The sequence below is a fragment of the Coregonus clupeaformis genome, chromosome 35, assembly GCF_020615455.1.
Source record: "Coregonus clupeaformis isolate EN_2021a chromosome 35, ASM2061545v1, whole genome shotgun sequence".
NCBI classification, from domain to species: Eukaryota; Metazoa; Chordata; class Actinopteri; order Salmoniformes; family Salmonidae; genus Coregonus; species Coregonus clupeaformis.
The window spans coordinates 31062077-31204003 of record NC_059226.1 but is presented as its reverse complement, the minus strand read 5'-3'; the positions used below and the strand labels follow the sequence as shown (position 1 = coordinate 31204003).

Genomic DNA, 141927 nt, shown 5'->3' with positions numbered 1-141927 from the left:
GCCATTAGATTCACAATCCACATCAGTGTCTGCTTCCGCCATCCTTCCTCCTGTCAACAATCTAAGCCAACCCCGTCTGTTTTGCCCCAGGTTTGGAACTCTCTTTCTTATTGGTCTATTAATTAATTTACCGCCTGGTGATGTCAACAGGCAGGCTAAAACTCCATCCCACCTAAACATGCTGACATTTCAGGTGGTCTTTTCAAACAGCTAAAAGTGCATTATCATTTTTTTTATTTCACGTTTTGTCTGCACTGGGCCATTAATTAGGAGTAGTATACAAAAAGGAAAGATTGGAAGAGATTGAGTCAGACAGACTATGAGGTTGTTATTTTAATTATTAATAACCAGATATATTTGTCTCTTCCTAGATCACCATGGACCAACGCCACCAGTCCCACCACAGACCACAACATCCAAACTCCAATCACCACGACAACCACCAGTCAACATTCAAGAGAGACATGGATGACAGTGGGAGAGGTAATTTCCAACACAAGCGCTTCAGACCCGGTCAGCAGAACCATCACCAGGCTGGCCCTTCAACACCCCCATCCAGCCCCCCGACCCAGAGCCTGAGCGTACAACGACAGCTGTACGAGAGAGACTTCCCCTTATACAAACAGCCTGTGGAGGTGGGAAATTTCTCCCTGGACTCTGAGCGCAGGTTTTTCAACGACGCCCGGCAGCTGCGTTACTACATGGAGCCAGAGAAGAGTTGTCCTAACTTCGACCTGAGGGACGGTACAGGGGCCGCTTCGTCAAGAGGGACGACAGGGTGAAGGAGAAACTGGACCACATCCTCAGATGGATCCTGGCAAACAGGTCCAAGCTGCAGTCGAAGGACACAGCTGCTTCTTCTTCCCCATGGTAAGCACCACTAGTGGCAGTTTAAGAGATGTTATTTTGATTGATACATTATTCATCAATAGCAACACTTTTCTGTCTAGTTATACAGATATAGGCCCACTAATCGTCAGTCATCAAGGCCATAAACATTTCAGAATGGGATCAGTTGTGATGGACACAATATTCAATATACACACACTCAATATCCTCAGTCAATCCTGTGATTCCCAGTCACCAGGAATGACTGGGACTATATTGACCTGTGTGTTCTGTCGGACATGTATTCTTTGATCGACCTCTCCTACCAGTGCATTAGGTGTAGACATTGTGACATGGCGCGGCCACCTGACCAAGCTGTTGACCACGCCCTATGAGACCCGGGAGGGCTGGCTGCTGGCTGTGACCAGGATGGGGGGGACACTGTACATCAGTGAGGTGGAGACCGAGGCTGCACGCCGGGACCGGGAGAACCGCACTGAGAGGCATGAGGAGATGATGTACTGGGGGTACAAATTTGAACAGTACACCTGTGCAGGTAGAGGATGGCTTCTTGTATTCCTCTTTTGCTGTATGCACTGAGTTGTTGTTATGTTGTGGTGGACTACTTTCAGATGGTTGATTGCTGATAGTTTTTATTGATGGTTTTATATCAATATGACTTGAGATTGGTGTACAGTACCTGAATAACCTACACCCAGACATGCATGATATTTCTCATACTTGGGGTGCTAGTTGGAGGCCTTGGATGGTTTTGAAATGTCTCTAATCTTCTTTCAGATGACGCCCGGAGTCTTCCAGATCCAGGTGGGGTTGTGAACACCAACGAGGCCTTCTGCACTGTGGTCCAGACCCGGCTAGCTGAGCACAGATTGCTGTTCTCTGGCGAGGTGGACTGTCGGGACAAAGACCCCAAGGCCCCATCTCCTCCAGCCTGCTACATCGAGATGAAGACCTCACTGGAAATCTCCACCCCCAAACAACGCAGCAACTTCCACAGGTAATCTATCCCAGATACACTCTACACTAGCCCTACTGCCCTATTATGGAGATGATTGCACATCTATATCTTATATCTCTGGATATCTGCAGTAGAGCAATTCCATGTTAATGGAATTAGGCTGAGACTCAGATTTTTCACTTTAAAATGTATACCAAACAAAAGCTATTGATTTCAAAGTTTAACAAACCCTACAACTCTATGCACACTGACTATGTTGAACAATTTACACAGTAAAAAAAAACATTTAATTGAAAAACTGTGCAGGTGCAAAGTTTGGTAACATAATTACGGTAAAATCTTCCTCAGTTTTATTCTGTTACCAAACTTTGTATCTGCACAGTTCTTCCTGTAAATGTGTTTTTGTAACATTTTCTGTGGAAATTCTTAAAGTAGTCTTTGTGCATAGAGTTGAATGGTTCGTTAAACTTTTCAATTGTTTTTTTTATACATACATTTTAAAGTGAAAAATCGGAGTCTCAGTGTAATTCTGCTACCATGGAATTGCCCAGTAACCAGCTCTGTTGTCACCGTCAGGTAAAGACTTGCTGATGAATATACACAGAATGAGACTGGAACCAAGGCTAGCTCCTCACATCTTCAGTTGGAACATTTTCCCAAGAGAGTGAAAATGTGTGTTTTCTCTTGTGTATGTTCTCCATCCAGGTTTAAACTACTAAAGTGGTGGGCCCAGTCCTTTCTTCCTGGGGTGCCGCGAATCGTAGCCGGTTTCCGTGATCATGACGGAGTGGTTGTGTCTGTGGAGACTTACCACATCTCCAAGATATCTCAGCTTATCAAGGTACAGTTCGTGTTTTTATTTTCTTCTGAAAAAGAACATACACATTTGTAACAAGTCTCATACCAGAAACCCAGTATGTCTGAGAAATATAGGATGCCTATTTTGTGAGTTTAAAAACAATGTGCATGCGTGTTTGTCCTAAGTGGTCGTCTCTATTCTCTCATATAGAATGAAACCAACTGCTGGAAGCCAACTGTCTGCATGAACTTCTGCTGTGAATTCCTGTCCTTCGTGAAGAGTGTGGTCACAGAAGACAATCCCAGGTGATGCTTGATATGGTCAAGATTCTTTTTACAGTACTTTTTTTTTTTAAGCTTAAGAGAACTTGCTATTGCATGCAGTCGAGTTTCCCTAGAAACGTTCTGACTCTAGTTAACTATGTTATTTCTTTCTCTCAGGGTGGTGCACCTGTTCTCATGGGATCCACACCGAGACGTCACCTACTCCATCCACAGAGACTCTCAGTACTCCTTCCTACCAGACTGGTACGTCAGGGAGATGACCAGTTCAACCAGTCGTGAGACACACCACCACCACCCACCTCAGACCTGATTCAGAACAAACCTGACAATGGCCCGTATTCACAGTGTCTCAGAGTAGGAGTGCTGATCTAGAATCAGTTCCCTCATCCCATTCATTATGATTTTGTTGGCAAAACTGAGCCTAGATCAGCACTCCTACTCTGAAACGCTTTATGCATACAGGCCCAGGTTTTCACCTTAGACCAGTATGGACTTCAAGCAATACTTGAACACTGAAACCTGTTATGATAATGAGGTAGAAACACACCAAGCACCCTGAAGGAGTAGGTGGGTTCTGACCGGTCGGTTGACGACGATAAAGAAACCCCTTTTATTGAACTTCCATTTTCCTCCCAGAGTGGTTGAGTTATATAGTGTGGATCAGCATTCACAAAGCAGCTTTTGGGACATTCTCATATATGGTGTCCAGGTTTACAGAAAACATGTATTTCCTGATGGGTTGTGCCGTCTTTTTTAAAGGGATGTATTTACGTTTTTCACCTCATCTCTGATGTGTATCTTTTTTTAAATTACAAAATTCAGTGATTTGAATGTAACAGTTGCGGTTTGAAGTGTCTGCTCAAACTGTTGAACAATATTTCCATAACAAGATTTTTCATTTCCCAATCAAACATTTTATTATTATTAACCCCATGGGTATATCAATAAGTTATCATGTCCAGAAAATAAGTACATTAATTCATTACATTTTGTTAAAAATCAGCAGTCAGTATGCGATGTGTGTCATCCATCTTTACAGTGCTATCAACAGATCTGGTCCATCACAGTTGCTAGTTCCTAGATTTGGAGGCACTTGGCATAAAGAAAGTACAATCTCAAGAATTCCAGTGAACAGTGACAATGCATGAGAACATCACATAGGTTTCAAAATGTTGCAGTGCAATTATAATTATCCCTCCCAAATGTACATGTATTGATTCTTCTAGTTGGCCCATTTTCATTTAACTAGATTAGATTTTAATATAAACCCCTTCACATGTTCTGTGCAAGTAAAGTAGACAAGATATATTCCAAGATGGCATGGAAAAATTCATAGTATGTGTTTCGATTTGAAAAAATCTTAAGCCCAATCTAGAGATTAAGAATCTTTTATTATTTGTCCAAACTTAAATAGGTTTAAGGTTTAAAAAAAGTATTCTGTTATATTAAAAAGTGTTTATAAAATGTCTCTATAGATAGACCCAACCAACTCTCCTTTTCATCTGGGTTATGTCCATTAGGGCACGCAACAGAAAACGTTAATGCAACGTAAAATGAAAATGAGTGTTTCATGTCCCTCCCTGTTTCAGTCCGGTTGGTGCCTAATGAACACGAACCTGTTGAACAGCAATGAGGTAAAACTGACTGAACATTTCTGGCTGCAGTTTTGTGAAACATGACGTAACACTCATCTAATACTGACACCCTAAATAAATATAGCCTTTTGTCTTGCAGATATTCTTCTAGGTTAAAATCCTATGGTAAATCAGTATTTTAATAATAACTAGGGCCCAGAGGTTTTCCTTGTTAGGTGGTTGGGGAAAACTCCTTTAAATAAGAGAAGCACTTAGAATAATGGTTATTGTATTCTGAATTAAATCATAAGACTGATGTGAGGAATGGTTGACTGGCTTCATTAAAGGCAATACAAGGCAATTATGACACAGGAGTAAAAAAATTAATATGGGATCCCCTTCTAGTAAGTCATTGAAGCCAAGATATGTGTGTTGTATTGGACACGAATGGACATAATGTATGACACCTCAGAAAACTCAAGTCATACAAAACACTCATAGCATCCCATGTTTTTTCTGTCCTGTGCCAATAGTACCACAGATAGCCTTTGTTTGATCTGCTTGGCCATTCAGCACATAGGCACCAAACGGTCACAGCCAGCTGAGAAATCAACACCTACCTTTCAAGAGCAGTAACATCTCTCCGGAAAGGGTTCACAGTGGTCCTAATGCAGGGCTGAAGGAGCACTGTGACATATACAGAGTTTTAAATATAATACAGTCATGTGTGCAAATGCCTTGATGCTTCACTCAAGCCCTCAAGGTTCTTGAGAATATTGCTCTTAACTAGCTTTTGTGTTACTAGTCGGTTGACTACAGCAGAAACACTTTTTGGCATCTTCTTGCCAAACAACTATTTGGCAAGTCAATGTCTAAACCAAAAGGAGTTGGCTAGTAAAGCTGATAGTTCTTATCAGCACTCCAGAGTAATAGGGGTGGAGAAAGCATAACTGACAGTAGAAAAATATTCAAATGTAATGCCATTCATTCAGGTATAATAAAAAAGTGTAATCCTAGTAATTGCCACAGAATGCATATGCCAGACAGTTATGCCACCTCCTACAAGACCACGCACAACCGTTTCCAGAGAGATTCACCCATAGTGGCAGCGTAGGGAAGACAGGTGTGAATACTGTATGTGGAATAAACCCCTGAGTGTAAGGGGAAGAGAGAGGAGAGACAGACCATCTCTGGTTGAGGTGTATGTTGGGAATGAGGAGAGGGAGGTTGGGATGGGGAGTCTGTAGCCCAGTGGTCACCAACCCTCATCTTGGAGACAGGTGTGTAGGCTTTTGTTCAAACCCAGCACTAACACACTTGAATCAAGTTCCAGATACTCTAATATCTATAGGTCAATCTGAACGTTGAACCAGGTGTTTCATTGCTGGGCAGGAACAAAACCTGCCACACCCTGTAAGCTCCTCTCCAGGACCAGGGTGGGTGGTGACCACTGTTGTATAGCCAGTGCAGGTTGAGGTCTAGGGGCTAGGTTCCTAGCTCACACCTCAGTGCTTCAGTTTCTTGTTGATGCCCATGACCTTGAAGGTGGCTGCGGTGATCTTCTCGTACACCACGAACATGAGGGCTGCCGTTAGTACCGTCTGGAGCAGTTTGGCCTCCAGGCCTTTGTATAAGCCCAGCACACCATGCCTCCTGCAGGGGAGAGGACAGGGAGGGAACATATCGATGGATCAACACAAGATGCACTCATTGGCACAAGACGGTCTGAAAATGTCCAACCAAATTGCTGTAGTCAGACTGTTGAGATGCAAGAGTTCCATTGTGTGTGTGATCTACTCACTTGATTCTGTCCATAAGTAGGTAGACTATGTTTCGGAGGCTGCCCAGTAGACCTCCCTTGCCCTCAGCTTTGTGCTGCCCAAACTGGGGGGAGAGAAAGACAGTAGTTTAATCAACAAAATGAGCTGTGAGTACAGGAAATATGGACTTATTTTACTGAGCAGTACACGTGATCATGATATCGGATACTGTTTGATGGGTAACGTAGGGGAAACACTGCTATGAGTGTTCAGTTAGCAGGTGTGTGCGTTTATATATACATACAAGTGTGCATGTGTATTTGTTTACCCTTAAAATGGCCTGGACGGTCTGCAGGGGGTACGTTGCCGTGGTAGCGATGGCCTTGGCCACAGCTCCAATGAGAAAGATCTCTGCTGATGTGATCTAGGAGCAGACAAAAACCAAACAAACAAAGGCTTAAACTTTCAGCATGACTGACACTCAGATACACCACAGAGGTGTCAAAGCTGGCTCCCTCCTCTCCTTCCCTCTCTCACCTTCCTCCCTCCTCTGCCTGCTCTCCTCTTCATGGCTTCATAGAACATGAACACGACTGCAGGGTTGAAGACCAGCACCAGAGAAGGCAGTGTACCGTTCCAAAGAGTCCCCACTCCCTCGCTGGCTATGATCTGCGAGAAAGCATCTGCAATGGAAAACACACATTGTATGATGATAGTAAGTCAAAATTGTATTGGTACTGAAAAGAGAAAAGTGAATAGCAAAAACAGACAAACACACACCAAAGATGCCTCTGTAGTGGGTCTGCTGGAGGTCTTCGTTCCGGAACTTTGCCCCCTGCAGCTTGAGCCGGGTGTTGACCACCCACATGGGCGTGGTCAGGAGCACGTTCACTGCCCCTGGGGGAGAAACAAAACACAGGCAACAGAGAGACATTTCAATACATTTCAATATGGAGGTCAAATCTGCTTTCTTCAATTCATCTCTCGGTTTATCGCCTCTTAGACTCCCCTTCCTTAATATAACTGCAACAATGACTTAGAGTCCATCTAAATAGGTGTCAGTAGGTTTGAAATGGTTGACAGTGACAATTTGGCCATTACCACTAAAAGGTCTCTGTTTGGTCCTCCTACCTGAGATGAAGCCCATGAGGAGGTCTTTGCCTGGTCTGGACCGGCCCTGGTTACCCACCATGACTTGCTTCAGCGTGTTGAAGGTGTAAAAGTAGACAAAGTTGGAGCAGCACAGACTGGAAATGACTGGGAACCAGCCTCTGTACAGAGACAACCTGGGAGGGGAGAGGAGAGAGACCAGGAAAATCAGCATAGTTAGTCGTTGGGCCATGGGAACCCAGGACAAGGAGTTTTTCCTGTGCATGTGATCTGACTGGGAAAAACTCCTGGCCCGACACATAAAAGTAGTCATAGATATACAATGGGTGGAATGGACATATCATGGAACATTGCTTTGAACTGAAAGGAATATCCATTCTACTACTCCATTCTGGATCTATGGGTACAAAGGCACAGTGGTACGAGGCCAGCTTGCCTTTCCAGTCGACTACTCAAATCAAACTACGGTGGATTATAAATTGTAGTAAAGTATGTGTACAGTTCCATACAATACTCACAGGCCTTCCTCCTTTGCTATTTCAGCCAGGAGAATGACAGTGGATTTGGACTTCCGATTCTCATCCACTGCAACAGAAAACGAAGGCAGAAAAGGCATTGTTATCCTTCTTGCATTATTGTAACATTGTAAGTAGTCTGCAGCTCTGGTATGCTCATGCAGTGGTAAGGTCTCTCTTGTCAATGTTTCCACTTCTATATATCCATCACGCATCTCCTTGTGAACTCACTGACCCTTGGGTGCAGTCCAACGTTATAGCAGACAAGTATGGCCACGCTGACAACAAAGATGGTGGTATATACTGACTGCTAATAATCAATTACTCTAAAACTCACCCTGAAGTCTGATCCTTGCTGTATCCAAAGGAAAGAAGACAGACATCGCCGTTATGCTACCCTAGAAACAAATGCATTATGAGATCGTTAAACCTAAGTTACACGACAAATTCACAAAGTTGATACAATCTGACACAGTATGCTAACTAACAAACTAGCTAGTGGCACTGGTTGTGACATTTCAGTGTAGCTATTCGAACGTTTTGGCAGTCTTATTATAAAATGACTGTTCATGTATAGGCAAACTACGTTGAGATGTCCTTACCACTGCACCTGCCACGGCGTGTACCAGTGTTTCATACGACAGAAGGCTGATCGCCGAGGCGCCATTGTCGGACATCTCTGATTCTTTAGGGCCGCAGACCTTCGAGCTAGTACTAAAGCCAAATCAATCATCGGTCAGCGACCGCAGTCCACCCCGTTCAAACAAACGGTGGTCAAGTTTCTTGCCGTGAGACTGGTTGTAGTGGAGTAAGTTTCCCAGCTGTCATTCCATGTTGAGTGGCTGAGTGACTTTTGTGTGCTCTGACAGTGCCATAACCAAGGCACATTTCGTTGTGTCTTCTTATTCTTCTTCTTCTTCAGTGGGGGTTTATCGGCGGTTGGCATCCAACGTTATGGTGCATTACCGCCACCTACTGTACTGGAGTGTGAGCCAGAGACAGGGAGAATCTAAATCCTACCTACCAGCCCCGTTCCTCTTAAAAAATATAACAAAATATTTGAGACTATATATAATGACGTTCTACTCAATATACTATTTAAACTAATTTCCTGTATCCCCTTCTCCCTCATACTAGATCTCATCCTCTTTCTTTCCCTCTGATACTGCCCACACTGTAGCAATACATGCTCCACGGTCTCTGTTTCCTGACAATAATCACACTTTCCTGTTGGATGCTTTCCTATCACATTTAATGTCTTATTCAACTGGCTGTGTCCCACCGCTGCAACTTGCCCATGCCCCCTCCGCTTCTCCTTCACCCAAATTCAGATAGCTAATGTTCTGAAAGAGCTGCAAAATCTGGACCCCTACAAATCAGCTGGGCTAGACAATCTAGACCCTTTCTTTCTAAAATTAGCTGCCGAAATTGTCGCAACCCCTATTACTAGCCTGTTCAACCTCTCTTTCATATGGTCTGAGATCCCCAGAGATTGGAAAGCTGCCCCGGTCATCCCCCTCTTCAAAGGGGGTGACACTCTAGATCCAAACTGTTACAGACCTATATCCATCCTGCCCTACCTTTCGAAGTATTTGAAAGCCAAGTTAACAAACAGATCAACGACCATTTCGAATCTCACCATACCTTTTCTGCTATGCAATCTGGTTTCCGAGCTGGTCATGGGTGCACCTCAGCCACGCTCAAGGTCCTAAACGATATTATAACCGTGATCAATAAAAGACAGTACTGTGCAGCCATCTTCATCGACCTGGCCAAGGCTTTCGACTCTGTCAATCACCGCATTCTTAATGGAAGACTAAATAGCCTTGGTTTCTCAAATGACTGCCTCGCCTGGTTCACCAACTACTTCTCAGATAGAGTTCAATGTGTCAAATCGGGGGGCCTGTTGTCTGGACCTCTGGCAGTCTCTATGGAGGTGCCACAGGGTTCAATTCTCGGGCCGACTCTATTCTCTGTGTATATCAATGATGTCGCTCTTGCTGCTGGTGACTCTCAGATCCACCTCTAAGCAGATTACACCATTTTGTATACATCTGGCCCTTCATTGGACACTGTGTTAACAAACCTCCAAACGAGCTTCAATGCCATACAGCACTCCTTCCATAGCCTCCAATTGCTCTTAAACACTAGTAAAACTAAATGCATGCTCTTCAACCGAATGCTGCTTGCACCCGCCCACCCGACTAGAATCACTACTCTCGGCGTGTCTGACCTAGAGTATGTCAATGGCGATACTGCCATTTACTGGAATGGAGTACTATAGGCCACCTGAGATTAATGCGGCTTTCTTTTTTGCGCATGACTTCAAAAGCGCGCCCAGCCAGGTATGGCCACTGTCCTGTTTTATGACCTCATTACATTTTATTAATAAAAGCCTACTGGAGATATAGATGCACAATTCATTGAGCCTATTTTGACTATATATGGTCTCTGTCATTGCCATTCCATCATTTAGCAACTTGTAACCTAGGACTATACAGAAGCCTAATAACTTCTCTCAGCATATCCATTGTAGATTATTGAACTTCCTCAATGGGACAGCATGACAAATCCCAAATGGACTTTGCTTTTGTTTTATGGCAGTGAGTTCCACCGATATGATGACGCCCAGCGCTCTGACCAAACCACTCACATGCGCAATTGTTGCGCTCCAACGCGCTGGAAGGAAGAACAAAATGCCAGACTTCTTCTGCTAAAAGACGTGCCTTTTTATTTTATTACACAGTGTAGTGTTCTAAACCCAGAGTAAACATGTCTAGGTACCACAAAGCAGCGATCGATGGCTACCTGGACCTCTTGAAAGAGGCCACCAGGAAAGACCTGAATACTCCGGACGAGGATGGGATGACGCCTACGCTATGGGCTGCTTTTCATGGACACGCCGAGGCCCTTCAACTTATATGTAGCCGAGGGTGAGTGCAATTGATATTCAGAAGTCATAGCCTACCTTCCCATTCCTAACACCCCAAAACATGTTTAGTGGCATATTAGCAATGAATGCCTATTGTGAAGTTTTTACAATCACTAATTACAATCAATTGAAACCTAATTCAGAAATGATTTTTCTCATAACTGATTTAACTCATTCTAAACTATTAGAATGTGAATTTATTTGGACCTCTTTTGATTTAATTTACCCTATGTATGTTTAGATCAATTTACTTCTAATCCAATGAAAAAATAGCAGAAACTGCCTGACACAAGGAGGAAGGACAGAAGCTATAGGTTATGGTTGGCCTTTTGACATATTCCTAGATGTAGTCCTTGTCCATTACTGTCAGTACCTTTCTGAATTCTTCCTCCTATGAGGACTGATATTTCCAATCGCAAATCTACATTGATGAGTTGCTTAAACACAATAATAAAGGTTTCCTCCAGTAACCTACAAAAATAGTCACTAAACCTATAGTACCAATCCAATGAATACTGTAATATTTGATCTCCTTTAATATTGATGACACGTTTTGTTAGGAGGGATACAGTTCTGCAGTTGAAGGATAAAAGTTTGGAAGTGGCCTAATGCTGATCCTATTCCCAGGACTGCTGCTCGTTTCCAAAACAAACACTTGATCGAAGAGCAAAGGTGGGCTTTATTGTTATTTCATGTGATAGAAGGAATGCCCAACACTTCATTCCTGATGCCCATAAACCTACTAGAGACTATCCTCATTCAGGATTCAAAGGTGAGAGAGTTAGCTGTGTCTCATGGGTCTCAACCTCATAGGTTTCTCTATCAACTAAAACCATTGTCCTCAAATAGTGACTGATTTTAACTATATTCTACAATGTACTGTATGTCACATTTCACCCATGTTCTTTTTGTGCATTACATTTACATTTTAGTCATTTAGCAGACGCTCTTATCCAGAGCGACTTACAGGAGCAATTAGGGTTAAGTGCCTTGCTCAAGGGCACATCGACAGATTTTTCACCTAGTCGGCTCGGGGATTAGAACCAGCGACCTTTCGGTTACTGGCACAACGCTTTTAACCACTAAGCTACCTGCCGCATTAGACATGCATGCTACTCTGAAACCGTCCCCCCACAGCCTTTTAGACCACATTTTCCCATGAGCAGAGCCAAATATTTAATCAGCCAAGGGGAATCATGTAATTAATGACAAACAACAGAGCCCTTCATTTCCCTAACAGCTTTCCCCTGCTTTCATACTGCAGGAAAAAAACAGACCTGATTTTCATCTCTCTTATTTCTTTCTGTCAAGATGACAACCAAGACCAATTGCTTGATTATTTAATTGAAGCACACTAACAATGGATTATGAAGTTTACACAACATTGAACAGTGTATATTTTTACAAAATTGTTGGAATGATGTCTATCATACTCTGGCAGTGGTCAATTCTGTGACCCAAATTTCATCTTTGTGATCATAGCAGCGTATTTCCATGTTGGGCATCAGCAGTGGGATGTACTGCAACAAACTCGGTTTTATGATCACCTGTTGCTAAGATACTGCAATCGGGAGTTTTATAGTGGTAGTGATGGAACATAGGGAGGACTTTCATTCTTAATGGCTTACCAATTAACACATAAGGTAGGGTTGGTTTGTACTTCATGAGTATAGCGTTGGTGACAGGGCTTTTTCATTCATTTATTTAAAGGAATGCTATTATACAACATCAATTAATGACTCATTATTTAGTTTAAGTGTTGTTCATTATATTTCATTGTTAGATACAGGTTGATATGGACATCTGTGTTAATATGTATACATCGCTATATACACTGAGAGGACAAAACATTAGGAACACCTGCTATTTCCATGACATAGACTGACCAGGTGAATCCAGGTGAAAGCTATGACCCCATGTTGATGTCACCTGTTAAGTCCACTTCAATCAGTGTAGATGAAGGTGAGGAGACAGGATAAATAATGATTTTTAAGCCTTGAGACAATTGAGACATGGATTGTGTATGTGTGCCATTCAGAGGGTGAATGGGCAAGACACACGATTGAAGTGCCTTTGAACGGGGTATGGTAGTAGGTACCAGGCACACCGGTTTGAGTGTGTCAAGAACTGCAACGCTGCTGGGTTTTAAGAATGGTCCACCACCCAAAAGACATCCAGCCAACTTGACACAACTGTGGGAAGCATTGGAGTCAACATGGGCCAGCATCCCTGTGGAACGCTTCCAACACCTTGTAGAGTCCATGCCCAACAAATTGAGGCTGTTTTGAGGGCAAAGGGGGTGCAACTCAAGATTAGGAAGGTGTTCCTAACGTTTTGTAGACTGTGTAGATATAGGTTTTTCACAATATTATAGTCAGTGTCAGTATCGTCTACAGGAGAGATGATCAGTATCCTTAAAAATACCTTAAAAATACAGAAAACACATTTCACGTTATTCACTGTCACAAATAATACGGTTTGAATTTACATTTCTCCCGAAGTTGTAAACCTCCATGCAAAATATATAATAATAAACAAATTACAGGTCATTCAAACTGAGAAGTAAAAGTAATCACTCTTAAAACAGTTAATTTGCCTTACATTCAAAATGGTCCGGCAGTGACAACCATGGTCAGTCAGTGTCAGTATCGTCTACAGGAGAGATGATCAGTGGGGTTAAGTTTTTAACGTCATCTTTACCACAGGGGATGAAGATGGGATATCATTTCTCAGTGAAGGTGGAGCCGGTGAAAGAGTAGATATGAGACCTGGCCTCCATGTTGTAGATGAAGACCTGACCTTTATCATAATCCACAAATACCCCCACCTTTTGGGGCTTCTCTCTCAGGGAGAGCGAGACAGGGAGGTTAGTGAGAATCATGTAGTTATTCCCATTCCTCAGCCACAAAATCCAGGATCCATCCTCAGGACTCACTGTTCTCATCCCCTTCCTGTTGATGGGCTCTCTGGCCACTCCTAAATCCCATTCAGTCTTCCCCTTAACCTGCACCGCATTGTAAAATCTCCCTGAGGAAAAGCCCCCCTTTCCCGGAACACTGAGAAAAGTATCAAACCTCTCTGGGTTGGCAGGCAATGTCTGATGTATGTTTCCATGTTCCACTTGTTCCCATCCTCAGATAGAATGAGACGATGATGTGCCATATCAGGGTCTAGAGTCACATCCACTGCATGATTTTGGATGGTTTCAAGATCTTGACTCCCTTTCCTGTACACAAAGTCTAACTGATTAATGAGTACAATCAGCTGACGATTGAGGTCATCTTTGATCTGATCCTGCTCCTCAGTTAGGTTTTTCAGCTGACAGTTGAGGTCTTTTTCGATGCGATCCCTCTCCTGAATGAGACCCCTTCGCTCACCATGAGCTAAAATGCATTCATCTTTGACTAGAAGTAGTTCCTTGGTGAGGTTTTCATTTTCCTGAATGATGTCATCTGACTGCTGTTTAACTCTATCCTTTATATTTAGACGGCAGATGGTCACAGATAGTCCAATCACAGTAGAAGCAACCAATAAGATAAACATTAGAGAGCATCCTCAAAATATCCCTTCATGATTTTCATCTTCATATATATACTTAACACACCGGAACAGCTGACTAGGGACGTGAAATTCAGTCTTCATCACTTCATTGAGCGGGCTCTGTTGAACAATACATATACAATCGGTTGCTGTTAGTCTGGCAGAGTAGAATCCCTCAGTGTTCCTTTATATCTCTGGATACCAACCATATAATTTGGCTCCCTTGGTTCTCTCACTGTCCCGGATACCAGCCTTTAGATTCACACCTCAGAATAATTGCTACCCTTCTCAGTGCCTCAATTGAGATCACTGGCTGGGATCCAACAGCTACAGACACAAGGGTAGACAGGATTTAAAATACTGGAGTGAGGTTTTGAGAAAATAAATACATGTTATAGAGGTAGACAGTATAGGTTATTGCATTTGATAGAAAATGAAACCTTACCTTTAATACGGACTTGAACGGTGAAATCATCATACCCGGACTTTGCCTTAGTAAAGCATTTGCAAAAACCCACCATCATTGCCTTGTACCCTGGTCAGTTTCAAGGAGGTGTTGCCTCTTTTCAGTTAATCTTTAAACAGTGCTGTCCTTTCCCTGTAGGAGACCATCTGATCCTTATAGTTGTCTCTTCCGTATTGGTAAAGATGGACAGCAGTGCCTGGGTGGGGGAGTCTAAACCACTCCATTCTCATATCCTCAACATTGATACCGGGTTTGAGGTAGAGGTCTTCACGGGTACAAAAAGTTCCGAAATGGATCCGTGGCTTTCCCACCCGACCCGAAATGCATCAAAAATAAATAAAAAAAACAGCGACCCGTTCCGAAAAGGCCAGTGGAAAAACAGACACAAACAGACCAGTGCCGGTTCAGATCCTAGAGACCCGTTCAGATCCAAGAGTAGAAAGAGAAAGAAACCTCAGACTGGGCGCTGCCAGCACCATCAATAAACAAGCGATATTGGCCAAATTATCCACAGTTACGTGTACTTAAAAACTGCCTACGATTACACAAATTATCAAGACAATGAGTTCCATAACTTCAAATCAGGAAGTCAACACTGTCATTTCAGCGTTTAGAGAAACAATACACACAGAAAAACTGTGGAATAATCCAAAAGCAAATGTACCAAAGTCAGTGTTCCTAGTTGAACAAAGGCAGCAGTGCAACTTTGTCCATGTACTCATGTACTCACTTTTTGACTTACAACATAAAACCTGTCCAACTCCATACCTTACACACCTACAACGATAAGCAAAAGCTGAACAGAAGTCACAGGGATAAAACATATTTGATCCAATCTTGTGTCTTAGAAATGTATGATTGGTTGGTTGGTTAATTGGTCGGTTGATCGATTGACAGATGTTTCTGTGTTCTTCCAGAGGGGACCCCAACAGGAGCGACATCTGGGGCAACACGCCACTGCACCACGCCGCCACCAACGGTCACATGCATATCCTCAGCTTCCTGGTCAACTTCGGCGCCAACCTCTTCTCCCAGGATAACGACTTCCACACAGCTATGGACGTGGCAGCATCACGCGACCGCATGGACTGCGTGCGGTTCCTGGACAGCGCCGCATCGCAGCAGACCATCCAGAACGCCAAGAAAGTGGCCAGGCTGAAGAAGGAGGCCACCAAAGAGGCGGAAACGCGAGTGAAGCTGTGTGAGAGGGTCAAGAAGAGGCACCAGAGCAAGATGGATAAGATGTACCGAGGGTCAGTGTCAGAGTCCAGCATGGCATCTCCGTCGTTCTCCAAGACGGGCACCATCAACAGTGTGAACGAGCAGTTCTCCAAGCTGATTGCCTCCGATACCTCGGGCTCGCTCACGGCCCGGTCGAAGGGGACGCTCCAGAGGGTATTCGGGAAAAAGGATAAAGGAACGACAGAGAAGGTGGGAGGGGATGGGAACGTCATCTTCGTCAAGCAGGAGAACGGCACCCTCTCTGGGAAGCCCGAGTTCATGGGTGTCTTCTCCGAGCAGGACGAGATCGAGGAGGAAGAGGACCAAGGGATGAGAAGATTTGGGGATGATGAAGTTAATGACGATGACGAGGGAGGAGATGGCCCAGGAGCCAAGGAGTCCATCTTCAAACGGCCCGGCCTGGGGAACATGGTCTTCAGGAAGAACTTCTCCATGGAGATGGGGATAGAGCCTGACGACTTCCCCAGCGGGAACAATGAAAACCTGGGCTTCCTCATCCGCAGGGAGGGGTTCGACACAGAAGGGGAGGACACAGGCTTTGTTGAGGACGAGGAGGACAGCGACCTGCCTTGGAACCAGGAGGAGATAGGCCTGGATGACGACCAGGATGAGGAGACCTCCCCGCTGGACGCCTTCCTCTCATCCATCTCCCTGCCAGACTTCTCCCCAGCCTTCACCCGCGAACAGCTGGACCTGGAGGCGCTGATGCTCTGCTCCGACAACGACCTCAAGGGCATCCGCATCCAACTGGGGCCCCGCAAGAAGATCCTGGAAGCCGCCGCTCGCCGGAAAAGTGCACTGGAGAAACCTGGCGCCATCAAGGACAGCTTTCTGTGATGAAATTATGATATTGGAGGTGGTTGAATATGGCTGAATGGAGCAAGTAGGATGGATGCAAGTAGGAGGATGTAGATTGACAATACTTTTGAATGAAAAGAAGTTGAGAGTTTGAGGTGGAAATAAATATCCTGGTTTTCTATCCTTTAAAGACAAATTCTTGAATCTTTCTCTTATCTTGGAATTAGTCAATGGGCCAGGAGTGACTGCAGCCCGTCAGTACTTTGCTATAGCTGCCGCAGGCTAACGTTAGCATTGATTACCCCAAAACAATGGGGTTCAATAGGCTGGATAAGACTGGCACTGTGACGAGAAAATGGGAGATGGTTGAACTGAGCAGGAATGCCATTTAGGTTAATGGAGTGGCAATAATACCACCACAACCACCACCACCATCTTGCAATACCAATTCATGAAGGAAGAAGGAAGAAACACTGACAGATTTCAAACATAATTTGAGCTGCATGCTCTCATTGGCATGTCTCTGAGAAACACACAACTAATTTTGAATAATGATGTAATGTAAGAGCCTATTAAATGGAAACTGTTCTGATCTTGATTTTCTTGTTCCCTCTTTTGATGATTGATAGAAAGGAGATGACATTGTGATTAATTCAGTTGTGCCATCTTGTATGTACATTTTAATTGCTGTGATTTGTACATTGCTAGATTTTTTTATGACAACCAAAATGAATAACGTTTTTTAATCAGTTGATCAAAGGGTATCTTACACAGGAACATTGAAAAGAATGATTGTTTATTCCTTTGTATCACCATTAAAAATTCATTTTGTGAAATTATTCCATATGAGTTGCATGCATTAATTTTCTCTGACTATGGATTTTTTGGCACTTGCTGAATCACTGATGAAGTAGATAAATACCATGCAGAACTGTAATGTGCCATGAGTTTCTCCTTACCACGTGACCTGACCAGGAAAAACTCTGAGACCTAGTAATGTGAATCTAGCCTTTGTTGCCACCCAATTAAAAAAATATCTTAAATGTTTATTAGACACATAGCTCATATGATAGAGAGGCAGACAAAAGGAATCCTAGCAGGCCACGGTCAGGAGGTCCTTCTGACCCAGTCAACCAGGCAATGAAGGGAAGAGGAGTCACCTGCACCAGCAGGCAGCGCAGACGGAAAGCTTTTGATTCTGGCTACAATGGAGAGGACACAGAGAGAGGGAGAAGACAAGTTCATGCCAGTTATCTACATGTCTGGTGGACAACTTGTCATGGTCAGGATGATCAAGTATCACTTAAGTCTAAAACGTTTTACTTATGAAACTTTCTAGTAAGGCCCCGTGTAGCTCAGTTGGTAGAGCATGGCGCTTTCAACACCAGGGTTGTGGGTTAGATTCCCACGGGGGGCCAGTATGAAAATGTATGCACTCACTAACTGTAAGTCGCTCTGGATAAGAGCGTCTGCTAAATGACTAAAATGTAAAAATCTGAATAGTTGTTTTCACCTGAACTGTAAGTGGACTACAACCAGTATTGTATGTACCAGTGTGCAGATTTTGGTCATTATTTGAAATCAGACTATATCATACATTGCATAGGATCACCACTGACATTTTCAAAGTTTATCTCTGATGTAACCATGAGTCACTGGAGTGGTATTATGGCTATTCGTGATAATATGTGGAGTTACATCTTTTGTGGAGTTACACCTAGGTGGAGCTTCAAATTAGATAAAAAATACAGTATGACTAACTGGCATACCCAAAATGTGTTTTATTACATTATACTTTGAACAGGTACATGATGGATCAACCTTTTAGGGTGTAACCTTACATGCTCAGTTGGTAGAGCATGGCGCTTGCAACGCCAGGGTTGTGGATTCGATTCCCACGGGGGGCCAGTATGAAAATGTATGCACTCACTAACTGTAAGTCGCTCTGGATAAGAGCGTCTGCTAAATGACTAAAATGTAAAAATGTAAACGTGTAACCAAGCAAGGACCTTCGAGAACCTAAACAGCAGGGGGCGATAAGGAGCTCTGTTTTACTTTGCTGTACTTCAAAAGAGAGAAAAGAAGACATGGCGTCTGGTGGTCACGACTCTTGATAAACAATTTTATCGGTCGAGACCTGACAAATTTGGATTGTTCTATTGATGCGGCAATGTTTATCAGGTAATGTTACATATTATCACGATCTCAGGGTAGAAGTGCATGGTCTGCTGTCTTAGAATTTGAGCAGTAAAGACAATTTTTAGGAGGCAAGTGTCGATCATCATTTAACTTAGCAGTTGTCAGCAGTGTCAGTCAGCGGTTTCCAGAAATCTTCGGCAAATACAAACTAGCTAGTTAGTTTTTTAATCACATTCATTGTGATTAGTCACATGAATTGCATCTGTAGTGTTCTAATTTGAGTTTCAATGAACTATTTCAATCGAGAGATTCAGCTTGCTTCCTCAAATATAATTATTGCTTTGGTTGAAAATTGTGTTATTGCCATGACAAGGGGGAAATGTCATTACCACAATATGTTGTGTGAACTGGAATGCATTATCTGGTCTTGAAATTGTACTAGACACTTGTGATGCTGCTATGAATTCCCTCACCGCCACCTCCTTTTTTATATATATATATATATATATATAGTATTTGTTATGGAGAGGGCAGTATATGACAGGAGACTGTTGCCCCAGTGGACTGAAAGGATTCTTGACAGGCCAGCTGGGGAAAAATAGAGTGTAGCCAGCAGATCCAACCGTTTTGCTTACAGCTGCACTAGGGTCGGACAGCATTCCTGTGTCGTTTTAAAGGCTCTGCATGCTCAGTCAGACACAGCATTTACTGCGATGTGGCTCTGAAGAAGTCAGGGCATTCATACTTCTTGCAATTCGCAGAGCTGTTGTCAGGGAAGGGAGTTTGTGTTTATACAGGACATACCGCCAACCAATCATGTCAATGCAGAGCTATACGGAGCTATTATTCACATAATTACAACATTTTGGAGGCGCACGGCATCGCCGTACGGAGCTTGATTTGGCCTCCGGAGGCTCCGTTATTGCGTCACACCCTTCATATGGAGCCTCCCGACTGCATTGTCGGATCAAGTATAAATCTGCTTTAAGACACCGCGGCGCCGGCACGAGAAATGGCTCGGAAAACATACCTCAATCCAGGGATGAGAAAATGCGTTGGACTCTGAATTTTCCCATTATCCAAACTGTTCCACCGAGAAGATTGAACGACTACTAGTTTTTCTGGAAAAAGTGTCATTTTCGTCCTCATGCTAGGTAGCAGAAGCCACAGCAGCAATTTTGTTGTTCAACGCACCATGCCATTCCATAATGGCTGCTGTGGCTACCGCTAACTAGCATGAGGTCGGTGTAACAGTTGGGATATTGGGAAAATTACATATACAACACATTTCTCATCCCTGGATTGAGGTATGTTTTCCGAGCCATTTCTCGCGCCGGCTCCGCAGTGTCTTAATCTACACAGGAATGCTGTCCGACCCTAGTGCAGCTGTAAGCAAGTGGGTCAGATCTGCTGGCTAAAGACACTGTAGCCTACTGTCTATCTGCCTCTTCCTCCCCTACAGACTTGACTAAAGTGAAAGGATGGCCGAAATCATTGCTGTGAACATCTCGGCCACATCCCCCTCTGCCACCTTCTTCCTGCCCCCATCTCCTGTCATCGAAGACTCTGGCTTTCCCCTGGCCTCACTGGACAGTGAGGACTATGTGTTCGTGGAGGCCAGGCACCCCAACAAGGTCCTGGAGGGTCTGAACAGCCTACGTCTCAACAATGCCTTCTGTGATGTGACACTGTGCTGTGGGGGGCAGGAGTTCCCCTGTCACCGCATCGTACTGGCTTCCTTTAGCTCTTACTTCCAGGTATGGACAGTGGTGTACAGTACAGTACAACTATATTAATCACCTCAGGGAGTGTTGAAGTTATCATTGGGAAAAGAGTACAAAACCATACATTGTCCAAGAACAGACATAGAAAGTTGCATACACTACAAGGGCAGCAGGTAGCCTAGTGGTTAAGAGCGTTGGGCCAGTAACCAAAAGGTCGCTGGTTTGAATCCCTGAACCAACTAGGTGAAAAATCTGTTGATGTGCCCTTGAGCAAGGCACTTAACCCTGATTGCTCCTGGATAAGAGCGTCTGCTAAATAACTAAAATGTATATGTAAATTAAATTGTGGTGTAGATATTCAGGGGGAAAAACAGTAGACGTGAATGTTTTAGGACATTTTAAAAGGCATTTCCTGCAATTCTGCACAGTTTGACATGACTTACTATGCCTCTCTTGAGTACAAGTGGAAGGATAAGTCAGCACCATCATGAATGAAGGTATTTCGAGGCAAATATTAAGAAGACACAAAAGAAGAAGACTGAGTTTTATTATAATTATGAATATTTACATATAAAAAAGTTCCTGCAATTCTACAGTCTGATATGATTTTATGCCCTGACCTCTTGAGGGCTACTTTGAAAACAGTATAACTGAAAGGATAAGTCACCATCATCAATGAAAGTATTTCAAATATTAATAATACACAAAAGATTACTGAGTACTATTATAATGATGCACATTACTATTTACATAGGATATCATCTACTAAGTTGATCATACATTGACTATCAAGTTTTGTAGTTTTCATAGTTTACAGGTGGAGGTTGAGCTAAAACATACCTTGAACTAAGGACTGTCTGAATGCCTGTTGGAGAGAGAAAGAGAGTCAGGGAGAGTCTCCATTGAAACTGTAAATTACACTGCTCAAAAAAATAAAGGGAACACTAAAATAACACATCCTAGATCTGAATGAATGAAATAATCTTATTAAATACTTTTTTCTTTACATAATTGAATGTGGAAATCAAATTTATCAACCCATGGAGGTCTGGATTTGGAGTCACCCTCAAAATTAAAGTGGAAAACCACACTACAGGCTGATCCAACTTTGATGTAATGTCCTTAAAACAAGTCAAAAAGAGGCTCAGTAGTGTGTGTGGCCTCCACGTGCCTGTATGACGTGCCTGGGCATGCTCCTGATGAGGTGGCGGATGGTCTCCTGAGGGATCTCCTCCCAGACCTGGACTAAAGCATCCGCCAACTCCTGGACAGTCTGTGGTGCAACGTGGCGTTGGTGGATGGCGCGAGACATGATGTCCCAGATGTGCTCAATTGGATTCAGGTCTGGGGAACGGGCGGGCCAGTCCATAGCATCAATGCCTTCCTCTTGCAGGAACTGCTAACACACTCCAGCCACATGAGGTCTAGCATTGTCTTGCATTAGGAGGAACCCAGGGCCAACCGCACCAGCATTTGGTCTCACAAGGGGTCTGAGGATCTCATCTCGGTACCTAATGGCAGTCAGGCTACCTCTGGCGAGCACATTGAGGGCTGTGCGGCCCACCAAATAAATGCCACCCCACACCATGACTGACCCACCGCCAAACCGGTCATGCTGGAGGATGTTGCAGGCAGCAGAACGTTCTCCACGGCGTCTCCAGACTCTGTCACGTGCTCAGTGTGAACCTGCTTACATCTGTGAAGAGCACAGGGCGCCAGTGGCGAATTTGCCAATCTTGGTGTTCTCTGGCAAATGCCAAACGTCCTGCATGGTGTTGGGCTGTAAGCACAACCTCCACCTGTGGACGTCGGGCCCTCATACCACCCTCATGGAGTCTGTTTCTGACCGTTTGAGCAGACACATGCACATTTGTGGCCTGCTGGAGGTCATTTTGCAGGGCTCTGGCAGTGCTCCTCCTGCTCCTCCTTGCACAAAGGCGGAAGTAGCAGTCCTGCTGCTGGGTTGTTGCCCTCCTACAGCCTCCTCCACGTCTCCTGATGTACTGGCCTGTCTCCTGGTAGCGCCTCCATGCTCTGGACTCTATGCTGAAAGACACAGCAAACCTTCCTGCCACAGCTCGCATTGATGTGCCATCCTGGATGAGCTGCACTACCTGAGCCACTTGTGTGGGTTGTAGACTACGTCTCATGCTACCACTAGAGTGAAAGCACCGCCAGCATTCAAAAGTGACCAAAACATCAGCCAGGAAGCATAGGAACTGAGAAGTGGTCTGTGGTCACCACCTGCAAAACCAGCCCTTTATTGGGGGTGTCTTGCTAATTGCCTATACTTTCCACCTGTTGTCTATTCCATTTGCACAACAGCATGTGAAATGTATTGTCAATCAGTGTTGCTTCCTAAGTGGACAGTTTGATTTCACAGAAGTGTGATTGACTTGGAGTTACATTGTGTTGTTTAAGTGTTCCCTTTATTTTTTTTAGCAGTGTAGTAATACTTCACTTACTGGTAGCGGGATGGGCGCAAATATATAGTGTGGCTGTATAGACAGCGGAGGAGGAGCAGTGCGTCCGAACAGGCCCGGACTAACGCAGTGCTGTTTTATAATGCTTTTCTACAAATTTTGTCATGAGGGTGAGAGAAAATGTTGCAGTTTAAAAGCTCATTTCCTGCGATTCTACACATTTGCCATGGGGCAGAGAGAAATGTGCTGTTTTATAGCTCACCTCAGGCTATTCTTCACATTTTGCCATGAGGTTGAGAGAACATTTAGCAGTTTTAAATCAAATGTCCTGGTATTCTACAATTTCCTGTTATTCTATAATCGACCTGTTCAGAATACTGGGGGGGGGGGATATGTCCCCCAATCCCCAGTGGCAATTTTGCGTATGATCCACTAACACTTACCAACTCATACCGGACAGTCAGACTGTGCGTTAATATAAGTAGGTGGCCTCGAGGTTATTATTATAACTACTATACTACAGAGACCCAGAGTGCAATACAGTGGTGCAACGGGGATGAGCTAGCTGACGATGCCCCTGCTCCTGAACTATTCTATTTACTGAATGGATACAGTTCATTGATGACAGTGCATCTTATATTGTCACTCACTGCAGACCTGAAGTACTTAAATGTGATCATTTGCTGTTGGCGCTTTTCCACTGGCAGGAGTTTCTCTCTTTTCCTAATGCTATGCCCTCCCCTCTGTCCTCCTCAGGCCATGTTCTCCACAGACCTGATGGAGTCCAGACAGGAGCGGGTGGCCATCAACGGAGTGGAGTCCCAGATGATTGGCATGCTGGTCAGCTACGCCTACACGGCTGAGGTGGTCATCTCCAAGGCCAACGTGCAGGTGAGGTAGAACCATTGTCTTCTAGTCTCACTTTGTAGTCAGCTTCTGGTTTAGTGTTGCAGTTGTTAAATGGAAGTTGTAGTACACCAGAGTTGAAGTCAGTTTCATTCCTAGTCAGAAATACAGTAAATGGCACTTTTCATTTCCTAAATAAATGTAAAAAACTCAATCAATCTCTTGAGTTGACTGTCTTGAAATCAAATGTCATTGTCCTGAATTGACATGTGACCCCCAGGCCCTGCTGGCTGCGGCCAACCTCCTGGACGTGATGGCGGTGCGCGAGGCCTGCTGCCGCTTCATGGAGCGCCAGATGGATGAGATGAACTGTGTGGGCATCCACTGCTTCGCTGAGGCCCACTCCTGCAGGGAGCTGGAGAAACGCAGCATGGACTACATCCTCCGGCACTTCGGCAGTGTCTGCCAACAGGTGAGATAGGAAGGGAGGTCTGGGTTGTGTAGTCCAAACCTGGGGTGTGTCTCAATAGGTTAAAATGTATTTTTCACCTCTGTTCTCCTTCATCTGTGCTGCATTGAACACTGATCCCAGAGAGGTATTTTGTTTCACCCGTCTTGTTAATTCAGAACAGTGCAGACCAATGTTCCCTCTAAGATGGGCGCGCAGCTCTCCTCGGACTGCAGCACAGAATATATATCAGACCGTGCAGAGAAGCAACTTTCTAGAGTTTTCCCCTTTAGTTAACAGTATCAACGTTTCGCTGTACTGTGGTAATTGTGATCGAAACAACGCAATATTAGCCACTTTCAATGTAACATACCGAAACAAAACATCCTCAGTGTTCACAGTAAACGCAAACCTGAAATTTGCTCAGTGCCCAATTTTTTTTGAGGGAACATTGGTGCAGACGAAGGAGAGGACATCTACATTTTACATTTTACATTTTAGTCATTTAGCAGACGCTCTTATCCAGAGCGACTTACAGGAGCAATTAGGGTTAAGTGCCTTGCTTAAGGGCACATCGACAGATTTTTCACCTAGTCGGCTCGGGGATTAGAACCAGCGACCTTTCGGTTACTGGCACAACGCTCTTACCCACTAAGCTACCTGCCGACCCCACTAAGCTACCTACATCTCTCATGTCATTGGTGCAGACGAAGGAGAGGACATCTCTCATGTGTCATTGTTTAGACATTCCCATTCTTTGCCTGTGAGAAAGAAAGGAGAAGTGACATCATAGTCAACTGTCTTTTGTTCCCCTGACTGGCCCCTTGCCTGTTCATTAGGCACCAAAAGGAAGAAACCAGACTAAAACAGGGAGGGACTACCTGGACTTGTTCCAATAAGAAACGCTAATTTATGCTTTAAATGTCAAAACGTTTTGAAACATTCTCAGTTGTGTAACCTAATGAACACAGCCCTGTGGTCCATTGTCCCCCCCCAGGAAGAGTTCCTGTCTCTGTGTGCAGACAAGCTGACAGAGATCATTGCCAGCGACCACCTGAATGTGGCCAAGGAGGAGACAGTGTTCGAGGCCACCATGCTGTGGCTGGACAAGAGCGCCACCCGCAGGCAGAACTTTGAAAAGGTCTGCTTGGAAACAACAGTCAATGCAGTGGTCCCCATTTGTCCGTGTGTTGAGCGGTATCTAGGCGACAGATTGTGGCCAGCTCTGTGCTAAGCCCCCTCCCTACAGTTCTCTGTTGACTGTGGTGTGTGTGTGGTTTTTAAGCTCTGGGATCCCCAGTAGATCTGACTGTCCGAGACCCCAGATGTCAGTCACTCAGCGTTACATAAACGTTAGGGATTAGAACCCCATTGTTTGGTCCTGTAGTAACCATGGGCCCTGAGAGGTGTCACCCTGGCCTGGCACCAATAGGATTTAGAGCCTCTCAGATTTGAGTCGGTGTCATTATGGATAGGTCAGAGGTCAGCAGCCTACACGATCCAATCATGTTAAGTGGAAGGTGGAGGTATCAAGGTCGCTCTGGTACAATGGAATCAATTGAAGGTTAGGTCCTATGTCCTTGTGTTTAATGTGTATATAAAACTGTAGAGGTGGGATGGAGATGCCTGCCTGTGTCTGTCTGCTCGCTCATGTCTATGTGTATGTGTCCAGTGAGTGCGGGTGTGTTTGTTTTCAGTTTATGTGTCTCCAGTTATTCTAACCCATGTCTCCCTGCAGGTCTTGGAGCACATCCGTCTGCCACTGATCAGCCCATACTACATCCACGATGTGATTGAGTCTCTGGAGGTGGTCCGGGAGTCCCAGCGCTGTCAGAGGCTCATCTCTGAGGCCAAGGACTACCTGCTGCTACAGGACCGACGAGGAGAGCTCTACTGCCCCCGGGCACGCCCACGTAGGTCCACAGGTAGGTACCACACGCATGGATACATACACGCATACACATAAACACACTCAAAATACACCCTGTCACGCACAAACACAAGGACTCACACACACACACACACACACACATTTAACCTCCCACTTGTCAAACTCCTCCACACGCCTTGCGCTTTAATAAACTTTCCGAAGCAAACACAACAGCATTTAAAACAAACACCATCAAACCCTGGCATGCCTGGATGATTGTTCTACCAACTGCCTTTAATACAATTATCAGCTCTCTGAAGCTCCTAGTCCCCTGTGGCTTCCCAGTGACATCTGTCTCTCCTGGCCTCTCTCTGTGACAGGGACAGCTGAGGTGATTGTGACGGTGGGGGGAGAGGACGACAAGGTGGTGCTGCGTAGCGTGGAGAGTTTTGACCCCCTCACCAGCCAGTGGAAGAGTCTGGCCTGCCTGCCCTTCGCTGTCAGTAAACACGGCCTGGTGGTTTCAGGTGAGGACCATTTGGTTTAGTTTGTATATTAACACCTAGTGATAAGATGGATTCTACTACTGTATGCTATAGATTGTTATAGGACCTTTGTTACATTTGACCTAATGCTTGAGAATGGCTTGTTTCTTTTTATTGTAATTGTGTACAGTATAAGATTAAGAAAATACACATTTCAGTTTCTCACAGAATAGACAAATTATGATATTCTTATTCAATACTATTATTTTCTAATCTATTCCACTCTCAATGTTCTCTCCCCCAGGCTCCACTCTGTACCTGGCTGGAGGGGAGTTCCCTGACGGCTCGGCCAGCAGAGAGATGTGGCGCTATGACCCCTGCTTCGACTCCTGGCTGGAGATGGCCCCCATGAACGTAGCCCGCTCAGAGCTAGGTAAAAATTCAGTCAATTCTACCCATTTATTTCTCCATTTTAATATACTGTCTGACATGTCAGCACTAAAAACAAACATCTTACATAACACTGGTTAGAAGGACAGCCGGGGACTTGTGACCTTTCTTAACAGGTTAGGTCCCCGTCCATGACTTCTGTAATGGAATAAAACAACAGCCAATATAGTACATCATTTGTGAGTGCTGACAGACTTCTGTTTGATGATAGACTTCTATTGGATGATCCTCTCTGTTTAAAGTTGAGCAGGCTGGATCTTCCATTAATATGTCCCCATCCCTCCCCTCCAGGTCTGGTGATGCTGGATGGCTATGTGTTTGCGGTGGGGGGCTGGGAGGGCCGTTCCCGCCTGGACTCGGTAGAGTGTTACAACCCCCACACCAACACCTGGCAGTTCATGGAGTCGGTCAAGATGGCCGTCACCAGCCCTGCCGTGGTGTCACTGGATGGTCTGCTCTATGTCACAGGTAGGGGAGATCATTGCTCACCCACTTCCAGAGAACTCTATGGCTGCGTTTACACAGGCAGCCCAATTCTGATGTTTCTTTCACTAATTGGTCTTTTGACCAATCAGATCAGCTCTGAAAAAGATCTGATGTGATTGGTCAAAAGACCAATTAGTGGGGAAAATATCAGAATTGGGATGATTGTATAAATGCAGGCAAAGTATTTACTGTAGACAGTCACAGCAACTATAGGTTCAGCTTGGTTGATATTATTTTTCTGTAATTGCTTTATGCTGTAGTTTGAATTGTCTACAGGTCATCTTTAATATTAGATCATTGTAACTTATCAGTGTCCTCCTGGCTCCTAGGTGGTGCTGTTCTAGAGGATGGTGACGGCACAGACCTGGCCCAGGTGTACAACCCTAAAACGTCCGTGTGGACAGAGGTGGCCCCCATGCAGATCGCTCGCTCCGGCTCTGCTGCCTGCACCCTAAAGGGGAAAATCTACGTCATAGGTAACAGGGATCAGTTTGGACTTTTAGATCACAATGAATAAAATTACATGGACAGAGGGGACCTGATCCTAGATCAGCACTCCTACTCTGAGATGCTTGATACATACGGACTTTCCCTGAACACGTGACATGACCAGGAGAAAAGTAGTAAGGCCCTAGTTTGAAGCCAAGAGGATATTTCCACATTGTCTGTGGAAAAATACATTAGGATTTTCTCCTGTATTCCATTCCTAGGTGGCTGGCACGCGTCCACAGAGAACACAGACAAGGTGGAGTGTTACGACCCCAAGAGTAACCAGTGGACAATGTGTGCCCATATGAGGGAGAGGCGCTACCGGCCCGGTGTGGCCGTGGTGGACGGCAAGATCTACGTGCTGGGTGGAGAGGAGGGCTGGGACAGGTAAAAGACCGCTCCATGTCAAGCCTTATCTAAGCATATTCAGCTATATTTATTAGGCCACACCATAGCAAAATGGTTTTCAACAGAAAATGAAAGCAAGCATTTTTATTGAACAAGTTTATGTAGTTTCTCCCCATTTGTCAGTTTACTAGCGTTTGGTGCCTACTGAATACGACCCTGATTTGGCAGGTGCAAGGCCTATAAAATATTATATTTTCTTTAGGAGAATACGAAAAGTATCTGGGCTGCCTATGGTACCATATATATATATATATATATATATATATATATATATATATATATATATATATATATATATATATACTGCTCAAAAAAATAAAGGGAACTCTAAAATAACACATCCTAGATCTGAATGAATGAAATAATCTAATTAAATACTTTTTTCTTTACATAGTTGAATGTGCTGACAACAAAATCACACAACAATTATCAATGGAAATCAAATTTATCAACCCATGGAGGTCTGGATTTGGAGTCACCCTCAAAATTAAAGTGGAAAACCACACTACAGGCTGATCCAACTTTGATGTAATGTCCTTAAAACAAGTGAAAATGAGGCTCAGTAGTGTGTGTGGCCTCCACGTGCCTGTATGACCTCCCTACAACGCCTGGGCATGCTCCTGATGAGGTGGCGTATGGTCTCCTGAGGGATCTCCTCCCAGACCTGGACTAAAGCATCCGCCAACTCCTGGACAGTCTGTGGTGTAACGTGGCGTTGGTGGATGGAGCGAGACATGATGTCCCAGATGTGCTCAATTGGATTCAGGTCTGGGGAACGGGCGGGCCAGTCCATAGCATCAATGCCTTCCTCTTGCAGGAACTGCTGACACACTCCAGCCACATGAGGTCTAGCATTGTCTTGCATTAGGAGGAACCCAGGGCCAACCGCACCAGCATATGGTCTCACAAGGGGTCTGAGGATCTCATTTCGGTACCTAATGGCAGTCAGGCTACCTCTGGCGAGCACATGGAGGGCTGTGCGGCCCCCCAAAGAAATGCCACCCCACACCATGACTGACCCACCGCCAAACCGGTCATGCTGGAGGATGTTGCAGGCAGCAGAACGTTCTCCACTGCGTCTCCAGACTCTGTCACGTCTGTCACGTACTCAGTGTGAACCTGCTTTCATCTGTGAAGAGCACAGGGCGCCAGTGGCGAATTTGCCAATCTTGGTGTTCTCTGGCAAATTCCAAACGTCCTGCACGTTGTTGGGCTGTAAGCACAACCCCCACCTGTGGACGTCGGGCCCTCATACCACCCTCATGGAGTCTGTTTCTGACCGTTTGAGCAGACACATGCACATTTGTGGCCTGCTGGAGGTCATTTTGCAGGGCTCTGGCATTGCTCCTCCTGCTCCTCCTTGCACAAAAGCGGAAGTAGCAGTCCTGCTGCTGGGTTGTTGCCCTCCTACGGCCTCCTCCACGTCTCCTGATGTACTGGCCTGTCTCCTGGTAGCGCCTCCATGCTCTGGACACTACGCTGACAGACACAGCAAACCTTCTTGCCACAGCTCGCATTGATGTGCCGTCCTGGATGAGCTGCACTACCTGAGCCACTTGTGTGGGTTGTAGACTCCGTCTCATGCTACCACTAGAGTGAAAGCACCGCCAGCATTCAAAAGTGACCAAAACATCAGCCAGGAAGCATAGGAACTGAGAAGTGGTCTGTGGTCACCATCTGCAAAACCAGTCCTTTATTGGGGGTGTCTTGCTAATTGCCTATAATTTCCACCTGTTGTCTATTCCATTTGCACAACAGCATGTGAAATTTGTCAATCAGTGTTGCTTCCTAAGTGGACAGTTTGATTTCACAGAAGTGTGATTGACTTGGAGTTACATTGTGTTGTTTAAGTGTTCCCTTTATTTTTTTTAGCAGTGTGTGTATATATATATATATATATATATATATATATAGCACTAATTTTGATGAAATGGCACCTTATTCCGAATGTAGTGCACTACTTTTGACCAGAGCCTATGCAACCTGTCCCCTCTGTCCGCCAGGTACCACGACACCATCGAGCGGTATTGTGAGGAGACCGACAGCTGGGAGATCGTGGGGGAGATGCCCACCAGCCGGAGCTGGCTGAGCTGTGTTTCTCTGCAGCTGAGGAAGGACGCCCATGGGGGCAGCCGCCCCGGCACCGCCTCGGAGACCGAGTTCTCTGTGGACTGAGACGGATGGAGTACTCCAGACATAGAGGTCCTAGTACCATTCATTTCTATGGCGTCAGACTGCCACCTTTTGGAGAGCTCTGACTGTATCTCTGCCAAACAGTCAACCTGTCCCTGGCTGTTCAGGTGCTGAACAGAAGTCACTGTGCCACAGAGAATACCAGAGGGCAGCTAACTAACTTAGTAGGGCTGCTATTCTGTCTCATCATGAGTCTTGACCTTGCCAAGTCACTGCGCCTCTAGGCTTAAGCCATGGAGAAGGACAGAAGTGTGACTGCCTCAATGGCAAGCCTGACAAAAGTGGTCTTTATTTCACCATGAAAGCCTGTTCACTCACTCAACGGCATGGGTCCATTCTGTTGCCATGGCAATGTCACTGTGTGTCCATGGTAACGGTATCATTTAGGATGGATGACCCGTCACCCACTTATGGAACCCTCTCTCTTTTAATGTTACGTGAATGTTTGGGGTCAGGGTGTTTTAGTAGAACTCAATCACCTTACAACGGTGACTTAGCAAGATGTTCTCTCCACAACCATCGTAGTGTATTTTTATGTGACGTTTTGTATTTATTTGATGTTTCTTTGGTTGAGGATGACCCATTTTATTACAATTGGAAGATAATTATTTCCCCTTTATAAAAGATGCTCTTTATTGGCCAAAGAATCCATTGTGAAACAATATTTCAGAGACAAATTAGTGAAAAGAAAGCCAACCATGTTTGAAGTGTTTTGTTGTCATGCAAATTTGTAAGGTCTGTTCTCAATTGCCTTTTGACTGCCTGTTATATGGTTTAGTTTATATTTGTCTAATCGGTATGCTTAGTAAATGTTGACTGGGTAACTTTGAGTGAGCTGTATGACGCTTTCCAATAGTAATTTTAATTCTGTAAAAGTGGATCAAACATGTACCATGAATTGAATAAAAGCATATGGATGCCAATATGGTTATTATTGAATCTGACTATTCTGGGTACATCTCAATCTAGAATGGCATGCTAATCTTGTGCCCTCCTTAAATGCCAGGATCTAAACAGATTTTGCCACATTGCTTTTACCCAAGCATCCATCTGCCCATATAGGTTCCTTTGATTCCTGCAAGTACAATGCTGAAACTTGAACAGGAAGCTCCAATGAAAAGGATCATATTAACCAAGACCGAGTCTTCCATATTTATACATGCACAATGTATTTAATCAAATAATCTTCATTTCAAAACTTATTTTATTATGTAGGAAAGTTTCCCAAATGAAACACGAATACTGGAATGAACATGTTCACCTTTAGACGCACCAATTTAAGACAAACGGTCAAAATAAGGAAAGCTAACAGTGTGATTGCTATGGTTTTACTATGCTTAGTGTGACGTCCTATATAAACTGACCCGTATACACTCTTTATATAATTTACACATTTACAACATAATAATGATAACAAGTTAAACAATTTATTTTGTTCCCATGCTTCAGATATATACCTATGCCAAAGATTTTTATAACTAAACCAAGAGACCACAGCTTGTCGTTTACAATGGGAACAAATGTCATAATGGGCAGAGCCAAGCACACGCTAGCGATATCCTATTGGCGCGTTCTAACATCTGCATATTTCCATTAGGGAACGCCTACTCTGAAGTGCGTGCGTTCAATAACTCAATTCGCCTTTACACTCCTAACAATGCGATTTTTTTACTTTTGCAAAGGGTAAAGTCTACAAAACTTAGTCCACTCTGTTCATAACAGATTCTAGTTTTGGGAACAGAAAACGGTATTGAGATTAAATGTGTAATCGATGAGAAAATATGCAGAATGTCACCCAAAATCCATCTTCTCCCACTGCCCGCCATATTTGGTAGTGAGTGGAAATGCCAACCAGATGCTTCACATTTATACATCCAGTGAAATACCTGTCTCATTGCTCTCTGTGCCTATGCTGTCCCAACATTTCTAAATGGACACAGCCCTACAAAATAGAATATTCTGTACATGAGTCTGACAGGACATCAAACATAAAGCAGCACAACAAATTAAATCATAGCCTGTCCCATTTACAAAAATATGAATATGACAAAAGCAGCTGGCGTCCCATCGTTAACCCTACAACCCCCAACCTGAGCTCTGCTCACACCAGCAGTCTCTCAATGGCCATCTGGGTAGACTGGATCTGGGGCTTGAGCTGCGAGCCCTCCTTGATGGTGACCGAGGTGGCAATGACGGGGCGTGAGACCCCACAGGCGCGTCCCAGGGCCTGCTTGGAACGCACAAACACATAGGGTACGTTCTTGTCCTCGCAGAGCAGTGGCAGGTGGAGGATGATCTCCAGGGGCTCTGCGTCTGCGGCCATCACGATGAACTCGGCGATACCACGGTTCAGCGTTTTAGTGGCTGGTGGAAGAGAGGGCGAGCAGAGGTTAGAGTGACAAATCTGAAGCTGTGAGGTGATACTTTAAGAGGCATGTCTATTGTATCGCTGTTCTTCCAAACATGCTAGGAGAAACACAGTAACAACTCCCTTGTTGGAGTAAGCAACTTGTACGTTTCCAACCCTGCAACCAAAACAACGTAGTTCCACTACAGATAGGTCTGTCTCACCTTCATTGGCCCCTTTGCGGAGCTGCTTGTAATTGGCAGCTTGCTGCACAAGGTCCAGGATGGTTTTGCTCAGTGTGGCATCAGCAAGAGGGTAGGCCTTGGGGTTGACTTCTGGATCAGTCTGATAGGTTTAAATATATTGTGGTTAAAATGAATATGGGGACCAGGCCACACATATCAACACAGCGTGGACAGCCGCTAGTGGTCTCTATGTATTGTATCTGTCTTTTGACGGATCCACTCAAAATAAGGTCAACTACCTCAACTAGCCGGTGCCCCCGCACATTGACTCTGCAACGGTACCCCCCTGTATATATAGCCTCCCTACTGTCACTTTATTTTACTGTATATATAGCCTCCCTACTGTCACTTTATTTGACTTCTGCTCTTTTTTTCTCAACACTTTTTTTGTTGTTGTTTTATTCTTACTTTTTTTGTTTAAAATAAATGCACTGTTGGTTAAGGGCTGTAAGTAAGCATTTCACTGTAATGTCTGCACCTGTTGTATTCGGCGCATGTGACCAATAAAATTTGATTTGATTTGATTTGATTTAAGGTCAATAGCGACCACTAGCGGTTGTCCAGAGTGATCAACAGTGCATAGCTAGCTAGTTACTACAGTGAATGTTGTAAACACATAGCTAGGTCACAGTCGCCACACACATTTTTGCCCCTCTTTTAGCGATAATATCTAATCTGGGCAAATCAGACTATATTACTTTCATGGACTCAATTATGCAAGTTAGTTAGAAGTCCACAATACATCCATGTATCTTAAACATCTAGGAAACAACACGTGGTTAACGATACCAAATCAAATCAAATTGTATGTCACATTCACGTGTTTAGCAGATGTTATAGCGGGTGTAGCGAAATGCTTGTGCTTCTAGCTCCGACAGTGCAGTACCCAATACACACAAAAAAGTAAGTAATGGGATTTAAGAATATATACATATATGGACAAACAATGACAGAGCGGCATGGACTAAGATACTGAAGAATATTATAGAATAGAATGCAGTATATACATATGACATGAGTAGTGCAAGATGTGTAAACATTATTCAAGTGACTAGTGTTCCATTTCTTAAAGTGGCCAGTGATTTCAATAGGCAGCAGCAGCCTCTAATGTGCTAGTGATGGCTATTTAACAGTCTGATGGCCTTGAGATAGAAACTGTTTTTCATTCTCTCGCTTTGATGCACCTGTACTCTCGCCTTCTGGATGATACCACGCTGATGAGGCGTGGTGCTGCCAGATATTTCATAAACTAACAATAAGGCAGCTGTTAGCTAGCTAATTGGTTGGTCCCAACACAACAACAGATAGCTTGCTAGCCAGGCTAGCTAGCTAATTTCGCTAGCACAGTCATACATCCATTAGTTGAGCTCACCATTTCTTCAAATTTCCAGTGATTAAGACGTGAAATCCCTCTGTCCTCTCGGCGTGTGCTTCACATAGGACAGAAAAAACCTGTTGAAAGAAGTGTTCAAAAATGTGCAGTGAGTCCACAGATAAAACAATGAGACAGATATTTCACCGGATGTATAAATGTGAGGCATCCGCTTGGAGTTTCCACTCACTACCAAGTGAGCGAGAGGAAGCCCAGTGGCAGGCAGTGGGAGAAATGGAACGAGATGGATTTTGGCAGACATTCTGCTAATTTTCTCATCGGTGAAACATTTGATCTCAATACAGTTTTCTGTTCCCAAAACTAGAGTCTGTTACAAACAGAGTGGACTAAGTTTTGTAGACTTTACCCTTTGCCAAAGTTTTTTTAAATTGCGTTGTTTAGAAGGAGTGCAAAGACGAATTGAGTAATTGCACACGCGCACTTCAGAGTAGGCGTTTCCTAACGGAAATATGATCTGCCCATTTCTGTACTACCATGAAAATAAAATTCAAAACCAAATAAATCACTACTAACTTCTACCTCCCCCTCCCCCAAAAACCCTCCCCAACCCATTAAACGTTACCTATATCATGTTGAAACACTCCACCCTTAGGATTGTTCAGCATGTCAACAACCATTTCAACAGTAACATCGGTTACCCCCAATATCTATTTTGCCGTCTCCACAATAACCTTCAACCTGGCATTTCTGCTTTCCACAACCCGAGTCGTATTGATAATCTTACCAATAAAAGCTATGAAGTCAACTTTATTCATTATCAAAGTGTCCTTTGACACCGCACATTCATGAGCTAATGTTTCTGAACAGGCCTCAAAATGATGCCAGGACCATCAGAAGCACCAGCCCTGATAGTAGGTCCACTTACTACAGGAACATCCATGTAAGCTCCATCAGTCCGCACTGTAGTTCTACCAATCCGTCTTACATCCTCTGCATATGATACATCATGACTGATACTATATCGCTGAGCCTCTCTAGCCTCTCTCTGCACCTGGCATCCACCAAATGCTGTGTTCTCCCCCACAATTATAACACTTAACCTTCACATTGCTTCCACATTCAACTGTCGTACCCAATGATGTCATTGGTCGTACCCCATCAGAACCCAAAATATTAGCTTGTATTATTCCAATGGTTGTAAACAATGTTAATGTAAACAAACACGGTATCAGTGGAGGCTAGTGGAAGGAGCTATAGGAGGATGGGTATCAAACATATGGAAACAACGTTTGACTCCGTTCCATTTAGTCCATTCCATCCATTACAATGAGCCCGCTCCTCCCACCAGCCTCCTCTGCATAGTATAGGCTCAAAACATGGTTAAAACTTTAATTTAGATATCATGGATGGTCAGTCCTTGCATCCATAGCTCTGTCTATGAATTTAAGTGGTAACAGTTCTCCAGGCTCATCCCTCAGATTTTTACCGAACAGTATTGTTTCAACTGTCGATTGGCCCTTTAAAGTTAAATATCTCTGACGAATCTTTTTACCATTTTTGGATTGGCTGTGAAGAGCGGTGCATTGTGGGTAGGACGTCAGGGCGGCCATATCTGTATTCTGCTGCGGCTGAAGGAGAGGAACGGGAGTCATGAAAGGGATCCGAACTCTAAATCATTTCTCCGTGAGTCTCGTTACGCTATCCTATTAAACGTGTATTTTACAACGATATAACATGAGGTTTCGTGCATTCTTTCCGTTGGGGAGTCAATCGGAACCCACCCCGTGGACTCGCCGGCTAATTAGCCAAGGCTGGCTAGTGGAAGCAGATAGGTTAATTAGCCTGTCGGTGACCCTAGCTAACGTTAACTAGGGAATAGATCTAGCTAGGGGCGCTTACTTCTTTATTCTATCGACTTGACCGATATACTGTATCCAATCGGTTTCATGAACCAATAATATATAGCCATTCTTACTTACAAACGAAGATGTGTACTACATTTTACGATGGCATGTTAACTACTGGCGAATCGCTGTCAGGCTGTATTGCTAACTAGCTGTCACGTAGCCCATGGTTCCACTCCAGTTCAACCCATTGAAGGTCATTGCGGTTCTGCTGGTTTTTCATATCAATCCCGCACTGACAATCCTAGCCAGGTGACATGCCATGGAACTGTCTCAATTCACTTATCAAGTAATCTCATTGCAATGTTGATTGGTAGAGATGGAATCAGTAACTGCCAGCTTTAGCTTCGACAGTCTGACAATAAACCACCGGCTTTCTCCTGTCGTATCTAGTGTACTGCTGATTTCTAGGAAGCTTGACGAGTTAATGTTTTGATATTGCCCTGTTTTTGAACAATATATTATAGTATATTTGGAGTGCGCTGCTGCATTCCAGTGCTATCTGCTAAAATCCACATTTGCAACATTTTACATGAACAGACTCATCAATAACATATTCCTTCCGTCTGCAAACACATGGCCAAACGTTTTACAATTGTTGCATTGCATCGGGTTTTGCACGAACGCTCTTACGGCATATCTTATATATCCCAACTTTACATAGGGTGGTAAATACTAATCAAACATCAATAATACAGATAAACTTAGCTCATTTTCCCCATTCTCCATACGGGTCACGCGACACACATTAACTACTCCTGGATTTTTTTGCCTAAGATATTGATTATCAATGTCCAACGGGACGCTAGAAATAACACCTTTTATCCGTGCCCTGCTCCGAAAATCAAAGCTGTTCACTTCGTGCGTCGATATTTTCGCGAGCCACAATGCACACTCCTTTTGCTCTTTAGATACACACGATATCAACACCATACTACTCCTGGTTACTTTGACTGCATCCACTTTTCCCAACGCCTTCTTTACCATTCTCGTGACTTCAAAATGGTTTCCCAAATAAACATCTTTATCCAAAAAACGTACTCTAACAAGGAACGATTCATCAGAATCATTTTCCACAACAATTTTTGCCCCTTTTGTTCCATTCTTGGACTTCACTGATGTCCACTCATCTTTCTCGCTAATTGTACTCAACGCGCTTTCAGCTTCAAATGACACTTCTGCTTCCGCCATCTCACCGCCCTAGCACATTCCACACTCACTAGATGTGCAATTAAAGGGCCAAATGCGCAACTAAAAGGGAATTACACAAAAAATGTATGTGTTCGTTTTCTTCCATACCTAAAAAAAAAGGTCTTCTGATGTGATTCAACCATTGACATGGACTCAGAGCATCCGATTTCGTTGTTTTTCTATGAACAGTTCTAATTTTGAGAGTGCAAAACAAATCTAAAACCTGGAAAAATAAAACTGAGAACATAATTTGGAAAAATATAAAACAGAAAACAGTGTACAGGAGAAGGTAGTGCACTAAGAAACCGGGGAAGAGTTGCAGGGGAGAGAAGAGAAGAACAATGTGCCTATTTGAAAGCTAGAAAAAAATGAGTAGCTTGCAACACATTTAATTTTTTTAAGTAGCTCTCATGCTAGAAAAGGTTGGAGACCCCTGATTTGGGTAATCTCTGTGGTAATAACATGAAAATGCTCAAATGTGGAAAATTATCGGTAAGACTGCATGCAGCAAAAACACGAGTAGCTTCTTTTTCTCTCTTTTTATATTGTTGTCTGGTCAAGCAGACACCATAATCTCTTCCGACATTAGATGTTTGACTGGGGGTTGGATCATATCAGGTCTTTAGGATTTAACCTTCCGATTGAGTTTCCCTACACCTCACCCTCATCTTAACCAAGGTGCCACAGCCAATGTAGGATGTGTTCTCTCAGAAGGACAAAGAAGAAAAAGGCTTAACATACTACATATTTCAGGTTGGCTTGGCACCTAGTGAGTCTACCCTCAGAGTGGACTATATATAATCAAGAACACCCACTGCTCTAGTCTAGACCTCAGAATTCATCTCCCCTCTTTAGGTCTAGAGAAGGCTGCTCGTATCACAAAACATCCTCCTAAACAAAAACCTGTTATGATGGTTTGGTTTAATCCACCTGTAGTATTATTTTCAGCCATAAGATGTAATGTGACTGGGGTCATTTGAGGACAGAAGGAAATCTAGATCCCTCCACATGAATTGAATAGTGTATCATATCATATTGTAATTCCCTAGCTGAGGAAGTGCTGATGAGTGTTTGTTGGCATGATTTTTGTCATTTCCCTCCCCAGAGACGATGCTATGCAGCCAGGAGGAGTGATGCCCTCACTGAGCCCTTGGCTGGCCTGAAGGCTGGGGCTCCCCTGGCCCCACACAGTGTCCAGGTATGTCATAGGGGCCAAGAAGTTTTCACATGGGATCACAAGAAAAACTCTGGGCCCAAACTGGGGTTTGGAGTTTTTCTTGGTGGAGTCATATGGTTAGGGGGAAAAAAACCTAGGCTTGTGTTCTCCTGGTTTGGCCACGCGTGATGTCACTTAACTGAGGGATGAAGACCTGCTCTACTCTCTGGCTAAGCATTGTGATTATGTTCATGTGTAGACTTGTTTTAGGTACTACCATGCACGCACTTGTACTTATTGTATAGCCATATTTTCCCCTCCCAAATTGGAAAATGAACTTTTGGTTGTGTAGTTCATCACAAGAACTTCGCCTCAGTTGAACAGAATGGAATGGTTACTCTCTTATTCACTCCGCAGTTTCCAAAACAACGATGCAGCCAGTCTCACGTGTGTTCCAGCTGTGACATCATGACTCTCCCTCCCTGTGTTCTCTACTAGGTGTCCAAGCTGCCCAACGGTCTAGTGATTGCGTCGTTGGAGAACTACTCTCCCGTGTCAAGTGTGGGTGTGTTTGTGAAAGCAGGCAGTCGTTATGAGACTGTGGAGAACCAGGGAGTCAGTCATGTCCTGCGGTTGGCAGCCAACCTGGTAAGTCCCAGTGGTTTTATGAATGGATTGATCTCTTTGACTTGTGAATGAATACAACAATAAATGCAATTTCCATCACAGCTACACTTAAAAAAAAAGTCCTTAAGTTATTGAATGAACACTGTCACTGTTGTTGTTTTCAGACTACTAAGGGAGCATCTGCGTTCAGGATCTGTCGTGGTGTGGAGGCAGTGGGGGGCAGTCTGAGGTCAGTGAGTATGGAGAGTACAGTATACACTATATCTCCTCCCTCCCTGTTCCCTAATCCCCCTTTCTGTCCTCATGCAGAGTATACATTATACTGTTCCCTATCCCCCCCTCTCTCCACATACAGAGTGTATTCTATAATATAACCTCTGTTACCCTGTATGGCTCAGTTGGTAGAGCATGGCGCTTGCACCACCAGGGTTGTGGGTTCAATTCCCGGGGCCACCCATACGTAAAATGTCTGCACGCATGACTGTAAGTCACTTTGGATAAAAGCGTCTGCTAAATGACATGTATGTTGTTATTATTATTATTATACACTTGAGTACACTGTTGTGTTGTGTACCCCTTCCCTCCTGGTCCCTTATTCCTTCTCTGTGTCCCCCCCTGACCTGCTGTAAATAAACGTAAATGTAGGAGGCACAGACTCCCCCCTGATGCAGTGAAACATTAACAGCAACTTCAACACCCATACCTCACACAAGCTATACATTCACTCAATTATAGATGCACACGCATACAGTTGCCCTCTAGTCAACAGGGTGCTCACCTTTTAGGATAGAGCAGAATGCACAAGATGAAAGAAGCACAGATCGACACATGCATGTTGACATGTATTGGTATGAATCCTGTCCTGGGGGCAGAGAAAAGTGGTTTCCGCTAGATGGGCCAGCCGCAAAGTCAAAATTGGCTATATCATAAAACAATTATGAAAACAAAAATTGTGTTTTTCGTCTCAATTTAAGGTTAGGAATAAGGTTTGTTAGTGTGGTTAAGGTTAGTTTTTAAATCTGATTTGATGACTTTTTGGCTGTGCCAGCTAGTGCCCACCCTGTAGAGCTGCCTCCAGTACATGAATCATCCCAATAAATGCTAACATGCACACACAGCACAATAATGTTCCTATTTTCACCTCATTGCAAAGCAATGTGCATCATAGCTAGTCTAGTCTGGAGGATGTAGCTAACGTCTGTTTTCTGTGTGTCCACAGCGTAACGTCATCGAGGGAGACCATGGTTTACTCTGTGGAGTGTTTGAGAGACCACTTGTAAGTACCCTTACTACCGCAGCCAGACTCCCTCATAGTGTGTGGGTTTACTCTGGTGTTGATGGATGAGGAAACTTGAATTACGGGCACTTTGTATGCGAGTACAGGGTTGATTCATGGTGTAATTAGCCCCTGTGTTTCTTACCTATTTATTATAGAGGCTTCCCACAGGGCCACTTTAGGTGATCTTAATTAATCATTTATGTTGTGACTGTTGCATTGTCCCTGTGGGTGTCCAAGTGTTTGTGTCTGCCCGTCCAACGTCCATCCTTCTCCTCAGAGACACAGTGATGGAGTACCTGATCAACGTGACCACGACCCCAGAGTTCCGGCCGTGGGAGGTGGACGACCTGACCTCCAGGGTCAAGGTAGACCGGGCCTTGGCCCACCAGTGTCCACAGATAGGTCAGCAACACTTCCCTCTATTCACTTTACTTGTCCAGCACGATCGCTCCTTGTTGAATTAATCAGTTTTATTGAATTACCAGTAGCATTTTGATTTAGCATATATTTGTATGCTGCAGATCTATTTACAAAGTTATCAGTGGTGGTTAGTTATGAATATTGAGTAGAATGGTTAGCATTAAGCCAGTGACTTAATCCTCTATGTTTGACCCACACATTGTATTACATTATATATTGGTCTAATATTAATTGATCAGTACGTGTTTTTTTGTTGTTGTCTTTAGTCATTTGTCTAGCATCCTGTTATTAGTTCCCCTTGCCAACACACTGACTGACTTGTCTTTTGTTATGGTGTTATTTTCTCTGAAGGTGTCATTGAGAAGTTGCATGAAGCTGCTTACAAAAACGCTCTATCCAACTCCCTGTACTGTCCTGACTACATGGTTGGCAAAGTCAGTGGTGAACAGGTAAGACTGTGTTAATAGCCGCGTTAATAGTTGTGTTAATCACTATGTTCATCGCTGTGTTAATAGCTGTGTTAATACCTGTGTTAGTATGGCAGTATTGTTCTATATCGTGGAGCTCCGCCCCATAGGGGAGCTCTGCTCCTAGTGGTTTACCCTCTGCCCTAAGGCAGCAGCAGCCTGAGACAAAATTATGCACACACCTACAGCCAATAGGAGTACAGGTGTCCCTATAAGAGGGGATGCCTCCCCTCAATCAGCCTCCCTTTTTCTTCAGCGACTGGACTAGACTGAAGAAGCCAAGAAGAGACGAAGAGAAGACTCAGGACGAAGAAAACGCTGTCGATTTTCCAGATCATCGACGTCGTCCTACAATGAGCACACCAAGCTTATCCATAGGGTAAGTATTTAACAAAAGCTCTTTTCAGAGCTCAATGTCGCTGTTCCCCTTGGCGGCTGTCGACCCCCCGACATATGTTTCGTGGGTTGAGGGACACAGCACGCCAGGGACAGCTTCATTAATCCCCCACTATGCGCCAGCTGCGCCTCCTTTTTGAAGGAGTGGAAGCAGCGTTGGCCATTTTTAGGGAGGATATTCCTCTTGAGGATGTGCTATCAGTGTTAGTCTCAGCTTCTGAGGCATCATCTGAAGGCGCTGACTCAGGAGATGACAGGGCTATTGGGGAAGAAATGAATATTCTATTGGAACAATTCATTACACTGACCCAGATGTTTAACACCCCTTTTCCTTCGGGAAATTGTGAGGTCATTACATCCCTGGATGATGACGCCACAGCCTCTCTGTGCCTGAATTCTCAGGTCTCATTGAATGGGCTGCTAAACAGCGGGAGATTAAGCTGCCCCCATTCCCTCCAACCCGGAAGTGGATATGAGGAAGGGCGGCCGTTACTCTCGCTACAGCTTGGCGTCAGACGGCGGCCTCCAGCAGCAAGGGAGCGGGCCTCGCCCCCCCCTGCAGCGCCAGAGGTGCCGGCGAGAGAGGTCATTAAAGCGTCATCCTGGCATCACCCGAAGGGCGGCCAGAAGAGACGCCGTTTATGACAGGCGAGGGGGAGAGAACGGAAGACGACACAGCGCCTGCTGTGACCGAGCCCACTGTCCCCCCCCCACTCTACCGTTGAGTGTATGGAGGAGAATGTTTTTTGTTGATGTGTGTAATAAAGAGTTGGCTCTACTTGACACTGTCAAAAAAGAGCCCCTTTTCCATAATACATCCGAGAGCGTTCGACCTTCCTCACTCTCGCTCTCTCTCTTACCACTATGAGTGCAGCTCAGCCCACCATGGTGCGTTGCTGAATGCACACATAAGGCAGGTATATAAAAGGTATTAAGTGTACCTTATAAAGACCTCACTTTACAGACTCCTAGGAGTGCTGTAGTGAGTGTCTCACATAGCAGGCTGCAGTCTCAGCCAGATAATGGCATGATGACGCGACCGCTATTCGGGACGGCGCTCTGTCTCAGGCTAACGCCTCAGTCAGTGCAGTTCAGACCCGTGCTGCGTTCACGGAGGGCCTGATTACTACGGTTACGGGCGTAACCAACGTATCGGCGCCCCCGTTTCTCTCAGAACGCGCTGATAATAACCACATTGGGGATGGCGCACTATCACAGACTAAGGTCTCTGTTAGTACGACCCAGACCCATGCTGCGTTCAAGAAGGGCCCGATTACCACGGTCACGAAGGTGCCCAGTGTATCGGCGCCCCCACCTTTCTGAACGCGCCCAGGCTCACCACACTGAGTGTAGTTCAGCCCACCAGAGGTGCAGAGCTGAACGCACACAGGAGGTGAAAGGAGGAATAATACCTAGACGCCGTCTTGGTTTATCTCAAAGAGACCTCACATTACAGACTCCAAGGAGTACTGTAGTGAGTGCCTCTCATAGCAGGCTGCAGTCTCAGTCAGGAGACATGATGACGCAGCCGCTAGTTGGGGATGGCGCACTATCGCAGACTAAGGTCTCGGTTAGTGCGATTCAGACCCATGCTGCGTTCACGGAGGGCCCGATTACCACGGTGACGAAGGTTCCCAGTGTATCGGCGCCCCCACTTCTTTCTGAATGCGCTAATACTCACCACACTGAGCGTAGTTCAGCCCAACAGAGGTGCAGAGCTGAACGCACACAGGAGGTGAAGGGAGGAAAGATACCAAGACACCGTCTTGGCTTATCTCAAAGAGACCTCACATTACAGACCCCAAGGAGTACTGTAGTGAGTGTCTCTCATAGCAGGCTGCAGTCTCAGTCAGGAGACATGATGACGCAGCCGCTATTTGAGGATGGCGCACTACTCGCAGACTAAGGTCTCGGTTAGTGCGATTCAGACCCATGCTGCGTTCACGGAGGGCCCGATCACCACGGTCACGAAGGTGCCCAGTGTATCGGCGCCCCCACTTCCCTTTGAACGCGCTAATACTCACCACACTGAGCGTGACTCAACCCACCAGGGGTGCAGAGTTGAACACACACAGAAGGTGAAAGTTAAGAAGGTATCAAGGCGCCGCCTTGTTTTACCTCATAGAGACCTCATACTACAGACTTCTAGGAGTACTGTAGTGAAGGGCTCTGATAGCGAATTGCAGTCACCTAAGATGACGCAATCGCTTGCTGGGGATGGTGCCCTGCCGCAGGCTGTGGCCTCGGTCAGCGCAATTCAGACCCGCGATGCGTTCAAGGAGGGCAGGAATACGACGGTTACGGGTTTAACCGATGTCCCTACTCCTCTTTCTTTCTCAGAACGCATTTCCTCTCCCTTTCACGGGAGGCCCACCTTGGGCTGTTCCACCACTTCAATGTTGGGGAACAGTGGCGGTAAGGGCCATAGAGGAATACAGGTCCTTCCTACTGGATGCACCACAGCTTCGCGCCCAGCCACTTTCTTTGCATTGCTGGCAGTGGCGAAGAAGCTGCACCCTCTCACGCTGGCTAGAACAGACGTTGCAGAAGGGTTATGCTCTCCAATTCCACCGGACCCCACCCCCGTTCAGGGGAGTGGTGGAGACGGTGATGAAAACGCCAGACAAAGTGGCCGCTCTGATGACAGAGATTACGGAACTTTGGCGAAGGAGGCGGTGACAGTAGTTCCCCGGGAGCAAAGGAACAAAGGGCTATATTCACCTCCTAGTGCCCAAAAAGACGGGGGGAGTGAGGCCGATTTTGGATTTACGCATTCTCAACGAGAGCATAACCAAACGGCCCTTCCGAATGCTAACGACAAAACGTCTGCTGGAATGTGTCCAGAGAGGGGACTTTTGTACGAGCATAGACCTAAAGGACGCGTACTTTCATGTGCCGGTTCAGCCGCGTCACAGGAAGTTTCTGCGGTTCGCCTTTCAAGGGGTGGCATACGAATACACGAGGATGCCATTTGGGTACGCCCTGGCACCTCGCACATTTTCCAAGTGTGTGGAGGCGGCATTGGAACCGCGTTGCGTCGTCAGGGAATACGGCTACTAGCCTACCTGGACGACCTACTGGTTCTCGCCCCGTCAGCAGAGCTGGCGATCACTCACACAACACAGACAGTGATGCATCTCACAAGTCTGGGGTTTGCTGTGAATTGGAAAAAGAGCGCCCTGGCCCACTCATCAGATTGTCTACCTGGGGATACAGCTAGACACTGTGAGGATGAGGGCTCGACTTTCGGACCCCCGAAGGGTAGCCTTGTTGCTAGCCCTAAGGAAGTGTCGTCCGAATCACACGGTGACGGCGCTGTCGATCATGTCACTTTTGGGTCTCATGTCGTCAGCCCACTCTGTGGTTCCGCTGGGACTCCTGCACATGCGCAGGACGCAGCGATGGTTCGCCCAACTAAGACTAGATCCATTGCGTCAACGTCATCGGTTGGTGGTGGTTCCCCTCTCGCTCAGTGCAGACCTAAACTATTGGAGAAACTCGCGCGTTCTCACGCACGGAGTCCCGATAGGAAAGGTGTCCTCTCACATCCCAGTATTCACGGATGCGTCCCTGACGGGATGGGGAGGGACATGTCAGACACAAGCGATAGGAGGTGTGTGGCCTCAATCAGGTCGTCACATCAACCTCCTGGAGTTGGAAACGGTTCGACTGGTTCTGACCCACTTCGCGTCTACCCTTCGGGGTCGCGATGTGCTGGTCTGGTCAGACAACCGGACCACAGTAGCCCACATAAATCGCCAGGGAGGAGTCAGGTCTCCTGCTCTCCATCGGGCGGCAGAGGAATTGTGGCTGTGGGCTCACGAGCACCTTCGCTCATTGAGAGCAGCACACATTCCGGGCTACTTGAACGTAGGAGCAGACCTCATGTCAAGAGGGGGTCCTCGAGACGACGAGTGGTGTCTGCATCCAGACATTGTTCTCCAGATTTGGGAACAATTCGGGAGAGCCGAGGTGGACCTATTCGCGTCACGCGTGAACGCGCAATGTCCTCTGTGGTTCTCTCTGAGGGAACAGGACGAACCGCCACTGGGAAGGGACGCCTTTGCGCACCAACCATGGCCGAGAGTTCTCCTGTATGCATTCCCTCCGCTGTCCTGCATTCTCCCACTGCTAGCCAGGGTGAGGTCAGGGGGGCTGTCCGTGATACTGATAGCGCCCGATCGCCCAGGGGCTCCGTGGTTTGCGGAGATGAGTCAGATGTTGATTGCGCCACCTTGGCCAATTCCACATCGACGGGACGCGTTGTCTCAGGCGGCTGGCACGATAGGGAAATTGCCCATAATCGGCCAACCACTGAAGGCCTGGCTGCTGAGAGGGACAGGCTAGAGCGCCGTGGGTTATCTGATGCAGTGATCAGGACCATACAGGGTTCACGTGCCAGTTCCACTTCTAAGATGTATGCCAGTAGATGGAACGTGTTTTCACGATGGTGTGTCACACAAGGTGTAGACCCCATGAGCTGTCAGGTGGAGAGTATTCTCTCTTTTCTACAGCTCATGCTTGATAAGCAAAAATCGCCTGCCACGATTAGAGTGTTTGCAGCAGCGATTTCAGCTTGTCATGAGGGTTTTGGCAGAGACAATGTCTTTAGCCACCCTCTAGTGAAACGCTTCCTATTAGGATAGGTCACAGACCGTGGAGCTGTGGGCTTTTTCTCCTCCTCCTCATAGAGAGAGGAGTGAGGAAAAGCTCCATCGCCTGTGCCCGGTACGCGCTTTGGCGTGTTACGTCGAGCGCACAGCAGCGATTAGGTCATCGCCTCAGTTGTTTGTGTGTCACGGTGCGGCTGCACTAGGTAGACCACTTTCAAAACAGAGGTTGTCTCATTGGCTTTGTGAAGGCATTGAGACAGCTTATGAGGCAGCGGGGCGGCAATTGCCTCAGGGTATCAGAGCTCACTCCACTCGTGGAGTAGCGGCTTCTACTGCCCTTTTCAGAGGAACAGGAGTAGAGGATATCTGTAGAGCAGCATCCTGGTCGACGCCGTCTCCATTTATCCGTTTCTATCTCTTAGATATGTCTTCTAATTCCCTGGCTCGATCTGTACTCAGCGTGGCTGAAGGGAGATCTTGAGCAAGAAAGAGAGGAGAAGCAGGACTGTGGACACAGGTTTCCATCAGGTCCGCTTTGGTTAGGAAGACGTGTTTTTGACAGATGTGTTTTCTAACTCTTTGGCTCGGTCTGTACTCAGCATAGCTGAAGGGAGATCTTGAGCTAGGAAGAGAGGGAAAAGCAGGACTATGGACAGGGTTTCCATCAGGTCCGCTTTGGATAGGAAAACATATTTTGTGGCACGAATCCTGACTGACAGGGTCAGTACAGTAGAGGCATGCGTTGATTAACAGAATGTGAGGTCATCTATCTGCTTGTTCAGTTAGTATGACTCATGTTTTTGTTCCTGCCCACTAATCTCTGGGATTCCATTGAGTGAGTGAGGGCGGTCTACCGCGTTTACAATGTAGAGTGACACTTGGTGTCATTCCATTAGTGGTCGGTAGTGTTTTCACAGGATATTGAGGCACATCTATCTGCTAGTACAGATTAGTATGGCTTCTATTCTGGTGATCTGCCCACTAGTCATTGGCATTGCCATTGGACTAGGTGGGGCGGGTCTTTAACCGATGACGCGGTATATTGTGACGCCCGTAGGGGTTTTTAGTTGCAGTACTGCGGGACTCGGTTGCAGCCATTGCTAGGCCTGACTTTCTCGTTTCGATGGGAAGTGTTAGGCTCGGCAGGGAGTACATTTTGGGAGCGCTACGCTCCGCCTTAAACCACTAGGAGCAGAGCTCCCCTATGGGGCGGAGCTCCACGATATAGAACGATTAGTTACCGGAGTGTAACTCCAGTTCTATGAGTGGAGCGGAGCCCCATAGGACTTAAGGCCCTGCCGACCCTCTCTAGTCTCGCTGAAGAAAAATATCTCGGGAGGCTGATTGAGGGGAGGCATCCCCTCTTATAGGGACACCTGTACTCCTATTGGCTGTAGGTGTGTGCATAATTTTGCTTCAGGCTGTTCTGCCCTAGGGCAGAGGGTAAACCACTAGGAGCAGAGCTCCCCTATGGGGCTCCGCTCCACTCATAGAACTGGAGTTACACTCCGGTAACTAATCGTTCACCATAGTGCTACTTTGTGTTTGTCACAGCATAGCTCTCTCTTAAACTCTCTCCTACTTCCTTATCCCTCTTAGCTGCAGTCCTTTGTCCAGAACAATTTCACCAGTGCCAGAATGGCTCTAGTAGGACTAGGTGAGTGTGTCTGTCTGGTCGTCTTTTCGATCCAGTGGCACCCTGGGTCTCCTTTCTTCTTTCTATGTCTTGCAGCTCCTTCAGCATGGCTTCAGGGCTGTTCTGATTCCTTGCCCTACCTTTTCCCGGAAGTATGCAGCCCCTCATGGATTGAAAAGAAATGGAGTAATGCCAGGAATATGGTGGAAACTAACTCTAGCCAATGTATTACTTTTAAATCCTTGAGGGGATATTGAGCAAGTGCACACTTCAGGAAGAAGGGTAGTGAATCGGAACAACCCTATTAATTGGGTCCCTATAAGGGTCATATCCTTTGAATTAGACCGATGTAAACTCTCTCTCCCTCTGGGTGAGTGCGTGCGTACTGTGTACACATCACATTTCCTTTGGCCTCTGTCCAAACCCTAGAGGCTGTCTAAAGATATGTGGAGTTAGAGGTCAGCTGTTCTGCTCTAGTATGACGCTGTGTGTGTGTGTGTGTGTGTGTGTGTGTGTGTGTGTGTGTGTGTGTGTGTGTGTGTGTGTGTGTGTGTGTGTGTGTGTGTGTGTGTGTGTGTGTGTGTGTGTGTGTGTGTGTGTGTGTGACATGACTGCTCTCTGGTATGTACTAGTGATAGGAAATAAATAGATAGTTACATATCGAGATATTATTTTTGACGATGTATCGTTTTGACAATATCGCAATATTATTTTTGCGCTAGTTGGCTGTACCTGCCCCAAAACTCCAGTATTTTTCCTTCAGAGCTTGTTCTCCATCTTCTTTTTAAAAAGGGAGCCAATTTGTTTTCAGCACTTACACTACATGGCCAAAAGTATGTGGACACCTACCCATCGAACATCTCATTCCAAAATCATGGGCATTAATATGGAGTTGGTCCCCCTTTGCTGCTATAACAGCCTCCACTCTTCTGGGAAGGCTTTCCACTAGATGTTGGAACATTGCTGCGGAGACTTGCTTCCATTCAGCCACGAGCATTAGTGAGGTCGGGCACTGATGTAGGGCGATTAGGCCTGACTCGCAGTCGGCGTTCCAAGTCATCCCAAAGGTGTTCGATGGGGTTGAGGTCAGGGCTCTGTGCAGGTCAGTCAAGTTCTTCCACACCGATATCGACAAACCATTTCTGTATGGACCTCGCTTTGTGCACGGGGGCATTGTCATGCTTAAAAAGGAAAGGGCCTTCCCCAAACAGTTGCCACAAAGTTGGAAGTACAGAGTCGTCTAGAATGTCATTGTATGCTGTAGCGTTAAGATTTTCCTTCACTGGAATTAAGGGGCCTAGCCCGAACCATGAAAAACAGCCCCAGACCATTATTCCTCCTCCACCAAACTTTACAGTTGGCACTATGCATTGGGGCAGGTAGCGTTCTCCTGGCATCCGCTAAACCCAGATTCGTCCTTTGGGCTGCCAGATGGTGAAGCGTGATTCATCACTCCAGAGAACACGTTTCCATTTCTCCAGAGTCCAATGGCGGCGAGCTTTACACCACTCCAGCCGACGCTTCGCATTGCGCATGGTGAACTTAAGCTTGTGTGCGGCTGGTCGGCGATGGAAACCCATTTCATCAAGCTCCTGGCGAACAGTTATTGTGCTGATGTTGCTTCCAGAGGCAGTTTGGAACTCGGTAGTGAGTGTTGCAACCGAGAACAGATTATTTTTACGCGCTATGCGCTTCAGCACACGGCGGTCCCGTTCTGTGAGCTTGTGTGGCCTATCACTTCGTGGCTGAGCTGATGTTGCTCCTAGACGTTTCCACTTCACAATAACAGCACTTACAGTTCATCGGGGCAGCTCTAGCAGGGCAGAAATTTGACAAACTGGCTTGTTGGAAAGGTGGCCTCCTATAACGGTGCCACGTTGAAAGTCACTGAGCTCTTCAGTAAGGCCATTCTACTGCCAATGTTTGTCTATGGAGATTGCATGGCGGTGTGCTCGATTTTATACACCTGTCAGCAATGGGTGTGGTTGAAATAGCCAAATCCACTAATTTGAAGGGGTGTCCACATACCTTTGGAGTGTATTTCCCTTACTGATCAAAACTGATTTTCTCATGGTTCTCTCTTGTCCTTCTGCAGCAGACATATGGTGAGCAATATATATATCGAATCGCAATAAAATCACAGTATCGAATCGCAATACATATAGAATGGCACTAGATATCGCATCGGCACCTAAGTATGGTGATAATATCGTGAGGTCCCTGGCAATTCCCGGCCCTAGTATGTACCCCTGTGTGAAACACTGAACTGAGGGCATGTGATGACAGTCTACCTGTGTGTGTCTCTTGCTGGCTCTCTGGTGTGTGTGTTGCAGTGACATGGCCCCTGTTTGTGCTGTCTCTCCCCAGGTGTGAATCACTCTGTGCTGAGGCAGGTAGGAGAGCAGTTCCTCAGTGTCCGCAGTGGGGCTGGAGTCACTGGGGCCAAGGCTGTATACCGCGGAGGTAAGACCCATAGAGAGCCTTAGATGCAATGCACGCCTAACTGCTGAGCTCTAGTCTGGGCCACGGATTCAGTCAACCCCAGTGTGTGAGCTAGGATGGGTGTGTGCGTGCCCTGATGGTGGTTAACCGTGTGTGACTGTGTCCCTTCAGGTGAGCTGCGGGTGCAGAACGGGGCCGGTCTGGTCCACTCGTTGATCGCCAGCGAGGGCGGTGTGACTGGATCAGCGGAGGCCAATGCCTTTAGTGTGCTGCAAAGGGTTCTGGGAGCCGGGCCACACGTAAAGAGAGGCTCCAATGTCACCAGCAAACTGAGCCAGGGCATCGCCAAGGCAACCACACAGCCCTTCGATGTGAGTAACTTCCCTGTTTGTTGCTACAGTTATGCCTGTGTTGTTGGTTGTGGTCACTACAATAGAAATCGATATTCTACATAGCTGAAATTCTACATAACTGAGTTTTCATTGTATGATTGTCTAAATTACACACAAATATCTGGTAAGACAGAGAAAAATAAAAGGTTTAGAGGTTAGAAAGGACAATGATCTTGGACTATCTTGTGTACAGAAGTTACTCTAATGCTTCTTTCTCTGTCTCCTATGCAGGCCACAGCCTTCAATGCCACATACGCTGACTCCGGACTCTTTGGAGTCTACTCCATCGCCCAAGCCGACTCTGCAGGAGAGGTGAATACACTATAATGCAGTAGTAACATAAGGACGTGTTAGTACCTGATATATGTTGATAAGTGACTGTCCCTAACAGTGACTGTCCCTCTCTGTACAGGTGATCAAAGCTGCCATCGGCCAGGTGACAGGGGTTGCGAAGGGAGGCGTGTCCGAGGATGATGTCACCAGAGCAAAGTGAGTTCACCAGACAATATGGCTCATTAGGTGGACCATGAAGCTTGGCGCTATCTCTCTGGTTTTATTTATTTTTATTTAACCTTAAACCAAGCAAGTCAATTAATAACAAATTATTATTTACATTGATGGCCTATAATAACTTCTTGCCCTGATTTGACCTTTGACCCTGTCCCCATCATACCTGGTAGGAACCAGTTGAAAGCCGAGTACCTGATGTCCATGGAGAGTTCTGAGGTCCTGCTGGAGGAGATGGGGGCCCAGGCCCTGTCCAGCGGAGCCTACCACTCACCAGAGACCGTTACCCAGAGCATCGACTCTGTCAGCCACGCTGATGTCGTCAATGTGAGTACACTTCAACATTGACCATCATGGCTAAGACATAAGAAACATAAATATATCTATTCACATTCAATATACACCGAGTGTATAAAACATTAGGAACACCTTCCCTTTTGCCCCCAGAACAGCCTAAATTCATCAGGGTATGGACTCTACAAGGTGTTAAAAGATGTCCTTTGGGTGGTGGACCATTCCTGACACACGGGAAACTGTAGAGCATGAAAAGAACAGCAGCGTTGCAGTTCTTGACACACTCAAACCGGTGCGCCTGGCACCTACTGTATTAACATACCCCGTTCAAAGGCACTTAAATATTTTGTCTTGCCCATTCACCCTCTGAATGGCACACATGCACAATCCATGAGACCCATGGGGCGGCGCACAATTGGCCCAGCGTCGTCCAGGGTAGGGGAGGGAATGGCCAGTAGGGATGTAGCTCAGTTGGTAAAGCATGGTGTTTGCAACGCCAGGGTTGTGGGTTCGATTCCCACGGGGGGGGTATGAAAAATAAAAAAATAAACTAACTGTAAGTCGCTCTGGATAAGAGCGTCTGCTAAATGACTAAAATGTAATGTAAAATGTAATTGTCTCAAGGCTTAAAAAAAGAAAGGGGAAAAAATCTATATAGAATAACATTTTTGAAGACTGATTTCTGTGTGCCTCCTACATTTAGGTTTATTTATAGCAGGTGAGCTGGGGACAGAGAGGAGGAATATGGGACAAGGTGATAAGTGTATTATTTTGTTTTTCCAGGCTGCGAAAAAGTTTGTGGACGGCAAGAAATCGATGGCAGCTAGCGGACACCTCGCCAACACACCCTTCGTGGATGAATTGTGAAAAGAAACAAACCATAAACAATGAAACAGTTATTTAACATTTTAACCTGGGCAGGTTGTGCCTGGCTGCTTACTCCAGAAAAAGGAACCTGGTTCTGATATGAAGCCCATGACTTCTTCTCACAGCAAACGATAATCCTTTGTTGTTACAAATCATGTTAAAGTTAGTTCTGCAATAAGTGTACACAGTCTGCAGGAATAATTATGAATTTTTTTTGTCCATTTCACTGTATATCTGTTGTAAATTCATTAAATGGTCTATCTACAGTAATGGCAGTCTCTGATTTGATCACCAAGGTGAATGAGAATTGAATATATCGTTGATGTTATTCTGCCCAGCTCCTGCAGGGGGGGACGAAGAGCTGTGAAAATCAGTTAAGAGCTGCTACATCGGCAAAAATGTTGCATCTAGTGTAGCAGCCAGGTATGTTAGAATGAGGGGAAATTGTGGGGTATTGTTTTTTATACTGAACAAAAATATAAACGCAACATGTAAAGTGTTGGTCCCATGTTTCATGAGCTGAAATAAAAGATCCCAGAAATGTTCCATATGCACAAAAAGCTTATTTCTCTCAAATGTTATGCACAAATGTGTTTACATCCCTGTTAGTGAACATTTCACATTTGCCAAGATAATTCATCCACCTGAAAGGTATGGCATATCAAGAAGCTGATTAAACAGCATGATCATTACACAGGTGCACCTTGTGCTGGAGACAATAAAAGGCCGCTCTGAAATGTGCAGTTTTGTCACACAACACAATGCCACAAATTGGGGGAGGGGGCTGAGGAGTATTTATGTCTGGAATAAAGCCCTTTTCTGGGGAAATACTCATTCTGATTGGCTGGGCCTGGCTCCAAAGTCGGTGGGCCTATGCCCTCCCAGGCCCACCCATGGCTGAGCTCATTGCCCAGTCATGTGAAATCCATAAACTAAGGCCTAATGTATTTATTTCAATTGACTGATTTCCTTCTATGAACTGTAACTAAATCAAATCTTTAAAATTGTTGCATGTTGCGTTTATATTTTTGTTCAGTATATTATGCAGAAGTGATCGATCTGGAGTTTGGTCAAACATGTTATCAAAAATATGGCACAGCAAAAGCAGCCAGGAAGAATAACAGCAATGGCTAGAGAGAGAGAGGGGCAAAAAAGGCCTTGATGACTAAACATGACAAATCAACACAGATAACAACTGGATGTCAGTGACTCATGTTTTCAAGGAACGTAGTGAGAGAACAATAATAGCTACATATCCATGTGGTTCTATTTAGGTTCAAAATGTATTGCCCATTGGACATGGTGGAGTGGTGCTGGAGTCAGTGATTGACTGACTGTGTGGTAACAGGGAAATTAACTAATATACCTCCTGTGCCATAAATGCCATGAAGGCTATAGTGTACTTATATCAGTGGTGCCCAAATGTGGGGACCCCTGAGAAAATCTAATCTTATCAATCAAATTAATAACTGTTTTCTCTTCAAATGGGTATAGATTGTATTTTATTTTGTTAGGATCTCTTTTAGTCCTCATTTGGACTAATCTTCCAAGAGTCCTTAAACATTAATACATTAATAGATTTCACATTGAATTCACGTTAGTTGACAACTCAACCAAATGTACATCAAAACTAGACGTTAAACTGATGTCTGTGCCCAGTGTGAAGACTCACATTGCTGAGACTGCTGTGTTGAGTGGGGTGGGTGGTTACTTTCTGCTGATTGCTTTGCTGCTCTAATGGAAATAGTGGAAAGCGCTGACCAGCAAAGTACTGCTACCTGGCACACTCCCTTGTTAGATCAGAGGATTTGCTTTGACCATGAAACTACAGCATGTGTCTGTGAGAATGAACTAAGGCATCTACAAATGCCTTTGTTGGCAAAAATATGTCACCAAAAGGTCATCATACAAACATTTCAGATTGTAGTTTTTTTCACCCCCATCACTCCTATCTTGGGGACCACTTTTATCTGGTAGAATGGACACTTATTCTAACATGGGATAAGGAGCCTTTGAGTGTTCAAAGGAAAGGCGTTACTTCTTCCTCTGATGAGAATAATAAACGGTTTCATAAACGTCATGTCCTTCTAGATGATTGGTCTCATCTACCTCCTCTGCATGGTCCCATCTGGCTGAAACGTCCCTCACCCCAACGATCTCGCGAGACGAGAGCGGATGCCCCCTGAAAGTGTGTGTGAGTGGGCTGTTGTGTCTGTGGAACGCACTGCGTGAGGGACAGTGTTCGCTTGATATGGGGCAGAGCTAACGTTAGTGGGCTAACCGGGGAAAGTATAACCACAACCTTTCCTTCACTGTTCGGAGCGGCTTTATTAATATCGTATTTCCATATAAACATTCGGCGAAAGCCGCCGAACGTGCTCGAGCTGCCTTGGTTCCTACTTAACTATGTCGGCGCCAGAGCTTGCGAGCTAGCGGACTCTTTACAGATGCTACTCCACCAGCGGAGAAGAAGGCGGCATGAATAAGCAAGAGGGAGGATGGGTTCTCGTTTTCCTGACGGCTAGCTAACCTTAGAGCTTCGCTGAAAACAAGGACATATTGAAGGCACAGCATTCTTAGATTATTTAGCACCTCTGTCTGGGGGAGTTTTGTTCGTAAAATGGTTTAAAGTACTTCTTCAAATGGGGGTTCGGCCGTCAAGCACCCTCTCTGGGTTGTTGTTCGGCACACGGAGTCAGAATGTGGGAAATAGCTAGCTAGGTGGCTAGCTATCCTGCTAGTCGCAATAACCAAATGCTGCTGCTGCTACGGTGCGGATCCGAGCGAGAACACAAGCGGCTGGAGACTTGGGCCCTGACGTTGCCCGAGCTCCTCTTGCTTTATCGGAGGAAGATTCGGGGCGAAAAGATTGTCGTTTGAGATGTGATTTTTTTTTCTTCCGTTTTTAGCCATATGTAAGCCGAATGAAGGTTTGTTGATTTGCTGTTACTGCGATGTCCAAAGGAATAATGACCGGCTGAACCTCCAAACCAGTTGAGTCTCATTTGAAGGGGGTGAGGTGGACTGATAACTAACGTAAACTGATATCTAAAAACTGTATCTCTGAGGATTAAACTCCTTGGTCTTACCTGGAACTCTAAGCCACGTCTTTCATATCTACTAATTTAAAGCACCCAGACTTTAGCTGCAAATATGGATAAATTAACAATAATATCAGGATGTCTGTTTCTGGCAGCGGATATCTTTGCCATCGCAAGTATTGCAAACCCCGACTGGATCAACACAGGCGAATCTGCAGGTAATTGGGGAATTATTTAACTCTTATATTTGACATTGACCACTGTATTTTCATTTGAATGTTACAGCATTACTGATGTAATGATTCCCCTTTGCAGATTGTAGGGCTATACGTTATATATTAATTGAAGCCTTTACCTGCTGCTGCATTCATAATCCACAGAACAGAGATCCACCCTCTAGCAATGTTTACATATCCGCAGAGGGATCTTTTGCCCTATGCAACTCTGTCGTTTGTTCTATGTTCCTCTGTGATTTGAAACACTGGGCTACTAATCCAAAATAGTGATGCATAATAAACATCATTTATATATCACATGTAGATATGATTTTAGGCCTATATAATATTTTATTGCTGATATATTGGGGGGACACAGAGAAATTATTTGATATAGGTTCTATTCTCTACTACACTCGTTTACGTAAGGGTAGTGTTGTAATTATTCATATTTGCACTACTCAAGAAGCACTACTCAGTAATTTCTTGGCCGCAGTTGTTTATTTAGAAGATTGATCTGTCATCGGAGCAATTCACATTTTTGTAGTAGCTACATCAGTGACCACTTAATCAATCCTGTGGGTCAATCGACAGACTTGATCAACTGTAACAAGTGTTGAATACAGGCTTCCTGCTTGCCTACCAAATGCCAGTTGGTCTTTTTCTGTTGACAATCCTCAAAACAGATCCACATGCCATTGATAGGCTGATGCTCTTCTTTGCCCCCCCCCCCCCACGACAATGATGGCTTATAGTAAGAACTGGGTCAGGGAGGGTTCATCCACCAATGTGAAACCAGTGTAGCTTGTCAGCTGCTGCAGCAGAAGCAATTTGTTTGACTAAATGTTGCATTGCCCTATTTTCTAAGAAGAAAAGGGATGGATGTTTTCAAAACACTGTTTATCATGTGTGTTCACTGTCTTTATCTTTCAATCAGACAGTAAGCCTCAACTCAAATAAGCCTTCTATGACAATAACATTCATGTTTTGGCTTCAAAAACTACTTGGTGATATTGACACCCTTACTGGAAATGAATAGTAGCTAACTCATGTTAGACAGTAAATAACATTGTATGCCTACTCAGCAATGGCCTCAGTAACCTATTCCTGGTAGTAGGCAGTGCCATCTGCCTCACTCCTGCTTTGTTGATAACGTTCACACCTGCAATTAGCCTACCACAGCAAAAGTGCTGGTAAGTGTAGGGTTGCATGCATTGCATACCACACATCATACAGTGTTTCCCATAGGATTTCTGTTCAGCACTGGTGGCAAGGGTAGTGTTAGGGCAATGACATGCAAGCTGTTCCCATAGACTTCCAGTCATTTAGCCAACGACTATCCATTTAAAAGCGAGTCTCAGCAGTGGGGAGACCAAGTATTTGATACACTGCCGATTTTGCAGGTTTTCCTACTTACAAAGCATGTAGAGGTCTGTACTTTTTATCATAGGTACAGTTCAACTGTGAGAGACGGAATCTAAAACAAAAATCCAGAAAATCACATTGTATGATTTTTAAGTAATTAATTTGCATTTTATTGCATGACATAAGTATTTGATACATCAGAAAAGCAGAACTTAATATTTGGTACAGAAACCTTTGTTTGCAATTACAGAGATCATACGTTTCCTGTAGGTCTTGACCAGGTTTGCACACACTGCAGCAGGGATTTTGGCCCACTCCTCCATACAGACCTTCCCCAGATCCTTCAGGTTTCGGGGGCTGTCGCTGGGCAATACGGACTTTCAGCTCCCTCCAAAGATTTTCTATTGGGTTCAGGTCTGGAGACTGGCTAGGCCACTCCAGGACCTTGAGATGCTTCTTACGGAGCCACTCCTTAGTTGCCCTGGCTGTGTGTTTCAGGTCGTTGTCATGCTGGAAGACCCAGCCACGACTCCATCTTCAATGCTCTTACTGAGGGAAGGAGGTTGTTGGCCAAGATCTCGCGATACATGGCCCCATCCATCCTCCCCTCAATACGGTGCAGTCGTCCTGTCCCCTTTGCAGAAAAGCATCCCCAAAGAATGATGTTTCCACCTCCATGCTTCACGGTTGGGATGGTGTTCTTGGGGTTGTACTCATCCTTCTTCTTCCTCCAAACACGGCGAGTGGAGTTTAGACCAAAAGCTCTATTTTTGTCTCATCAGACCACATGACCTTCTCCCATTCCTCCCCTGGATCATCCAGATGGTCATTGGCAAACTTCAGACGGGCCTGGACATGCGCTGGCTTGAGCAGGGGGACCTTGCGTGCGCTGCAGGATTTTAATCCATGATGGCGTAGTGTGTTACTAATGGTTTTCTTTGAGACTGTGGTCCCAGCTCTCTTCAGGTCATTGACCAGGTCCTGCCGTGTAGTTCTGGGCTGATCCCTCACCTTCCTCATGATCATTGATGCCCCACGAGGTGAGATCTTGCATGGAGCCCCAGACCGAGGGTGATTGACCGTCATCTTGAACTTCTTCCATTTTCTAATAATTGCGCCAACAGTTGTTGCCTTCTCACCAAGCTGCTTGCCTATTGTCCTGTAGCCCATCCCAGCCTTGTGCAGGTCTACAATTCTATCCCTGATGTCCTTACACAGCTCTCTGGTCTTGGCCATTGTGGAGAGGTTGGAGTCTGTTTGATTGAGTGTGTGGACAGGTGTCTTTTATACAGGTAACGGGTTCAAACAGGTGCAGTTAATACAGGTAATGAGTGGAAAACAGGAGGGCTTCTTAAAGAAAAACTAACAGAGCTGGAATTCTTACTGGTTGGTAGGTGATCAAATACTTATGTCATGCAATAAAATGCAAAGTAATTACTTAAAAATCATACAATGTGATTTTCTGGATTTTTGTTTTAGATTCCGTCTCTCACAGTTGAAGTGTACCTATGATAAAAATTACAGACCTCTACATGCTTTGTAAGTAGGAAAACCTGCAAAATCGGCAGTGTATCAAATACTTGTTCTCCCCACTGTGTGTGTGTGTATATATATATATATAAACAACAACATTTTTTGCAGTCGTGGCAACAATAAACAGTGGTGGGCCACCACTGCTAAATGAATATAGGGGAAACAATGTCATAACCAATTCCAATTATATAATGTTTTTAATCCTGGACAATTTATTAGAGTTTCCAAGGCGCAACTCTGGCTGCAATTGAATGAAAACCTCTCATTTGTGCGTCCGGCTGCATGGCCAAAAGGGTTTGTTTTGGTTCGGCTGCTGGTTTTAGTAGAGTGGTGCAAACGACCAGCCTCTCATATCTCCCACTGCTCTCACTTCCTCTCCCCAGTCTCCCCTGCTGTTTCTTTGATGATGATGATGGTGGGTCTTTTGTTGGGCTGTGTTTATGAGATGGAAAGACCGTTCTTAACATCCCGCCTCTCTCCCCTCTCTGAAGGCTAGCACAAGGCTTTTCTCACCCAGGGATTTACAGTTACAAAGCCTGCCTTTGGTTTCCTGTGCCTTTCATCATGACCTCCTGGTTTTGTGACAGGTTGCGGGCATTATGCATTATCAGTCCAATTCCTTATAGAAGTAACTCAATATAGAGAAGAAGATCGCCAGCACATTGGCAGTCTTTTAATGGACTGCAGAACAAGTATTTTGGTCAGGGTTCGCCTTTGTGACACATCACAAGAGTTTACCACTGTCATCATGGTTTGATTGTGATGTGTTTATAGGGGTAGTGGTTAGCCTAATTGCTCACCACAGTCTGGATGATCATTTTAGATCTTACACTCCCAACAAGCACATTCATGAAAGTGATAATGTTATTTGATGATGAAAAATATATATTAAAAAATGTATGTACTCACTAACTGTAAGTCGCTCTGGATAAGAGCGTCTGCTAAATTAAAAAAACTTTCAGAAGATCATCAGGCAATAATGTTGCATGATCTTCTGTGTAGAAAAGAACATCGTCATTGATGATGTTCTTTTCCCACAGTGGGATTTAGTGCCTGGTCTTGTCCACTCGGTTCTAACGGCTTGTGGGCATAGTACAGGGAAACCGTACGTAAGTGTTCCTGAGAGTCTTATCTTTTAGTGACGGGGTCATAATATTTTGTAGCTTAAACCATTCAAAAGAAAGAGCCACATTACTAGGAAGAAAACATAAACCGCTCTGTTTATTAAAACCGCATCTAGGTTAATGACGTAACCCTGGTTCTATGAACCAAGCGCACATTTTCTCTCGCGACCCCTAGTTTGGGAAACCCTAACCTAGCCAGTGCTCTCAGTAAAGATGAGGTAGAGGAGACCAGCAGAATTGGTCACTTTAGACTATTGAAATGCATCCTTTGTGTGTTTCCCACACACATTCCTCACCGCGGGGGATTATGGATCGGGGTGAAATGTCACCCAGACACAATCCTAGCGGAACTTGCCCCTAAGCTCAGATCTAGGATCAGATGACCCTACCCCACCCTTAAACCCGAATCATTACTATATAAAAACAGATCAGTGGCTGAGGAACTCATCATGGCGTCTCTCTAAGGTCAAAGCGTAGAGAAACAGACATGCCACCTAGGCCAATTAGTAGGGATGAATGAAGAGGTTGCCCACAGAAACTGATCTTAGGTCAGATTTTTTAACCTTCTAATTAAGTTAGCTGTACCTACATCAGTTATCTGTGTTAGCGTTAATGGAACCAGGGTTTAGATTTTGAGCTACTCATTGACTCTTGGGGTGGTGCCCTTATTACGGTGCCTTGAATTTGCTACGGGAGAGCTTGGCAGCTCTAGGCAACCCTGTAATTGGAACCTTGAGTCCGATACATTGAGCGTATAATATACAGAAGAAGGGTTGAGTCTCCTCACTCAACACAATGCCACAGCAGTGTTTCCTAAATGGGTTACTGTACACCTGTCTTTGGTCACGGCTAAAGATTATTCTAACGAAGGAGATAACATTATGGATTTGTTGTTGAACAAGACCAATTGAAAAGCCTGTAGGTGAATAAGTCATAAGTAGAGCCTGGAGTTTCTCCAATCCTGACTACGTGGCCCAGGACAACACAGAGACGCTTGGGGACCACGACAACCACTGGCACAAAAGGAGGAGAAATGTTGGCTCTCCAGCTGAAAAGACCATGTCCTCACCTCTGTGTGACGCCCCCAGTTCCCAGGCAATCACAGCTAAGTTCATTTCCTGCCTGGGCTTCTACACAAAGCCCATTATTACTGGCAGTGTCAGTGTCACAGAGACAACTGTGAATCTGCCCGCAGCCCTCTGCCCTCCTGCAGATCCTGTTGTCTTCAGAGTGTCTCTGTCACCATCTGAATGAAAATAGACGCACACACAGAGAGAGACAATGAGATTAAAAAGGGTCACGGTTCAGTGTTTAGTGTTATTTTGTTTCCTTGACTGATTAGCAAATGCGATATGCCATCTCTCACCATGCTATCCTACAACTAGACTTAATGATGAGATCCTCGCTTCGCTTTCCAGCTGTCAGAAATACATAGGACTATCATTTCATGCAGTAAGCATATTGTGTCTTCTTCTATACATTTCTATCCAAGACAAAAAGCGTGGTCAACTAGATAATAATTTCAGCACCATTTTGATTGGGACAGCGCCATCGCGCTGCTTTGAAACAAGCGTGGGGACATTATTTATCTGAATCTCTGTTTGCGTATGCTTTTGAAAATATAGATTTCTATTCTTTTTCTATCGGTATCATGATGAAGATACTCGAAATTTAACAGCCTACGCCTGCTCCCTAACAAATCGGAGTCAGGGTAGGAAAAAAATATCAAGCGTGCATAAAAATATATAGTTTATTTTCAAATCATCCTACAGAGGTTCATCCAGGTCAGATTTTGTATTTCTTTACATGTTCGGAAAGAGCAGATTCTAAGGTTTTCTAAAGCACATACAGGGCCTAGAGAAAGTATTCACACCCTTTGACTTTTTCCACATTTTGTGTTACAGCCTGAATTTAAAATATATTAAATTGAGATTTTGTGTCACTGGCCTACATACAATACTCCATAATGTCAAAATGGAAATATGTTTTTAGAAATTGACAAATTAATAAAAAATGAACAACTGAAATGTCTTGAGTCTTTAAGTATTCAACCCATTTGTTATGGCAAGCCTAAATAAGTTCAGGAGTAAAAATGTGCATGAGTCACATAAATTGCATGGACTCTGTGTGCAATAATAGTGTTAAACATGATTTTTGAATGACTACCTAATCTCTGTACCCCACACATACAATTATCTGTAAGATCCCTCAATCAAGCAGTGAATTTTAAACACAGATTCAACCACAAAGTCCAGTGAGGTTTTCCAGTGCCTTGCAAAGTAGGGCACCGATTAGTAGATGGGTAAAAATAAAAGCAGACATTGAATATCTCTTTGAGCATGGTGAAGTTATGAATTACACTTTGGATGGTATATCAATACACCCAGTCACTACAAAGATAAAGGTGTCCTTCCTAACTCAGTTGCCAGAAAGGAAGGAAACCTTTCAGGGAATTTACCATGAGGCCAATGGTGACTAAAACTGTTACAGAGTTTAATGGCTGGGATAAGAGAAACCTGAGGATGGATTAACAACATTGTAGTAACTCCACAATACTAACCTAAATGACAGAGTGAAAAGGTGGTAGCCTGTACAGAATACAAATATTCCAAAACATGCATCCTGTTTGCAACTGCCAAAAATGTGGCAAAGAAATGAACTTAATGTCCTGAATACAAAGTGTTATGTTTGGGGCAAATCCAACACAACACGTCACTTCATATTTTCAAGCATGGTGGTGACTGCATCATGTTATGGGTATGCTTGTCATCGTCAAAAACTAGGGATTTTTGGGGGATGAAAAGAAACGGAATAGAGCTAAGCATAGGCAAAATCCTAAAGTAAAACCTGGTTGTCTGCTTTCCAACAGGCACTGGGAGACAAATTCACCTTTCAGCAGGACAATAACTTAAAACACAAGGCCAAATATACACTGGAGTTGCTTACCAAGATGACATTTAATGTTCCTGAGTGGCTGAGTTACAGTTTTGAATTAAATCGGCTTAAATCTATGGCAAGACTTGAAAATTATCAACAACCAACTTGACAGAGCTTGAAGAATTTTAAAAAGAATGTGGAAATATTATGCAATCCAGGTGTGCAAAGCTCTTATAGACTTACCCAGAAAGACTCTCAGCTGTAATCGCTGCCAAAGTTGATTCTAACATGTATTGACTCAGGGGTGTGAATACTTACACTACCAGTTAAAAGTTTTAGAACACCTACTCATTCAAGGGTTTTTCTTTCTTTGTACTATTTTCTACATTGTAGAATAATAGTGAAGACATCAAAACTATAACATAACACGTATGGAATCATGTAGTATGTGGAGGCCAGGTCATCTGATGCAGCACTCCATCACTCGCCTTCTTGGTAAAATAGCCCTTACACAGCCTAGAGGTGTGTTGGGTCATTGTCCTGTTGAAAAACAAATGATAGTCCCACTAAGCCCAAACCAGATGGGATGGCGTATCGTTGCAGAATGCTGTGGTAGCCATGCTGGTTAAGTTTGATTTCTAAATAAATCAGACCGTGTCACCAGCAAAGCACCCTCACACCATAACACCTCATCCTCCATGCTTTAAGGTGGGAAATACACATGCGGAGATCATCTGTTCACCCACACTGCATCTCACAAAGACACGGCGGTTTGAACCAAAAATCTCATTTACATACACTACCGGTCAAAAGTTTTAGAACACCTACTCATTCAAGGGTTTTTCTTTATTTTTGTTAGAATAATAGTGAAGACATCAAAACTATGAAATAACACATATGGAATCATGTATTAACCAAAAAAGTGTTAAACATATCAAAATATATTTTAAATTTGAGATTCTTCAAATAGCCACCCTTTGCCTTGATGACAGCTTTGCACACTCTTGGCTTTCTCTCAACCAGCTCCACCTGGAATGCTTTTCCAACAGTCTTGAAGGAGTTCCCACATATGCTGAGCACTTGTTGGCTGCTTTTCCTTCACTCTGCTGTCCGACTCATCCCAAACCATCTCAATTGGGTTGAGGTCGGGGGATTGTGGAGGCCAGGTCATCTGATGCAGCACTCCATTACTCTCCTTCTTGGTAAAATAGCCCTTACACAGCCTGGAGGTGTGTTGGGTCATTGTCTTGTTGAAAAACAAATGATAGTCCTACTAAGCCCAAACCAGATGGGATGGCGTATTTCTGCAGAATGCTGTTGTAGCCATGCTGGTTATGTGTGCCTTGAAAACTAAATAAATCACAGACAGTGTCACCAGCAAAGCACCCCCACACCATAACACCTCCTCCTTTTTGCTTTACGGTGGGAAATACACATGCGGAGATCGTCAGTTCACCCACACCGCTTCTCACAAAGACACGGCGGTTGGAACCAAAAATCTCCAATTTGGACTCCAGACCAAAGGACACATTTCCACCGGTCTAATGTCCATTGCTCGTGTTTCTTGGCCCAAGCAAGTCTCTTCTTCTTATTGGTGGCCTTTAGTAGTGGTTTCTTTGCAGCAATTCTACCATGAAGGCCTGATTCACACAGTCTCCTCTGAACAATTGATGTTGAGATGTGTCTGTTGAACTCTGTGAAGCATTTATTTGGGCTGCAATTTCTGAGGCTGGTAACTCTAATGAACTTATCATCTGCAGCAGAGGTAACTCTGGGTCTTCCATTCCTGTGGCGGTCCTCATGAGAGCCAGTTTCATCATAGCCCTTGATGGTTTTTGCGACTGCACTTGAAGAAACGTTCAGTTCTTGAAGTAATGACGGACTGTCGTTTGATTTTTTTGAGCTGTTCTTGCCATAATATTGACTTGGTCTTTTACCAAATAGGGCTATCTTCTGTACCCCCCCTTGTCACAACACAACTGATTGGCTCAAACGCATTAACCACCTAAAGAAATTCCACAAATTAACTTTTAAGAAGGCACACCTTTTAATTGAAATGCATTCCAGGTGACTACCTCATGAAGCTGGTTGAGAGAATGCCAAGAGTGTGCAAAGCTGTCATCAAGGCAAAGGGTGGCTATTTGAAGAATTTCAAATATAACATATATTTTGATTTATTTAACACTTATTTGGTTACTACATGATTCCATATGTTATTTCATAGTTTTCATGTCTTCACTATTATTCTACAATGTAGAAAATGGTAAAAATAAAGAAAAACCCTTGAATGAGTAGGTGTTCTAAAACCTTTGACCGGTAGTGTATGTAAATGAGATATATCTGTATTTCATTTTCACTAAACTGGCAAAAATGTCTAAAAATGTTTTCATTTAGTCATTATGGGGTATTGTGTGTAGATGGTTGATAAAAAAAATATTTCATCAATTTTGAATTCAGGCTGTAACACAACAAAATGTTGAATAAGTCAAGGGGTATGAATACTTTCTGAGGGCACTGTACAGGCACCTACAAACTCTCATGCGCGTGGGCTTGAGCTCTGTTTCAAAATATAAATGTTTTGGTAGATGACAGCAATTTTATTAAAATAGACACCCACAAACATCTGCACACCCCTACTCCCACTCGTCACCTGTGCTGGCATGCGCTAGGGACATATACATGTAAAAGGCTTATGCCGGCAAGAATGTGGTAAAAATGGGCCTGTTTGAAAGGGGGTCATATAAACATTGCAAAAAAATTACATGCAAAATACTGTAAATCCTATGTGAAAGGGATATTAGTGACACTTACGTGAAACAGTTTACTGTATACTCCTGCCCAAGTCCTTTTTTCATAGCAAGAGTCGAGCGCTACTATTGGTGATACGAACATACACAACACATATTGATAAGACAACAGATTTGAACATTTTTCAGATTCTCTGTATTTTCACGCTGCTCAGAGATTCTAAGAGGCATAAAGACATTGGATTAACACTGCCATTCCACAGATCCATGCCTATAACCGAGTGGCACAACATCACCCTGAAAACACAGTGGAGGAGAAGCTTTGACATGAGCTATGAGAGAGAACAAAGTCCACCATAGAAGAAGACCACGAGGTGATAGTCGTGACATTTTCAGAAAATAGAAAACAGCCAGCAAGGCCGTCATGGCGTCTATAAATTCTGTGTTTTGAGTGTGTGTACAGTATGTGTGTTACAGCTGTGAAGGGAGAAAATGATTTATCTGTCTCTCTTTCTCTCTCCCTCTTCTGTTCTATTCATCGGTGTGTTTACATGGAGGGCTGATTGTCTCTCTCAGCAATAGGTCGTGTCGGTGGCTGTTTTTAGAGTGATTTCTGCTCTACTTCTAAATGGCAAAGCCAGCAAGCGGTGCCAAGCCCTCCCACTGCTGTGAAAATGTTCTGTTCTGATAGTTGGACGAAATAACCTTTGCGCCGAGGAACAATTGAGGAAATTGTTTTTGTTGTTGTTTAAAATTAGATATTTAAAAGCGTACATCTGGAAATAGCTCTTAAATTTGCCTCGTTGTTGTATAGCCAAAGCATCCCTGTGGCTTCCTTGCATGCTATTGGGACCTAAGGTTTGGATAACTGTCTTGGTTAGCCTTGTTTTAGTAGAGCAAGCACAGTTACAGTGGGCAGACTGTATGTGTGAATGTAGCAAGTTAATATTTTATCATTAACCCTTACTTTACCAGATACGTTAACTGAGAACACATTTTCAACACCCTGGCCAGGGAAGAGTTGCAGGGGAGTGCAGAGAGATTGAACGAGCCAGTTGGAGGTGGCCATGCTAGTATCAACAGCCAAGTTGGGACACAGCCACAATAACATCACCTGTTTCTCTGTACCGGCTGTACCAGAGAGCAGAATCCTCCTCCACCATCTTTGTCTGCACTGACTGGGCGGCATCCTGTTTTAGTACATGGTCAGGGCATGAGGGACTAGAGGGAGAGAGAAGTGCTTGGCTGTTGAAAAGTATACTACTAGCTTCCTGCCCTCTCCTTTAACAAGCACTTTTATGTTGTTGTGTTCAGTAAAACTGTGTGTGTAAGCGTCTGTCCTTTTGTCATGGAACGAATATGAAGAAACTTGTCTTCTGGAAACATTGTTTTTTCTAAACTTATGCAGTGGTAACTAACTTCAGACCTTGGCTATGTGTTTTCCTACCTTTTGAAGACTGTATGTAGTGTTTGTTTGTGTACGGATATTGAATATGCAGGCCAGTTAGTGTGTGTGTTGTTTGTATACTGTACATCTCTGGAATGGATGTTTGTATGCGTGTCTTTACCTGTGTGTGTAGCTATGTAGTCTGTACAGTGCCTTGCAAAATTATTCATCCCCCTTGGCGTTTTTCCTATTTTTGTTGCGTTACAACCTGTAATTTAAATTGATTTTTATTTGGATTTCATGTAATGGACATACACAAAATAGTCCAAATTGGTGAATAACTTGTTTAAAAAAAAATCTAAAACATAAATAATGGTAAAGTGGTGTGTGCATATGTATTCACCCCCTTTGCTATGAAGCCCCTAAATAAGATCCGGTGCAACCAATTACTTTCAGAAGTCACATAATCAGTTAAATAAAGTCTTCCTGTGTGCAATCTAAGTGTCACATGATCTGTCACATGATCTCAGTGTGTATATATACACCTGTTCTGAAAGGCCCCAGAGTCTGCAACACCACTAAGTAAGGGGCACCACCAAGACCAAGGAGCTCTCCAAACAGGTCAGGGACAAAGTTGTGGAGAAGTACAGATCAGGGTTGGATTATAAAAAAAATATCAGAAACTTTGAACATCCCACGGAGCACCATTAAATCCATTATTAAAAAATTGAAAGAATATGGCACCACAACAAACCTGCCAAGAGAGGGCCGCCCACCAAAACTCACAGACCAGGCAAGGAGGGCATTAATCAGAGGCAACAAAGAGACCAAAGATAACCCTGAAGGAGCTGCAAAGCTCCACAGCGGAGATTGGAGTATCTGTCCGTAGGACCACTTTAAGCCGTACACTCCACAGAGCTGGGCTTTACGGAAGAGTGGAAAAAAAAAAAAGCAAACACATTTGGTGTTCGCCAAAAGGCATGTGGGAGACTCCCCAAACATATGGAAGTAGGTACTCTGATCAGATGAGACTAAAATTGAGCTTTTTGGCCATCAAGGAAAACGCTATGTCTGGCGCAAACCTAACACCTCTCATCACCCCAAAAACACCATCCCCACAGTGAAGCATGGTGGTGCTAGCGTCATGCTGTGGGGATGTTTTTCATCGGCAGGAACTGGGAAACTGGTCAGAATTGAAGGAATGATGGATGACGCTAAATAAAGGGAAATGTTTCAGTCTTCCAGAGATTTGAGACTGGGACGGAGGTTCACCTTCCAGCAGGACAATGACCCTAAGCATACTGCTAAAGCAACACTTGAGTGGTTTAAGGGGAAACATGTAAATGTCTTGGAATGGCCTAGTCAAAGCCCAGACCTCAATCCAATTGAGAATCTGTGGTATGACCTAAAGATTGCTGTACACCAGCGGAACCCATCCAACTTGAAGGAGCTGGAGCAGTTCTGCCTTGAAGAATGGGCAAATATCCCAGTGTCAAGATGTGCCAAGCTTATAGAGACATACCCCAAGAGACTTGCAGCTGTAATTGCTGCAAAAGGTGGCTCTACAAAGTATTGACTTTGGGGGGGTGAATAGTTATGCACGCTCAAGTTTTCTGTTTTCTTGTCTTATTTCTTGTTTGTTTCACAATAAAAAATATTTTCCATCTTCAAAGTAGTTGGCATGTTGTGTAAATCAAATGATATAAACCCCCCAAAAATCCATTTTAATTCCAGGTTGTAAGGCAACAAAATAGGAAAAATGCCAAGGGGGGTGAATACTTTCGCAAGCCACTGCATTTGTGTGGGTGTGTGTAGTCTACTTGCGTTTGTGTTTGTGTCTGGGGACAGTCAACACTACAGTCTCCCTTCCCCTGCAGCCCTGTGATGTAAGTACAAACACGGCCAGGCTGTTAAAACCTGCAGTGGCTGCCGGCCGCCTCCTCCTCCATACTTCCACCCACCAGAGTTTAGAGGCGTCCTGCTTGACTCATCCCTCCAGTGCTGCCTGCTGTCTGGCTAACAGTAGCTAACACCTCTCTGCACCTACACTAATGACAGCATCGCCATGCTCTCCCATGATCAGGACCAACTCACACAGGCCTCATTTCCTCTCATTCAGACACAGACTGGGCGAGAAGCAGAGATCTAATGAAAAGAAAAGAGGGAAAGAAATGGAGATAGAGGGAGGGGGTGAGAGAGTGATCTCACTCAGAGAAGAGTGTATACGGATGGAGGGAAAGAAGGAACGAACATATAGAGAAGCTGTGATAAACAGTGAGACGTCAGGACGGAGAGAATACAGAGGGAGGGGACGGGGATCAATAGAACACATGCATGGACACAGAGAGGGGCGGAGAGAAACAGAAGAGGATGAAAAAACAGACATGACAGGGAAGAGTGAACACACAGGGAGGGAACACAGGAGAAGAGAAACCGATTTGAGCTACGTGAATACAGAGCAAATAGAGGGGAGGCACATGGGAGACAGTTAGCTAGAGACACAGGGTATCCATGGAGATTAGAACTGTTAATAATGTTTTTGTGGGGACTGTCAGTCTATGTATGAAGATGCTGTATGACTGTGTGGGACAGTGTGTGAGAGAGCGTCTGTGTGTGTTACTGATTGTTGTGCTCAGTGTGTGTATCTGGATGTCTGTCTCTGTACACAGCAGCAGCAGCAGTGGTGAGTCTTGCTGTACCCTTCACCAGCCTGAGCCAGCTCTGCTCTACTCTGCTCTGTGCTGGGGGGAAATGAGGCGTCGCTCCATTGCGCACACTTTTCATTTTAGATTCCAGGTTTATTTATCCAGATGTGTAGTGTAGTCTCACGGGTGTGTGTGTGTATGTGTACATTTGTGTAATTTGTGTCGGATTACCATGTTTTTGCATGCCGTGTGTCGTGTCCAGTGGTGTGTGTGCCATGACGTGCCTGCCTGTTTTAAGGCAGGAATTCCACTGAGAGCTAGTGAATCAGCAGGAGGCTGGAGGATCCAGGGGGAAATGGCCATAAAACAAGACTATTAGTGCTATCAGAGCCCGCTAATGTTCCACACACTCACACACACACTTCCCGTCCTCAGACAAGTTCAAGGTTACAGTAACCAGGCAGGAATATATGGCCTACTTCACTTCAGAAATAGGCTCTTGGGTAAGCTCTAGTGTGCGTTCCAGGTGCCATTTTAGTCTGCCTCGCTCTGACCTCCTTCTTTCTTTAGTCTAAAGGCTGAATAGTTCTGACTTCTTCTGGTTGACAAGAACACGATCTCAAGATATGGCCCCAGTGCAAACTGCACAAGGCAAGGCCTTCTAGAATGTTGTAATTCTTGGATGTAGCCTATTTTACAATCTCCAGGGCTAGAATTGTAGAATATGTTGATTCTAGAATCTAGAATATGTTGATTCTAGAATATGTTGATTCTAGAATATGTTATCTAGTGTTCTAGCACATGAAAGCATTATCCACCAGAGGAGCATAGGCCTACATAGTGTTTGTACGTGTGGTTAGAGAAGGGTTGAGGCTGTGTTTGGTTGTTATTGTAGAGGCTGTGTTGTGCTGGCCTGCTTGCTGTTATAAAGGGGACAGGATTTCCTCTGGACTGATGGCCAGTGGACTGTTTGGCTCGCTGTGGGATACCAGAGTAGAGGAGACCCGCCCTGCCCCAGTGCAAGAGGAGATTCCCAGGCCAATCTGTCTTTCAGCATCTCCGCCGTTGGACCACCAATATGTATTTTATCATCGTTTTAAACATATTTTCCACCATGTCTTGCAACACGTTTTAAACATGTTTTTCACCATGTCTTTCCAAGTTGTTGTAAAAGAGAATGTATTGTCGATAGCCTACCTGGTAAGATTAAGGTAAAGGTGGTAGTAAAACCCACTCTTCATAGCCGAGCCCACCTTTCATGAAAAAAGACTACAGGAGCCTACCATCTAAACCTTTCATGCATAATATGATACCATTTTGCTTACTCGGGTAGAAATCACAATGACGACGAACACACACTGATTTAGTGTCTCTCCTATGGTTCTCCTCAGTGGTCTGATCAGATCGTGTGAGTGGCCTACGTGACTTTACAAGTGTGTGTGCTCATGAGCTAGTCTTATCTCTGGCAGGCGTCATCATGGCTCAGTCCAGAGGCTATAAATCCTATGTGTGTGTCTGATCAGTGATAGATGGCTCCAGTAGACTCTCCGCCATAGGCTAGATATTATCTCCTCTCCTCCGTGATCCAGACCAACAGATGTGCATACTTACTGACTGACTTCAAGATCAGGGAAGAAACTCTCAACTGGAAATGGGGAGAGAAAGAAGCCTCTTCAATTTGAAGTGAGAGAAAGTTAAGTAGGAAAAGAGAGGACAGGAAGGTGTGTGTGTGTGTGTGTGTGTGTGTTTGGTAGATACATCAAAGGGAGAAATACTGTACTATGTCTGATGGGAGAAGTGAGATGAAAGATATAGTAGCGATGCAAATTGCTGTCACGTTAGCTAGCAGCATTTTAGACTTTTTCACAGCCTCTGCTTCTTAATGAACTGACACATTATACAGGGAATGCTGAGGTGTCAAGACAAACATCCGGATGCAGTGTATGCGAGTGCCTGCGATTGGATAATTATTTATAATTGTTGCTGTGTGTACGTGCACCTGTGTGTGAGAATAACTATTAAAATCGGTTGCATTCATGTGCGTCCGTGTGTGTGTGTGTGTGCGTCCGTGTGTGTGTGTGTGTGTGTGACAGAGCAACAGCCTCAGCCTCCTCTGACATAATTGGACCCTGTAGGCTGCAGAGAGGAGCACCTTGCAGGCATTGAGTCACAGACAGATTAAAGGGGCAATTCCGCAGTAACGGAATTACAATTTGAATACGTTTTATTCACTTTAAAATGTATGCCAAACAAAAAACATTGATTTTCAAAGTTTAACAAACAATACAACTCTATGCACAAGGACTACTTTTAACAATTTCCACAAATAAATGTACAAAAACGAATTTAGTGTAAGAACTGTGCAGATGCAAACTTTTGTAACAGAATTACTGTGAAATCTCCCTCAGGTTTCTATGCGACCACGTTTTTCCAAAAACTGTTAAATATATGCTCAGAATTAAAGATGCACTATGCAGAAATCTCTCCTCCATTTCCTGGTTGCTAAAATTCAAATAGTTTGCCTAATTTCAGTTTGTGACAAAACAAGCAAGTATAGTGTAGAGAATCATTGTACCATCTAAACCGCTGTGAAATACTGTATTGTTTCCATAACCAAAAATATTGTATTTTCAGCTGTTTGAAGCTGGTGTACAAAACCGAAAGTAAAAGACACAAAAATGAAACTTAAGAACAGGAAGTATTGAAATAGCGCACATAGAACAAATATACCGCTTCTTAAAACTTGCTTTCAATGTGAATGACCAACCTATAACTCACATTTCTATATGAATTTGGTGGGGGTCGCCCAAGAAGTTACATATTGCAGCATTAAGATTCAAAGAAAGAATGGGGTGTCAGCCATGGCATCTTGAGTTTAACAAAAATCTATTTTGGTTATTGAACTACAGTAAGTGAAGTGGATTTACACGCGGTAACGGAATTACATCATGGGTTCCTGATCTGTACTACACAGAAATGCATAGTTATGGATATGAATGTCATTCTCCTCATGTTTAGCAAGTTTGGACATCACAGCACAGCAGAGTAGAGTTCTGTGCAGTAGAGTACAGTACAATATTACTGTACTATACGCTACTTTTACTTACTATACTGTACTGTACTGTACTATTGTATTGGACTGTACTATACTGTGCTATACTCACTGTACTGTGCTGTGCTCTACTGTACTCAGTACCAGAGGTTGGAACCAAAATGATCTTCCAATCCGACCAGCAAAATAAAGTTCTGAACTGGTTCGAACCAAATAGAAGTACAGGTTTATATCATTCCTTTCTGTTCCTTTTTAAACCTCTGAAATCAGTGTGGATAGAGCAGCTTGCTGTGGAGCTGGCAAAATATTTACTTGCGTTGGACAGATGAGTTTGCGACTTACATTTTGCGGGTGGGGAGAGAGCGAGAGACGGTGGAGGAGGCTTGGCTTGAAGCGCTGGGCATCTTGTTATGACATGCATTATCTGAATTAGGCCCACAGAACTATACCTACGGAGGAGTGGCTTCTATGAAGGAACTTTGAATGTCTTTGTACTTCAGAGTTGGCTTAACGTTGGACCAGCTAGCTAGCTAACAAGCTTGTGTGTGTGCGCAGAGCGGCGCCAGAATGAAAATAAAAACACATCTTACCTTTTTGTAAATAATAAATCCAATGTGAAACGTTATAACTATAGTATCCTTAATTAGCATTGAAAAGGTTAATTCATTCATCTCTAATTAGAAATCTATCTCCCTAATTTCTGAATCACGCTTGTAATGTCAGTAGGCTACTAGACTATGGTTCAGAGGGGGAGGGGCCTACACACGCACACTCAATGGCAAAGATTTTCAGGTGGCAGGCCGGCAGACACTGGAATAAGTTTATGAGTTTATGCTTTGCATAGGCACTTTGTTGCATTTTTTTGTGGCACTGGAAAAAAATGCCTGGAACATAAAATAACGTTATTAACCGGTTCCTATGCTTTTAAAATAACAGTTCTGTTCTGGAACAATATTGATAACTTTCGTTCGCGGTTCTGAATTTCGTTATTTTCCGGTTTTGTGTTCTGTTACCTGAACCGGTTCCAACCCCTGCTCAGTATTGTACTGTGCTCTACTCACTATACTGTAATGTGCTATCCAAACTTGTGAAACATACATCTACAATGGGTTCAGATTTGGTCCGGTCCGTCTGTGGACGTTAACATCAAGGCCAGGTTGGACTGACCAAATTTCAACTACTTTTCAACATCCATGGAGGTGCTCAGTGGGTGAGGATGCTGGTTAAAGTAAATGGAAAGAGAGGGGGCTCATGGGTAGGCGTCAGTAAGAGCTGGGAGAGGTGACATTAACTGGAAATGAGAGAAAGGCAGAGAGAAAGGGAGGGTTGTCCAGACTCGGACTGTTTTAACACTCTTGGTTTGACCACCAGAAGACAGAAAGAAAACCGTTATCAGCTGAACATAACAGTATGCCAGTGTAAGGGAGGACCCAACTGGTTTGTGACTACTATGATTTCCCATTGTAGCCAGTTTCATTTGCAGTATTTCTGTTACAGATTTGTTGGTAATTCCGTTACCAATTTGATAACAGTTTGGGTGTTGTGAAGCCAAGCAATTTTTTTATATAAAGAATCTGATTGGTTAGTCAACAGAGTGTGTGTTCCAGCTGCCCTGACATGGATGTAGGGCTGGGTGATATGGCCACAATATCAAATCACAATACCTTTCTCATTTTTGACAGTATGACGGTATTTGACAGTATTTTATGTTTATGAATAATAAAAGTTCTAAATATGCTTCATGAGTAGTGGTGCATGACCCTAGGGTGGCAACAAATACTTTCTAAGTGTTTTAATGAGGCTTTCTCTCTTCTGATTTGTTTTATACGGTTCAATCAAACTTCAACCCCCCAAAAAATTCTGCATTTGCATCTGTTTCTGCATTTCCTTCACGCATTTTTATCATTTCCACACTGTACCACATTTGTTTTGTCTTTGTATGCCTCTAGTTTGTGAAAGTCACTTTTTCTTTCCTATGGCAATTATTTTAAATGGATTCAATGGCAGTTATTTTGCTACAAGGGGCATTGTGCCGATTTCTATAGTGCTTTTGGCACCCGCACTGCCTCACAGGCAAGATTTATGGCAAAAAATGACATTTGCACACCTTTGGCTCCAGCACTGCCTCACAGGCACTATTCATGTCAAAAAAAGTACACGTGCGCACCAGAAGCTCTTGCTAGCAAATTAGCAGTTGTCAACTGTTAGCAGTCTCCTACTGGCAGTAAAAACAGACGATTGAGTTTCATCACTCAGTTATTACATTTAAATTACATTTAACAGACCAAACATTGAAATACTGTTATGTAAAGTAAAAATGCAAACCGTCCATGCATCAATAACTGTATATACTAAAATACTGTTTACAGCCCTAAGGATGTTCCTTAACAATGGGGCTGGTGTGTGTATTTAAATGTGTGCATGATCTAACACCTCTTCTCTCTTCTCTCTCTCTTCTCTCTTTCTCCTCTCTTCTCTCTCTCTCTAGGTGCCCTGACGGTAGGCCTGGTGCGGCAGTGCCAGACCATCCACGGACGGGACCGCACCTGTATCCCCCCGCGGCTACCCCCCGAGTGGGTCACCACGCTCTTCTTCATCATCCTGGGTATCATCTCCCTCACGGTGACCTGCGGTCTGCTGGTGGCGTCCCACTGGCGCCGCGAGGCCACCAAGTACGCCCGCTGGATCGCTTTCACCGGGAGTAAGTGACTCTAGTGACCATGAAACGACCGTACCTTAATGACGGTTGAGTGTACTTCCGAGCTCAACCAACTGAGTGTACCTTTACTGATAGACGTTACTCAGACACACACTACACTTGACCACTAAATAGTTGTACTTGGTCACTCAAACGTTAAGAAAACACCCTCTCTATCACCCTGTTAAGTAGCTTGACCAAACAAGCTGTAGGCCTAGGGACAGAGTCTCTCTCTGTCACTCCCCACTCCTCCCTCAATCTCTCCCCTCTTTTTCATGACATAATTTCCTTCGAATAACACTCCCCTCAACACCAGTGCATCCGTCTACGAGCAGATGTACCCTCTCTCCTACACGGAAGGAGGGAAAGGAGGGGTAGGAGTAGAGAAAGAGGGAGTGAGGGAGAGAAGAGGAAAGGGGGAGGAGAAGGAGAGCTGTGAAAATATTGGTTTAGCTTTGCATTCATGTCCAACATTTCAGTGGTGAAGTTGATTCAGGTAAACCAATGGAACCTATGTGTGTGATGTTTGCGTCTTTTGTGTGTGCGGTGTGTGTGCGTGTGCTTGTATGCTGTGTGTGTCTTCTCTATTCTCCATGCCTCCAGATCATCCCTTTCCCTTCCCTGCAGCTCTTCCACTGAGAAGTGCATTCTATGGTACCTGTGTGGGCGTCATAGAGTACCACTCAATCGCTTCCTTTTGTCTTTCGACACTCATCCCCCTCTTTTTAGACAGGAATTCAGAGGAGACACTTCTTAACTCAATACCAACCCAACATTCAGCAGCCCTGCTGAGCTGGGCTGTTTCGTAAGGCTGTGTAGGTGTTCATATTCTGATTGGTTGTTTAGCAAAGAGAAGAGACAGCCTCCCTCTCTCTCACTCAGTCACTCATACACACACACACACATACACACACACACATACGTAGAGACAGAGTTTTACTAGCACACAGCCACAAGTGAAGGAATTGGTGCATCACAGTCATTATCTGTTAGTCGTATTTAGAGAATAAGAATGATTATATTTATATGGTGTATTTACCACGTGAATCACCCAATAATCAATTTCCCTCCAACCCCTCTAAAAAGATGCGTTGTCAATGTGTTCATTGCAAATCTGTGTCACGTGCTAAATGTGATTTTATTGAGTAATGTTTTTACAATCACACATCGCTCTGAGGCAAGTGATGAGGTTGCCCTGGCAACAGGGAGGAAATAGTCACAATCATCCAGGGTTCCGTTGGCCGTATCGGGTCCTCAGTGACACTCTCTCACTATCGCTCTCTCTCTCTCTCTCTCTCTCATGCTTTCACACTCTCCCTCTCTGTCTCTGCCGCTCTCCCTCTTGTGCTTTCACATTCTATCATTTTCTCTCCCACTCTCTCTCACTGCAGTGAAGACTACCACTGATGGCTTCTCTCAGACAAAGAGATGCATTTTAAAGAAACAGGGAAAGGGGGATACCTAGTCAGTTGCACAACTGAATGCATTCAACTGAAATGTGTCTTCCGCATTTAACCCAACCCCTCTGAATCAGAGAGGTGCGGGGGGCTGCCTTAATCGACGTCCATGTCATTGGCGCCCGGGGAGCAGGTGTTGTTGGGGGGTTAACTGCCTTGCTCAAGGGCAGAACGGCAGATTTTTCCACCTTGCCGGCTCGGGGATTCGAACCAGCAACCTTTCGGTTACTGGCCTTAACAGCTAGGCTACCTGCCTCCAGAAAGAAAGAGTTTGAGAGAGAAGGAACGGGAGAATGTGTGTGGGGAGGGGGTAGAGATTGAGATGTGTGAAGGGGAGACTAGAGAATGACACTGAGCTACACTGGACCAGGAAGCGTGGGAGAGGGAGATGAAGAGAAAATGAGAGCGGGATTGAGAGACTGGAGAGGTAGAAAAGCATCACTTGTAACCTGAGAGCCAGCTATGGGTGAAGGAAAGGGGGAGGAGGAGAGAGGGGTTCTAAAGGGGGTGGAAAGTAAGAGGGCCTTGAGTATTTCCCTGACAGTGCTGAACACTGCACCTCACAGGGTTGCTGCTGCTGCTGTGGAATGGGCAGGCTGGGCTTTCTCCTTTCAGGGAAGAGGGAGAGGTAGCGTGAGGAGAAGGGTGGGAGACAGAAGGGGGATTCAAAGAGAGAGAGTTAAAGTGAGGGAGAGATTGATGAAGAAGAGCGAGAGTGAGTATGTGCGAGAGTGAGAGGGTTTGGGATAAGGAGCATCCTGGATTGGCACTCTGTGTTACAGAATGAAAGGTGCAGGGAGAGGGGGGGGTAGCTAATAGGGGGCTAACAGGTGATGATTGCTGGCTGGGGAAAGGAAGCTACCAGTAGACGTAGCTGGCCCAGGGCCACTGCCACCTGAAAGGACCGCTTTGTACAGCCAGCACAGGCCCCCTTCTGTCTCCTGTGCACTACAGTCTTTACACTAGGCCCTAGCCAGGCACCCTTCTGTCTCCTGTGCACTACACTCTTTACACTAGGCCCTAGCCAGGCCCCCTTCTGTCTCCTGTGCACTACACTCTTTACACTAGGCCCTAGCCAGGCCCCCTTCTGTCTCCTGTGCACTACACTCTTTACACTAGGCCCTAGCTAGTAGGCTTGGGCGGTATAGCGTATATACCGGGGTATTTGGAAATAGCCACTGGATGGTTTTTCAATACCATCAATACCGTTGGAAATATTTCTTTGAAGTTATTTATTTATTTATTTTTGAATATTTGTAGCTACTTTTTAAATAAATACCTGCAGTCAACTTGTGCAATACATTAGGAGAGAAAGAAGATTGCATTCTTCATTTCACCTGTCACATATTTTTTATTATTAAGCTTACTGGTAGTCCCCAGTCATGTGATGTTTGTTTAGATGAGAGACCGGAGCCTTGTGAGTCACTCACTGTTGTGCAGCACGCGCCAGGTGATCTAGTTACAGTATGGAATTCACAACTAAATATTTGCCAGCTATATACAGTTGAAGTCGGAACTTTACATACACCTTAGCCAAATACATTTAAACTCAGTTTTTCACAATTCCTGACATTTAATCCTAGTAAAAATTCCCTGTCTTAGGTCAGTTAGGATCACCACTTTATTTTAAGAATGTGAAATGTCAGAGTAATAGTAGAGAGAATGATTTATTTCAGCTTTTATTTCTTTCATCACATTCCCAGTGGGTCAGAGGTTTACATGCACTCAATTAGTATTTGGTAGCATTGTCTTTTAAATAGTTTAACTTGGGTCAAACATTTCAGGTAGCCTTCCTCAAGCTTCCCACAATAAGTTGGGTGAATTTTGGCTCATTCCTCCTGACAGAGCTGTTGTAGCTGAGTCAGGTTTGTAGGCCTCCTTGCTCGCACATGCTTTTTCAGTTCTGCCCACACATTTTCTATAGGATTGAGGTCAGGGCTTTGTGATGGCCACTCCAATCCCTTGACTTTGTTGTCCTTAAGCCATTTTGCCACAACTTTGGAAGTATGCTTGGGGTCATTGTCCATTTGGAAGACCCATTTGCTACCAAGCTTTAACTTCCTGACTGATGTCTTGAGATGTTGCTTCAATATGTCCACATAGTTTTCCTTCCTCATGATGCCATCTATTTTGTGAAGTGCACCAGTCCCTCCTGCAGCAAAGCACCCCCACAGCATGATGCTGCCACCCTGTGCTTCACGGTTGGGATGGTGTTCTTCGGCTTGCAAGCGACCCCCTTTTTCCTCCAAACATAACAATGGTGATTATGGCCAAACAGTTCTATTTGTGTTTCATCAGACCAGAGGACATTTCTCCAAAAAGTACGATCTATGTCCCCATGTGCAGTTGCAAATCGTAGTCTGGCTTTTTTATGGCGGTTTTGGAGCAGTGGCTTCTTCCTTGCTGAGCGGCCTTTCAGGTTATGACGATATAGGACTCGTTTTACTGTGGATATAGATACTTTTGTACCTGTTTCCTCCAGCATCTTCACAAGGTCCCTTGCTGTTGTTCTGGGATTGATTTGCACTTTTCGCACCAAAGTACGTTAATCTCTAGGAGACAGAACGCATCTCCATCCTGAGCGGTATGACGGCTGCGTGGTCCCATGGTGTTTATACTTGCGTACTATTGTTTGTACAGATGAACATGGTACCTTCAGGCGTTTGGAAATTGCTCCCAAGGATGAACCAGACTTGTGATCTTGGCTGATTTCTTTTGATTTTCCCATGATGTCAAGCAAAGAGGCACTGAGTTTGAAGGTATTTGATACACTGCCGATTTTGCAGGTTTTCCTACTTACAAAGCATGTTGAGGTCTGTAATTTTTATCATAGGTACACTTCAACTGTGAGAGACAGAATCTAAAACAAAAATCCAGAAAATCACATTGTATGATTTTTAAGTAATTAATGTGCATTTTATTGCATGACATAAGTATTTGATACATCAGAAAAGCAGAACTGTCATTGCCATCGGGCCGGCCGCTGTGGTTCTGGCGTGTGGTGGGTAAACACATGGCTGCGGCAGTGAGGACCGACGTAAATATTAGCCATGTCTGCCCAGCCCGGCAGGTTAGCCAGACAGCACTCTCCTCGCTAGCTGGCAGGACAGACAGGACACATTCAGCCAGCCTGCCTGCTAGCGTAGAGAGGGCCATAGAGAGCCAGCAGCATCATCTGAGCTGTTTTAGCTAGGCTAAATCAGTCCCTTTCTGAGGGGGAAAAATAGCCTGTGTGGGTTTGGGCTGGAGGACATGATGTGTAGCTGTAGTGTTGTGGAAGCATATGAGGAGCTATTGCCCCAGGCCTCTTTTTTGATTTCCATCTAGCTGCGTTTAGAAAATCTGCCCAATGATTGAAGCCTTAGTTACGGCACTCAGTGTGAATGGAAGAAAGTTTCATATGTAAGCCTTTGAGTGTGTCTGGCAAAGCAACTTGATTCGATTTAGTCCGTTTCCAGTTTGTCTGTTCAGTGGTAATTCACAGGAATCCGAGAATTACCTTGTTTGACTTTCGATTGACAGTTGCACTTATAGACAAGACCCAGCTAACAAATTCCATAAATGTTCTGCTTTGATTAGTAGACATACAATGCCTTCAGAAAGTATTCACACCTCTTGACTTTTTCAAAATGTTGTTGTGTTACAGCCTGAATTTTTTTAATTGATTAAAATGAGATTTTTTGGCACTTGCCTACACACAATACCCCTTCATGTCAAAGTGGAATTATCTTTTATTTATGTATAACAAATTAAAAGCTGAAATGTCTTTAGTCATTATGTATTCAAGCCCTTTGTTATGGCAAGCCTAAATAAGTTCAGGAGTAAACATTTGCTTAACAAGTCACATAATAAGACTCCCTCTGTGTGCAATAATAGTGTTTAACATAGTTTTTGAATGACTACCTCATCTCTGTACGCCACAGATGCAATTATCTGTAAGGTCCCTCAGTCGAGCAGTGAATTCCAAACACAGATTCAACCATTTTCTAATGCCTCGCAAAGAAGGGCACCTATTGGTAGATGGGTACAAATTAAAAAAGCAGACATTGAATATCGCTTTGAGCATGGTGAAGTTATTCATTACACTTTGGATGGTGTGTCAATACACCCAGTCACTACAAAGATACAGGCATCCTTCCTAACTCAGTTGCCAGAGAGGAAGGAAACCACTCAGGGATTTTCAACATGAGGCCAATGGTGACTTTAAAACAGTTAGAGAGAACTGAGGATGGATCAACAACATTGTAGTTACTCCACAATACTAACCTAATTGACAAAGTGAAAAGAAGGAAGACTTTACAGAATAAAAATATTCCAAAACATACACCCTGTTTGCAACAAGGCACTAAAGTAATACTGCAAAAAATGTGGCAAAGCAATTACCTTTTTGTCCTGAATACAAAGTCTTATGTTTGGGGCAAATCCAAAACAACACATTACTAATTCATTGATATACACAGAGAAAAGAGTCGGCCCAAGAATTGAACCCTGTGGCACCCCCATAGAGACTGCCATAGGTCCAGACAACAGGCCCTCCGATTTTACACATTGAACTCTATCTGAGAAGTAGTTGGTGAACCAGGCGAGGCAGTCATTTGAGAAACCAAGGCTATTTAGTCTGCCAATAAGAATGCGGTGGTTAACAGAGTCGAAAGCCTTGGCCAGGTCGATGAAGACGGCTGCACAGTACTGTCTATTATCGATCGCGGTTATAATATCGCTTAGGACCTTGAGCGTGGCTGAGGTGCACCCATGACCAGCTCAGAAACCGGATTGCAAAGCGGAGAAGGTACGGTGTGATTCGAAATGGTCGGTGATCTGTTTGTTAACTTGGCTTTCAAAAACTTTCGAAAGGCAGGGCAGGATGGATATAGGTCTGTAACAGTTTGGATCTAGAGTGTTACCCCCTTTGAAGAGGGGGATGACTGCGGCAGCTTTCCAATCTCTGGGGATCTCAGACGTTACGAAAGAGAGGTTGAACAGGCTAGTAATAGGGGTTGCGACAATTTCGGCGGCTAATTTTAGAAAGAAAGGGTCCAGATTGTCTAGCCCAGCTGATTTGTAGGGGTCCAGATTTTGCAGCTCTTTCAGAACATCAGCTGTCTGAATTTGTGTGAAGGAGAAGCAAGTTGCAGTGGAGGGTGCAGAGCTGGTGACCGGGGTAGTGGTAGCCAGGTGGAAAGCATGGCCAGCCGTAGCAAAATGCTTGTTGAAATTCTCGATTATTGTAGATTTATCGGTGGTGATAGTGTTTCCTAGCCTCAGTGCAGTAGGCAGCTGGGAGGAGGTGCTCTTATTCTCCATGGACTTTACAGTGTCCCAAAACCTTTTGGAGTTAGTGCTACAGGATGCAAATTTCTGTTTGAAAAAGCTAGCCTTTTCTTTCCTAACTGCTTGTGTATATTGGCTCCTAACTTCCCTGAAAAGTTGCATATCGCGGGGGCTATTCGATGCTAATGCAGTACGCCACAGGATGTTTTTGTGCTGGTCAAGGGCAGTCAAGTCTGAGGAGAACCAGGGGCTATATCTGTTCTTAGTTCTGAATTTTTTGAATGGGGCATGCTTATTTAAGATTGAGAGGAAAGCACTTTTAAAGAACAACCAGGCATCCTCTACTGACGGAATGAGATCGATACCATCCAGGATACCTGGGCCAGGTCAATTAGGAAGGCCTGCTCGCTAAAGTGTTTTAGGGAGCGTTTGACAGTGATGAGGGGTGGTTGTTTGACAGCGGACCCGTTACGGACGCAGGCAATAAGGCAGTGATCGCTGAGATTCTGGTTGAAGACAGCGGAGGTGTATTTAGAGGGTAAGTTAGTCAGGATGATATCTATAAGGGTGCCCATGTTTACGGATTTAGGGTTGTACCTTGTAGGTTCCTTGATAATTTGTGTGAGATTAATAATAAAATAATAATAATATGCCATTTAGCAGACGCTTTTATCCAAAGCGACTTAGTCATGTGTGCCTACATTTTTACGTATGGAGATTGAGGGCATCTAGTTTGGATTGTAGGATGGCCGGGGTGTTAAGCATATCCCAGTTTAGGTCACCAAGCAGTACGAACTCTGAGGATAGATGGGGGGCAATCAATTCACATATGGTGTCCAGGGCACAGCTGGGGGCTGAGGGGGTCTGTAGCAGCGGCAACAGTGAGAGACTTATTTCTGGAAAGGTGGATTTTTAGAAGTAGGAGCTCAAACTGTTTGGGCACAGACCTGGATAGTATGATAGAGCTCTGCAGGCTATCTCTACAGTAGATTGCAACTCCACCCCCTTTGGCAGTTCTATATAGATGGAAAATGTTGTAGTTGGGGATGGAAATTTCTGAATTTTTGGTGGCCTTCGTAAGCCAGGATTCAGACACCGCTAGAACATCAGGGTTGGCGGATTGTGCTAACACAGTGAATAACTCAAACTTAGGGAGGAGGCTTCTGATGTTAACATGCAGTTGGATTGGGTGCCAGAGCAGTGACTTATTATCAGAGCGTTCTTTCACTTCTCTCAGCAGGAAGTCTAACACAGTAATTGGTGTCTTAAAATGGACGCCAAGTGCTTGTCTCTTCAGAAGTATATATTTATTTTTACTTCATGGTTTTTTATCTAATGATACTTGTTGCTTTTTTCTACACAGAGGATGCCACAGTAAGTCAGTGGTGGCCTATTATCAGGGTCCATATGTCTGTAATGACTGTCAAGCTCTCTGCTAGCTTTAGCTAGTTTTCAGTAGATAGTACAGAAGCTATCTCTCAGTATATTCTACAGTAGCTAGCCTAGTAGCTAGCTATCTGTTTATATATGGTACATTAGCCAGTAGCTAGCTAGCTCTCAGTAGACTGTACAGTAGCTAGTAGCTAGCTAGCTCTCTGTATTGTTATATTAGCTAGCTAGCTCTGGTATATTAGCTAGCTAGTGCTTAGTAGGACATGCCTGGGGAACATGTCTGCAGTCTCTCCTATAGCTCCTGGCATGTCTCATACGGCCCCTTCATGATGTGACAGTGTTTGTGATGGGAGGGCCCTTCTATGGCTGCTGAAATGGAGAGAACACGGATACTCTACCATGTAGGAGAGAGGAGAGCAGAAGTCCTTTTACGGCAGACCGACAGCATGTCCACTGAATTAGCGTTAGCCTAAGTGATTAAGTTACAGTATATTAAATTAGCTTTTAAAGTAATTCAACTCTATATTTATACTACCTTTTGAGTACGTTTTATAGAGCATGTGTAAGTCCTTGGCTCTGCCTTTTCAGAGCATTAGCTGCTTCAGATAGACAGATGCACTCAAAGCCCACAGAATCAATGCTGTGCGTACATGTGTGGGTGTTCAGTTGGCGTTTGTGTCTCTTGATCAGGTCCTGAGTCCCTCTCTGCCTGCTGCCCTGACTGTCTGAAGAGAGAGAGATGCTCCCTGGTCTCTGCTCCCTCTAGCTGAGTGGATTATGAAATTGCCTCAACGGGGTGCATCGGAATCCATTTAGGTGCCTCAGTTTGTTACAACGCCAACTCACTTATTGCTCTTTCGCTCACACATACACACACACACATGTTCTCTCCTCTCTCTCTCTCCATCCCTCCCTCTCCATCCATTCCTCCATCTCTCTCTCTCTCCCTCTGATTATTGTGCTCACCATGAGGCCAGTGTGTTTAATTGCTGCTCGGAAGCCCACTGAAAGGCCCCATTATCTCTCTAATGGCCTTTACTAAAATTGAATTCAATCTGTGCCGAAGAGTGTCCCGTCTGCCTGTCGTGTTTGGAGCTCTTCTGAAATCCTGCGTGGTCTGGTTGGTGTGTTCGTGGCCTTGGTAGATTCACGGTGGTGAGACTGGAGTGTTTCTCCACAGCTAAGGTCTATTTATGTAAAAGGGTTGAGGCGTAGTGTGTCTGATGTTGTGCAGTAGTATGTAGAGTGATGATTCAGTCATTAAATTAATCAATTCATTAGTCAGTCACTCAATCAATCAATTAACAAATCAAGTCAATCTTTATTATCCCAGAGGGAGATTTGGTTCACAAGCATCAAATCATCCCAGGGTTCATCCTAATTGAAATTGGCGCCATCTCCACTGTAGCAAACACCACAGGAAATAGTAAACAACTCCAACATGTCTAATAACATTCTCTCTCTCTCTCCCCCCCAGTGATCCTGTTCTGTATGGCGGCGCTCATCTTTCCCATCGGTTTCTACATCAACGAGGTGGGTGGCCAGCCATACAAGCTGCCCAACAACACGGTGGTGGGCTCCTCCTACGTGCTCTTTGTCCTCTCCATCTTCTTCACCATAGTGGGACTGCTGTTCGCAGGCAAGGTGTGTCTGCCTGGCTGACTGCGGCTACCGCTCCGCCACCTGGACTTTAAGCTGTGGCTGAGGAAAAACATACAAAGGATATAAAGAAAAAGGAGGGAAAATAAAATGGACGACTAAAAAGAAAAACACTGGCCAGAAAGCAGGGATGGGATGTCTCTGACGGACGGTGTGACGATATGCAGCTGGGACGGTTAACGCGGAATAACGAACTAACTGAGATTAATAGACATGGACGAATATGGCCGCTGTCGAACTGACTCAGGCTCTTTTTCCCTCTCTGCCTTTGCTTATTTAAAACATGTTATTTTTATGTTGTTGTTGTTGCACTTTGGAGAGCGACGCGGGAGACAGACGTCCGCTCCATAGGGGGGGGTGACAATGAGACAGAACGACAGCCGTCCTTTCCCCAAACCCCCCGCTGTTGCCACGGTGACAGTAACTATGACGTCACACCTTTCGGAGGCACTCCACTTCACCCTTCCTGCCCAGCGAGAAAATAAAACCGTTGTCATCTCAACCGTTGCTATTTTTGGCTTCTTACTTTTTCAGTTTTTTTTTTTTCCATTTGGTGTTTTTTGGGGTTGTTGCTTTCTCCTTTCCACCATTTTTCACTGAGGTGGTTTGAGGTGAAGTTAGGGCCAATGAACCTCTGGAGGAGCTGGAAGGGTATATTAAGAGGCTGCTTAGGGGGTCATTGTCTCTCTGCCTCCCCCATGTGTGGCCTGGGTCAAGAGTCACCTCAGCCATGGTTAGGTAGGAGGGAGGGAGCTATTGGGGGTAGAGGGGGAAGGTTGGTTAAGATGACATCCTAGCTGGCTGGGCATGAGCATGTCCCCTTTGGAAGAGGGAGGGTGGACTGCTACATTGGCCTTTCCATCTTCACCCTAACCTTAACCCCAGCACCATGACCCATAGAATCCATGAGATTTAGACAGGTGCACTGTTCCAGAGAGGGGAGGGTAGGACCCCAGACCCTGAAGGTTCCTTAACTGGCCAGGCACCTACCAGCTGCTCTACAGGAAAGGGAAAAGGGAATGAAGACTGAGAGCACCTGGATCATTATGAAACATAGATGGGATCAGGCAGGAGTGATGCTTGTTTTGTTTTTGCTTTGTAATATAGTAATAAAAGGCACCAGGGACTGCAGGTCAGGTCATTGTGTGGGGCTGCGCCTCACTACTGTGCTGTGCCCGATGCCTGTGAAACACGCACACACACACACACATACACACACACACACACTAACAGATTCACACACACACGTGTTTCGGGCTCAATCTCTTGGAGATTGTTTGTTATTTGTTGTCCATTTCCATTCCTGCTCAGCTTTTCTTTGTGTTGGTCTGTATAATATGGATTGTAAAGAAACCCTTTCTGGTTCCTAGTTTGATTTGCTGTTGTGCCATGATCAGTTGTTCTCTTCACAACAAGGCAGAATTTCTGTTTTAGGAAGCACTGTGCATTCAACGGTAGAGCCAATAGCAGAAGAGGCACCACAAATGTATAAAAAAGAGAACTTCTTACCTCATATTTTTTTCTTATTCAAAACTACTACTATTATGTTTTCCAAACCATGGCGATGCATCCCTAGAAATTGTCTTGCCTTGATCAGGCAGCTAGGCATAAAGCTTATGATCAACGCAAATGATTTATCTTTCACTGAATAAAAAGAGAAAAAAGACGGATGTGTTTGAGTCTGACACAATCACTCTACATACTGTATAAGGTTTATTCTGTTTAAAGATGTTAAAGTGTTCAACTCCAGGCCTCGAGGGCCACCATGTCAGCTGGTTTGTAATTGATCAACTAGTGTCTTTGACTGGCTAGGGAGTAGCCAATCACACCTGGTTGGCCTTGTAGAAACCGGTCTCTGATAAAAGGCAATGACAAAAACCAGGGCGATGTTCAGTAGGAGAACTTTTGAAACAGGGAGGTTATGTAAAATTGTATATAAAAAATATTCCAGAGGACCTCGTTTTATTTATTTTACCACAAAAATAGTTTAATTTTGGGGGTGTTCGGTTAGATTCTTTCAGTTTCTTATGGAATAATCTGTAGAAGAATGTGCCGTCTCCAAATGGCCTTCCCCTCGGAACGGTTTAAGACATTGCACTTTTTTCAACCGATACGTTCACACAGACACAAACCTATGTAGAGAACAGAGGCCACCAAGGTGCATCTCAGTTGAAGGGCTACATGTTTTCAGTCTGCCTGTAAAATGCTTATTGTTCATGTGGAAATGAGCGCCAGTGAAGTTAGTGAAGAACAAAACGGACAGTACCCTCCCAACCCCGTGACTATTGATTCAAGTTGTTTCTTTTTCAACAGTGCTTGACATATTCACCTTTTGAATTGACTTCATCTCCAGTTAAGTTTTACAGTCAAACCTATGAGTGACCTTTCATTGGTGTTCATACTGCATTCATGTTTCTGTTAAATGTCTATTTTGTTCATAGGTCTGTTTGCTAAGTGTCCAGCCAAGATTGGACAAAGATTTACATCATGCAACTGATTTAGTTTTTCCTTCCATAATTTACAAACGCAAATTATTTATAGTGCAAAAAGGAAAGACTGGGAGTTGGGAGAGATGTATCCACGACAAAATTATAATCTGATTATGTGGAAGTGCACATTCACTGTTTGGGTAAGTTATTAGCAAGACACTAACATCATCATCTGACTGTATAGAATAAAAGGTGCCAACTATGCAACCGAAAATATAGTTTAAATAAAACATGAGCTCTACAGTTGTAATAGTCAAGGCTCCTCTTCCATCTAATTACAGTATATTGTCTGTCAACCATCTTGAAACGAATCAATGCCTGTGATGTGATCCATACTCTCAATTAAATCCAAAAGAAGGGAACTAAAGGGCCACATTTACCAAGCACTTGCACCAGTCCAAAGTTTGCACCTGTTATTTTCTGAGAGAAAGGAATTAGTATTTTAAAATGAAGTTAAACCATGAAAGTGTCTTTAGTAACACTTGCTTCACTCCCCTTGGATAACAACAGATGGAGCAACCTTCGCACTAGAGCAAAACATTTAGACTGCATCCCAAGTGGCACCCTATTCCCTGATCTGTTGGTATATAGTGTATAGGGTGCCATTTGGGACGCAGTGATTTTACAATGAGGAATGTCCTAAATCTGGTTGTTTGGATAGAGAGAGCTGGTTCTTGTTTGGGTATTAGGTGAAGTCTGCCACTTTGCCATTCAAATGAATTTAGCAGCTAGATTGACCCCCTAGAGGCTATGTCCGCGCCCCCGTGGGAATATAATTAGCATAATAAACAAATCCTCATCAAAATCCGTCTGTTTAAGACGGAGCATCTGCGGTGGAAGGTGGCCGAGCTACAGCGGTGTTTGTCAGACCATGAGACATCCCGGTCTTCTCACAAATGTCTGTAGCGTCCAAACGGTTTGGCCTCCAAACTAATAGAGCCCCACAGTGGAGGTGTCATAATACCCATACAACCTAGCGGTCAAACAGGGAAATGGTTCCAATCGTTTTTCCACCATTCATTTTTCCTATAGGGAATTTTAGAAACACTTTAAATAAGGGCTGTGTTTCATGTAGACTTACACTGGCTTGACGTTTTGATAACCATATAAATCTCTCTTGGACAAGGTGATTTTTATCAATATATTCGGCTCTATTTACTCTCAGATTCGAAAATGCTAATTAGCATCAAAGTAGACATCATGCAAGACTACAAATCACTGCAAGCTCCTGCACGTCATCTTTAGCTGACACCTTTGCTAACAGGTATTATGTCAATTTAAAACTTGCACAAGACAGTTCACAGAATTGTCCATTTAAAGAAATGTAACCAATTTATTAATTACTAAATTTAGCTAACATTAGATAGTTAATCCAGACATTCTTACCTTTGCCTCGATTCGGCAGTTTCGTCCAGATCATCATGGCATTTGTAGTTCTTTGACAGCCACATTAGCAGCTAATTAGCATTACATTTTTATTTTTTTATTTTTGGGGGGGTAAATACAGGCGAATAGATTGATAATAGTCACCTTGTCCTAGAGAGATTTACACGGTTATCAAAACATCACGCCAGGGTAAGCCTACACAAAACAAAGCCCTTGTTTTAAGTGTTTCTAAAATCTCCTATGGGAAAAATTGGTGGAGAAACTATTGCAACCATTTCCTTGTTTGACCGCTAGGTTTTATAGGTATTATGACTCATACTGTGGTACTCTATATGACCACTCTATGGAAAGATGAGACTCTCACAAACACGATGGAGTCACGGGACTCGTCAGAACCGCAGATCTGCCAACTTCTGTCTGTAGCGTCCAAACAGTTTGGGCTACACACTAATATGACCCCTCTATGGAAAGGTGAGACTCTCACGAACATGTCGGTTGTTTTGCTCTATTAACCTCACAAGCCTCGTCTGAAGGTAGCCCGGTACCAGTTAAAAGTTTAGTGGCAAAAAAAAAAGGTAAAATATGGGCTTCGACTCTTAAGGATTAAGTTCAGTCAGCCAGAGACAGGAAGCTTTTCCTGACCATGTGACCTGACCAGGAACAACTCTGGGCCTAGTCTACACTCTTAGAAAAAAGGGTTCCAAAAGGGTTCTTCGGCTGTCCACATAGGAGAACCCTTTTGGGTTCCATGTAGAACCCTCTGTGGAAAGGGTTCTACATGAAACCCAAAAGGGTTCTACCTGGAACAAAATGGGTTCTACCTGGACCCAAAAATGGTTATTCAAAGGGTTCTCCAATGGGAACAGCCGAAGAACCCTTTTAGGTTCTAGATAGCACCTTTTTTTCTAAGAGTGTATAGCCTAGTCTATAACAGGTCCAGAGTTTTTCCAGGTGACATCACGTGATCCCCAAAAAATTCCGGACTCTGATTCTGTTATGGAGTGATCTGACATGGTTGCCTTCAGACTAGACCATTTCTTTGTTGCAGAACAGCTTAACATGCATAGAGAACAGCAGCCACATCTCTTCCTCCTCAATGGTGACTCATCTACATACATTACGTGTCTAATTTGTTTATCTGCTCTGTCTGAGCACATACTCTCTTTCCACCCATTCCCTCACCATCTGAGGTTCTTCCCCCCTCTTTGTGTACTGCTCTGCTCTGTTGGTACAATGTTGTTGTTTTTCTCAGTAGCTTGAGCTACATGACAGCTGAAAGCCTTCACAGAGCCATATCGGGGGGTGTGTGCATGTATGTGTGCGCACTAATATGTGAACGCGTGTGCGTGTGCGCGCATGCATGCGTCTGCGCATGTGCCGGTACATTATGTATGTCTGTGTGTGTGTGTGTGTGTGTGTGTGTGTGTGTGTGTGTGTGTATGTGTATGTTTGAGTGAAAGGTTATGAGGTTTGAGGATGAGTCTCCCAGCCTAGAATTACATGGGCTTCCCTCTGGGCCCTGGCTGATGAGCCCTGGCTGATGAGCCCTGACAGATCTGAGAGCAGTGTGGGTGTGCTGGCTGGATCCAGACGGTCAGAGGCTCTCTCTGGTCCCTCAGCTCGTCTGTGACTAACCAATCCATCCATTTGCCACCACTAGGAATTATATTTCTATGTTTGCCACATTCTAGTGCTTGGAATGAGTCATTGGTAAAACAGTTTGCAGAGGAGATCTTGATTCACGCTGACACCATTTTGACACCATTTTATTTGATTAAAGCCAGCGGGATACATTTATTGAGTTGTTGAGACCATTCTTGAACACAAATTAGTTATCAATTAAGATTATTTGTTTGTAGTTAATTAAGAATTAAGATAAATCAGTTGCGAACTTGACGTGTGGTGATGAATTGAACAAAGAGCTAATCTTAAATTGACCACTCAATCGCAATTAAGAGCTCAATTAATTAAGCTTGATTAATTAAGAGCTCAGTTAGAACGTAATCAAATTGAAACCCTGCAATCAGATTGGCCTGAAGCGACACCATGCACACATAATAATGATGGGTCCTTTTTCATATTGATGAATCTATAGCCTATTTTTCTCCACATAATGTTACATTTTAAGTAGGAGCACAACCTGTGATCATATTAGGATACCCAATCACCAAGAACATGTTATGGATCTGTAATCAAAATCTGTCTGTGACCCCACTCTCTGAGTGTCTCAGGGAGAGGGGATATACAAAAAACACATTTCCAATTTACACATGCGTATTAATACACACTTGTACATGTTTGAAATAGGACAAATATAAACACCCATCAAATTATTATTATTATAATAAATATGTATAATTTATAGAGAGCTAAGAGAACTGTGGAAGAATAGCTGACTTCTATGATGAGTGATGATTCATTCTACTGATGAAATGTTCAACAAGCCATATCATCTACACAGTCCCTTCATATTGTCTGTTGTCTTACTTATACCCACTCTCACACACACACACACACACACACACACACACACACACACACACAAACCTATAGGCCTATATAAATCAAAATGGTACATTGCTTTGATGATGGAAACAACCTGCATCTTGTCTGTATAGTTTTGTTAGCAGACCACACTGAGGTTATCAAGGAGAGAGATGTTCACTGGACAAACAACTGACTCCTCAATGGGACTAAAATGTGGAGTCTTTAACGATGAAGCACTCTCAAGTCCTACAAGCAGCCTGTTTGTTGGGGACTTATTCCAAGGATGTCGATTTTGTACATTATTTGGCATTTCTCTGCGGAAATGCTGGGGAATTATTGTAATAATCGCCAATGTATGTTTTTTTGTGGTGTATGTCTGGGAAATATCACAGGTTATAATTGTTCATGTATTTTTGGATTTTAACTTTACAGAAAATTGTTTTATTTGTATTCTTCTGTTGATTTGTGGTTTATGGACAAGGAACCCCTTTTTATCACCTGTACTTATGTTATTGAGCAAAATAACCAAAATAAATCCTCTGCTTAAGGATTTCATGAACTGACTGTTTTAATTCCTACATACTCTACATTTGTCTACATAAAGGTAACATTTTTACATTATGCCTAACTCTATAATATAAACCATTAATAACACATATATAGCCTAAGCACATCATTAATATGACATTATAGAGCTAGATAGAGGTTAATGTATGTAGGTACATTGATACATACATATCCTGTGTGGCTCAGTCGGTAGAGCATGGTGCTTTCAACACCAAGGGTCGTGGGTCCAATTCCTGCTGTGGTCTGCCCTACGTGAAATGTATGCATGCATGACTAAGTTGCTTTAAAAGTGTCTGCATATATTCTTATTAATGACCAAAATGTCGGTTAATTGCTCCGCACTACTCTGTAGGTGTTGTAGTCTACACACTGACAGGTGCTGACATCATCTCTGTAGGTGTTGTAGTCTACACACTGACAGGTGCTGACATTTACATTTACATTTACGTCATTTAGCAGACGCTCTTATCCAGAGCGACTTACAAATTGGTGCATTCACCCTATAGCCAGTGGGTTAACCACTTTACAATTTTTTTTATTTTTTTTTGGGGGGTATAGAAGGATTACTTTATCCTATCCCAGGTATTCCTTAAAGAGGTGGGGTTTCAAATGTCTCCGGAAGGTGGTGAGTGACTCCGCTGTCCTGGCGTCGTGAGTGAGCTTGTTCCACCATTGGGGTGCCAGAGCAGCGAACAGTTTTGACTGGGCTGAGCGGGAACTATGCTTCCGCAGAGGAAGGGGAGCCAGCAGGCCAGAGGTGGATGAACACAATGCCCTCGTTTGGGTGTAGGGACTGATCAGAGCCTGAAGGTACGGAGGTGCCGTTCCCCTCACTGCTCCATAGGCAAGCACCATGGTCTTGTAACGGATGCGAGCTTCAACTGGAATCCAGTGGAGTGTGCGGAGGAGGGGGGTGACGTGAGAGAACTTGGGAAGGTTGAACACCAGACGGGCTGCGGCATTCTGGATGAGTTGTAGGGGTTTAATGGCACAGGCAGGGAGCCCAGCCAACAGCGAGTTGCAGTAATCCAGACGGGAGATGACAAGTGCCTGGATTAGGACCTGTGCCGCTTCCTGTCGGCAGGGTCGTACTCTCCGAATGTTGTAGAGCATGAACCTGCAGGATCGGGTCACCGCCTTGATGTTAGCGGAGAACGACAGGGTGTTGTCCAGGGTCACGCCAAGGCTCTTCGCACTCTGGGAGGAGGACACAACGGAGTTGTCAACCGTGATGGCGAGATCATGGAACGGGCAGTCCTTCCCCGGGAGGAAGAGCAGCTCTGTCTTGCCAGGGTTCAGCTTGAGGTGGTGATCCGTCATCCATACTGATATGTCTGCCAGACATGCAGAGATGCGATTCGCCACCTGGTTATCAGAAGGGGGAAAGGAGAAGATTAGTTGTGTATCGTCAGCGTAGCAATGATAGGAGAGGCCATGTGAGGATATGACAGAGCCAAGTAACTTGGTGTATAGGGAGAAAAGGAGAGGGCCTAGAACTGAGCCCTGGGGGACACCAGTGGTGAGAGCACGTGGTGCGGAGACAGCTTCTCGCCACGCCACTTGGTAGGAGCGACCGGTCAGGTAGGACGCAATCCAGGAGTGAGCCGCGCCGGAGATGCCCAGCTCGGAGAGGGTGGAGAGGAGGATCTGATGGTTCACAGTATCAAAGGCAGCAGACAGGTCTAGAAGGACAAGAGCAGAGGAGAGAGAGTTAGCTTTGGCAGTGCGGAGAGCCTCCGTGACACAGAGAAGAGCAGTCTCAGTTGAATGACCAGTCCTGAAACCTGACTGGTTTGGATCAAGAAGGTCATTCTGAGAGAGAGATAGCAAGAGAGTTGGCTAAAGACGGCACGCTCAATAGTTTTGGAAAGAAAAGAAAGAAGGGATACTGGTCTGTAGTTGTTGACATCAGTGGGATCGAGTGTTGGTTTTTTGAGAAGGGGTGCAACTCTCGCTCTCTTGAAGACGGAAGGGACATAGCCAGCGGTCAAGGATGAGTTGATCAGCGAGGTGAGGTAGGGGAGAAGGTCACCGGAGATGGTCTGGAGAAGAGAGGAGGGGATGGGGTCAAGCGGGCAGGTTGTTGGGCGGCCTGCAGTCACTAGTCGCAAGATTTTATCTGGAGAGAGAGGGAGAAAGAAGTCAAAGCATAGGGTAGGGCAGTGTGAGCAGGACCAGCAGTGTCATTAGACTTAACAAACGAGGATCGGATGTCGTCAACCTTCTTTTCAAAGTGGTTGACGAAGTCATCCACAGAGAGGGAGGAGGGGGGAGGATTCAGCAGTGAGGAGAATGTGGCAAAGAGCTTCCTAGGGTTAGAGGCAGATGCTTGGAATTTAGAGTGGTAGAAAGTGGCCTTAGCAGCAGAAACAGATGAAGAAAATGTAGAGAGGAGGGAGTGAAATGATGCCAGGTCGGCAGGGAGTTTAGTTTTCTTCCATTTCCGCTCAGCTGCCCGGAGCTCTGTTCTGTGAGCTCGCAATGAGTCATCAAGCCACGGAGCTGGAGGGGAGGACCGAGCCGGCCGGGAGGATAGGGGACACAGGGAGTCAAAGGATGCAGAAAGGGAGGAGAGGAGGGTTGAGGAGACAGAATCAGGAGATAGGAGGGAGAAGGATTGAGCAGAGGGAAGAGATGATAGGATGGAAGAGGAGAGAGTAGTGGGAGAGAGAGAGCGAAGGTTGCGGCGGCGCGTTACCATCTGTGTAGGGGCAGAGTGAGTAGTGTTGGAGGAGAGCGAGAGAGAAAAGGATACAAAGTAGTGGTCGGAGACATGGAGGGGAGTTGCAGTGAGATTAGTAGAAGAGCAACATCTAGTAAAGATGAAGTCAAGCGTATTGCCTGCCTTGTGAGTAGGGGGGGACGGTGAGAGGGTGAGGTCAAAAGAGGAGAGGAGTGGAAAGAAGGAGGCAGAGAGAAATGAGTCAAATGTAGACGTAGGGAGGTTGAAATCCCCCAAAACTGTGAAGGGTGAGCCATCCTCAGGAAAGGAACTTATCAAGGCGTCAAGCTCATTGATGAACTCTCCAAGGGAACCTGGAGGGCGATAGATGACAAGGATATTAAGCTTAAATGGGCTAGTGACTGTGACAGCGTGGAATTCAAATGAGGAGATGAGGATTCCTGTGCCACCACCCCTCTGACCAGATGCTCTCGGGGTATGCGAGAACACATGGTCAGACGAGGAGAGAGCAGTAGGAGTAGCAGTGTTTTCAGTGGTAATCCATGTTTCCGTCAGCGCCAGGAAGTCGAGGGACTGGAGGGTAGCATAGGCTGGGATGAAGTCAGCCTTGATGGCAGCAGAACGGCAGTTCCAGAGGCTGCCTGAGACCTGGAACTCCAGGTGTGTGGTGCGTGCAGGGACCACCAGGTTAGAGAGGCAGCAGCCACGCGGTGTGAGGCGTTTGTGTAGCCTGTGCGGAGAGGAGAGAACAGGGATAGGCAGAGGCATAGTTGACAGGCTGTAGCAGATGGCTACAATAATGCAGAGGAGATCGGAATGAAATGAACTAAACATCTGGGAAAGGAGAGAGCAGGGCCTCCCTTACCAAAAAAATATAACTCTCCCAACTTCCACCTCAGAAACTATAATTGTTTCACTGAACCACCCGAATAAAACTCTCCCAACTTCCACTTTAGAAATTAGAATTGTTGTAAACTACAGCGGTTCAATGTTTCAAGGAATAGACTCAACTTACTTTATTCAGCTAGCTAACTATGACGCCATAGCTAACTAGCATGCTAGCATCCAATAACACACAGTTTAGCACCAATACTTGGTTACAACAAACTACCAATAGTGTGTTAACACACTAAACAGATAATTCGTGTCCGTGTCTAGTTCTTTCATAACGCAGCAATAATTAAACGTTGGCTAGCTAGCACAAAGATATTGTATTTAGCTACCACAGTACAGCTAGCTGGTAGTGTTGGCTAGCTAGCAATGGCTGCTGTGTTGACTTTGTTTGAAAAACGGCGTCGCTGCGAACGAATGTAGCTGGCTAAAAGGATATTGTATTTAGTTGCTACCGTTGCTAATAGCTACTCCAACTAGTCCAGGAGGTGAGTTAGCTAGCTAGCTTCGTGCTACACCCGGCACCGCCGAATACAAAAGTAACCTACAATAACTACATACAACAACTACCCACAACAGCCCACGATGCCTACCTATAATACCTAGTAATATACAGCCCACGATGCCTACCTATAATACCTAACTACAATCTAAATACACAGTTTAAGCCTTACTCGACAAAGCCCAAGCTATGTATAAAGCCAAACTTACCCGACGCCAGCTGTCTGGGTGGCAGACTGCAATCAGTAGCTGTAATTAAGTACAGCAGCTACCAACCACCTAACGTTAATGCCTCGGATAATGAGGTTAGAAAAACAGCTGAATGGTAGGTAGCTAGCTGGCTCAATTACAGGTACTCTTAAGCGTGAAATAACATTGGAAACAACTAACCACAGTTGCTAAAAGTTACCAGTAGCTACCCGCTAGCTAGCTAGCTTTGTTGGTCCAAGTAGTGGGTTAGCTAGCCTCGTGCTTCGCCGGGGTCCGCCGAATACAATACTTACCTACAATAATTACCTACAATAACCTACAATAACCTACAATAACTACCTAAGTAAACTACCTATAATACCTAACTACAATACCTACCTACAATCTAAATACATGGTTTAAGCTTTACTCAACACCATATAAGAAGCCAAGCTTACCTCCTGCTAGAGAAAACACAACCTCTCCCGACCACCGTCAGCATCATCTCTGTAGGTGTTGTAGTCTACACACTGACAGGTGCTGACATCATCTCTGTAGGTGTTGTAGTCTACACACTGACAGGTGCTGACATAATCTCTGTAGGTGTTGTAGTCTACACACTGACAGGTGCTGACAGCATCTCTGTAGGTGTTGTAGTCTACACACTGACAGGTGCTGACATCATCTCTGTAGGTGTTGTAGTCTACACACTGACAGGTGCTGACATAATCTCTGTAGGTGTTGTAGTCTACACACTGACAGGTGCTGACAGCATCTCTGTAGGTGTTGTAGTCTACACACTGACAGGTGCTGACATCATCTCTGTAGGTGTTGTAGTCTACACACTGACAGGAGCTGACATCATCTCTGTAGGTGTTGTAGTCTACACACTGACAGGTGCTGACATCATCTCTGTAGGTGTTGTAGTCTACACACTGACAGGTGCTGACATCATCTCTGTAGGTGTTGTAGTCTACACACTGACAGGTGCTGACATCATCTCTGTAGGTGTTGTAGTCTACACACTGACAGGTGCTGACATCATCTCTGTAGGCGTTGTAGTCTACACACTGACAGGTGCTGACATCGTCTCTGTAGGCGTTGTAGTCTACACACTGACAGGTGCTGACATCATCTCTGTAGGCGTTGTAGTCTACACACTGACAGGTGCTGACATCGTCTCTGTAGGTGTTGTAGTCTACACACTGACAGGTGCTGACATCGTCTCTGTAGGTGTTGTAGTCTACACACTGACAGGTGCTGACATCATCTCTGTAGGTGTTGTAGTCTACACACTGACAGGTGCTGACATCGTCTCTGTAGGTGTTGTAGTCTACACACTGACAGGTGCTGACAGCATCTCTGTAGGTGTTGTAGTCTACACACTGACAGGTGCTGACATCATCTCTGTAGGTGTTGTAGTCTACACACTGACAGGTGCTGACATCATCTCTGTAGGTGTTGTAGTCTACACACTGACAGATGCTGACATCATCTCTGTAGGTGTTGTAGTCTACACACTGACAGGTGCTGACATAATCTCTGTAGGTGTTGTAGTCTACACACTGACAGGTGCTGATGTATAGGGGCATACGTTAAGTGGGTGTAGGAACACAATCACACAGGAAATAATATTGTATATGGAAACATTTCATTTTCAAAGGTTGCAATTGAAAGGCTACAATGTTTTTTCTTGCTAAATGCATGCTTTTTATGCAGTATGGCTTTCACGTTTGTTGACTGTGATAGATTACTGTGTCAGTGCTGCCAAGTGCACTTAGATGGAAACGTGGTGCCCATCTGCTCATTTGATGGCCTTCCAACTCGATTTAGTTCACCTGAGCAGATAATACCAGCCAGAATGCAGCAGTCTCTCCTTCTCCAAGCAGCAGTGAGGAGAGAGGTCACTTTAGTGAATTTGGCAGGAAGCTGTAGCCTATGTTCACTTGGTACAATGCATAGCAAGCACCCTGTGGAAATAAGAGTATATTATATTTAATGCAATAATTGTGCACAATGACAGGGTTATGGACTTTTATGAAAAATACCAATAGGCCTACTAGAGGGGATGGGGAAAACGTAGGCTATAGGAACCCTCTGGGCCTATACATCTTAGTGGAAGCCCATCAGAATAGATCATGCCTGCCAAGCACAGCAACCTGGTCTCAGAGCCTTTTGTATTATTCTGTATGTTAATTGGAGACACTCCATTTAGTATGATATGTTACGTTTCATATGGTATGTATTAATTTGTGGATGTCCATCACCCATTTCGTATGGTATATTACGAATTACAATTAGTATTATACTGTATGTTACGAATTTGCAAAATGTACAATATGTTACAAATTTGCTAAAGGTATGATATGTTATGATTTCTAGCTAGATGGCTAACGTTAGGTAGCTGGCTAAAGTTAGCTAGAGCTAGGGGTTAGGGTTAAGTTTAGGAGTTAGGTTAAAAAAGGGTTAAAGTTAGGGTTAGCTAAAAGGGTTATGGTTAGAGGAAGTAGTTGCAAAATAGCTAAAAAGTAGTAAGTAGTTGAAAAGTTGCTAATTAGCTAAAATGCTAAAGTTCTCTTTGGGTTGCTAGACGTTTGCGTTATACACCCATCCTGACCAACCACCCTACATTCGTTTTTGCCTTAAGTAACCATCTGTCTTATTTAACACTACTAAACTTAACATATCATACTAATTTTAGTGTCCCGGATTGACATTTACTATGTTACATCTAGTCTATGAGACCAGGCTGAGAACAGTGTTATTAGGCCTGCCTAGGCCTACCCTACAGGTAAAAAGTTATTCATAAATGAAATATGACGTTTTTGATTCAGATGTGAAATCTATAAAACATTTTCCTGTCAATACAGTTACAGGTGTCTTATGTTCCATGCCTTTACCTGCCTGTACGTCTTTATGTGCTCTCTTTCAAACATGCGCACTCACGCGCACAGATCCGAAGTTGCTCGGTCACCTTGGAGATGAGAAACATTGAAGAGTGGAGGTTACGACTGTCTCAGCCTCCTCTTTCCACAGGAAAACTCTCAGCGAAGCACCGTCAATATATCTGTACAAGTTTATATACGATTTATGAAGTCTTGGGGAAAAAACGATGATTGCATAAACAGTTTTGCGCCTTCAGAATGTCTAGAGAAAGAAGTCGCTCTGATTGTCCATCGGTCGACCACTTTGCAAGCAAAGGTAGAACGCGCCAGTGAAATTGTATCAGTTTACAAATTATAAGATTCTGAAACTCTGCTGCATCCTATCTAATTCAGATATGATCTAATTTAATCGCAAATTTTCAAAACCCTATAGTATTCTTCTTCAAAGAATATGATGCCTTAAACCAATGAGGTTTAAAAAAAGGGCCATCCTGGGATTATGATAATGATTTGCCTGGAAACCCAACGTTGAATTGAGTAGAATTCTACGTCGGGCAGAAATAAGAATTTGAACCAAAGATTCCTCTCACGACCTCTACAAGCCAGAATGTTGAATACAATTATATTTTAAACTACTTTAACGGTTGTCTGTGCAGTTGGTCGTTTTGGCGGTAGGAATGTGAGACAATATACCCACAGGAAAGTATAACTATACTGAACAAAAATATATGCAACAATTTCAATGATTTTACTGAGTTACAGTTCATATAAGGAAATCAGTCAATTGAAAAAGTCATTAGGCCCTAATCTATGGATTTCACATGATTGGGCACAGCCATGGGTGGGCCTGTGAGGGAATAGGCCCACCCACTTGTGAGCCAGGCCCACCCACTGGGGAGCCAGGCCCTGCCAATCAGAATGAGCTTTTCCCCACAAAAGGGCTTTATTACAGACAGAAATACTCCTCAGTTTCATCAGCTGTCCGGGTGGCCGGTCTCAGACGATCCCACAGGTGAAGAAGCTGGATATGGAGGTCCTGGGCTGGCGTGGTTGCACGTGGTCTGCGGTTGTGAGGCCGGTTGGACGTACTGCCAAATTCTCTAGGTGGCTTATTGTAGAGAAATGAACATTACATTCTCTGGCGACAGCTCTGTTGGACATTCCTGCAGTCAGCATGCCAATTGCACGCTCCCTCAAAACTTGAGACATCTGTGGCATTGTGTTGTGTGGCAAAACTGCACATTTTAGAGTGGCCTTTTATTGTCTCCAGCACAAGGTGCACCTGTGTAATGATCATGCTGTTTAATCAACTTCTTGATATGCCACACCTGTCAGGGGGATGGATTATCTTGGCAAAGGAGAAATGCTCACTAACAGGGATGTAAACAAATGTGTGCACAAAATGTGTGAGAAATAAGCTTTTTCTGCGTATGGAACATTTCGTGGATCTTTTATTTCAGCTCATGAAACACGGGACCAACACTTTATGTGTTGCGTTAATTTTTTTGTTCTGTATACATACATTTTTCAAAGCACTGGCAGTGCCATGAGATTTCTATCACCTGAAGCATGCACAGAACCATGTAAACACATGCACAGAACCATGTAAACACATGCACAGAACTATGTAAACACATGCACAGAACCATGTAAACACATGCACAGAACCATGTAAACACATGCACAGAACCATGTAAACACATGCACAGAACCATGTAAACACATGCACAGAACCATGTAAACACATGCACAAACTCGACAAGTAGTGCTGAGGGATTAGTGCTTTATGATTAGTGCTTTTTGAGGTCGGTTCGGTTTCGGTTCGATTCTAAAAAAATAATCACTGTTTTGATTTCGGTTTAGATTATTTTTTCAACATTAAATGCATTGTGCATTATGTGGGTTGAGTGCTGTAACAACACAGAATAAAACAATTAATACAAGTCCCATGATGGTAGTGACTGCCCATTACTGCTTGTCACTTATTAACCATAATTTATTCACATTACTTAACTTTAATAAAATATTTTAGTTGTTGTGTATATTACATTTGTTTTATTTGATGACTTTATTATTTCATTCCAAGTCATCTAATCTCTATAGAGCTGCTGATTGTGCTGTCTGACAAAATCACTATTTTAGTAGTTCTTCAAAGTAAATAAGGCAGACTTTTATGACTGCTGAATACCAACTATCAATCACTTAGATCATGTATTTTCAGGTAGAGATACCTCACGAAGCAACAGCTGCTCTCTATATCACCTCACCATCACGCATTCTTCTCGCTTCAGTAGCAGGTGTAAAAGAAACACAGACCGGACAAGTAGATGTGCAATGGATTATGGTCATTGTAGTTAATTACCACATTTTATGGGTTAAACTAGGTAGAATATTGGCCTATTACTCCCTACTACTTCGCAAGGTTCAGGTGGATCTGATTTATCTCTAGAGAATCTGTGCGATGTGCGCATTGAGCTCACAGAAAAAAAACGAACGAAATGGAATTCAAATAATTGAACCTATGTCTGTCAATTATTTTTTTTTTTAAACGCTTCAGGTGATAGAAATCTGAAGGCACTACCTTCCCTCCCTTCTTATCCTCTCCTGTAAAGTCTGTGTACAGCAGAGGAGGCTGGTGGGAGGAGCTATTGGAGGACGGGCTCATTGTAATGGCAGGAATGGAGTAAATGTAACGGTATCAAACACAAACATAAGGAAACCGTATGTTTGACTCTGGTCCATCAGTTCCAGTCCAGTCATTACAATGTGCCCGTCCTTTTATAGCTCCTCCCACCAGCCTCCTCTGGTGGACAGGTGTCTGACAGATGGCTGCATGGCTAAGATCATTCAATGGGTATTGATCACACTGAAGCCCCAGTCAGTCTGTGACAGTGCTGTGCTGCTGTTTTGTTATTCCCCCGTGGCCACAGAGCTCACGGGGTTACTGCTTCTGTCTGAACTGTGTCTCACTACAAACTCTACTTACTACTCTGAATGGCTCCAACTGTTCCTCTAGGCCTACACTACAGGGAGCTGCTGGCTTCTGCCCTTTCATAAGGGTTGCGCAAAGAGGATGCTAGTTACTTTGGCTTGTCTTACAGATGCCTTTGAGTAACTCTTTTAGAAGAAGAAGTCAAGAGTGTCATACTGTGTTGTATGTCATTAGATCAGAGGTGATGCCCAATTTATCCATGTTAATAAGCCCCCGGCCTATGAGGATGTTGCACACTGCAAAGGTGTTGCAGAAGGTTGCACACTTTTACCAAGGGTTGCATAATGCACAATATTGCTATTCTGAATGAAGGTTGGAGTGGGTTTTATAGTGGGTTTTTATTGGGTTTTCATAGGTGAACAGGTGTGATGGAAGCGGGCAGTACTTCCCTCAGAGATGACTGCCCTCCCTGGGAAGATGTGTCTCTGTCTGCCCCTCACAGAGACGATGGTCTACTGGTCACCCATGTCAACCAAAAACAGGACTTACTGGTGAGCTGGTCAAGTTCTCTCTTAAAAAATACATTTAATATCCATGAGATAAACCTGGATAAATAGTGTTCAGTCTTCCACTGAAAGCATAGAATTGAACTGATGTGTAGTTTGTTTGTGTCTATTGCATAATCATTCAGATGCTAAATCAACAGTGTAATAGGGTAAATCTTGTTTGTGTCTCTTGTTCTTTCTCCATGTTATTACTGCCTGTGTCGTCGCAGTCTGTGTTTTAGTCCATATTGCCCCTGTCTGTCTGTAATGCTGTCTGTGCTATAGGCCTACCTTATGTCTGCATGTTTGTCTGTATCCCTTTACATTTTATATGTATATAGTACTAAGGCTTACTTTATGTCTGTAGTACTGAGCCTCAGAGTATATCTGTACTGTACCTTACTGTCTGTGCTCCTCTCTGTAACCCAGATTCTCCAGAGGTCACAGGGTCAGACTGCAGAGTGGAAGAGCTCCTCTGATTGGCTCCTGACCCACAGTCTCCACAGCTCCGGCCTCTCCCTCTCAACACTCCTCTCACACGGGACCACCAAGATCAGGTAAGTGTGTGTGACTGGGGCCAGCTTTACATATCTGGGCCCATATTCACAAAGAGTATCAGAGTAGGACTGCTGATCTAGGATCCGTTTTGACTTTTAAATCATAATGAAAAAGAGCAGGGACCTGATACTAGATCAGCACTTTTACACTGAGGCGCTTTGTGAATACGTGCCCAGGTCCCTAGCACCCCTAGCTCGTTCCATGTTACAAATGCATGCCCTATCAGCCTCCATCCAACTTAGCCCATCTGGGCAGTTATTGTCTGAGCAAGGCTGCCTGAACAGCCACGTATGACCTAATAGCAGTTGCCCTTGTCCCCTACTCTGACCTCTCTCTGTTGGTGGCAGGGCTGGGGAGGACAGAGGCCTCAGCAGACAGCTGGAGATCACTGCTGCAGCACTCACTCACTTTGACTTCCAGCTGTACCAGTGAGTACTCCTCTCTTAGCACACACACACACACAAATGCGTGCAAACTCACACACACACACACTGGCATGTGGTGCCACGCACGCATAGGCACACATACACACACTGGCATGCACCCACGCAGGCATGCAAGCATGCACGCGCACACACACACAAAACATGTGCTGTCACCCACACTCACATAGCTGCAACCGTGACTGCCACTGTTTGTGATAATGAATTTGTTGTTTGGACTCTACAGGGCCACTGAGCTGTACCATGGCAGGATAAGATGGCTGAACCAAGGAAGTATGAAGGTATGGCATAGTAGATCTTCTTCTTCTTCTTCTTCTTCTTCTTCTTCTTCTTCTTCTTCTTCTTCTTCTTCTTCTTCTTCTTCTTCTTCTTCTTCTTCTTCTTCATCATCACCATCACCATCATCATAATATACAGTATATAACTATTGCTATACAAACTAAAGTGTCCAGAGTGACTGTATAACTGTACCATTCCCCTGTGTGTGTGGCAGGTGTTTGGGCTGGTGAAGGGGTCCAGAGTAGGGGTCATAGTTGACACCTCAGATGTTAACTGCACCAAGGACAGACTGCCAGATCTACAGAGGAACCTCCTGGTAAGATAGATAGACATTTAAACCACTGGTTTCACCTCATCATTTACTGGTGAGATATATATACATTTAGACCCCTGGTTTCACCCAGTGATGTTTATAAACCCTAGATGACTGACCGGGGGCGCTGTAATGAAGCTACCGCACAGCCATCTTGGTACTCCTCCTCCGTTGTAAAAAAGATTTTGGAAGCTATAGAAATGCTTTTATTAATGTCTAGATTCGTTTTTTAACATGTTTTTTTCTATTACAGACACTTTAATGCATACTTTTAAATGATATTATGTGAGCTAAACATACAAATAGAAAATGAATAATTCTATTAAAAAAATGTCCTTAAAGTCTTTCTTTAGAGAATACTAATATTACTGTCCTCACTTCAACAAAACATACTTAAATACAACAAAAACATACTTAAATACATGTCATTTTGTCCTTGAAACATTTTATTGAAATACTGTAGAATTCCACTCATTCCTATGGAGGACTGCTCCTAATAGGGAGTGCTAATATGGCCAACCGGTGGCTTCAAAGCCTCTCAATGGCCAATATATTTCATCAGCAATCCAGGGTTTGATAAATATACATTTAACCCCTGGTTTCACATCATCATTTACTGGTGAGATATATATACATTTAAACCCCTGGTTTCACCTCATCATTTACTGGTGCGATAGATAGACATTTAAACCCCTGGTTTCACCTCATCATTTACTGGTGAGATAGATAGACATTTAAACCCCTGGTTTCACCTCATCATTTACTGGTGAGATAGATAGACATTTAAACCCATGGTTTCACCTCATCATTTACTTCATTAATACAATATGTGTAAACAATATGTTTACTATGGGCTTTGTCTCTCAGCAAGCATTGAAGGTGTGTGTGTTTATGTATGTATGTTTGTGTGTGTGTGTGTCAGTCTCTGATAGAAGAGCAGCTCAGCTGTAAGCGTCAGCTGTACCTGATGTCCTGTGGTACTGAGACCAGCAGCCTTTGGGACGGCCCCAGAGATGTCAACCCCTTCAGGTGAGAAGTCCTAAGAGAGGTCATCAAGGTCATAATATTGTGCTTTAAAGGTGTATCCCGTAACCTTTTTGCCCCCTGTGGCCAAAAGACTAAATGCTGAAATAATCCATGCTCAAACACACATACACACACACACACCGTTTAGGCATAGCTGCGGGAAGTAGGGGTGCTCCCCCTGAAAAATCAGAATATTTTTATATATATATAATTTTTAAAAAATCACAAAGGAAGTGCACTGGGCCTTTAATAGTCCTGTATTAGCAGACCGATATATCCGTCTGCAGCGTGGGCAAAACGTTTTTTCAGCCCCCCCAAACTACTTCCCGCAGCTATGCATTTTGGTACCCCGTCAGCCCTGCAAAGTAGTTTTCTTTAACCAGAAATGAAACTACAGATTGCACCTTTAACCCAGAGGGGTGACGGGCATATTATTTTCGACCACAAAATAGTCCACTCTAGAATTCCAGTTGTTCACAATTGAGAGGATATTATAGCTGACACGTATCCCTCAAGTGTTTTGGTGGGATAAAATACTATTATTTTTCAGATATTGCTATAGTATCCTTAAAAAGCTGCCCAGTCACTTTAGGTCAAGTTCCATGATGATACCAGAGGAGTCTGGATGTTGATGTAACAGCATGGTACTGAAAGGGAGAGGCCTGGAGGACTGTCTCACGGCCTTGGTGTGTGTGTGTCCCTGCAGTCTCACAGCCCTGACGCAGCACAGCGCCCACTGTTTATTTCAGCTCGCTCCTGCGTTTATTTTCATTAGGGTATAATGTCTATTTTAGTATGCCTCTTATGCCTCTTGTGTTATTTTAGATGAGTCATTTGGGAATGCGTGGGTACATGCGAGAACACTTTGTGCCTGTGTTAGGAGAGGAAGACACACACAGGGAAGAGTGAGGGACAGTGAGAGCTACTGTGCACTGTTCTGTGGCGACTGACTGGCTGTATTCAACACCAATGCCAAAGAATACAAACACAATGTGTTTTCATACTGAACACTTCAGTATCTATTAGTGTAAATAAATGTTAAGTGTTCCATCGTTTAATACCATCATAGATCATCACTCATTCCTACAGTTAAGTGTATCTGTGCTTTAAAAAAACATTCCTACATTCGTTTATTAAAACATAAACTGTGTATAGTTTGGGGGACGCCCATATTTTCAGTTACAGTAATACACTCATGTTTCCTCAATGAAATAGCACAACATACAGCTGATCTACCACTGTAGGGTGTAATATACCTACAGTGTTGGGTTTGAAGTATGGGTTAGAATAAAAATAGATCAAATAAAAATAAGTTCTGTGTGAAACGTCCGTATACACACTTAATGCTAGTTTGTGTTGTTCTTATTGTTGTAAGTATATATGTCTTCCAATCATTTAATCCATTTATAAATATGTTTTAGATAGACCTATGATATTTGTATGCTCATGGATTTCAGTTTGTATTGACTGCTGTGTGGGTGTAATTGAACATGAACTTGAACTAGACCTAAACTGCAAGTTTCTATAAGCTGACTCGTTGTCAGTGGATCTGTGTAGGCTGCCTTTTACAGTAGACTGTGTCTCTATGGCATGTTCTCTCTCCAGACTGCAGGAGGCTCATGGCTGGGTGGATGAGCTGGGAGCCAGGGGGGGCTGTAACCTTCTCCAGGCCCTGAAAAGAGGCCATGGCCTGGGCTGCACTCAGCTTGACTCCCTGGTCATCATCCTGGGCTCCAGGTGAATCAACTTGAACAGGACAGTGATGTAATGGGACTGATAATGAAAGTACAGCAATAACTGCATTGGGTTGTACACTATCTACACATTGAGTTGTATTATGTATTATAAATTGACTAATCAGAGAGCAGGGCTAGGATGACCAATCAGAGAGCAGGTGTATGACAATGTCATTATGATTATGTTATTATTAAGGGATTAATCAGAGAGCAGGGTTATGACGATCTTATGATGAAAGGACCAATCAGATAGCGGGGTTATGATGCCACTGTGAAGGTACCAATCAGAGAGCAGGGTTATGATGATGTCATTTTGAAGGGACCAATCAGAGACCGGGGTTATGACGATGTCATTATAAAGCGACCGATCAGAGAGCAGGATTATTCTTACAATATAACAAGTAGCAAGTCCCCTGTGTTTGATGATAGTACTTCCTCCTCTCTAACTTCTCTCCTTCCTCTCCTTCCCTCTCTCTAGCCCTGACCAGACCTCAGATGCGCTCTTTGATTACGTAGAGCAAAGCATTTTGGGAAGGGCGTTGTCGATCCATGTGGTGTCCTACTGTAGCATTAGCCCTCTTACCATTGTGAGTCAAACTGTTGGACTTTCATGTCACCAACAATCGTGTGTTTTTATTAATAAAGGGACAGATTTACTAAAATGTTGAATCTGTGAAAAGTTTGGTCAACGATTCACTGTGTCTCTACCTCAAACAGGCAACTGTAAAGAGACTAGCTGAAGTTACACGGGGACGCCACCACATCTTCTCAGCTTCACTGGTAACCTGTCTGTCCTGACTGTGCTATTTGGGTTTGTGTTTTAGTGTATTGTGGTCAAAAATTACTTTCCCTCCTGTTTGTGTGTGTGTGGTGTGTGTGTGTGTGTGTGTGGTGTGTGGATCAGGGTGTAGTGGACAGCAGTACAGACGTGGAGCTGCTGTGGACAGAGATCAAGGCAGCCAGAGAGCTGCTGGGATACACTAAGGCCCTGCGTCAGGGACGACTGGGGGACATGACTGTCACTGTGGTGGGACAAAAGGTGAATGGACTCTGTGTGTGCGTCTGTGCCTGTGTCTGTGTCTGTGTGTACAGCATTTTCCTTGAACATCTTACATAAACCTTTTAGTGAATCTTTCCTCTTATTGTACTCCCTCAGATTTCCACAGAGTTGGACAGCCTATCACTCTCTTCCTCGCTCCCCAGTCCACCCAACCACAATGCCCCCCTGAGCATCAAGCCCCCAGGTGTCCAGCCCACCTCCTCGGCTGATTGGCTGAGGAACCATGGACTGAAAGGTAGGTGCTTTAGGTAGAAGTTACACATAGGCACAGATCTAGAATCAGCTTACACACTTTCATCCTAACCTTAACCATTAAAAAGGAACAATGCAAAACTGACCATAGATCCGTGTTAAAGTCAACTTCATCCTGCTCTAAAAGTAACTGCGGCAACCAAGTATTGATTCCAAAAGCCATTGGCCATGACAAGAATAGATTCAGATTGAAACTGGAATGAAGCCTCTGTCCTAAACTCTGATGTCTGATGTACTATCTAATCCTCTCTCTCTGCCTGTAGCTAAGAGACTGGGGCTGTACCAGGTTCTGTCTATCTAATCCTCTCTCTCTGCCTGTAGCTAAGAGACTGGGGCTGTACCAGGTTCTGTCTATCTAATCCTCTCTCTCTGCCTGTAGCTAAGAGACTGGGGCTGTACCAGGTTCTGTCTATCTAATCCTCTCTGCCTGTAGCTAAGAGGCTGGGGCTGTACCAGGTTCTGTCTATCTAATCCTCTCTCTCTGCCTGTAGCTAAGAGACTGGGGCTGTACCAGGTTCTGTCTATCTAATCCTCTCTGCCTGTAGCTAAGAGGCTGGGGCTGTACCAGGTTCTGTCTATCTAATCCTCTCTGCCTGTAGCTAAGAGGCTGGGGCTGTACCAGGTTCTGTCTATCTAATCCTCTCTGCCTGTAGCTAAGAGGCTGGGGCTGTACCAGGTTCTGTCTATCTAATCCTCTCTCTCTGCCTGTAGCTAAGAGACTGGGGCTGTACCAGGTTCTGTCTATCTAATCCTCTCTGCCTGTAGCTAAGAGACTGGGGCTGTACCAGGTTCTGTCTATCTAATCCTCTCTCTCTGCCTGTAGCTAAGAGACTGGGGCTGTACCAGGTTCTGTCTATCTAATCCTCTCTCTCTGCCTGTAGCTAAGAGACTGGGGCTGTACCATGTTCTGTCTATCTAATCCTCTCTCTCTGCCTGTAGCTAAGAGACTGGGGCTGTACCATGTTCTGTCTATCTAATCCTCTCTCTCTGCCTGTAGCTAAGAGACTGGGGCTGTACCAGGTTCTGTCTATCTAATCCTCTCTCTCTGCCTGTAGCTAAGAGGCTGGGGCTGTACCAGGTTCTGTCTATCTAATCCTCTCTCTCTGCCTGTAGCTAAGAGGCTGGGGCTGTACCAGGTTCTGTCTATCTAATCCTCTCTCTCTGCCTGTAGCTAAGAGGCTGGGGCTGTACCAGGTTCTGTCTATCTAATCCTCTCTCTCTGCCTGTAGCTAAGAGACTGGGGCTGTACCAGGTTCTGTCTCCCAATGCCTATTCTCTACTGGAGGGGTTTGTACCTATCCTGAACAAGACCGTCAGCTCAACAGTCCATGAGGTACCACTGTCTGTCTCTTCTTTCTTCTTTCTCTCCTTGTAGCCTTTTTTCTTTTCTCCTTCTCTTGTAATGGCCTAACAGTCGATGGTTCATGAGGTACCACTGTCTGGCTCTTTTTATCTTCTGCACACACAGTCCTTTCTCTCATTTTCTTCTGTCTCATCTTTTTGTGGCCAGGTCACAGTACATGATGTACCACTCTTTCAATCCCTCTATCCCTTTCTTTCTTTCTTTCTTTCTTTCTTTCTTTCTTTCTTTCTTTCTTTCTTTCTTTCTTTCTTTCTTTCTTTCTTTCTTTCTTTCTTTCTTTCTTTCTTTCTGTCTGTCTGTCTTTCTTTCTTTCTTTCTTTCTTTCTTTCTTTCTTTCTTTCTTTCTTTCTTTCTTTCTTTCTTTCTGTCTGTCTGTCTGTCTGTCTGTCTGTCTGTCTTTCTTTCTTTCTTTCTTTCTTTCTTTCTCTCCCTCTTTCCTTTTCTCTCTTATCTCCCTGTCTTTTGATGTTCCAGTCAATCTTAATATGGTCCTTGAACAAACCTCTTTAGGTGGTGCAGGGGAGTGGAACCCAATGCTTATTTGACTGGGCGTAATTAACTTATATCAGTTAATCAATGCTGCTTTATCAATTACTCTTCCTAGCTCAGTGATCTTTCATTCTGTCTGGGCAGCGGAAGACTTGGAGGTAAAGCATTTAGAGTAATTGCGTCGGTCACTCTTGGTTATCAGTAAGCTTTGTATTTACAACTGTTCTGTCCTTTTTCATTAATTTTATCTCAGGGTGGGAGGGATTATCTCAATGTGGGAGGGGTTATCTCAAGGTGGGAGGATGGGAGATGGGTATGATATGTCTTAGCCTGGTCAAACAGGCTGATCACTGCACTCACGTTTCGTTACAAGTGAAACAGCATGTCAGATCAGACTGTTTCCACCAGGCTAGATATGTCTCTAGTCTCTTGTACCTTTCTAGCTGTGAAATAAAAAATATTTGGTCACAAAATATTATGTTTATGAATGTATTTGTCCTGTACTTCCTCCCTCCATGTTGGATCCCACCCAGAAGGCCATGGTGCAGTTTGAGTGGCATGATGGAACGGTGAAGAACGTCCATGTGGACCTGCCCTTAATCTACCACTACCAGGTGGGTTCACCAGTCAGGATGTGATGTCAGAAGCACATGACGTCTTGTCTGTCTTTTGATTTGATTATTAGTATTAGTCTAACCCTCCTTTCTCCTCTCCTCAACCAGTTCTCTTCTTACTAGACTAGGTGTGTTGATAGTGATGATGTTCTCGCTCACCTTTCACCTGTATCTGTCTCACCCATCACCCCTTCCAACCTCTCTTTCTATCTTCCATCCCTGTCTCTCTCACCCATCTCTCCATCCCTCTCTTTCTCACCTACAGAAGCAGCTGATGTCTGCTGTGGCTGTGTTGGAGAGGAGGGTGCAGTGGCTGAGCAGTGGGAGCAGACAGATCTGGGGGACAGTGTGTGAACAGAGGTACAGTAGGACACACAGCTATTAGTCTGCTATCACTCACAAAATAATGATATCCATTATCTTTCTAGCCTGTGTCGGGGGCAGTCATTTTCTGTCACAGTATACAGATGTAGGATCTTAATTTGTTGCTGAGAAATGTTCCTGTACAGCAGGCAATGCAAACTTGTAGTGTATTTTAGGTTTAAAAAGTCCACTTTAAAATGACAGACTTGATTTGCCCTAACAAAAAATTTATCAACCCCTACAAAAAATGTCAGTTAATTATAATCTACATAATAATTCACATTTCCTGTTGCTTCAGGATTATTTTCCTGCTGTAGCAAACTGGCTCAAATTAAGCAGTTTCAAAGGTCCACCAATCTCTCTCTCTCTCTCTCTCTCTCTCTCTCTCTCTCTCTCTCTCTCTCTTTTCTCTCTCTCTCTCTCTCTCACTCTCTGTCTCTCTCTTTCTTTCTCTCTGTCCCTCTCTCTCTTTCTCTCTCTCACTCTGTCCCTCTCCCTCTCTTTCTCTCTCTCTCTCTGTCTCTCTCTGTCTTTCTTTTTATGTCTCTCTGTAGGGTGGTGATTGTGGTAGACATGTCTATGATGATCTCTGGCTTCTCTCTCCACATCCAGCACTCCCTCAGGGTGCTACTGGAGGAGCAGCTGGCCAACAAACACAGCTTCAACATCATTGCGTAGGTCACACACACACACCACAGGAGGTTGGTGGCACCTTAATTGGGGAGGACAGGCTCGTGGGAATGGCTGGAGCGGAATTGGGTGATGCAGAAACACACACACGCACAATCCCCATTTGATAGCACATTGAGCTCACATGAATCCAATCACAACACAAGCGCTGCATGTTCTAATCCTTGATAATAGATCAAGGAAAAAATACAACTCTTTCACATAACAACCCTGTACACTCAAATAAATCAAATCAAATCAAATGTATTGGTCACATACACATGGTTAGCAGATGCTATTGCGAGTGTAGCGAAATGCTTGTGCTTCTAGTTCCGACAGTGCAGCAATATCTAGCAAGTAATATCTAACAGTTCCACAACAAAAACCTAATACACACAAATCTAAGTGTCTCTCCAACACTCTCTCACCTCCACTCCCCCAATCTCCAGTTTAATCAAGTGTGATTTGGTTACTTAGGGGCGGCAGGTAGCTTAGTGGGTAAGAGCGTTGTGCCAGTAACCGAAAGGTCGCTGGTTCTAATCCCCGAGCCGACTAGGTGAAAAATCTGTCGATGTGCCCTTAAGCAAGGCACTTAACCGTAATTGCTCCTGTAAGTCGCTCTGGATAAGAGCGTCTGCTAAATGATGTAAATATAAATATGTTACGTTCTGCATGAGAATAGATCTAATTGATTTGGCTGTCAAAGGTTCCCCTGCATTAGCACATTTACCTGCCTGTCAGACCGTGACCTCACCTCACCACATACGTTTTTAACAGACATTTGCTTGATCCTTAATGGGGATGGTTAATAGAGTGAAATGACTCACTCGAATAAGAATCCAAATTATAGCCCTGCTCATTCAAATTGAGATATAAAAAGCCTGGGGCCTTAGATAATCGTCGGAGTTCAATCTATTTATAATGCAGATTGGATGTGGTATTGAAATATGGAGTTGTTACTGGGATTTAAGTGCATATACTGTATGTGGATGATGTTTCTGTAGTATGTGCAGTACATTGCAGAGTACATTGTTGCATGTTGTGATCCCTAATCTGCTATCTCGTTATTGTCAGTTGACAAGGTTACAATGGAGTTGGATGGTTGGTTGTTTATTGCATCACCAACATTTAAGTTTCATGTTTTATTGTCAAGTGCACAAGTACAGTGAAATGCCTCTCTTGCAAGCTCTTTTCCAACGATGCAGTAATCAATATCAGTAGTACTATAAAATAAAGTAAAGTAGAACAAAAACACACAAGAAAATAGAAATTAGAAGAACAGGAGAATGTAAGTAAGTGCCTTCGGAAAGTATTCAGACCCCTTGACTTTTTCCATATTTTGTTACGTTACATGCTTATTCTAAAATTGATTAAATAAATGTTTTCCTCATCAATCTACACACAATACCCCATAATGACAAAGCGAAAACAGTTTTTTTATTTACATAAGTATTCAGACCCTTTGCTATGAGATTCAAAATTGAGCTCAGGTGCATCCTGTTTCTACAACTTGATTGGAGTCCACTTGTGGTAAATTCAATCGATTGGACATGATTTTGAAAGGCACACACCTGTCTATATAAGGTCCCACAGCTGACAGTGCATGTCAGAGCAAAAATCAAGCCATGAGGTCAAAGGAAATGTCCGTAGAGCTCCGAGACAGGATTGTGTCAAGGCACAGATCTGGGGAAGGGTACCAAAAAAGGTCTGCAGCATTGAAGGTCCCCAAGAACACAGTGGCCTCCATCATTCTTAAATGGAAGATGTTTGGAACCACCAAGACTCTTCCTAGAGCTGGCCGCCTGGCCAAACTGATAAATCGGGGGAGAAGGGCCTTGGTCAGGGAGGTGACCAAGAACCTGGTGGTCACTCTGACAGAGCTCTAGAGTTCCTCTGTGGAGATGGGAGAACCTTCCAGAAGGACAACCATCTCTGCATTACGTCTGGAGGAAACCTGGCACCATCCCTACGGTGAAGCATGGTGGTGGCAGCATCATGCTGTGGGATGTTTTTCAGCGGCAGGGACTGGGAGACTAGTCAGGATCGAGGCAAAGATGAACGGAGCAAAGTACAGAGAGATCCTTGATGAAAACCTGCTCCAGAGCGCTCTGGACTTCAGACTGGGGCGAAGGTTCACCTTCCAACAGGACAACGACCCTAAGCACACAGCCAAGACAACGCAGGAGTGGGTTTGGGACAAGTCTCTGATAGTCCTTGAGTGGCCCAGCCACAGCCCGAACTTGAACCCGATCGAACATCTCTGGAGAGACCTGAAAATAGCTTTGCAGCAACGCTCCCCATCCAACCTGACAGAGCTTGAGAGGATCTGCAGAGAAGAATAGGAGAAACTCCCCAAATAAAGGTGTGCCAAGCTTGTAGCGTCATACCCAAGAAGACTCAATGCTGTAATCGCTGCCAAAGGTGCTTCAACAAAGTACTGAGTAAAGGGTCTGAATACTTATGTAAATGTGACATTTCCGTTATTTATTTGTAATAAATTAGCAAACATTTCTAACACCCTGTTTTGCTTTGTCATTATGGGGTATTGTGTGTAGATTGATGAGGGAAAAAAAGATTTTAATCAATTTTAGAATAAGGCTGTAACGTAACAAAATGTGGAAAGATTCAAGGGATCTCAATACTTTCCGAAGGCACTGTATATACAGGGTCAGTTACAGGGTCAGTTCCAATACCATATTTACAATGTGTAGGGATACTGGAGTGGTAGAGGTAGATATGTATAGGGGTAAGGTGACTAGGCATCAGGATATATGATCAACAGAGTAGCAGCAGCGTATATGAGGATTGTATGTGAGTGTGTGCATCCGTGTGTGCGTGTGTATAGAGTCAGTATGAATGTGTGTGTGTGCGTGTGTGTATAGAGTCAGTATGAGTGTGTGTGAGTGTGTGTGTGTGTGTGTGTGTGTGTGTGTGTGTGTGTGTGTGTGTGTAGAGTCAGTATGAATGTGTGTGTGTCCCTGTACTGTATATTTTCACTCTTTCTTTCCTTTCATACATTTGAGATGAATTTTTAATATGTTCATATGCTTGAAGGTTGATATGTTTCCAGTCTTCACCCCTCTACTATTTTTAATCTTTTTTAATATCAGTCCTCCACATTGCTTTGATCCAAGTTGGCATGTGGCGCCCATATCTCTAGAACTTCTTCACCTTTAATCGTCTTCATTCCTCGGTTTCAAGTTGTTATCACTCTCTCACCTCTCTTTCTCCCCCACTATCAGTCTGTAGAAGACATATCCTGTCCTCTCTCACTGTAACTTCTACAGATCAGATCAGTTGTACAAGTTTGAGATAGTGTCTTTCTTCTACCGTACAAAACGTTGTTTCAAGGTTGTCATTGTGTTCCTCTCAGTAGTACTATACAGTGTGTAGTATAATAACTCCACTGTGTTCCTCTCTGTAGTACTATACAGTGTGTAGTATAATAACTCCACTGTGTTCCTCTCTGTAGTACTATACAGTGTGTAGTATAATAACTCCACTGTGTTCCTCTCTGTAGTACTATACAGTGTGTAGTATAATAACTCCACTGTGTTCCTCTCTGTAGTACTATACAGTGTGTAGTATAATAACTCCACTGTGTTCCTCTCTGTAGTACTATACAGTGTGTAGTATAATAACTCCACTGTGTTCCTCTCTGTAGTACTATACAGTGTGTAGTATAATAACTCCACTGTGTTCCTCTCTGTAGTACTATACAGTGTGTAGTATAATAACGCCACTGTGTTCCTCTCTGTAGTACTATACAGTGTGTAGTATAATAACTCCACTGTGTTCCTCTCTGTAGTACTATACAGTGTGTAGTATAATAACTCCACTGTGTTCCTCTCTGTAGTACTATACAGTGTGTAGTATAATAACGCCACTGTGTTCCTCTCTGTAGTACTATACAGTGTGTAGTATAATAACTCCACTGTGTTCCTCTCTGTAGTACTATACAGTGTGTAGTATAATAACTCCACTGTGTTCCTCTCTGTAGTACTATACAGTGTGTAGTATAATAACGCCACTGTGTTCCTCTCTGTAGTACTATACAGTGTGTAGTATAATAACTCCACTGTGTTCCTCTCTGTAGTACTATACAGTGTGTAGTATAATAACTCCACTGTGTTCCTCTCTGTAGTACTATACAGTGTGTAGTATAATAACGCCACTGTGTTCCTCTCTGTAGTACTATACAGTGTGTAGTATAATAACTCCACTGTGTTCCTCTCTGTAGTACTATACAGTGTGTAGTATAATAACTCCACTGTGTTCCTCTCTGTAGTACTATACAGTGTGTAGTATAATAACGCCACTGTGTTCCTCTCTGTAGTACTATACAGTGTGTAGTATAATAACGCCACTGTGTTCCTCTCTGTAGTACTTGTGACGTCACGAGAGGCTACACAGCTTTCAGCGGGATTGCTCAAGTAGTGCAAGGAGACAAGGTTCAAACAAAACAAGGATTTTATTATAGGTCTTGGGAAATTAACGAAAATATAACAAAATTCTGTTCTCTTGTGGCTCTTTAAGGGTTAACAGTTCAGGGATGTCTCTTCCACATCCAAAATCATAATTCTCACTCGCTCAGATAACTTTTCCCCAGCCTTACTGTAGTCCACGTTGCAGCTAGTGGCCAACCCAGCAAAAAGTCCTTCCAAATGTCTCTCCCGTATTTCCACAGGTGCATATATCCAAAGGTGAGTATTTCCCAAAGGTAAGTATCTCCAAATCCTTATATTCCTCATGGAAGTGGACGTGCAGCACTCTTGTCCTCCCGAGAGCCCAGGTCGGAGACTGTGTCTCTTCACTTCCCACACCTTCAGCTCATCAGCTCCTCATTTGTTTCAGCTGCGTGGGAAGATTGGCCATAGAGGGGTGGAGTTCCCGACCATACCAGCAGATGGAGCCATAGCTGTCTGGGTTTGCAGCCCCCTCAGGGGGATGTAACGTCCCTCCAGGACACAGCCTCTCGTGACATCACACATCCCCCTCCTCGGGACCGACGTCCTCGTCGGGGTAAAGGCAGCGAAGAAGGCATCACGCCGGGAGAGGGCGTCCGCATTGCCGTGGTGCTTGCCAGCCTGCTCTCTCTTCAACTCCTCCACCTCTAGGACCAGGGACTCAGCCTCCTGTTGTCTCTCCTTGAGTTTCTTACTGAACGCATCAGCCTTGGTTTTAGCAGAGTTTAGCTTCTGTTGAGCAGCTTTCAGTTCCTTCTCTCTCTCTGCCTCCGCATTCTTCATCTTGTTCTCCAACACCTTGTACTTCTCCTCTGCCTTCTTCTGGACCTCCTTACTACTGCGCAGGGTCTCCTCACACTCCTCGATGGTCCTGCGCAGCCTCTCCAGCTCCTCCTGTTGCTTATGGAAGGAGCTCTGTTGGAGTTTAGCCTGGAGGATATCTAACTCTTCTGTCTTCATGTCTAACTGTTGCTTTAACAAACGATACCTCTCAGCGGTCCCCTTCAGACCAGACAGTTCTTTGTCCAGATTCTGTAGCTCCGTCTCTGTGTCGGTCTGGGCACCTGCCATCCCTATCAGAGCCCGGGCGGGGAGTGAGTAATTCGGAGGATTGCACCGGAGCCTTCCCAGGATGAGTCTTGCCTCTCCGTTTCCGAGGTACTCGGGTTATCCTCTCCTGAGACTCTCTCCAGAGTGGGTAAAAGGCTGGGCAGTCTCGTCCAATTAGGACAGGGACGGGGAGGGAATCAACCACCCCCGCCGTCGTGTGTATGGTTCCCCGTGTGCTGGTCATTGTAAGTTCAGTAATGGGGTATTCTCTGGTGTCCCCATGGACACAGGAAACTGGGAGGACTTTCCCCGGGGGTCAGACACGTTGGGCCCACCAAATCCTTACGCACCAGGGTGGCCCGGCTACCAGAATCCAGTAAGGCCTCCACATCATGGTGATTCACAGTTACCGGGCAGGTGGGGGGTCGATCTGGGCCGCCATCTACGACTCCCAAGAGCGAGGCAAAACGGTGTGTGGGTGCTGAGCTGGAGGACTCCGCAGTGGGCATAGGTTCATCGGCTGGTTTCCCACACTGCCAGGAGATATGTCCCATCTCCCCACACCGGTAACACTGTCGAAGTTTCCCCCCTCCTGGTGTACTCTTCTTGGACCCGCCTGGTTTCTGGCTCCCCCTGGAGCCGGGATAAGTCCTGACGTGGCTGGGTTCGAGACCTTGGGGTCCTTTGGACGGGTTCTTCCCATTTGTGGTGGGGCCGCACTCCTGGGGTCTTTTCGGAAGCATTCAGCATCTCCGCTGTGGCCTGGTACTTTTCCACAGCTTCCACGGTCAGATCAGCCGTGGTCAAGGCCTGTTGACTGATGACCCGTTTTGCCTCATAAGGCAGGGCGCGTGAGGTAACGATCCACCACAACGGCCTCCACCACCGCCGCTGCTGTATTCCTCTGCGGATCCAGCCATTTCCTTGCGATTCGGACAAGTTCATGCATCTGCGCCCGAGGAGGTTGGTCTGGTTGGAAGGTCCAGCTGTGAAAGCGCTGGGCCATACCAAACTTTGTGAGTCCATATCTGCTGAGGATCTCAGACTTCAGGGCATCATAGTCAGTAACCTGGTCAGGGCCCAGGTCCCGGACAGCATTCAGCGATTCCCCGGTTAGAAAGGGGCTAACAGCCCAACCCACTGTTGCTTGGGCCAGGCTTCCCTAGTGGCCGTGGCCTCAAATGCATGCAGGTATGCCTCAATGTCATCGGTAGCTCCCATCTTAGATATAAAGTCACTTGCCTTTATTGGGCGGGTATTTTGGACCACCCTCTGTCTCTGCAACTGCAATTCCTCTGCCTTCAGAAGGTTGGCTTTCTTTTGCTCCTCCAAGAGAGCCACGTTTGCTTGCATCTGGGCTTGCTGGCCAGCAACAAGGGCTTTCAATATGTCCTCCATTTCAGTCGGCGGGGAGCCTACGGCCAACTTGGAAAACTGGGTGATCAAACCTTCGGTATCCTCCTCTGACATGCACTATTAACGCTTGAGCGTGCCCGTATTCTCCACCATCTGTGACGTCACGAGAGGCTACACAGCTTTCAGCGGGATTGCTCAAGTAGTGCAAGGAGACAAGGTTCAAACAAAACAAGGATTTTATTATAGGTCTTGGGAAATTAACGAAAATATAACAAAATTCTGTTCTCTTGTGGCTCTTTAAGGGTTAACAGTTCAGGGATGTCTCTTCCACATCCAAAATCATAATTCTCACTCGCTCAGATAACTTTTCCCCAGCCTTACTGTAGTCCACGTTGCAGCTAGTGGCCAACCCAGCAAAAAGTCCTTCCAAATGTCTCTCCCGTATTTCCACAGGTGCATATATCCAAAGGTGAGTATTTCCCAAAGGTAAGTATCTCCAAATCCTTATATTCCTCATGGAAGTGGACGTGCAGCACTCTTGTCCTCCCGAGAGCCCAGGTCGGAGACTGTGTCTCTTCACTTCCCACACCTTCAGCTCATCAGCTCCTCATTTGTTTCAGCTGCGTGGGAAGATTGGCCATAGAGGGGTGGAGTTCCCGACCATACCAGCAGATGGAGCCATAGCTGTCTGGGTTTGCAGCCCCCTCAGGGGGATGTAACGTCCCTCCAGGACACAGCCTCTCGTGACATCACATACTATACAGTGTGTAGTATAATAACTCCACTGTGTTCCTCTCTGTAGTACTATACAGTGTGTAGTATAATAACTCCACTGTGTTCCTCTCTGTAGTACTATTGTCACGGTTTACTAAGCCAGAACCCAGAAGCAGACCAGGACAAGGTAAGTGGTGTCAAAGGTGAGTGTTTATTTAACTGATCCACGGGTGATGTTGAATAATCCAGGGAACAGAGCGGGCGGCGTGGATGAGTTGTAGAGGGTGCAGTGGTTGGTCCAATGATGGCTCGGCAGCCGCCGACCATCAGGCAGAGGTTGGGTGAAGGTTCCGGACGCAGTGACTGTAGGGAGAACAAAACGGAGGTAAGCATACAACCAGCAAACAAGGTGCAAAACAACAAAACTAATGCTCTAAGCTCTAGGACTGATCCGCTGATAAACATACTGTTCATGGCTAACGATCCGGCAGGGAATGGATGTCAGGTCAGAGCTTATGAAGGTGATGATCAGGGCCAGGTGTGCAGATTGCTGATGGAATGCAGGTGTGGAAATCAGGAGAGCTCCCGCCTAGCAACGTAGCCCGGCAACCAGGCAGGGAGCGTTCCAGAACCCTCGGGAAACTGGAGATCCCGAGCAGAAAAACTAATACACATACAGGAACCGACTCAGACTGCCGGAATCGTTACAGTACCCCCCCTCCGGCCAAACGCCACCGGGCGGACTCCCCGGAGCGCCAGGATGGAGGCGGTAGAAGTCACGAATGAGGTCAGCATCTAGGATCTGTCGCCGCGGAATCCAACTCCTCTCTTCAGGACCATACCCCTCCCAGTCCACGAGATACTGGAAACCCCGGCCCCGCCGTCTGGAATCCATGATCGTCGCACCGTGTAGGCAGGACCACCTCCGATCATCCGAGGAGGAGGAGGAGGAGGCGGAGGAGGCAACAGAGGACTGAGGAAAACAGGCTTGAGGCAGGAGACATGAAAGGTGGGATGGACTCTGAGCGTCCTCGGTAGTTTGAGTCGAACTGCCACCGGATTGATCACCTTCTCCACCACAAACGGACCAATGAACTTCGGTAACAACTTCCTAGACTCAGTCCGTAAAGGAAGATCCCGTGTGGCCAACCAGACCCTATCTCCGATGGTATAGGTGGGAGCGGGGATCCGGCGACGATTCGCCTGGAGCTGATACCGGTCCGAAACTCTAAGGAGTGCCTTTCTGGCCCGATGCCAGGTCCGGTGGCAACGACGAATATGGGCCTGAACAGAGGGCACTGAGAGCTCCTTCTCCTGAGAAGGGAACAAGGGAGGTTGGTAGCCATACAGGCACTGGAAGGGAGACATCCCAGTGGCAGATGTAGGGAGAGTATTGTGGGCATACTCAACCCAAGGCAACTGAGAGACCCAGGAGGTGGGGTTGGAAGAGACAAGGCAGCGTAGCGTGGATTCCATCTTCTGGTTGGCTCTCTCCGCCTGACCATTAGATTGGGGGTGAAAACCAGATGTGAGACTGACTGTAGCTCCAATGGCCAAACAGAAGGACTTCCAGACAGCAGAGGTAAACTGAGGGCCACGGTCGGAAACGATATCACTGGGCAAACCGTGGACCCTGAAAACCTCCCTAACCAGGATCTCGGACGTCTCCGAGGCAGAGGGAAGCTTGGCAATTGGCACAAAGTGGGCGAACTTGCTGAATCTGTCCACGATAGTCAGAACGACCGTGTTCCCCTCAGAAGAGGGCAACCCAGTGACAAAGTCCAGGGCCAGATGCGACCATGGTCGCGGGGGAATAGGAAGGGGGTGAAGTAGTCCAGAGCTGGGCCGATTGGTACTCTTATTCTGCGCACACACTGGACAGGCAGCAACAAAACCCCGAGTATCCTCGGCCATGGCAGGCCACCAAAAAGCGTCTGCGAAGAAACGCCATCGTCCGAGCCACGCCAGGGTGACAAGCCATCTTGCTGGCGTGGGACCATTTGAGGACAGCAGGACGAACCGACTCAGGCACAAACAACCGACCGGGTGGACCGTTACGGGACCGGGCTGCGTCCGAAGGGCCGCCATCACCTCCTCCTCAATCTTCCACATAACTGCTCCCACGACGCAGTTCCGGGGGAGAATTGTCTCGGTCTTGGACCCACTCTCTTCCGTCTTGGAGAACATCCGGGACAAGGCGTCCGCCTTGCCGTTCTTAGATCCAGGTCGGAACGTCAGGGAAAAAATTGAATCGTCCGAAAAACAACGCCCACCTGGCCTGACGGGAGTTGAGACGTCTAGCCGATTGCACGTAAGCAAGATTCTTGTGGTCAGTCCAGACAATAAACGGTTGCTCCGCCCCCTCCAACCAGTGGCGCCACTCCTCCAAGGCAAGTTTCACCGCGAGAAGCTCCCGGTTGCCCACATCGTAGTTCCTCTCCGCAGGCGAAAGGCGACGAGAGTAGTAGGCGCAGGGATGGAGTTTACTGTCCGTGGAGCATCGCTGCGACAGGATGGCGCCAACTCCCACATCAGACGCGTCCACTTCAACGACGAACTGACGGGCCGTGTCCGGTTGAGAGAGAATCGGTGCGTTGGTGAATCGTCTCTTCAAATCCAGAAACGCTCGATCCGCCTCCGGATTCCACTTGAAGGTCCTGATACTGGAAGTCAAGGCAGTTAACGGAGCGGCCACACGGCTGTAATCCCGGATGAATCTGCGGTAGAAATTCGCAAACCCCAAAAATCTCTGGAGCTGCAATCTCGTACCGGGCTGGGCCCATTCCAGAACCGCTCTAACCTTCTCCTGGTCCATCCTAATCTCTCCCCTGGAGATGATGTACCCGAGAAAGGATGTCGTGTGGGCGTGAAACTCGCACTTCTCGGCCTTCACGAACAGGCGATTCTCCAACAATCGCTGCAGAACCTGCCGGACATGCTGGACGTGGTCGGAAGGTTCCTTCGAGAAAGATCAGAATGTCATCCAGGTAAACAAACACAAAGAGACCGATCATATCTCTCAGGACGTCGTTCACCATACTCTGGAATACCGCTGGAGCATTGGTCAGTCCAAACGGCATCACCTGATACTCGAAGTGACCCATCGGTGTATTGAAACCCGTCAACCACTCGTCCCCCCTCTCTGATCCGGACCATGTGATACGCATTGCGTAGGTCTAGTTTGGTGAACACCGTAGCACCCTGTAAGGAGTCGAAGGCAGAGCTCATCAAGGGCAGGGGATACTTGTTCTTGACCGTGATGTCATTCAACCCCCGATAATCAATACACGGTCGAAGAGAGCCATCCTTCTTACCCACAAAGAAGAATCCTGCCCCCCAGGGGTGATGACGAGGGACGAACGAGACCAGCAGCTAGGGACTCCTTGATGTAGGTCTCCAAAGCCTCACGTTCAGGTCGGGAGATACTGTATAACCTTCCCTTGGGGTAGACAGCTCCAGGGAACAGGTTGATGGCACAATCATATGGTCGGTGGGGAGGGAGTGACAGAGCCTTCTGCTTACTGAACACTTCCCCCAAATCGTGATATGTCTCGGGAACCAGGGACAAATCTGGGGGTTTAGCCTCAATCACCTGACTGGGAACCGAATGGGGACAGGCAGTCTTGAGACAGTTAGCATGACAATCAAGGCTCCAACTCGTTACGTTACCTTGCCCGTCACCCAATCGAACGTGGGATTGTGTTCCTTCAGCCAGGGGTATCCAAGGACCAGAGGAACATGGGAAGACGGCAGAATGAAGAATGAAATCATCTCAGAATGATTCCCCCGACAACAGCATCTTAACCGGTTCAGTCCTCATCGTGATACGTGCCAGACTACTGCCGTTCAGAGTGGTCGCTTCAATAGCTTCCGGCAATTGCTCCTTGGAAAGCCCCAGCTGTTCCACCAACTCGGCATCAAGAAAGCTTCCATCGGCACCTGAATCGATAAAAGCGTTAATCGCTAAGCTCTGATTCCTGTTCATAAGGGTAGCCGGGAAACGGGGTCTGACAGAGGTATTGAGAGGTCGAAACTGGCTCGCTAAAAGTCCTCCCAACTTTAGCGAGCCGCGCAGTTTGACGACCGCCGGGAACAGGTGGCGAGGTAATGTCCCGAACCACCACAGTAGAGGCAACAGTTAGTCCTACGTCTGAGTTGGCGTTCCTCCTTGGTTAACCCGTGCCGCCCCTACTTGCATTGGTTCAGAATCGGGAGACAGGACCTCTCCACTAATCCTGTGTGGTGGACGATGATCGACGTATTCTGGTCCAATCACCGACCCGACTGGAACCTGAGAAGCTGATCGATTGGACGGAACCCATTGCTTCTCCCTCCTTCGCTCTCGGACTCGATTATCCACCCGAATAGACAAGGCTACCAAGCTGTCCAGGTCACTAGGCTCCGGATAGGAGATCAACTCATCCTTGAGCTGCTCCGACAGACCCTGGTAAAAGGCAGCTTGCAGAGACTCCTCATTCCACCCACTCTCCACAGCCAACGTCTTGAACTCGATCACGAAGTCGGCCACGCTGCGAGTTCCTTGGCGAAGCGAAAACAGGCGCCTAGCTGCGTCCCTCCCTCGGACGGAATGGTCGAAGAGCTTCCTCATCTCGGCCGTGAACCCCTGGTATGAAGCCATGCAGGGGTCCTGTCGTTCCCAAACGGCTGAAGCCCACTCCAGCGCTCGACCACGCAGCAACTCAATCACAAAGGCTATCCTAGCCTTGTCTGTGGCATAAGAGTAGGGCTGTAGATCGAACACTAACCCACACTGCATAAGGAAAGAACGGCATCTTCCCAGCTCCCCCTCATATTTATCCGGCGTCGGAACCTTGGGCTCACGGAAGGACACAGCTCCAGAAGCGGCAGGCGAGATGGGTGAAACCGGTAGTGGATCCTCCACCGGAAACTTGCGCTGGTTCTGGACCTCCGTCAGACCGGTAGAAAGGTTCCGAACTGCCAACGCGATCTCCTGTAGCTCCGTGCTATGATGGCCCAACATCTTCTCCTGATGGGAAATGGCATGGCGAACAGAGTCCAGGTCCGCTGGGTTCATACTGGCCGGATCGTTCTGTCACGGTTTACTAAGCCAGAACCCAGAAGCAGACCAGGACAAGGTAAGTGGTGTCAAAGGTGAGTGTTTATTTAACTGATCCACGGGTGATGTTGAATAATCCAGGGAACAGAGCGGGCGGCGTGGATGAGTTGTAGAGGGTGCAGTGGTTGGTCCAATGATGGCTCGGCAGCCGCCGACCATCAGGCAGAGGTTGGGTGAAGGTTCCGGACGAGTGACTGTAGGGAGAACAAAACGGAGGTAAGCATACAACCAGCAAACAAGGTGCAAAACAACAAAACTAATGCTCTAAGCTCTAGGACTGATCCGCTGATAAACATACTGTTCATGGCTAACGATCCGGCAGGGAATGGATGTCAGGTCAGAGCTTATGAAGGTGATGATCAGGGCCAGGTGTGCAGATTGCTGATGGAATGCAGGTGTGGAAATCAGGAGAGCTCCCGCCTAGCAACGTAGCCCGGCAACCAGGCAGGGAGCGTTCCAGAACCCTCGGGAAACTGGAGATCCCGAGCAGAAAAACTAATACACATACAGGAACCGACTCAGACTGCCGGAATCGTTACAACTATACAGTGTGTAGTATAATAACTCCACTGTGTTCCTCTCTGTAGTACTATACAGTGTGTAGTATAATAACTCCACTGTGTTCTACTCTATTTGTCTTTCTCTCCTCTGTCAGGTTCGGCTCAGCTGTCAGAACTTGGAGGGAGAGGTTGGCCCCCCCCACACCAGAGAACCTGCAGGAAGCCTGGCAGTAAGGTCCTTGAAGTGTGTGTGTGTGTGTGTGTGTGTGTGTGTGTGTGTGTGTGTGTGTGTGTGTGTGTGTGTGTGTGTGTGTGTGTGTGTGTGTGTGTGTGTGTGTGTGTGTGTGTAAGCCTGGCTGTGAGGCTGTCTTATGTTTCTGTCTGGTGTCTCTGCTTTTGAGGGCTCTTTGCTGTTCTCTCTCTCTCTCGCTCTATCTCTCTCTCTCTCTCTCTCTCTCACTGTCTTTCCCTGGTCTCTAGCTCTACTTCAGTAGAGAGGCAGTTCTCTGCTGGTGTGGAGACTGGAGAGACTTCACATACTGCTTTAGTCACATGCTATGCAGTGACGTCGTTCAAAAGTATTTCAAAGTGTGTGTGTGTGCGTGTGTGCGTGCATGCATTTGTGCATCCGTGTGTGTGTGCGTTTGCGTGTGTGTGTGCCTTTGTGCATGTGCGTATATTTGTGAGTGTGTGTGCAAGCATGCTTGCGTGTGTGTATGTGTGTTTGCGTGGCTGCACACGGATGTGTATGGCTCTGACCATGTGTCTCTCTCTCCTCCAGGTGGGTCCAGGGTTTACAGTGTTCCGGGAGCAGGAACACCATGGCTGCTCTGAGGCTGCTTCTGGAGGGGGACCTCCATGGGGGTGGGACACCCCCACCCTCTCCCTCTCCCTCTCCCTCTCCTCTTCTCCCTCCGTCCCCCCCTCTCATCCAGGGCCTCTACCTCTTCACCAGCGGAGTGCCTGACCAGGAAATGGTATGACACTGTCCTGGCAGCAGTTTTATCAGTTGGTGATGATGACTGATAATGGTGAACATTAGAACTGGTATAGGAAGAGCTGATCTGAAATCAGTTCTTAGGCGCAGAGAGTAACCATACTGTTACACTGGCTGTACTTCATCCCAACAGGGCACTATAATAGAGACATGCTTCCCTCTGGTGCCCTCTGCTGCTGGAAACTGCTTAATGCGCTAGCTAGGTGTCACTAATATACTGCGCCTACATATTCATATGCCCATGGTTGTTCCCAGGCAATGGTGTCTTCATATGTGTCAGAGCGCTGCAGTGGCCTGCCTCTACGTCTCCACGTCTGTCTGTTCACTGGAGAGGAGACAGAGGCACAGACGGGGGGTTGCCCTCCACCTCGCCATGCCACCAGGGAGGAGACTGCGGGGGCACTGAGGGAACTGGCACAAGCTGGCAACGGACGCTTCCACTGGATCAGTGAGACAGGTACGCAAGAATTCACACACACATACACACACACACACAAAATCTTAATGAAATACTTCAGAAAGTGCTATGGAAAAATAGATTGACCCACCATGAAGTGGCACCTTGAAGAAATGAGCGCTGGTGATGACGGTAGAAGTAGAAACACTTACCCACCACAGAGGTGATTACTTCCTGGAGAGGCTACCAGCCAGCTGTGTGAACCCACTGATCCCCCAGCTAATGTCCCATTCAACAGTTACAGTTGAAGTCGGAAGTTTAAATACACTTAGGTTGGAGTCATTAAAACTCGTTTTTCAACCACTCCACAAATTTCTTGTTAACAAACTATAGTTTTGGCAAGTCGGTTAGGACATCTACTTTGTGCATGACACAAGTAATTTTTCCAACAATTGTTTACAGACAGATTATTTAACTTATAATTCACTCTATCACAATTCCAGTGGGTCAGAAGTTTACATACACTAAGTTAACTGTGCCTTTAAACAGCTTGGAGAATTCCAGAAAATGATGTCAGGGCTTTAGAACCTTCTGATAGGCTAATTGACATCATTTGAGTCAATTGGAGGTGTACCTGTGGATGTATTTGAAGGCCTACCTTCAAACGCAGTGCCTCTTTGCTTGACATCATGGGAAAATCAAAAGAAATCAGCCAAGACCTCAGAAAAAGAATTGTAGACCTCCACAAGTCTGGTTCATCCTTGGGAGCAATTTCCAAACGCCTGAAGGTACCACGTTCAGCTGTACAAACAATAGTACCCAAGCATTACTGGGTGATCTGAAAAGTCATAGTCAATCGATCAATAATATAATAATACTTTTAGCAAAAATGTTAATTTTTAATTCACAATCTGTAGAAACAATGAGAATAGAAAGGTTCAGAATTTTTGTAAAACATCACAGTACAGTTGAAATATATATGGCAAATAGAAATCCTGTATGGATGGTGTTAAGAGATAGATGGGAGGTGTTGAATGGAGCTGAAGGATGGGACTAATAACAACTAACAACAAAATAATAACAAGATAACTAATAATGTAAGCATACAGTGTCCATAATAAGTATATAGGTTGTATGTTGGGAGCTTTTGGGAAAGAGCACAGTTAGAAAGATATGGCATATAGAAGCAAACCGGATGGACATCATGAAAATGATCGAAGAGGTTGAGAGTAGAAGTTCAGGAGAAAAAAAAAATATATATATAATTATTGTAAAATTGACTGTGTCCATAAAATGTAGATAGTAAGTATAAGCTGGAAGTAGAGGCCTAAGCATTGTTGTTCACTAGTTTACCCCAAGTAGGGAAAGGGTGGCGGGGTTGGAAAGTAATAAAGGGGAATATATATATAAAAAACATGGGGGATTGGAAGTGATGCAGACAATTACATTGATGGAAGTTACAATCTATCTGCAATATTAAGCTGATCTACCCCCCCCCAAAAAATAAAAAAATCTAAAACAATAGTACCCAAGTAAAAAAAAAACATCTGTCGATGTGCCCTTGAGCAAGGCACTTAACCCTAATTGCTCCTGTAAGTCGCTCTGTATAAGAGCGTCTGCTAAATGAAAGAAAAAAAAAATTACAAAAAAATGTGTAAACACCATGGGACCACACAGCCGTCATTCCGCTCAGGAAGGAGACGCGTTCTGTATCCTAGAGATGAACGTACTTTGGTGCGAAAAGTGCAAATCAATCCCAGAACAACAGCAAAGGACCTTGTGAAGATGCTGGAGGAAACAGGTACAAAAGTATCTATATCCACAGTAAAACGAGTCCTATATCAACATAACCTGAAAGGCCGCTCAGCAAGGAAGAAGCAACTGCTCCAAAACCGCCATAAAAAAGCCAGACTACGGTTTGCAACTGCACATGGGGACAAAGATCGTACTTTTTGGAGAAATGTCCTCTGGTCTGATGAAACAAAAATAGAACTGTTTGGCCATGATGACCATTGTTATGTTTGGAGGAAAAAGGGGGTACCTTGCAAGCCGAAGAACACCATCCCAACCGTGAAGCACGGGGGTGGAAGTATCATGCTGTGGGGGTGCTTTGCTGCAGGAGGGACTGGTGCACTTCACAAAATAGATGGCATCATGAGGAAGGAAATTATGTGGATATAATGAAGCAAAATCTCAAGACATCAGTCAGGAAGTTAAAGCTTGGTCGCAAATGGGTCTTCCAAATGGACAATGACCCCAAGCATACTTCCAAAGTTGTGGCAAAATGGCTTAAGGACAACAAAGTCAAGGTATTGGAGTGGCCATCACAAAGCCCTGACCTCAATCATATAGAAAATGTGTGGGCAGAACTGAAAAGGCGTGTGCGAGCAAGGAGGCCTACAAACCTGACTCAGTTACACCAGCTCTGTCAGGAGGAATGGGCCAAAATTCACCCAACTTATTGTGGGAAGCTTGTGGAAGGCTACCCGAAACGTTTGACCCAAGTTAAACAATTTAAAGGCAATGCTACCAAATACTAATTGAGTGTATGTAAACTTCTGACCCACTGGGAATGTGATGAAATAAATAAAAGCTGAAATATATCATTCTCTCTACTATTATTCTGACATTTCACATTCTTAAAATAAAGTGGTGATCCTAACTGACCTAAGGGAATTTTTACTAGGATTAAATGTCAGGAATTGTGAAAAACTGAGTTTAAATGTATTTGGCTAAGGTGTATGTAAACTTCCGACTTCAACTGTACTCCTTCTATACAGTGTGTGTGTGTGTGTGTGTGTAAGTTGCCTGTGTGTGTGTGTGTGTGTGTATGCATGTTGCCTGTCTGACTGTGTGTGTGTGTGTATGTATGCATGTTGCGTGTGCGTGTGTGTGTGTATGTATGCGTGTGTGTGTGTGTGTGTTATGCTGGGTGGAAACCCTGAGCCCTGGTCTGTCCTGTCCTCTCCCTGCAGGCATCCTGGAGAGCGATGACATCACTGCTCTGATTGGAGAGATGGAGAGGGCTGCTAATTATTGTCAGAAGGTGAGATTGGAACAGCATGAGGAAGGGAGAGTGCTAAACAGCACAATCTGTCCTAAACTGCTCAAAACATTTAGATTCAGATACTAGTCATATGTATTCATAACATACTGTAAGGTATTCTGTTTACATTCTTTTTATTTTAAAAAATTACTTCAACCGCTTTAACATTGTAAGACTGGCATTGCAAATAGATCCATTGCTAGTTAATGGATGACCTCTATCTCTTTGTATTTCTGTGTGTGGCTCCAGAGCTCCATGCTGGTGGACTCCCTGACCCAGAAGTCTGGCTGTAGGTGCCCAGGGGATAATCTCTCTCCTGGGGACAAAGCACCGGCCCAGCCCCCCCTTGCCTGGAGACGCAGAGACGGACCACTGCCCCCACCGCGACCCACAGCACTCACCCTCGCCAGGCTGGTTAGAGCACACACACACGAACACACACACTTGTATTTTCTCCTCTTTGTCCTCTCTCATTTCAACATCAAACAACGCTTTCAACTTTTATTTCTCAACTCTCAACTAACAAACAGAATATCAGATGAAAGAGGGAGTGAAATTATTTTAGAAATGCCTCATCTTCGGCCGAGATAAAGTAGGCTGCTAATAAATATGGAGTGGATGTTATAATGTTTTATGTCGATGCTACATAAGACTGCATGAACGCATTTATGAAGATTATATAAACATATGTAGGGCATTATGACACTTTATGTCATGCAAATAAAGGTTTTATGAATGCTTTATGCTACATATCACCACTCCAAGTAAAGGGTCACATAAGTCTTTTTTTTCTGCTGATAGCAAATGAAGGAAGGCCGAGCAAACGAGCGTTTCTACTCTCAGAAGGCTCTCACATGGCGTCCCAGCAGTGCCACATCTGCTATCCCACCGGGTGAGTCAGCATTCTAGCCTGGTTAAACCAGACTGAATCAGTTTTAATGCCAGGCTGGAAGTTTACCACCGGTACCTAAGTGAACCTTCCCCCTTGGGTGACTGAAAGTCCAGTTGAGTGGAGGTTCTATCTGAGGTGAGTGTCAGGCAAGGGCTAGAGCAGGGCCGAGTTCATTAGGCACCAAACAGAAGCAAACGGTCTGAAACATGGAGTGCCAGACAGAGCAACTATCACCTTTCTGTGCAACAGTACCAGTTTAGTGCTACTCTGGTCCCAACCCCACTCAAAGCGAGAGACAGACTAAAAGTGAATAAACTATTAATCAAATGGAGGATGTCTCCAGTTCATCAAAGTCCTTTACATGAGGAATTAAATCCATGTTGGGTCGGTAAGGTGTTACCCGTATTTCCAAAGGGTATGTTGACCTGCACTTTATCTTTCTCTCTACAGATGCTGTGTGTCTTCAAGATGCTTTTAAAGATGTGAAGAGTAGACTAGGGCTTTGTCCCAAATGGCACCCTTTTCCCTATATTGTGCACTACTTTTGACCAGAGCCCTATGGGCTATATAGGGAATAGGGTGGCGTTTGAGACACAGCCTAGCAGTCACTTAGGTCTTGTTTTTCTCAGTAGTTAGGTGAGGTACATCACCACCCCGTCAGCCAGGGTTAGGGTTTCTCCCCTCAGGTACATCACCACCCCGTCAGCCAGGGTTAGGGTTTCTCCCCTCAGGTACATCACCACCCCGTCAGCCAGGGTTAGGGTTTCTCCCCTCAGGTACATCACCACCCCGTCAGCCAGGGTTAGGGTTTCTCCCCTCAGGTACATCACCACCCCGTCAGCCAGGGTTAGGGTTTCTCCCCTCAGGTACATCACCACCCCGTCAGCCAGGGTTAGGGTTTCTCCCCTCAGGTACATCACCACCCCGTCAGCCAGGGTTAGGGTTTCTCCCCTCAGGTACATCATCACCCTGTCAGCCAGGGTTAGGGTTTCTCCCCTCAGTGTACTGAATGAAGGATGACTCAGCTCTATTTTTGTCCTCTCCTAAAACGTCACCTGTTTACCTCAGATTAGCGCTGTTGTTGTTATTGTATTTTTTATTTTTTTACTTTGTGTTTTCCCAGGGATACACACATGGGATGAACCGTTGTGTTTTGATAATACAGAACTGTAAATGTTTTTATAAAGTGGTAGCTGATTTTCAAGTTTAAATGATTGTATGATGTAAAATTGGTATAGCCTTTTATTAGTTAGCTTGTTTGTTTGTTGTGTCTCCTTCAGCACAGCCCATGACTGGTTGGGGTCCAGTAGAGACTAAAGCCAAGCAGAGGAAGCCTTCTCAGGTCTCTCAGTCTGTGTTCTACCTGGAAGATGGTAACTTGGGTAAGAGTGTGTATGTGTCTGTCTGTCTGTCTGTGTGTGTGTGTGTTGACCTTTTGGGTTGTGATTTAATTTTCCCTCTTGTCTTGCACTAGGTGTGGTGTTCAAGTCCTACCCCAAACCTAAAAGTGTCCGAAAGTCCATCCCCTTAGTGACTCTGCCAAAGCAGGAAGAGATCTGCTCAACCAAACGGGTGCAGTATGAGATATGCATGCCAATCATCAAGTCAACCAATCAGATTGATCTATTCATTCATCTAACAGCAGCCGCCTTATTTAAATGCTCTAATTATAAGTCACTCTGATAAGGCAATGTGCTAGAAATGTGTGTGTGTGTGTGTGTGGGGGGGTAATACACTTTTCTTGTTGTATTCTCTCTCACTTCTGGTATTTTTTTCTCATATGTCTCTTGGCCCTGACTTGTAGTGGCTGAAGAGGTTCAGTATTAAGAAGCAGAAGCTTGACCTCTATAAGCTGGTGTCTGGACCTGACTGTACTCATCATAAGAAGCTGGTCCCCTCGGTCCTCAAGAGAGTGTCTGCCAAATACTGCTCCATCTTCCCCAGTGTCCACATCAACGTGAGTCAGAGGAGAATGGCTTCAATAACATATTTTGGCATGAATACAAATTAAAATACTACCAACTAAGTACAAGTTCAAGTACGAGTACAAATGTCCAATGCAGCCAAATGCTGAAAAATTAATTAATTAATTAAATAAAAATAACAGGTTATCCAACCAGCTACCTATCCACATAGTGCCACTCACATGCTGGTCTGAGCCTCCTGTCTTTCTCTATCTGTGGTTGTTGTTTCAGGGGATGGTGAAGCACCTGCAGCTGACTCCAGCAGAGTTAAAACAGTACCTGACTCAGACTGAGAGACTCCTGCAGCGCTACACACAGAGGCTGCAATGGCTGCTCTCCGGTATGCCTCTCTCTCGCTCTCTGTCACTTTCTCTGTATCTTGTCTGTCTCTGTTCTAGTCATTCTAATTATATGGTACCAAAATACTGAAATATCTATGAATGCTTGATTGAAGGTTGAAGTAACCCTAGTGTCTGGCTCCTTCCGCTCCCTTCCTCCCCAGGTAGCAGGCGTGTGTTTGGGGCGGTGCTGGAGAGGGAGGTGTGTGTGCTGCTGGATGTGTCCGGCTCAATGGCTCCCTGCCTGGGGGAGCTGAAGACCAAGCTGGCCTCTCTCATTTGGGAACAGCTGCATCACAACACAGTCAGGTAAACTGAACCTAAAAATATTTGCTTACCCCTGGACACTTCCACTGTTGACTATCCCAGAAAAATTATGAAAAAGGAACACTGTGTCGGCCTAGACAAACAGGCTGACGTTACTCTTTCTAACCATCTGTCTGTTTCATAGAGGAAAATTACAGTCAAGGATGACAGATACTTCATCTTTCAGGGAAGGTTGTGTCCATAGAAATAAAATGTCATTCTAGTTCTGTGGTTGTTACTACTGTAACTTAGGTTCATTTTGTTCATATAACCATCTTACCCCTGCTACGCTCACACCCATTGGTTAGTGTCATATCTAACCCCAGACCCCCTCCCTGACTGTGTCCCAGATTCTCTCTGCTGGCGTTCTCCGAGGGGGTGAAGGTGTGGCACCCGGCACTGCAGGAGCCTACAGAGGAGGCATGCCGCGACGCGGTGCAGTGGGCATATCAGCTAAACACCCACGGGGGAACCAACACTCTGGAGGCCCTGCAGGTGAGGGTTTCAGTAATAACTGGCTATGCCATGTTATAACCTCTGTATGTATGTTCCCCAGACTGGTTGAGTGTTTGAGGACAGTGTGGGCCTGTACCTGCTGTTCTTGTTGCCTGGCTATGTCATGTTAACCAATTATGTTTATATAATCATGTTATAACCTCTGTATGTATGCTCCTCGTCATGTTATAACGTCTGTATGTATGCTCCCCAGACTGGCTGTGGGTTTGGGGACAGTGTGGGCCTGTACCTGCTGAGTGATGGGAAGCCAGATTCCAGCTGCAGCCTGGTGCTGAAAGAGACAGAGAGACTGACCACAGGGAACCACATCACTATCCACACTGTCTCATTCAACTGCACAGACAGGTCTGACTATATGATTGATTGAACAAAAAAAAAAAAAACATTGTAAAGTGGTTATCCCACTGGCTATAAGGTGAATGCACCAATTTGTAAGTCGCTCTGGATAAGAGCGTCTGCTAAATGACGTAAATGTAAATGTAAATGTTGATTTGAACATTGATTGATTTGTACATTTAATATGTTACACAATGACGCTCACTACGTGCACTAAGAATAGTGGGCTGGACCAACCAATTATTTAGAATGTAAATAATTGGATAGACTGGGGAGGGCCTGGCGCACCCATAAAATAACCCATATCAGTGTCACACTGCATGTATTACTATTATTCTGACAGCTCAGCCAATGACTTTCTGAAGAAGCTGGCCCACCAAACTGGGGGTCGGTACCACCGCTGTCATGACAATGTGGATGCGCTCAGTGGGCTGTTGGAATCGGGCCTTAGTGATGGAGATGTGAGTAGACACACACACCCACACAAACGCACGTACGCATGTATGCACACCTGAGCGTCATAGCCTCTGGGCTATTAGTCAAACACTGAACCAGCTTTCCCTGTCTCATACCAGTCAGGGGTACAAAGGACGAGTGCACAGTAGAGACAGATATACAAGTTTAAGGGAGACCTATTGTGAACTGATTCCAACAGGAACCTACCCTGGCGGCCCTCGAGGGAGATGACTTGAGGAGACTGGCTCAGGAAATTGACAAACTGAGACATATCCGGAAACAGGCACAGGTCTTCAGGTTTGTCTTACAGTGAGCTAATTGGTTCAATTTTGCATAAAAACTCTGTTGTCCATGACTGACCTTGACCTGTTTTTGACAGAGAAATCATTTTGGAAAAGAAGAATCCAGAGGAAACAACAAGAATCAACAAACAGTCTGGATTACTGTAAACCCAAGAACTTGACTTCAATGATTTTATATACACATTTGTAATTCAGATTTATAATTACTAAATATATGAAGAAAGTGGTTTTTACAAGATTATAACCAGTGTGCAAGAATTTAGTCGGATTAACCATATACTGTACACAGTTCTATTTGACCTAATTTGGGTGTGCAGTATGCTTTGTTCAGATTGACAAACCTCTGCATTTCTTAATTTAAAGCTAGAATCCTTAGTTGCTACATCCATTTATAGACTTTGAAATTATTGATACCCATTGATTCTTGAAGAATATAACTTATAAATGCCTCATGAACTTATTTTAACTGTCATACCCCATCAGAACCCAAGCTTGTTTTACTCCAATGTTTGTAAACAAAGTAAATGTAAACAAACACTGTATAGCCTCAAAATTATAATTAGATATCATGGATGGTCAGTCCTTGCATCCATAGCTCTGTCTATTTGAGAGTGGTTACATTTCTCCAGGCCCATCCCTCAGCTTTTTACCAAAACAGAGGCGGAGCTGACCGCTTTGTTATTGTTTCTCTAGCTTGAACTAAAAACAGCTATTAACCTTATTGTGTTTTATTGTGTTATATTGTTTCTATGTACTACTATACATATCGGCATGAATAAAACAAATTATTCCATGATGTCTGTTATAAATAATATGAACATGCCTGATATAAGCATGCCTAATATGAGAATGCCTAATATGAACAGGAGGGGACTGAGCACACACCACTGAGGGGCACCCGTGTTGAGGATCAGCGTGGCAGATGTGTTGTTACCTACCCTTACCACCTGGGGGCGGCCCGTCAGGAAGTCCAGGATCCAGTTGCAGAGGGAGGTGTTTAGTCCCAGGGTCCTTAGCTTAGTGACGAGCTTTGAGGGCACTATGGTGTTGAACACTGAGCTGTAGTCAATGAATAGCATTCTCACGTAGGTGTTCCTCTTGTCCAGGTGGGAAAGGGCAATGTGGAGTGCAATAGAGATTGCGTCATCTGTGGATCTGTTGGGGCGGTATGCAAATTGGAGTGGGTCTAGGGTTTCTGGGATAATGGTGTTGATGTGACCCATGACCAGCCTTTCAAAGCACTTCATGGCTACAGAAGGGTCGGTAGTCATTTAGGCAGGTTACCTTGGAGTTCTTGGGCACAGGAACTATGGTGGTCTGCTTGAAACATGTTGGTATTACAGACTTGGTCAGGGACAGGTTGAAAATGTCAGTGAAGACACTTGCCAGTTAGTGAGCGCATGCTCAGAGTACACGTCCTGGCAATCCGTCTGGCCCTGCGGCCTTGTGAATGTTGACCTGTTTAAAGGTCTTACTCACATCGGCTACGGAGAGCGTGATCACACATTGGTCCTCTCATACGTGCTTCAGTGTTGCTTGCCTCGAAGCGTGCATAGAAGTCATTTAGCTCGTCTGGTAGGCTCATGTCACTGGGCAGCTCGCGGCTGTGCTTCCCTTTGTAGTCTGTAATAGTTTGCAAGCCCTGCCACATCCGATGAGCGTCGGAGCCGGTGTAGTAGGAATCTTAGTCCTGTATTGACGCTTTGCCTGTTTGATGGTTCATCAGAGGGCATAGCGGGATTTCTTATAAGCGTCTGGGTTAGAGTCCCACTCCTTGAAAGCGGCAGCTCTACCCTTTAGCTCAGTGCGGATGTTGCCTGTAATTCATGGCTTCTGTACGTTGAAAGGTAAAGTAGGCCCATGAGCTTAGTTCAACTATCATACCCCATCAGAACCCAAAATATACGCTTGTTTTACCCCAATGTTTGTAAACAAAGTAGATGTAAACAAATACTATATAGCCTCAAAACATAATCAAACTATAATGTTGATATCAGTCCTTGTATCCATAGCTCTGTCTATGAATTTGAGAGTGGTTACATTTCTCCAGCCCCGAACCTCAGCTTTTTACTGAAACAGGAGCCGGGAAAATCTTGGTTATTGTTTCAACTGCTGATTGCAGCTTTGAAGTGTTAACGTTTCATCAAGAAGCAAGCAGCTGAGCCGGCAATTGCCCAAGGATGCTGGGGAGTTGGATGGGAGTTAGAGAGGTTTGAGAAGTGCAGGGTTGAGACAGGACTAGGGGAGGGGCGAGGTCTGAGGAGGAGGAATGACAAATAGGTATTCTGTAGATTTGCTGATTTTGTACCTGTGCCGCAGTGAAACATGATCTTAGTCAGAGGCATGCGCGTTTCATCCAGACCCTACGGTAAGTCCCAGGTGAAGCCACAAGTGATTGTCAGGCGAAGGTTGTCAGCGAAGATCGCAGGGACCTGAGGGGTGTCAAAAAGAAAAGGGGGGGGGTATTTTAATGATATGTACTCAATGGACATAAGCAGGGATATGGCAGTACGTTGAAAGGTAAAGTAGGCCTATTTACCAAAAAAGTTTTTAGTGACATAATTTACAATGGAAAGTAGTGTGGCAACCAGATCCGCGCATCACTGGGTAGGCCTATCTTTTGGTTTATTCATAAGGTTGATGGGATATTGTATGTATATTTTAGGACCGTTGTAAAATATGCAATATAATTGCACAGAAAAAAAAACATTTACAATCTGCGCATTTTGGCTTTGCGTAAATGTTAGAAAACCATACTTTTAACGCACATTTGTCGTAGGAAATCATCAGTGTAGTATAGTGGAGGATATAGTACCACGGAACTAGTATTCATGTGTATGTGACTTTTAAGATAAAATAACTAGAGTTTGACATTCGAATACACAATGGCACATGGTGTCTGTCTGCATCTGTGATGTCTGCGCCGAGCGCAACAGTGCGTTTCCGCGAGGACTCATTGTACAGACTAACACATTGTCAAACTTGTTTTAGTCCTGTAGTTTACTCTATTGATTACACTGTCAAATGAATTAGTATTTCTTAGTTCATTTTTTTATAGTCTGGTCATTAATTGGCAAAGAAAATGCTATCAGTTATAGCCGATGAAGGTGGCTACCATGTATCTTATGGAGAATAGCTGTCATGATGAGGTATGATACCATTTGAACCCCCTGTCACTCACAGGGTTCTGAATTCATCTATCCCAAGAGGAGTCTGAATGGAGTTGTGTGGCCCCAGTATGAAGGACAACGGAGGCTCTCTGTGCCAGGTGGAGCAGCTGCCCTACTCCTGTGTCCCCCTGCCCGACCCAGGCAGTGCTGGGTGCCGTATACAGGCCAATGGACACCTCCACAACCACCACCTCAACCATCAGCTCCAGTCCTTGGTGAGCCGACCAGCCCCCGACCTAACCTCGACCCCAACTCCAGCCACCCGACACAGGGCCAACGGAGCAGTGGGTGCCCGGTGCAGAAGCCCAGAGTGTGCAGCCTCCTGCCTGGATGAAGTGACTGATCAGGCCTTGAGAGGGGCAGGGACGGGGGCAGGCAGGGTGCTGGTGACCGGGGGAGCAGGGTATTTCGGGTTGAGGCTGGGGAGTGCTCTGGCCAGCCAGGGAGTGTCTGTGGTGCTGCTGGACCTTCACAAGCCACCGTGGGATACTCCAGACGGCACTGTCTTCCATCAGGTAGGTAGACTAGACACACTAGTCGCTTCGGGGCAAATCCTAACTTTCAACTTTCAAATGTTTACTTAGTTTCCCACTGTCATCAATGCATGACAAGTAAACATTTTCCTTAAGTGGAAATTAAGATTCACCCCGGGAATGGTGTTGGGGTACGCAACTCCAGTCCTGGATTTTGCAGGGTTTTGTTGCTTTCCTTTTGTTTTCAATCATTGTACCTAAATGATTACTAGCTTGAAATTCCCCCACTTGGTTTGTTAAGATCTTAATTGAAAAAGTAAAGAGAGAGAACACTGTATGTTATCAGGGGGATACATTGAAATTCAAGTCTCTTTAGTGTAGTATTTTTCCTCATATACCCCAGGGTAGACAGGGCTAATAAGGTTGGGTATACTTGGCTCAGGTATAAAGACACAGGTAAGTGATCTCGTTAAGGGTGCCAGGTGTTGACTAGGACAGAAGGGGGCGGAGCTCTGATTCAGGTTTCAGGTGCAGCCTTCATGGCACTTTACCTTAATTGTACTTACTAATCATTGGCTAATTTATGGACATACCATGTATTATATGTTCAAGCTGTCATCTTACCCAACAAGATAGTTGACTGTGAAAAGAAGGCAGAGAGCTCCATAGCACACTGGATGAATTGTGTCAAATGTTTTCTGACACTCATATCAGAGCCGCTCTTTCTAATATGAATAAAACAAAGGGTTGATTGTTTCTAACATGAGACAGTTGAGTCCGATGGTTTATCATGCTGTTACATTACATACTGTATAACAGTGAAGTACAGTCATAGGGAAGAGGAATAAACACTGCATATTATTGTCTTTCATAGTACTGATTTTCTCCCCTTGCAGAGCGACATCCGGGACTATGATTCTCTGTATAAGATCTGTGAGGGGGTCGACTGTATATTCCACACCGCTTCCTATGGGATGTCAGGCCCAGAGCAGGTGAGTGCCTGAACAGATGTAGGGTACAATTGAACCCTTCTCCTTTCTTTATTAATTTAGCTGACTGGGAATGTAAACAATTCAAAAACTATCACTCATAGTTGCTGGTCTCCCATAACACTGTTCCAAGAATGAAGGATGTGGACCGCACACCAGACATGTGCCATGAGAATATACATTTTTTTGTCTTAAGTGCAACGACTTGAGTGGCGTGTGACAGAGATGGAATTGATGCCTGTCTATGTATTCCAGTGTAGGATAAATCATAACCTATAGAATGCAGGCTTTGTTAGTGAAACTCATCTGTTCACATTGTAGTATCACCTGTGTCTCTAGTCCCTCTCTGGCTACACTGCCTGATACTGAGTCTCTCTCCCTCGCTCTGAAATATTTACAGTCAGCTAGGAGATAATTATGTAACTTAGAAAGCTTGTCTGGGTGTTTGGCTGGGTGGGTAAGGACAGGCCGAAGGTAGTGGTCATATAGCAGGAGATTTACTAACTTTTTGAAGTGACGTTATAAAGGGTGTCATTACACATTAGTTCCCACACAAACAGTGTTAAATTGTTCTTTTCAAAAGTTATTCTGTTCTGTGTCTCACAGCTGAGGAAAGAGCAGGTGGAGTCGGTCAACGTCGGAGGGACGAATAACGTCATTAATGGTAACAAGCTCCCCGCCTTCCTCCCCTCCCTTCTCCCCTCCCTCCTCCCCTCCCTCCTCACCTCACTCTTCAACTATTGTACCACGGTGTGTCACACTCATCACCTTCCCCTCTCACACAGACAGGTAGATCATTCTTTAGATTAACAACACATTCTTTACATTACATACATTATTATCTTTGCACAACATACTGTATGTAACTGAATTTATATAGGCCCAAGACGTTCTAGGAGGTGGGAAATGTTTGGCCCTCCTGCGCAATTATGTGTAAACATTTGGCCCCTATGATGAAATAGTGGAAGAGACCTGTTGAAGGGCTTCTAATGGGGTGCAGTGTAATGGTACAGCCATATATGAGTAGCCATATAATGCCTGCTAAATGTAGTTGGAGGTGGTGTAGAACAGTCTCTTTGTCCGAGACCTAAAGACTTGTATTAGCTCCCAGAGCTATTGACTAGGCTTGAGCTCAGTGGGCTAATAGGCTTTTGAGTCATGCCGATGACCCAGGTTTAGAAAATTCAATACTCCTAAATAAGAATGTGCTTTCAATCCAACGACTTCAAAATGAAACGACTTGGCCCAATGATAACCATGTCTGTGTGTGTGCTGGTTTCAGTGTGTGTGGAGAAGGGTATCACCAGGCTGGTCTACACCAGTACGATCAACGTGACGTTTGCTGGCAAACCCATAGAGGAGGGCGACGAGGACTCATTGCCCTGTGTGCCCCTGGACATGGTGAGTAAGAACAGGATGTCCCCATGAGGAGCAGCTTAACTGTAGCCTGGGTAAACCAGACTGAATGCTAGTGAGTGCAGTATTCTGTCTGCTTTACCCAGGCTAGCTTTGCTGTGTCTGTTTAGAATAATTGTTTGCTCTGAAAACTAAACTTACTGCGCATATAGAATGTATGATATTTTTTCATAGTTGACTTTTCATATTCATGTGGTACTATTGGGTAAAGGACTGGGCACCTTTGCAATGTGATGTTTTACAGTAAGCCTTGAGATTGAAGCTGACATGGTGTACATGACATCCAAAACCAGGATAATAAAGGAAGCTCATGAATGTAATCTTCCACCAGAGCTGCTCCTTCCAGCTTACTTGGCTGTGCATGACTGTAGAAGGCCCTCATGAATAGAGTTACACAGTTTAGGATAGCTTAGAGGCTCAAAGCCTGTCAACCTGAGACTGGCGTGGTGCGTGTGAGAGAGAGTGAGTGTGTGTGTTGTGTACAGTATGCGTGTCACGCCTCTGACATGCATCTATCTTGCAACCCCTTCTGAAGGACATACAGGTAACTGCCCAAATAAAGGAAACGCCAACATAAAAATGTCTTAATTAATAGGGTGTTGGGCCATCAATAGCTGCCAGAACAGCTTCAATGCGCCTTGGAATAGATTCTACAAGTGTCTGGAACTCTATTGGAGGGATGCGACACCATTCTTCCACGAGAAATTCCATCTTTTGGTGTTTTGTTGATGGTGGTGGAAAACGCTTGCCTGATGACTCAAACTGAATTCTTCCTCTGCTCTATCATTCGCTACATACTTCAGTCTGAGAGTGCCATCAAAAACAACTCTGCATTTTTATACAGTACCCTAAGCATGATGTTAATAGCTTAATTAACTCAGGAACCACACCTGTATGGAAGCACCTGCTTTCAATATACTTTGTAAAACTCATTTACTCAAGTGTTTCCTTTATTCTGACAGTTACATGTACTTTCCTCAGCCGCAGCAGTAACAATAAATAGGTCCTCTGATGGCTCTCTCTTAGGAAATAATAGAAAACATTTATTGATATGAATG

At 44.8% G+C, this 141927-nt stretch overlaps 9 protein-coding genes and 1 non-coding gene across 13 annotated transcripts in view; 8 read left to right on the top strand and 2 right to left on the bottom strand.

The window, feature by feature from the left end:
• Positions 1-4041, top strand: part of LOC121551384 (decapping and exoribonuclease protein-like) — a 7088-nt gene extending 3047 nt beyond the window's left edge. The window contains 7 exon segments of the mRNA XM_041864010.2: positions 372-741; positions 744-870; positions 1158-1384; positions 1627-1846; positions 2513-2648; positions 2817-2911; positions 3047-4041. Of these exon segments, the coding sequence (XP_041719944.2) occupies positions 378-741; positions 744-870; positions 1158-1384; positions 1627-1846; positions 2513-2648; positions 2817-2911; positions 3047-3200 (1323 nt within the window). The 5' untranslated portion in view covers positions 372-377 and the 3' untranslated portion in view covers positions 3201-4041.
• Positions 4042-4262: 221 nt separating this feature from the next.
• LOC121551382 (peroxisomal membrane protein PMP34-like) lies at positions 4263-8751 on the bottom strand. The gene is made up of 9 exons (XM_041864005.2): positions 8452-8751; positions 8187-8247; positions 7853-7919; positions 7356-7510; positions 7005-7121; positions 6762-6907; positions 6553-6648; positions 6266-6348; positions 4263-6117 (listed from the first exon to the last, which is right to left on the bottom strand). The coding sequence occupies exons 1-9, from the start codon at positions 8524-8526 to the stop codon at positions 5970-5972; spliced, it is 948 nt and encodes a 315-aa protein (XP_041719939.1). The 5' UTR covers positions 8527-8751; the 3' UTR covers positions 4263-5969.
• A 1761-nt stretch (positions 8752-10512) lies between these two features.
• Positions 10513-17666, top strand: LOC121551387 (ankyrin repeat and SAM domain-containing protein 4B). Its single transcript, XM_041864011.2, has 2 exons — positions 10513-10782; positions 15705-17666. The coding sequence occupies exons 1-2, from the start codon at positions 10622-10624 to the stop codon at positions 16864-16866; spliced, it is 1323 nt and encodes a 440-aa protein (XP_041719945.1). The 5' UTR covers positions 10513-10621; the 3' UTR covers positions 16867-17666.
• Positions 17667-18169: 503 nt separating this feature from the next.
• Positions 18170-18245, top strand: trnae-uuc. Its single transcript has one exon. It is a non-coding gene; the product is annotated as a tRNA-Glu (tRNA).
• Positions 18246-18909: 664 nt separating this feature from the next.
• LOC121551389 (kelch-like protein diablo) lies at positions 18910-31711 on the top strand. 2 transcript variants are annotated; one of them, XM_041864012.2, is made up of 12 exons: positions 18910-19008; positions 20429-20723; positions 23870-24004; positions 24240-24431; positions 25405-25548; positions 26146-26332; positions 26658-26804; positions 27067-27195; positions 27504-27680; positions 28028-28174; positions 28409-28574; positions 30599-31711. In XM_041864012.2, exons 2-12 carry the CDS (start codon positions 20448-20450, stop codon positions 30768-30770), a joined length of 1872 nt encoding a protein of 623 aa, XP_041719946.1. In that variant the 5' UTR covers positions 18910-19008; positions 20429-20447; the 3' UTR covers positions 30771-31711. The 2 variants fall into 2 exon arrangements, with proteins under 2 accessions (XP_041719946.1, XP_041719949.1); XM_041864015.2 differs by lacking the exon at positions 25405-25548.
• A 263-nt stretch (positions 31712-31974) lies between these two features.
• Positions 31975-35764, bottom strand: LOC121551391 (NHP2-like protein 1). Of its 2 annotated transcripts, none has more exons than XM_041864016.2 (4): positions 35639-35764; positions 34753-34832; positions 33360-33480; positions 31975-33152 (listed from the first exon to the last, which is right to left on the bottom strand). In XM_041864016.2, exons 2-4 carry the CDS (start codon positions 34753-34755, stop codon positions 32890-32892), a joined length of 387 nt encoding a protein of 128 aa, XP_041719950.1. In that variant the 5' UTR covers positions 34756-34832; positions 35639-35764; the 3' UTR covers positions 31975-32889. The 2 variants fall into 2 exon arrangements, with proteins under 2 accessions (XP_041719950.1, XP_041719951.1); XM_041864017.1 differs by lacking the exon at positions 35639-35764 and adding an exon at positions 35120-35138.
• Positions 35765-36290: 526 nt separating this feature from the next.
• On the top strand, positions 36291-53174 carry LOC121551830 (cytochrome b-c1 complex subunit 2, mitochondrial-like). The gene is made up of 14 exons (XM_045210681.1): positions 36291-36396; positions 38914-39006; positions 39463-39612; positions 39756-39820; positions 40811-40867; positions 41148-41272; positions 41642-41739; positions 48366-48423; positions 50770-50865; positions 51016-51215; positions 51468-51548; positions 51649-51725; positions 51917-52070; positions 52821-53174. The coding sequence occupies exons 1-14, from the start codon at positions 36364-36366 to the stop codon at positions 52902-52904; spliced, it is 1371 nt and encodes a 456-aa protein (XP_045066616.1). The 5' UTR covers positions 36291-36363; the 3' UTR covers positions 52905-53174.
• Positions 53175-55087: 1913 nt separating this feature from the next.
• On the top strand, positions 55088-87033 carry LOC121551392 (uncharacterized protein C16orf52 homolog B). The gene is made up of 3 exons (XM_041864018.2): positions 55088-56163; positions 75379-75591; positions 85186-87033. Exons 1-3 carry the CDS (start codon positions 56058-56060, stop codon positions 85368-85370), a joined length of 504 nt encoding a protein of 167 aa, XP_041719952.1. The 5' UTR covers positions 55088-56057; the 3' UTR covers positions 85371-87033.
• A 12442-nt stretch (positions 87034-99475) lies between these two features.
• On the top strand, positions 99476-135306 carry vwa3a (von Willebrand factor A domain containing 3A). Of its 2 annotated transcripts, XM_041864302.2 has the most exons (32): positions 99476-99761; positions 102793-102928; positions 103352-103479; positions 103828-103908; positions 104150-104204; positions 104417-104518; positions 105438-105544; positions 107147-107278; positions 107756-107864; positions 107995-108057; positions 108182-108316; positions 108434-108572; positions 109819-109922; positions 110975-111055; positions 111321-111415; positions 111973-112092; positions 125427-125501; positions 126053-126248; positions 126524-126725; positions 129641-129711; positions 129961-130125; positions 130513-130603; positions 131884-131985; positions 132078-132175; positions 132408-132560; positions 132799-132907; positions 133070-133214; positions 133562-133706; positions 133921-134072; positions 134407-134524; positions 134719-134816; positions 134899-135306. In XM_041864302.2, the coding sequence occupies exons 2-32, from the start codon at positions 102806-102808 to the stop codon at positions 134966-134968; spliced, it is 3564 nt and encodes a 1187-aa protein (XP_041720236.2). In that variant the 5' UTR covers positions 99476-99761; positions 102793-102805; the 3' UTR covers positions 134969-135306. The 2 variants fall into 2 exon arrangements, with proteins under 2 accessions (XP_041720236.2, XP_041720237.2); XM_041864303.2 differs by lacking the exons at positions 134719-134816; positions 134899-135306 and having other exon boundaries at positions 134412-134503.
• A 2732-nt stretch (positions 135307-138038) lies between these two features.
• LOC121551831 (putative short-chain dehydrogenase/reductase family 42E member 2) overlaps positions 138039-141927 on the top strand; it is a 16075-nt gene continuing 12186 nt past the window's right edge. Inside the window, exons 1-4 of the mRNA XM_041864535.1 lie at positions 138039-138506; positions 139361-139456; positions 140060-140117; positions 140736-140854. Of these exons, the coding sequence (XP_041720469.1) occupies positions 138039-138506; positions 139361-139456; positions 140060-140117; positions 140736-140854 (741 nt within the window). The remainder of the gene's footprint in view (positions 138507-139360; positions 139457-140059; positions 140118-140735; positions 140855-141927) is intronic.

What these genes read in the sequence shown, in the direction of transcription:
- LOC121551391 (XM_041864016.2), bottom strand. An exon ending in CCGCAAAGGGGCCAATGAAG is followed by an intron (nt 33,153 to 33,359) that starts GTGAGACAGACC and finishes CTCTTCCACCAG; the next exon opens with CCACTAAAACGCTGAACCGT.
- LOC121551387 (XM_041864011.2), top strand. Translation starts at nt 10,622, where the DNA reads ATGTCTAGGTACCACAAAGCAGCGATCGATGGCTACCTGGACCTCTTG. An exon ending in CAACTTATATGTAGCCGAGG is followed by an intron (nt 10,783 to 15,704) that starts GTGAGTGCAATT and finishes GTGTTCTTCCAG; the next exon opens with AGGGGACCCCAACAGGAGCG.
- LOC121551389 (XM_041864012.2), top strand. Translation starts at nt 20,448, where the DNA reads ATGGCCGAAATCATTGCTGTGAACATCTCGGCCACATCCCCCTCTGCC. An exon ending in ACACGGCCTGGTGGTTTCAG is followed by an intron (nt 26,805 to 27,066) that starts GTGAGGACCATT and finishes TCTCTCCCCCAG; the next exon opens with GCTCCACTCTGTACCTGGCT. An exon ending in GGGGAAAATCTACGTCATAG is followed by an intron (nt 28,175 to 28,408) that starts GTAACAGGGATC and finishes TTCCATTCCTAG; the next exon opens with GTGGCTGGCACGCGTCCACA.
- vwa3a (XM_041864302.2), top strand. Translation starts at nt 102,806, where the DNA reads ATGGAAGCGGGCAGTACTTCCCTCAGAGATGACTGCCCTCCCTGGGAA. An exon ending in CCACTGGATCAGTGAGACAG is followed by an intron (nt 126,726 to 129,640) that starts GTACGCAAGAAT and finishes CTCTCCCTGCAG; the next exon opens with GCATCCTGGAGAGCGATGAC. An exon ending in CGGGCCTTAGTGATGGAGAT is followed by an intron (nt 134,525 to 134,718) that starts GTGAGTAGACAC and finishes TGATTCCAACAG; the next exon opens with GAACCTACCCTGGCGGCCCT.
- LOC121551382 (XM_041864005.2), bottom strand. Translation starts at nt 8,526, where the DNA reads ATGTCCGACAATGGCGCCTCGGCGATCAGCCTTCTGTCGTATGAAACA. An exon ending in ATAGCAAAGGAGGAAGGCCT is followed by an intron (nt 7,511 to 7,852) that starts GTGAGTATTGTA and finishes CTCCCCTCCCAG; the next exon opens with GTTGTCTCTGTACAGAGGCT. An exon ending in CCACTACAGAGGCATCTTTG is followed by an intron (nt 6,908 to 7,004) that starts GTGTGTGTTTGT and finishes TTTCCATTGCAG; the next exon opens with ATGCTTTCTCGCAGATCATA.
- LOC121551392 (XM_041864018.2), top strand. Translation starts at nt 56,058, where the DNA reads ATGGATAAATTAACAATAATATCAGGATGTCTGTTTCTGGCAGCGGAT. An exon ending in CAACACAGGCGAATCTGCAG is followed by an intron (nt 56,164 to 75,378) that starts GTAATTGGGGAA and finishes CTCTCTCTCTAG; the next exon opens with GTGCCCTGACGGTAGGCCTG. An exon ending in CTGGATCGCTTTCACCGGGA is followed by an intron (nt 75,592 to 85,185) that starts GTAAGTGACTCT and finishes TCTCCCCCCCAG; the next exon opens with TGATCCTGTTCTGTATGGCG.
- LOC121551830 (XM_045210681.1), top strand. Translation starts at nt 36,364, where the DNA reads ATGAAAGGGATCCGAACTCTAAATCATTTCTCC. An exon ending in GAACTCTAAATCATTTCTCC is followed by an intron (nt 36,397 to 38,913) that starts GTGAGTCTCGTT and finishes TTCCCTCCCCAG; the next exon opens with AGACGATGCTATGCAGCCAG. An exon ending in GAGTGTTTGAGAGACCACTT is followed by an intron (nt 40,868 to 41,147) that starts GTAAGTACCCTT and finishes CCTTCTCCTCAG; the next exon opens with AGACACAGTGATGGAGTACC.